General features: G+C 38.4%; 1 protein-coding gene and 1 pseudogene across 1 annotated transcript; one reads left to right on the top strand and one right to left on the bottom strand.

The window, feature by feature from the left end:
- Nucleotides 1–40494: 40494 nt before the first annotated feature.
- Nucleotides 40495–140777, top strand: SYCP1 (synaptonemal complex protein 1). Its single transcript, XM_060201833.1, has 33 exons — nt 40495–41085; nt 43045–43173; nt 45626–45710; nt 45866–45909; nt 46072–46128; nt 51330–51494; nt 52598–52665; nt 56780–56853; nt 65989–66047; nt 66921–66990; nt 67933–68006; nt 77969–78077; nt 79259–79353; nt 79997–80181; nt 82407–82474; nt 83119–83180; nt 87547–87651; nt 89452–89555; nt 93796–93913; nt 95029–95099; nt 99188–99269; nt 102523–102585; nt 103846–103908; nt 104066–104128; nt 111675–111791; nt 113360–113470; nt 115765–115857; nt 116378–116452; nt 118426–118485; nt 123274–123453; nt 126506–126649; nt 138929–139018; nt 139111–140777. The coding sequence occupies exons 2-33, from the start codon at nt 43069–43071 to the stop codon at nt 139243–139245; spliced, it is 2994 nt and encodes a 997-aa protein (XP_060057816.1). The 5' UTR covers nt 40495–41085; nt 43045–43068; the 3' UTR covers nt 139246–140777.
- On the bottom strand, nt 119536–121774 carry LOC103124831 (large ribosomal subunit protein eL30-like; annotated as a pseudogene).
- Nucleotides 140778–144179: the final 3402 nt, after the last annotated feature.

The following is a 144179-nucleotide window of genomic DNA, read 5'->3' as shown; positions in this document are numbered from 1 at the left end:
CGGAGGGGGCTATTTGGCATTGTATAGTCCTCAAGGCAACAGTCTGCAAAGTCTATGAACTACTCTGGGTCAGTCTTTGAAAAACCAGCAGTGTGAAGGGAAGGAAGCTGCTGTAAAATTGTGTAAAGTGTCCAAGAGGTGTACCAACAAGTCCGATAGAATTTCAGTCCAAAGTAGATGACCAGGAGAAATGCCAGGGGATGAAACGCTGCACATCTATCTCCATGGGGAAGGTCAGCCACCGGAATTTTGCTTTACTGTAGAGAGTGGGCTGGAACCACCAAAACGTGACAGACAAAGCAGAAGCAGGAAGAGCAGACAGGCAGTAAGGAAGTTCTGTCCTTGGAGTCTGTGAATCAGGTTCTTCAGATCATGTAGGGTGACATCTTGGGTTTCGGGGTGTGTGCCACTGTAGTCATGCCATCTAGTGGGCGATGTCAGAGTGTGCAGGGGTCCAGATGGTTTTTCCCAGGATTCCTGTGAAAGAAACACAAACAATTTGCTTCCCATGGTTAGCAGGGCATCTGATTTGAATTTTTTATAGAAAAGGATGTTTGGTGCCTTAGCCAACTGATTATTGGGGGATGTATCTTTCTTTTTTTCTTTCTTTATTATTATTATTTTTTTAGTTAATTGGGCCTACGTGTTTGGCGGGCCTTTTCAACAACCATTTGTCTTTGGGTGTAGTAAGGGATGTCTGTGGCATGGGTGATGTGGGCATCAGGTGTTGGGCTGCGCCACGGAGAAGAGAGAGAGGAGATTTGGAGTGAAGAGGGAACACAAATCTTAATTTTCACGGGCACCTCAGAGTTGGGTGAGAGTACAGTGGTTTGGGCCACGTGGAGGTAGCAAAAATGTCACCTCCCAGACCACCCTTTTCTGCGTCAAACCACTGAGGTGAAAACTAGGCAAGAGGGGCGAGGGGCGGAAGAAGAAGGGCTTTATAGGGCAACAACCAGGAGTGACGTGTTGGGACAGGATTGGTTGGGAAGGGCACTTTAAGAATATTGCATTAACTCTCATGGGAACTGGCACTAGCCTGAGGGGACATCTGGCGGAACAGGTGCTCCGAGAATGTCCCAACTCTTGTGGGAATTGGCACTAGCCTGAGGGGACATCTGCACAGCACCCCAGAGAATAGAATGGCACTGAATTTGGCCTTTTGTTGCTCAGATCTGCCCCAGATATTAGCAAGTTACGGAAAACAAAAAGATTTAAAGGAAAGATGACAAGTTAAATGGTAGAAATTGCTCAGAGGGTTTTTAAGAAGTTGGCAAGTATTTTGACATTAGACTCTGAAAAGAAAGAAGAAAGTTTGGGAGTCAGGCAGTAGCACAGCGGGTTAAGTGCACGTGGCATGAAGCACGAGGACTGGCATAAAGATCCCAGTTCAAGCTCCAGGTCTCCACTTGCAGGGGAGTTGCTTCACAAGCGGTGAAGCAGGTCTGCAGGTGTCTATCTTTCTCTCCCCCTCTCTGTCTTCCCCTTCTCTCTCCATTTATCTCTGTCCTATCCAACAACAACAACAACAACAATAACTACAACAATAAAACCACAAGGGCAACAAAAGGGAATAAATAAATAAAATATTAAAAAAGAAAGAAAGCCAGGGCACCAATGTAAAAACACTGTGGTGAAGGGGAGGGTGACCATTGGGCTTCCCGGCACGGTGGAGGGTGGAGGGCTGGGGGTGGGTGGTGGGCATGGGACACAGTCTTTTGGTGGTGGGAGTGGTGTTTATGTACAATTATATTAAAGTGTAAACATTATATAAACCACTATTTAATTAATATGAGAGGCGAAAAACTGATGATATGTCTAGAACTTCTTAAAACACAGACTGAGTCTTTTTAATACATAGGCTGTCTTTGATATGTTCTCTCCCAAAAGCCTAGAACAGGGAGAACAGAAGCAACCGACAAGCTATATACAAGATACTGGGTACTATACCCAAAACCCTATCAAAGGGACTTTCCAAAGTTAACTCTATCACCAAATAATGTGATGATAACAATAACTATCCATTGTCTTCTTGAACCCTAAGACAACAGGAACCTCACATTTCCACTATAGAGCCTATATTTCCCCCAGTCCTGGAACCTTAGGGTGGGGCCCACTTTTCTGCATGCTGCTGTCAATTTAAATCAAATAACATTGCATCCGCGGATCGCAACCTAATCAACACAGCGAGTGCCACCCCAGCATGCTTCACTTCAGACTGTGACCAGAGATTTCAGGTGTGGAATGACAACCCTTCAGCTTCATCACTCGGGTGAGACCTTTCCTTTCATAGTATTCTCTAATTCCATTCCAGGTGTTCCACTCCCCAATAAAGTCCCCAAACCTAGATATAGTCCAGGTCCCCTGAGATAGAGCATAGGTTCACCCGTGCCCATAAACTAGGGGAAAAATATATACCTGAAAGCAGAAGTACACAAGAGCATGCAGGGAATACCCCCAATACTTCATCTGCACTATGACAGTCTTTAGGTCCATGATTGTTCAACAATTTGTTTGGCTTTGTATGTTAACTCTCTTTTCAGCCACCAGGTTCCGGATGCTGACCAGACTTCCCTGGACAGACGACCCCATCAATGTGTACTGGAGCGCCACTTCCTCAGAGCCCCACCCTACAAGGGAAAGAGAGAGACAGACTGGGATTATGGATCGACCAGTCAATGGCCATGTTCAGTGGGGAAGCAATTACAGAAGCCAGACCTTCCACCCTCTGCAACCCACAACGACCCTGGATCCATACTCCCAGAGAGATAGAGAATGGGAAGGCTATCAAGGGTTGGGATGTGGAGATCGGGTTATGGGAATTGTGCGGAATTGTACCCCTCTTATTCTATGGTTTTGTTAATGTCTCCTTTCTTAAATAAATAAAAAAACATATAAAGCCAAATAAATTGTTGACTAATCATGAAAAAAAAAAAAGAAAGAAAGAAGAAAGTTGGGGCAGAGCTCAGAGGGAAGGAAAAGACAGTCAGAAAGATTAGGCCAAGGGTAAGGAAAGATCAGTGGGTATACTGCAAGGAGAAAGGACACTAAAAGAAATATATATATTTTACCAGAGCACTGTTCAGCTCTAGCTTATGGTGGTTCGGGGGATTGAACCTGGGACTTTGGAGCCTCAGGCATGAGAGTCTGTTTGCATAACCATTATGCTATCTACCCTCCCCCCAAGAAAGATTGTTTTATCAACAAGCCATTTAGACTCTTTGTGGATAAATGTGAAGTGTTGACCCAAAATCTTGGGCCATGGCACAGACCCATGGCCTGTCAAAAAGGTGGACCCAGTGGCTTCTGGATGGCCAAAATGTCTAAGGACAATAGTAGCTGTGGCACAGCTGGTAAGGAAAGCAGACAAGCTATCACTGGAGCAAGTGGAATGCCCACCTAACCCACTACCAAGCTCTGTTCCTAGACTGGCCATAAGTGAAGTTCAGTGCCACCACCAGCCTGAACTCTGCCATCCTGATGCTGGAGATGGATCCTGAGACTCCCCCCAACACATGGCATCCAAGAGGTATGCCTTTGCTACATGGCATGTGCATGGAGCATGTGGGGAGAGAGAGGATTCCTGACCTCCACTGGGAAGAAGATCCAGCACAAGGACCAGATATTGAACCTACTGGAGGCTGCATGGACCCTGAAAAAGGGCAGCTAAAATCCATTGTTATGGACATCAGAAAGGAAACCAGAGGGCAAATGAAGCTGCTTGTGCAGCCACACAGCAAGCAGGGCCAGTCTTGGCATTGATTCTACCAGAACCCTTGTTTCCAGAGGACCCTGGATACAGTAAGGAGAAAGATTAAGATGCAAGGGAGATTAGGACTAGGGACTAGGGAAAGAAGAGATCAGGTGAAAGTAGATTTTACAGAAGTGAAAACATGAGACTTTTAGGTATAAATACTTTCTGGTATATATAGACACATTTTCAGGTTGGGTAGAGGTTTATCCAACAAAGTCTGAGGGGGCAAGGATGGTAAGAAAAATTTTAGATAAAATAGTGCCCAGGCGGAGAGTTCCCCTCACCATTGGTTCTGATAATGGGCTGGCATTTGCAGCTACTGTGTCTCAGTTAGTGGCCTGAGCAATGGGGACAAATTGGAAATTTCATTTTGCTTATGGGCCCCATATCTCTGGGCAGGTAGAGAGGTAAATTAGACCTTGAAGGAGACTTTGGCCAAGTTAACCCTTGAAGCTGGTGGGGGATGGGTTTCACTCCTACCTTTTGCACTCCTAAGAGTGCACTGTTCCCCTTATGTAGATAAACTGTCTCCCTTTGAAATTGTTTTGGCAGATCACTGCCTCTGATGTCTGTCATAATCTCTGATGCTCTTGTCACTAATCCCACTACTGTTACCAAGTTCTTATAGAGTCTACAGCCTACATTGCAGGACAATTGGAATACTGTGGAACAAGCCTTGGGGAAGGACCAGTCACCAGCTCAACAGATGCCACTGGTGGTTCCCCTTGGAGAGTAGAAATGATTGTCTTACAAAATAGGTGGGGACTGGACCTGTTATTCCTGAGACAAAGAAGACTTTGCACTGCATTAAGAGAGACTTGCTGTTTTTATGCCAATAGTTCAGGTGTGACCAGAGATATGACTCAACTTAAAAAGGGCTGAGAGAGCAAGAAAAAAGGAAGAAAAATAAAATAAATTGATCTTAATCATTTTTTAGTTGGTCACAGTGGCTAACAAGCCTCATAACTGCCACAATAGGCCCAGTTAATGATAGTATTGCTTACTGTTAGATTCTGTGTTTTAAACAAGTTAGTTAACTTTGTAACCCATGAAGTAGAGACTGCAATGTTAATGGCCATGAAACAAGTTTTCAGTGTTGTGGGTATTATATTATTATTATTATTATTATTATTATTGGATAGGACAGAGACAAATGGAGAGAGGAGGGGAAGACAGAGGGGGGAAATATAGACACCTGCACTTCACCACTTGTGAAGTGACCCCGCTGCAGGTGGGGAGTCGGGGGCTCTAACTGGGATACTTACACAGATCCTTGTGCTTTGCGCCATGTTTGCTTAACCCACTGTGCTACCACCTGACTCCCCCCACAAATCTTTCTTTCTTTCTTTCTTTCTTTCTTTCTTTCTTTCTTTCTTTCTTTCTTTCTTCCTTCCTTCCTTCCTTCCTTTCTTTCCTTCTTTATTTCTTTTTTATTTTAAAGATTTTATTTATTTATTCATGAGAAATGATAGGAGAGAGAGAACCAGACATCACTCTGGTTCACGTGCTGCTGGGGATTGAACTCAGGACCTCAGGCTTGAGAGTCCAAAGTCTTATCCACTGCACCATCTCCCAGACCACATTCCTTCTTTCTTTTTAACCAGAGAACGCTCAGGTCTGGCTTACGGTGGTGCAGGGGATTGAGCCTGGGACTTTGGAACCTCAGGCATGAGAGTCTGTTTGTATAACCATTATGCTATCTACTCTCTGCCCCCCCCCCAAATCTTTCTAATGCTGTGTTCTGTGTTCATGTGAATTTGAATTGATAATGGTGAGAGGATTTACAGCAGGGAAATTATCACATTAGTTTCTATATACTTGAGCTCTTGAACTTAATACTATCTTCACTCTTGCCTACCCTTAGTCATTTTTAAGAATTTAGACCAAATTGAAGATAAATCTCTTTCCAGAAGTTTTCTCTCAGCTCAAGCAAATGTCTTCTCTGCTTTTATACAAACCAGTGTAATAAATAAAGATAATAATAAAAAAAGAAAATGAAATGGGGAGACAGATGGGGAGAGAGAAAGATAAACACCTGCTTCACTACTCCTGAAGCTTTCCCCCTGCCAATAGGGCCTGGGGGGCAGGGGTTGTACCTGAGTCCTTGCACATTGTAACATGTGCACTCTAGCAGGTGTGCCACCCCCCCACTTCTTCGAAGACATAATTTGGATTTTTTAAATATTTCAGAATCAGAAAAAATAAATTTTGTAGCATGATTGTTAGTTTTGTTGACTGATTAAGATTCACTGATACAGGACGTATTATTTTAAGATGAAATAAATGTGACATGACCTCCAAATAAAAAAAAATTAAAAATTTATTTATTTATTTACTTTCCCTTGTTTTTATTGTTGTAGTTATTATTGCTGTTGTTGCTAGATAGGACAGAGAGAAATGGAGAGAGGAGGGGAAGACAGAGAGGGGGAGAGAAAGACACCTGCAGACCTGCTTCACTGCCTGTGAAGTAGCTCCCCTGTAGGTGGGGAGACGGGGGCTCCAACCAGGATCCTTATGCTGGTCCTTGTGCTTCGAGCCATGTGTGCTTAACCTGCTACACTACCGCCCAACTCCCATGACCTCCAAATTTTATCATGTATTCACTCCTATAACAGATGAAGAATTCACTCAATATTAGTAATTATGAGGTCAAAAATTGGGTATGGACTAAGATCAGTTGCCAGGAAAGGTAGAGGTGTATGTATATGGAAGCTATGTTTCAGACTAACAGGAAAGGAAAGTGGAAATGGGCGGGGTTTAAGCCACAGCCTAATCATATCACTTAGGTGAGTCATCAGGCAGAGGAAGTGTGACTAGGAGAATAGAAATTCAGTGGCTGGGAGTCTGGCAGTAGCTTTGTGGGTTAAGCGCAGGTGGCGCAAAGCACAGGACTGGATTAAGAATCCCTGTTCGAGCCTCTGGCTTACGACTTGTAGGGGAGTCGCTTCACAAGAGGTGAAGCAGGTCTGAAGGTGTCTATCTCTCCCCCTCTCTGTCTTCCCCTCCTCTCCATTTCTCTCTGTCCTATCTAACAATAATGACATCAATAACTACAACAATAAAACAAAACTACAACAAGGGCAACAAAAGGGAATAAATAAATAAAAAGAAATTTAGTTATTGCACCAAAGTAAAAGACTCTTTTTACTTTGGTAAAAAAGTAAAAAGAGGTGGGTGGGTAGGGAGAATACAGGTCCATGAAGGATGATAAATGACATAGTGGGGGTTGTATTTTTTTTTTTTTTAAAAAAAAACGGGCGAGAGAGAGAGAGAGAGAGAGAGAGAGAGGAGGGGGTTGTATTGTTAAATGGGAAACTGGGGAATGTTATGCATGTACAAACTATTGTATTTACTGTTGAATGTAAAACATTAATTCCTCAATAAAGAAATAAATTAAAAAAAAAAAAGAAATTTAGTGGCTGTGGTCCAGGAAGTGGCACAATGGGTAAAGCACTGGACTCTCAAACATGAGGTCCTGAGTTTGAACCCCAGCAGCATGTGTTACCCGAGTGATGTCTGGTTCTTTCTCTCTCTCTTCCTATCCCTCTAATTGATAAATAAGTAAAATTAAAAAAGAAATTTAGTGGCAGAACACATTTATAAACTTGCTTCCACAGACATGACTTAGAAGTGAGACTATGAGGTTGGCATTCTCAGACTTTGTAAGCTGTATTAAAAATTATGATAAAATTATTTATATATCTTGTTCAACTGTGTGAATCTTACTGAGTTTCATCTCTGCTACTTGTAGCTATGAGAACTTAAACAAGGAGTAGTTATCTACTTGAGTTGCAGTTTTCTTAGGGAAAGAAAAAAGGGCTATGCCCGATGACTTGTATACATCTAACACTGTATCAATCCATGAGTTATTATTCAGACTTTCAATTGGTTTAGTGAATCCTTTTTTTAGTAGGTAATGTAAAAATACATTTCACTTTAAATTGCCTTAGCTCCAATATTAATGGAGTTTGAATCAATTCATTTTTTTCCCTCCCCATTATGTATTACTCAAGTTTTGCAACCAAAACGAGGTACTGTCAGATTCAGTCAAGAAGACAAAGTATTTATTTATTTATTTGCCTCCAGGGTTATGTCTGGGGCTCAGTGCCTGCAGTACAAATCCGCTGTTCCTGGAGGCCATCTTTTTTCCATTGTTGTTGTTGCTGCTGTTGTTGTTGGATAGGACAGAGAGAAATTGAGAGAGGGAAGCCAGAGAGGGGAGAGAGAAAGATAAATACCTGCAGACCTGCTTCACCACTTGTGAAGTGAGCCCCCTGCAGGTGGGGATCCTTAGCGGGTCCTTTTGCTTCATACTGTGTGTGCTTAACCTGGTGTGCTACCATCTGGTCCTCGACAAAATATTTATTAAGTAAACAGCAAGTAACTCCTGAAGAGTGTAACTTGAAGGTCCCAATGGCCTCTGTCTTTGATGAACTGGTTATTTGATTTATGTCAGCAGTAACTGCCCTTGTTTTGACCCAAGACAGCCAAGTACTGCACTGCAGTGTCTATAGTCTAAGTGTGTGCAGAGTGGTCCCTTTCACTTCTTTTTTAAATTTAAAATGTTTTTTTCTTAACATTTAAAAAATATTTTAATTTATTTTATTTTAATGAGAAAGAGTAGATACAGAGGGAAAGATACTGAGAGAAAGAGACCAGAACACTGCTCAGTTCTGGCTTATGGTGGTGCCAGGGACTGAACCTGAGATCTCAGAGCCTCAGGCTTTTTTTTTTTTTTTTGGCCATAAAATAAATTTTATTCAAAAATAACAAAATAAATAATCTACTGTACATAATATGAAAAAAAAGATGCTCTAACTGCTCAGATAGGTGCTGCGGGCCAGCTCCCAGCTGCAGGAGAGAGTCTAACGCAGGCCTCCAAAGGGGGCTGGTGAAAGGGGGGCCCACAGCTACTCCAGGAGGAAAAGAGCAGGAGGAAAAGAGCTGCTGAGCACTGCGGGGGAAGGAGAAGGAGATAGGAATAGAGCCTCAGGCTTTTAAGGTGTTTGCATAACCATTATGCTATCTTCCCAGCCCATTTAAAATGTTTTTTTTTTTTTAATTTTATTTATAAAAAGGAAACATTGACAAAACCATAGGATAAGAGGGGTACAACTTCGGACAATTCTCACCACCAGACCTCCATATCCCCTCCCCTCCCCTGATAGCTTTCCTATTCTTTAACCCTCTGGAAGTATGGACCCAAGATCATTGTGGGATGCAGAAGGTGGAAAGTGTGGCTTCTGTAATTGCTTCCCCGCTGAACATGGGTGTTGACACGTTGATCCATACTCCCAGTCTGTCTCTCTCTTTCCCTAGTGGGGAAGGGCTCTGAGGAAGCAGAGCTCCAGGACACATTGGTGGGGTTGTCTGTTCAGGGAAGTCTGTTTGGCATCATGCTAGCATCTGGGACCTGGTGGCTGAAAAGAGAGTTAACATACAAAGCCAAACAAATTGTTGAACAATCATGGACCTAAAGACTGGAATAGTGCAGATGAAGTGTTGGGGGGGGGTTTCCTCCATTTTGTAGATAGCTAGTAGGCATATTTTAGTTATATTTCAAAGGGCCTGTAGCTATACTAGTGTTGTTGTTTTTGTTTTTTTTTCCTGAGCCTGAAATCTGATATGCCAGTGGATCCAAGTTATTGTCTGGGTAGATGATGTCATGGCTGGAAAAAAGACCAGAAAGCTGGATCAGGGAAGAGAGTATATCCCCAATATGGAAAAGGTATATAAATATTGTTGACTGTAAGCCCCATCGATTTGATGTGATTTGGGGCCCTAAAATGTTTTTTATTATCTTTATTTATTGGATAGAGACAGCTATAAATCGAGAGGAAGGGAGTGATAGAGAGAAAGAGAGGCCTACAGCCCTGCTTCACCATTCTCAAAGCTTTCCCCCTGCAGCTGGGGACCAGGGGCATGAACCTGGGTCCTTATGTATTATAACATGTGTTCTCGACCAGTTGCACCAGCACTTGGCCCACCCCTTTCATTTTTTGATAAATGGAAAAAGGCCTGTTTTCTCTAGCTATAAATCAAAATCATTGCAATATATACATATATATATATATTTGATACTTATATTAAACATTTTATTCAAGGGCATAGTCAGGAAAGCTAGGAAAGAAAATTAAGAAAGATATCCAATTTAGGAAGGAAGAAGGAAGAATTTCTTTATTTGTAAATGACAAGCTCACTAGAGATAACCCTAAGGAATACTTTCAAAGTATGTTAAAATTAATAAGCAATTTCATATACTATGAGTTTAGCATACAATAAAAATTACATGTCTGGGGCGGAGGCCAGATAGCATAATGGTTATGCAAACAGACTCTCATGCCTGAGGCTCCAAAGTCCCAGGTTCAATCCCCCGCACCACTATAAGCCAGAGCTGAAGAGTGCTTTGGTTGAAAAAAAATTACATGTCTGCAGACTAATAATAGTAAAACAAAATTTATAAAGTAATATTGTCTCATTGTGTAAAAATAAGAAGAATATGTTTATCTTAAAACAAACAAAATTCATGCTTTAACAATTCTAACTATTGTTAAAAATCAAAAGACCTAGAAAATTGAAATGACATCATGCTTGAATAAGAAGTTTTACTATAGGATGGTAATATGCCTTCACATTATCTATAAATTGGATACATCCTAGTAAATATGGTGGCTACTTTTTTTTGATACAGTTGACAAAGTAATCTTAAATATGATTTGGTAAAACAAGGAATCAAGAATGGCAGAAGTTAAAAATAGCCTAGAATTAGCAAAATGTAAGGAGTAAGTGTGGTCTGGGAGGTGGCCCAGTGGATAAAGCATTGGACTCTCAAGCATGAGGTCCTGAGTTTAATTCTCCAGCAGCACATGTACCAGAGTGAATGTCTGTCTCTTTCTCTCCTCCTATCTTCCTCATTAATAATTAATAATTTTTTTAAAAAAGAGGTAAGGAGTGATAGCTTAATGGGTTTTTGTTTTGTTTTGTTCTTGGTGTGATAGCATTGTTATAATTATGTGCTGTCATTCTGTGTAGAAAGGGCAGTCGATAACAATATTATTTTACTGTGAGTTCTTGATCTTCTCTGGAATAGAAAACTATGATTTTATGTTATAACTGATATACATATTTATCTTGTTGGAAATCTCAAATAGCACTAAACTGTAAGATATTAAAAAGAGTTGCATTTTGTGGTTTGTAGTTTCCACTATAACTAGTCAATTTTCATAAAGTGAATTAGGCAATTGTTATTATAGACAAGCCATAAGAAGCATTTTCCTTTTGAAGATCAGAAATTTAATTAACTAAAGTACATTATACAATAATTTTGTTTTCTTTTAAAGAATGACAAGGCAAGTCTGGATTGTAGTTGAACCTTAGTTGACATTTGATATAATAGTGTATTATTTCACAAAAATGTTTATTTTTAAGTTTTTTTAAATGAAGTCTTTTTTTTAAATCAATACTTTATCAGTGGAGTATAGTCTATTTTTTGAAATATATCATATGTACAATCAAAGCAGCTTGAAATTGAAAGATTTCAAGCTCTATTCTAACAGGAAATCATACTTATTTTATTATTTATTTATATTTTTTAAATAATTCCTTTTTAAAAAATTATTTTATTTTTGAGAGAGATGCAGAAAAATAGAGAAAAACAGAGAGAAACACCAGAGCACTGCTTAGCTCTTGTTTATGGTGGTGCAGGGTACAGAACCTGGGACTTTGGAACCTTAGGCATGAGAGTCTGTTTGCATACCATTATGCTATCTCCCCTGCCCCAAGTCACACTTTTATTGAACATGCTGTGGTATTGTTAGAAAATTAGACACACTGGGAGTCAGGCAGTAGTGCAGCTGGTTAAGCACATGTAGTGTGAAGTGTAGGGAATGGCATAAGAATCCCGGTTTGAGCCCCTGGCTCCCCACCTGCAGGGGAGTCACTTCACAGGTGGTGAAGCAGGTCTGCAGATATTTATCTTTCTCTCTCCCTCTCTGTCTTCACCTCCTCTCTCCATTTCTCTCTGTACTATCTAACAATGATGACATTAATAACAACAATAATAACTATAACAACAATAAAAAACAACAAGGGCAACAAAATGGAAAGTAAATAAATAAAAAATATTAAAAAAACCTTTATATATAAAAAAAGAAAATTAGACAGTCATGGGCCTGTTGGAATATAAAGAAAATTGGCCTTCTAACTTCTACAAAACGAAGACCATCAACTCTTCATCTGAACTATTCCAGCCTTTACACTCATGATTAGTTAACAATTTGTTTGGCTTTATATGCTAACTCTTTTTTCAGCCACTAGGTTCCAGATGCTAACATGATGCCAACCGGACTTCTCTGGGAAGACGACCCTATCAATGTGTCCTGGAGCTCTACTTCCTCAGAACCCTGCCCCACTAGGGAAAGGAAGAGGCTGGGAGTAAGGATAGACCCATGTTCACTGGAGAATGCTGGGCTAGCATGAGGGTGTTTCTTCCCAGGCCCATGCTCTCTGGATTGGAGAGAACTCCACCGGAGCCAACCTGGGCTGCTGCTTACTCAGCAACATGGGAGAGAGACCAGGATCTCGTGGCAGGGCTGAACACAATGTGTTTTTATTGATCAGAGACAATGCTTTTCTATATTAGAAGTGGAAGTATCAAGTTGGAAAAGGAAATGGCTAGGAAAGGGGATGGAGAAAAGAAAAGAGCGGGTTAAGGTAGAAACTCCCTTAGGAATTACTGTGAAGGTTTTAACCGGTGGGATTAATTAATACCGTGCAGACAGGGCGGGTCTCGAGTAGAAAGAAGATAGATCAAAGGTGTGGATCTTTCAGGCAAAACAATGATTATGTAAATAGGCCATAGTATCAACAGTGGTGGATGGGGGGCACTGGCTTAAGGCCCAACAGGGGAAGAAATTACAGAAGCCAGACCTTCCACCTTCTGAACCCTATAATGACCCTGGGTCCATATTCCTGTGGGATAAAGAATAGGAAAGCTATCAGGGAAGGGGATACAATACAGAGTTCTGGTGGTGGGAACTGTGTGGAGTTATACCCCTCTTATCCTATGTTTTCTGTTAATGTTTTCTTTTCATAAATAAAAATTAAAAAAAAAGAAAATTAGTCACAAAATATTTTTATATTACTTATCATTACTTATTACTACCATAGTGCTTATCTCTGGTTTATTTTGGTACTGGTTATTGAACCTGGGATCTTTGGTACCATTATGCTACCTCAGCTTCACAGAACATATTTTTACATCTTTGAAGTATATAGAATTTTACTTCTGGAATCAAATTGCCTTGCCACCATCAGCTGGGTTCCCTGGAGTCATCTCTCTCTTGTCACTGAAATGGCCACAGAAGAAACTCCCCAGATGTCTTGCAGAAGTGAGCAAGTTTTTTTTTTTTAATTTTTTTTATTTTTTAAATATTTATTTTATTTATTTATTTATTCCCTTTTGCTGCCCTTGTTGTTTTATTGTTGTAGTTATTATTGTTGTTGTCATTATTGGATAGGACAGAGAGAAATGGAGAGAGGAGAGGAAGACAGAGAGGAGGAGAGAAAGATAGACACCTGTAGACCTGCTTCACCGCCTGTGAAGCTACTCCCCTGCAGGTGGGGAGCCGGGGTTCGAACCGGGATCCTTATGCCGGTCCTTGTGCTTTGCACCACCTGCGCTTAACCCGCTGCGCTACAGCCCGACTCCCGTGAGCAAGTTTTTATCACAATGTCAGAAAGAAACATTAACGGGCCCCTGGCGGCACCCGCAACAACCTGAAGACCTGCTCTGAAGGATCTGTGCTGAGGTTTCATAATATCTGTTACCGAGTCAAAGTGAAGAGTGGCTTTCTATTTTGTGGAAAAACAGTTGAGAAGGAAATACTGGTGGGCATCAAGTATGTTAATGAACTTTCTATTTCATAGAGCTTTGTTGGGTGGTCACTTTACTTTCCAGCTGGTAATAATAATAATAAAAAAGGGGTGAAGTGTTTTAAAAAAGAATTTTATTTCTATAGTCATTGATTTTCTTTTTCTAGTCATGAATTTTCTAATATTTAATCTATTTTATCTTTCTATAGTTGTGAAAATTGACACATTACCTTTAAAATTTAAAACAGTATATGGGTGGCCAGGTGGTGGCAGACCTAGTTGATCACACATAGTACAATGCACAAGGTCTAGGTTCAAGCCCCTGGTCCTCACGTGCAGGAGGAAAGTTTCATGAGTGGTGAAGCAGGGCTGCAGGTCTCTCTTTCTCTCTCTCTCTCTCCCTTCTTTCAATTTCTGGCTATCTCTATTCAATAAATAAATAAAGATAATAATTAAAAAATAAAACAGTATAGGGAATTGTATGATTATATTATATGAAATGTGTAGAATAGCAAGTTCATAGGAAAAGAAAGTTGGCCAGTGGTTGCCAAGGATTGGGGAGAAGACCAAATGAGAACTGACTTCTTTTTAGATATATTTATTTATTAATGAGAAAGATAGGAGGAGAGAAAGAAAGAACCAGCTATCACTCTGGTACATGTGTTACCGGGGATTGAACTCAGGACCCCATTCTTAAAAATCTAATGCTTTATCCACTGTGCCACCTCCTGGACCACAAGAACTGACTTCTTTTAAATTTTTTTTTTAAAAAAATCTCTATTTATTTATTGGATAGAGACAGCCAGAAATCGAAAAGGAAGGGGGTGATAAAGAGGGAGAGACAGGGAGACACCTGAAGCCTTGCTTCACCACTCATAAAGCTTTCCCCATGTAGGTGGGTGACTGGGGGCTCGAACCCAGGTCCTTGTGCATTGCAACATGGGCGCTCAATCAGGTGCGCCACCACCTGGCTCCAAGAATTGACTTTTTAAAAATATTTATTTATTTTCCCTTTTGTTGCCCTTGTTTTTTATTGTTGTAGTAGTTATTATTGTTATTATCGATGTCGTTGTTGTTAGATAGGACAGAGAGAAATGGAGAGAAAAGGGGAAGACAGAGAGGGGGAGAGAAAGATAGACACCTGAAGACCTGCTTCACTGCCTGTGAAATGACTCCCCTGCAGGTGGGGAGCTGGGGCTTGAACCGATATCTTTAGCTAGTCCTTGCATTTTGTGCCATGTGTACTTAATCCGCTGCGCTACTGCCTGACTCCCGAGATCTGACTTCTTATGCTATTTTTTTTTTAAACTTTTTAAAATATTTATTTAGTCCCTTTTGTTGCCCTGGTTGTTTTATTGTTGTAGTTATTACTGTTGTTGTTATTGATGTCATCGTTGTTGGATAGAACAGAGAGAAATGGAGAGAGGAGGGGAAAACGGGGAGAGAAAGATAGACACCTGCTGACCTGCTTCACCACCTGTGAAGCGATTCCCCTGCAGGTGGGGAGCTGGGGGCTCGAACCAGGATCCTTACACTGCTCCTTGCACTTTGTGCCACTTACGCTTAACCCGCTGCGCTACCACCCAACTCCCTTCTTATGCTATTTTAATTTGATGAAAATGCTTTGGACTTAGATGGCAGTGCTAGTAGCACCTTGTGAATATTCTAGAAATCACTGAAATGTACACCTATTTTATAAAAAATATATATGTTTATAAAAACATTTTAAAAGATTAGGTGGCATCAGTTTGCAACACTGTATTTCATGTTGGACATTTTAAGAATGATTTTTACATTATGAAAATTATTATTCTAAAGCTATATAATAAAACTGTTATTATTTTTAAATATTTATTTATTATTGGGTAGAGACAGAGAGGAATTGAGAAGGGTGGGGGAGACAGAGGGAGAGAGAGAGAGAGAGACACTTACTGCCCTGCTCAACTGCTTGTGAAGCTTTCCCCCTGCAGGTGGGGACCAGGGGCTAGAACTTGTAACTTGCACTCTGCAATGCATGCACTTAACCAGATACTCCATAGCCGCAGACCCCTGGTCTTTTCAATTTATAAGATAAATTTTCAAACCACTTTGTCAAGTATATATTAGTTTAAAATATTTTTATTCACTTCACTTAATGATTTTATTTATTTTAAAATATTTTTGATTTATCATTGTTTTACAATATTAGGGCCAGCAAAATAGCTCACTTGGATAGTATGCTGTTTTGTATTGTGCATGACCCAGTTAAAGTTAGGCACCTACTCACACTGGTGGAAACTTCAGTGCTGTGGTCTTTTCCACTTTCCCTTTCTGTCTCTTTCCTTCTTTTTGTCTGTATATCTGAAAATGTAATCCCAGGCCAGTGAAACCCCAGTGAGCAACAACAATAACACAGATAGAAAGTTATAAGATTTTTTGATATTTTCACACCTATATCTGTGTATACAACACTCTGCACTGGCCACCAAAGGTTTAGGACTTAGTTTTAGAACATTCCTGTTTATGATATGAATCCTGACAGTAGGATACTTCTAAGTATATTTGTCAGGATAATTTATTTTAAAGTACTGCATGTGGTTTTTTAAAAATTTTCAAATTAATTCTCACTTAGCAAAATTTCTGTCTGAGCCAAGCAATACCAAATATTTTCACATTTTCAGTCTTGTTCATTTTTATAATATTATATGAAGCTTGTCGTATGCTTTACATTGGTTTGTCCTAGCCCTCCCCCCGTCAAGAGAATTGGATCAGTCCTGTTAATTTCGCGGGCCTGCTTGGCCCCGCCCCAAGGAACCCGAGAGAGGGTTCCTGAGTCCGAGAGTTCCTGAGTTCCTGAGTCCGAGAGTTCCTGAGTTCCTGAGTTCGAGAGTGCCAGAGTTCCTGAGTTCCAGAGTAAAAGAAAGAGTGCTTGTGCCGCCGCAAAGAGACAGCAGAGTTCTGTTTGGTGATTAGTTTGTCTTAGTTTGTGAATCTTTGTTCCTGAATAAAGAAATACAGCTGCCCTGCCCAGCCACTGTCTCCGCGTCTCTGTTACCCGCCCGTGAAGCTAGCCGGCCCAGCCAGAGCCTTCCCGAATTTTAACAACAGAAGCTTATGGTAAATGTAGTGATTTAAAAATCAATAGGAATAGCAACCTCAAGTTTTCATATTCATTTGTAATATTCTGAAGTCTGAATGAGATTAAAAGATGATGTTTGTAGTGCAGTGGGTTAAACGTACGTGGCGCAAAGCGCAAGGAAAGGTGTAAGGATCCCGGTTCGAGTCCCTGGCTCCCCACTTGCAGGGGAGTTGCTTCACAAGCAGCAAAGCAAGTCTGCAGGTGTCTATCTTTCTCTCCCCCTCTCTGTCTTCCCCTCCTCTCTCCATTTCTCTCTGTCCTATCCAACAACAACGACATCAATAACAACAATAAAAATAAATAAATAAAATGTACTTAAAAAATCTTTAAAAAAAGATGATGTTTGATAATAATAAGATTATTGCTAAAAGACATCACACAAATTAAATCAAAAGCACTCAAATTTCTTACATGGAAAACTAATCAACCTCTTGTAACAGAGGAAAAGCAGAAACATATATTTGCTGATCCTATTGATTTTAGTCCTTGTATTCAAGGAAAATATCATGTTGAATCATACTTTTTTGGGGGCTATACTTTTCCTTAATCAGTTTCATACAATACTCATTCTATTTCAGCTACTTATAAGAGTGGGAACTTTTGGGAGTCGGGCAGCAGAGCAGCGGGTTAAGCACACGTGGTGCAAAGCACGAGGACCGGTATAAAGATCCTGGTTCGAGTCCCCGGCTCCCCACCTGGAGGTGAGTCACTTCACAGGCAGTGAAGCAGGTCTGCAAGTGTCTGTCTTTCTCTCCTTCTTTCTGTCTTCCCCTCCTTTCTCCATTTCTCTCTGTCCTATTCAATGACAGTAATAACTACAACAATAAAACAACAAGGGCAACAAAAGGGAATGAATAAATATTTTTAAAAAAAGAGTGGGAAATTTTTTTAAATTTAAATTTCATTATTAATTTGATAGGACAGAGAGAAATTTAGAGGCAAGGGGGATAGAGAGGGAGAGAGACAGAGAGACATCTGTATCCTGCTTCACCACTTGTGAAACTTTCTCCCTGTTGGTGGGGATCAGGGGCTTGAACCCAGGTCCTTTGCACTGCAATGTGTGCTCTTAACCAGGTGTGCCACCACCAGGCCCCAAGGGAATTTTTTTTTTTTTTAGATCAAACTAGATCCTATTACATAATAAACAAAGCAGATTTTGGTAATATCACTATCTGATTAATTTTCACGCATTTGAAATCTTAACTATGAAAAATTACAAGTAAAAAAAATCTGTGCAAAAATCTTTCAATCCTTATTTATTTATTTTTGGCAGAACTGGTCTCTTGTGCATGTGTGATTTCACTAGTCAAAGTATTTTTTCTTTAAGAGAGACAGAGATACAGAGAAAAAGAAAGACACCAAAATCCTGGAACTTCCCTGATACCGTAGCTCCTATGAGGTGGAGCTGGGGTTCTAACCTAGCAAGGTAGGTATTTTACCAGGTGAGCTCTCTCCCTAAAATATTTCACTTTAATCTCAGAAGCTACCAAAGAAATTTGTCATGCATATGTATCTTTTGGCATGATTTAAAACCCATTTTCCTCTATTTTTTGGTGATTTTTTAAAGGAGCAAATAATTTTTGTCTTCTTTTTTCTTTTCTTTCTTTCTTTCTTTCTTTTTTTTTTTTTGTAATGGAGATGGTGTATTGCACCAAAGCAAAAGACTATGGGCTAGGTGGGGTGAGGGGGTGAGTGTTCCTGGTCCTGGAACATGATGGTAGAGGACCTAGTGAGTGTTGTATTATTATGTGGAAAACTGGGAAATGTTATGCATGTACAAATTAGTGTATTTACAGTCAACTCTAAAACATGAATCCCCCAATAAAAAAATAAATTAAAAACCATTGTCTCTCAAATTTTTCAGCACGAAAGGTACAAAATGTAAAATCTGTTTCTGACAGTAAGTCAGTTTTTCTAGTTTCCCTGCAGCGAACCTGGGGCCAGGAACCCTGCTGCCAGAAGTGTCCTGGGACAATGTGTCCTTAGGGGAGGGGCGAGTCCTCCCTCTAAGGTTTAACATCAATTTGTCCTGGGAGCCAGAGGTTTCAGAACTTGTCACAGGCTTCATCTGTCGTCCTGAATCTTCAGGGATGAAGGTCAGGGTTCCAGGATTGGGAAACCAGCGTCAATCAAGACCCAGGTGAATAAGATTCCAGTAGTGATGGAGGAGACCGAGTTCCATAGGGTCAACCACATTGAGTGTGGGCAGGCAGTCAGGAGGTAAGAGCAGGTCTGGGGAGCCCTCCTCCTTGCAGACAGAAGTGGGAATGCCCACAAGCATCCTGCAAAGAAGAGTCCCCTCAGATCTGGCCATGTGCTGAGAAGCTTCCAGTGGGTCTGAACAGAGGGAGGCTGGAGGCCCCTGGGGCAGTCTAGAAGGCGGGATACACAGGGGCAGGGGCCAAAGCTGGGGTTCCAGGGAAGCAGAGACTGAGGGCATCTGGGGTCAGGAGGTCTGCATTTGTTCTGGTGTTTTAGCAAGTAGGGTGACCCACATTTGACAGAGAAAACTCCTTGATTTCAAAACGTTCAAGACCTGTGATGTTCTACAAGTGGGGCAGTCTCTCCCAGGGCAAGCTGAGGTCTGAGGGGTCTGCTGTGTAGGTGGGGGCTTGGACAGCAAGGTCTCCTGAGTTCTTGGGCCCTCCTGGAGCAGAGTTGGGGGTTGTGGCGCTGGGACGGTGTGGCTATGGCTTTTTTGGTCTGGTGGGGCCTGCTGCTGCAGGAGTGAAGGATCAGGGTCTGCAGCTTTGGAACTGGGGACAGGAGCTTTGTCCATTAAAACCTTGGGCTCATCAGAAGTCTGGGTTCTAATGCTACAGAGTTCAGAGTCAGCCTGGCACTTGGAGCCTCCTGTGGTGGGAGACACTGTTGGAGCAATGGAACAGGGGTCCTGGAGCCCCTGAGGGTCCCTTATGAACTTGTCCTTTGCCCAGGGCCCTCTGGTTAGAGAACCACACCTGGAGAGGAAGGACACAAAGAGTGTGTGAGGGGCTTGGGCTAACAGCATGTCAGGTTCCAGAATGTGCTTTGAAAGAACCGGCTTGACCCCCGGCAGGCTGGCTTTGAGGCTCCTCCTGTTAGAGATTTGATCCTCCTTTAGTTGAAGTCTCTGTGCCAAGGCCACAAGCTCCCCATAGTCTGGATACTGGTTCTGCTCAAAGTACGTCTTGAGCTCCTGTAGCTGCCCCTCTGTGAAGACCGTGCACTTCCTCAGGGTCTTGGTGTGACAAGTGTAGGTGGAGGCTGGGGCAGTCATGGTGGCTCCCTGAGCACCTTGGGAAGAAGCAGGAGCTGAGGACTTGGTGTTGGGTTTTTAGGGTGCAGGAACAACTGGTAACTGGTGGACCCCATGTGGAGGGGCCAAGACGGTCTTGATAGGCTGGGATACCTCCGTCTTCTGAGGTATTCTTGAGGGTTTGCTCTTTAATCTAGAGAGTTTGGGCCGCTGATTCTTAAACCAAACCCTCACGATGTCCTTCCGAGGTTCATTTGTTGGGCCAGGACTTCCTGCTCCCAGGCACTTGGGTACAAGTTTTTCTTAAAATACCTCTGAAGTTCCTGCAGCTGCTTATCTGTGAAGAAAGTGAACTCCCGCCTCCTTTTGACTCAGGGTGCTTTGATGTACTGGAGACCCCTGTGCAGACATGGCCTTCATTCTTCTGCTGAACTCCCTAATTTTTGTTTTCTAATGGAGAATATGATGCTATGAAATATAATGGACTCTAAAGTGACCTTTATTTTCCTCTAACCTTTGTTTTCCAGTTGCTTAAAATGATTTCCTGTTTCATTCAAAGCTGCACTATTTTTGGAGTTCCTTCTGAGGAAGTTGCACAAATTAATGGCTTTCCTCACAAGGTTTTAGATATATTTAAAATTTAGTTAATTAATTAATTAATTAATTATTCCTCCAGAGTTACTGCTGGGGTTTGATTCCTGCACTATAAACCCACTGCTCCTGGAGGCTATTTTTTCCCCTTTTGTTGCCCCTGTTGTTTATTGTTGTTGTTATTATTGTTGTTGTTATTGCTGTTGTTGTTGGATAGGATAGAGAGAAATCGAGAGAGGATGAGAAGACAGAGACGGGGAAAGAGAGATGCAGACCTGCTTCACCGCTTGAGAAGCACCTCCTCTACAGATTGGGGATCCGGGGGCTCCAATCAGGATCCTTGCACTTTGCACCATGTGCACTTAACCTACTGTGCTACCTCCCGACCACCAGATTTTTATATTTTTTCCCCCAACACAGTTTATGACTTTTTAAGACTTTCTTATTAAGTCTAAATTTACTTTACTTTTACTTATTTTAATTTTATTTTTACCAGAGCACTGCTCAGCTCTGGCTTGCGGTGGTGCAAGGGATTGAACCTGAAATCTCAGAGCCTCAGGCAAAAAAGGAATTTTGCATAACCATTATGCTGTCTCTCCAGCCCAAGACTAAAAAATTTTGTTCAGCAATCAATAAGATATTTTTATTAATCTAGCAAACCAAAATGGATACCAAATCACACATGGTATGAAAATTTTGTTCGTGGTCCAGGAGGTGGCACAGTGGCAAAGGCACTAGACTCTCAAGCATGAGGTCCTGAGTTCAATCCCTGGCAGCACATGTACCAGAGTGATGTCTGGTTCTTTCTCTTTCTCTCTCCTATTTTTATCATTAATAAATAAATTTAAAAAATTTGTTCAAAGGATTTAGAAGATTTAAAAAGAATTTCTGTGAAAGTTTTTTTTTGGTTGAAATTATAATTTTCATAATGAAGAAAATGTAGTTCTTCCTAAATTAACTAAATATAGTACACTGAGATCCTAGAGGTATTATAATAATGACTGTGTGAAAACACACACACACACACACACACACACACACACACACACACACACACACACACACACACACACATTCCCTGCCAGTAGAACTTCAATGGCACTTTATGCCTCCACAGCTCCACCACTCCTACCAGACTATTTTTTGTCTTTTAAAAAAAAATATCTTATTTATTTTATTTTTGAGAGAAATGTGTAGAGAGAGACAGAGAGACAGAGACAGAGAGAAATACCAGAGCACTGGTCAGCTCTGGCTTATGGTAGTGTGGGGGATTGAATTTGGGACTTTGGAGCCTCAGGCATGAGAGTCTGTTTGTGTAACTATTATGCTATCTACCTCACCTTCTTGTCTTTTTTTTTTTTTTTTTTTTCAGATAGAGGATGAAAGGTATGGAGAGAGAGTGAGGGAGCAAGAGACAAGAGGAGGAGAGACACTACAACACTGCTTTGCAGCTGGTGAAGCTTTCTCTTTGTTTGGTGGTCCTGTGTGGAGGCTAAAACCTGGGTCCTCTCAAATTGCAAGGTGTAAGGACCCATGGTGGTGTGCTCTACTTCTAAGCCAACTCCTTCTAAGTCAATGTAGTTTTTTTTTTTTTTCCTTAAGGAAATTATGTCTTAATTTACCATATCAGAATATGACTAATTTAGAAAATCGGTAATATGGGCTGGGTGGTAGCACGTGGCGCAAAGCACAAGGACTGGCATAAGGATCCTGGTTGATGCCCCTGGCTCCATACTGCAGGGGAGTCACCTCACAGGCGGTGAGGCAGGTCTGCAGGTGTCTATCTTTCTCTCTCCCTCTCTGTCTTCCCCTTTTCTCTCCACTTCTATCTGTCCTATGCAACAACAATAACAATAATAGTAACAACATGACAGATAAACAACAAGGGCATCAGAAGGGAAAAAATGACCTCCAGGAGCAGTGGATTCATAGTGCAGGCACCGAGCCCCAGCAATAACCCTGGAGGCAAAAATAAATAAATAAATAAAGCAAAAAATAAAAAAGAAAATGAGTAATACTAAAATGTTGCAACCAGAAGCAAATGTAAAGAAGGATAAGAACAGTAGTCTAAAATTATAGTCAATTAAGACAGAATTAACTTGCAAATTAGAATTTATTTTTAGGAGTTAGCTGATGTTCCTTTGCATGCAATTTAGTAGATGTACTTATGAGTAGCTATTCAGTTTGAAATTTTAATATTAATATAAGATGTCTATCAAAGGAAAGGAAACAGAGAACAAAATGCAGGAGATAGTAGATGCTTTTTCTAAAAAGACTTAAGGTTATATATAATACACATTTAAATTTAAAAACAGTTTTCTTTTATTGTTTGAACTCTCATTTTCATGCCAATGGAATGTCAGTCAGTATTCTGCAACCTTTTGACACTCATCCAAGAAGTTTCATCTTCTTTTAAAACATTACATTGTAGGGAGCAGTAGATAACATAATGGTTATGCAAAGAGACCCTCAATGCCTGAGGCTCCAAAGTCCCAAGTTCAATTCTCTGCACCACCATTAGCCAGAGCTGAGCAGTACTCTGGTTAAAACAACAACAACAACAAAAAATTACATTGCTTTTGCAGGTAACCTTTCTTTTTATATTAGGTGGCCATTAGTGTTTATTCAGGACTTTGCATAGGATTGGATGCTGTTAGATTGCAAATATATTATGTGAATTAATGAAAGTTTTACTATTTACCAATTTTGACAATAAAATTCTGAGGTTATAAGTAAGTATAATCAACCAATGATTCAGCCCCAGAAAAAGTATAATAGTACTAGTAACAGACAAGTTGTTTTTGGAATCATTTCACCTCTTTGTTCTATATTTAATAATTCTTCTGAAAACAAAAACTAAGATGGTGTTGGTGAGCTTCCAGTGATAATAACGATAGTGTCATTTTATTGTTTATATGTGACCTTAAGCCATATTTTATTTCTTTCTCACAAGTAATTCTATGAATTAGGTGAATTTTATCTTCTGGTAATTGTTAGACATACTAGATAAGGATCTGAAAGGTGGCTAAAGCATTAGATTCTTTTTTTTTTTTGCCTCCAGGGTAATTGCTGGGGCTCAGTGCCTGCACTATGAATCCGCTCTCCTGGAAGCTATTTTTTCCCTTTAGTTGCCCTTGTTGTTTATCCTTGTTGTTGGGTAGGACAGAGAGAAATCAGGAGAGGAAGGGAAGACAGAGAGGGGGAGAGAAAGACAGACACCTGCAGACCTGCTTCATGGCTTGTGAGGAGATCCCTCCCCACCCCTGCAGGTGGGGAGCTGGAGGCTCTAATCAGGATCCTTAGGCCAGTCCTTGTGATTTGTGCCATATGTGCTTAACGTGCTGCACTACTGTTTTTCCCATTTTGTTGCCCAAGTTATCCTTGTGTTGTCATTTTAATTGTTGTCGTTGCTGTTGTTGTTGTTGGATAGGACAGAGATGTTGTTGTGGCTGCACCGCAGAGAAGAGAGAGGAAGTTCAGAGCAAGGGGGTACACAAATCTTTATTATAGGATGGGGGGGGTGGCTCAGGCCACGTGGAGTCAGCCGACAAGGGGTGAGAGAAGGGAGAGAGATCTGCGAGAGGGGGAGCCGAGAGCCCAGAGAGAGTGAGGGGGGGGTGAGGGGGCTTTTTTATTGGGCGACAACCAGGGGTGACGTGTGGGGCCAGGATTGGTTGAAGGGGGGCACTGCTAGGATTTCGTGGGGCATGGTAAAACCTGGGGGCGGAGACTGCATCAGAATAATACCTCAGCAACACAGAGAGAAATTGAGAGGAGGGGAGACTGAGAGGGGGAGAGAAAAATAGACACCTGCTGACCTGCTTCAGGGATTGTGAAGCAACACCTGCCCTGCAGGTGGGGAGCTGGGGCTCAAACCAGGATCCTTATGCCGGTCCTTGTGCTTGGCGCCTTGTGCACTTAACCTGTTGTGCTACCACCCAGTCCCCAGCATTAGACTCTTGAGCCTGAGGTACCGAGTCAGTTCTAACACATGGAGTAATGTTCTTGCTCCCTCTCTCACAAATAAATAAGTATCTTATGAAAGAAACATTGCCAGGGGCCAGCCCCAGCAGGTCTCAGGGGTCTCTGAAAGAGGAGGGGCGTCAGTGGGGATGAGGAAAAATGAGAGACATATCAACTGCTTCAGGAGCAGGAGAGAGACATTTCTGCCATGCTCAGGTAGAACATTATTTTTATAGTTTCATAAGACTTAGATCATTAAAACAAAAATCACCAAGGCTTTGGCCACCAATACATAAATCACCAAGGCTTTGATTATTAATACAAAAATCACCAAGGCTTTGGTCACTAATACATAAATCACAAGGCCTTGGTTATTAATACAAAAACCACCAAGTAAGAACAGCACAGGTAAGGAACACCTCCTGCTTTGTGGAACATTCACATTCCAGGGGCACTTTTCTGCCTAGAGATCATATCACAGTTTCTTTGTCTTTTGTTATTCCTGTATCTGTGTGCTAGGCAGATTTCCTATTGATTAAGATTAATATTCTGCCTATATGTTTATACCATCCTCTTGCTGCTATGCATCAGAAGCTGTGGTTCATAGAAAGTTCAAGCTTGTTATGTTTCTAGGGGCCTTAAACAAATCAAACAGCCCATTTTTCATAAAATCTGTTCCATTGTTTGATCAAGGAGTTTTGTTTTGTTCCTTACTGAGAAGGCACCAAGGTGGTGCTGACCTGGCCAGCCTCTTCATAAAGTTAAGCTTTCTAGCTTGAATCCATCTTCTGTGTATGCTCACTATGTGACCTAGGTTCTCTAGTAGTATTCCTGCATAAGGAAGTGAAAGCATAGTGGTGGGTGGTAAATTAAAAGGCCCATTGCATCTAGGTGGGTACCATAACTTTCCATTTATTAAGGTGGCCCCTCTGTTATTTTAGCTGGGGCTGGTTTCACGGGCGGGTAACAGAGATGACCAGAGACACACGGCTGAGCTGAGAACGCAGTTTAATCTTTATTCATGAGCAGGCAAACATGTGCTCTCTGTCTTTCTCTTTTGGCAGCAGAGAGGGACTCCTAAACTAATCACCACACAGATCTGTCCTGCATCCTTCTCCTCCGGTGGCTGCAGTAGGAACTCAGGAAGTACATAGGGTAGGGGGCGGGGAGAAGGTGAAGCGTGAAACTAGCAAGGTCTAAACCAAATCTCCCGGTGGGGGAGCATGCATAGCAACAATTCCCCCTTTTCTTTTTAACTAAATGACTATAGTATCAGGAGTGTGGGGTGAACAGAAACCTATATCATACAGGCATTAAAAAAAAAGAAACTGGCACAAACATGGAGGAACATGTAAGCGAGCAACAAGAACCAGTGTGCTACCAAGGGAAGGCCTGAGGGGGCCATTTTTTGCCTCTGTGGGCAAAGCTTTATCAGCTAAAGAACCTTTCCTGCCTCTGTGGGCTTTTGCCTCGACGGGCATTTTTTTTTGTCTGTGGGCATTACCTAGCATGGGGGGTGAGGGTATGGCCTAGAGTCCTAAGGCAGCTGGCTGCAGTCACTCTTTGAGAAACCCAGCAGCATAAAGGGAAGCTGCTGTAGAGTTGTGTAAAGTGTCCAAGAGGTGTACCAGTGAGTCTGATAGAAGTGTCAGTCCAAAGCAGATGTCCACTTAAGGTCAGCTGTTGGAATTCTGCTTTTCTGTAGAGAACTTGACAGCTGCAATTTACTTACTTATGAAACAAAACTTGTAGCAGGTTAGAAGTTTACCACAATTGATAACTCTATTACAATTGGAAGTCTTTTTTAGTAAGATTTTAAGGTTGTTTAAAGTTTAAACAATAAAATGTGGAAAGGTAAACAGAAGAACCATGGGGAAAAAAAAACCTAAGGTATGAGAATCATTAGCATAACCATTGTGCAATCTACCATTTCTAATTGAGAAGGATTCGAGAGTTTTACATATCAACAAGTCTATTTAACCTTTTGTTACACCCATTGAAGATGGAGACACACCCTAGGTGTGTACAGGTTTTTTTTTTATATTAACTTAGTTAAAATATATTGATTTTTAACTAATTTTTAACTCAGACTTTAAATGTAAGTTAATTTTCCCTTTATGAGAACTATGTTGAAAACCTTTTTCATTTAACTCTGTCTGGTAAGAATATAGCCTTAAAGTTACATTTTTAACCTTAAAGTTAATGTTTACCAAACTTTAAACACACATGTAAACATGGTCTTCAATACACAAGGAGGAAAACTTTTGTTATGAAGACATGTCATTTTAAACACGAGTGTAGATATATACTGTCTTAGCTGTTCGGGGAGTGCATTGTCCAGTGGTGGCTTCTTGGGCAGCTTCACTTCCAGGAATTGTAGGTAGCGATCTCTGCAGGAATCTCTGTGTATTTTAGCTTTTCTGACTTCAGAGCTGAGTTGGGGATCTCGGCCAGGGGGAGGCCCAGTTTTGGCAGGGAGCCTGTGGTCTCTGGGTGGTCCAGGATCTGTCCAGACTTCATAGCAGGAGGGCAGGTGGGCCAGCCATGCAGAAGGTGTGGGCCGAGGTCTCCGGGGTGGCGGCCAGGATGGGCTGCAGCCCTGCCTGCCATGCCTGCTGCCCTGCTCTTGGTGACCAAGCAGCATGGGGGGAGCCCACACCCAATGCCCTGCGCCATGCGGCTTCCGCCGGCTCATGCGGGCTGGCGTTGGGCGGAAACCACAGAGTGGTCCAGAGATAAATGTTCCAGAAACAGTGAAACAGTCTAGTGAAGAAAGGGCAGAGGCCTTTGGAGATCTCTTCATAAGCAGAAGAGAAGGCCATAGTGCATAGGTAGCCAAATTGTCACTTATCTGGGGGATGGGCAGGTCACATCCCATGTTGTAGGCGCCATATGTTGTTTTAGCCGGGGCTGGCTTCACGGGCGGGTAACAGAGACGACCAGAGACACATGGCTGAGCTGAGAACGCAGTTTAATCTTTATTCATGAGCGGGCAAACATGTGCTCTCTGTCATTCTCCTCTGGCGGTAGAGAGGGACTCCTAAACTAATCACCACACAGATCTGTCCTGCATCCTTCTTCTCTGGCGTCTGCGGCAGGAACTCAGGAAGTACGTAGGGTAGGGGGCGGGGAGAAGGGGAAGCTAGAAACTAGCAAGGTCTAAACCAAATCTCCCTGCGGGGGAGAGTGCATAGCAACACCCCTCCATTGTGGGAACCACCAATCTTTCCCTATATTTTAGTGGGAATACTAAAGGAAGTGGTGTAAAGGGGAAACAATTCTTCCTCTTGGAGTCTCCTGAAAAATTCTGCATTACTGATATTGCTTGCTCCTTTATGATCTGTCTTACAGAGTGCAGTGCAGGTTTTGTCATTATTTTTGTTATTAGTCAGGCTCTGAGCCTGGCCATAGGTAAATATTATTAAGACCACACAGAGCTTGATCCCAAGCCCTATACATGGCGAAAGGCAAGATGGTTTCAGTTTGGCTTGGAGAGTCCAGCCATGCTGACTTCCTGCAAAGCTAGTACCATGTCAAGCAGCTCGCATGGTGGCACCTGTACCAAAACACTAGATAACAAAACAAAGAGAGAAACTAGTAATTTAAATCAGGTATGCAAATGACAAAGGATGGTATCACATCATATTAAATAGAGAGTTTAAATAAATAATAATTAAATAATTTTTCCTTGATATAACAAGATGAATGGTAAAATTCTAATTAATATGATAATTTATTTTAATAAGAGAGAAACAAAGAAACTCCAGAACACCACTCAGCTCTGGCATATGTGGTGCCAGGGCTCAAATCTGCGGTTGCATGCATGTAAGTTCTGTGTTCCACCTCTGAGTTATGTGCCCTAGTTTTTTTTTGTGTGTGTCTAATTTAAAAAAAAGTGTGATTAATAGTAGGTTATAAGATTGTAAGATTACATTGTATAGTTCCACACCACATTCACCACCAAAGTTTTGCATCCCCTTCCATTTCTCAAAGATAACCACCATAGCTCTCATAAGTCTTAAAGACTGTTTGCTTGCTTTTGCTTGTTTTATTTATTTATTTTTTAAGTTCATGTGTATCATGTATCTCTAGATTCCACGTATGAGTGAAACCATCTCTAAGCTAAGTATAATCATCTCCAGTTCTGTCCAGTTTGTCCCGAAGGACACAATATCATCTTTTGATTGCAGAGAAGTATTCTTCTTCTTTTTAAAAAATATTTATTTATTCCCTTTTGTTGCCCTTGTTGTTTTATTGTTGTAGTTATTATTGATGTCATTGTTGTTGGATAGGACAGAGAGAAATGGAGAGAGGAGGGGAAGATAGAGACAGGGAGAGAAAGATACACACCTGCAGACCTGCTTCACCGCTTGTGAAGCGACTCCCCTGCAGGTGGAGAGCCAGGGGCTCGAACTGGGATCTTTCCTCCAGTCCTTGCACTTTGTGCCACCTGTGCTTAACCTGCTACTGCCTGACTCCCTGCAGAATAGTATTCTATGGAATATATACCCCATACATTTTTTAAATTTCTTTTTAAAAAATTTTTTATATTTATTTATTTTCCCTTTTGTTGCCCTTGTGGTTTCTTATTGTTGTAGTAGTTATTATTGTTGTTATTTATGTCATTGTTAGATAGGACAGAGAAATGGAGAGAGGAGGGGAAGACAGAGAGCAGGAGAGAAAGACACCTGCAGACCTGTTTCACGGCCTGTGAAGCGGTTCCCCTGCAGGTGGGGAACTGGGGGCTCAAACTGGGATCCTTGAGCTGGTCCTTGTGCTTTGCGCCACCCGTGCTTAACCTGCTGTGCTACCGCCCGACTCCCCCCCTTTTTTTAAAAATTTCTATCCAGAGTTATTGCTGGGGCTCCGTGCTTGCACTACGAATCCACTGCTCCTGGAGGCTATTTTTTCTCTTTTGTTGCTCATGTTGTATATCTTTGTTGTTATTATTGTTGTCATAGTAGTTGGATAGGACAGAGAGTAATGGAGAGAGGAAGGGAAGACAGAGGGGGAGAGAAAGACAGACACCTGCAGACCTGCTTCACCACCTTTGAGGTGACCCTCCCTTGCAGGTGGGGCACTGGGGGCTGGAACTGGGATCCTTACAATAGTCCATGCGCTTTGTGCCATGTGCACTTAATCTGCAGCTCTATTGCCCGGCCCCCATCCCGTAAGTTCTTTAGCCAGTCATCTGTTGGTGGGTATTTAGACTTCTTCCACTCTTTGGCTATTGTGAATTATGCAGCTATGAACATAGAAGTGCATATGCCCCTTTGAAATAGTGTCCTATGGATAAATGGTGGTATTGTTGGATCATAAGGGAATTCATTTTTTTTTTCCCTCCAGGTTATTGCTGGGGCTCGGTGCCTGCACCATGAATCCACTGCTCCTGGAGGCCAGTTTTTTCTCCTTTTTGTTGCTCTTGTTGTTTTAGCCTTGTTGTGGTTATTATCGTGGTTGTTAATGTTGTTCGTTGTTGAATAGGACAGAGAGAAATGGAGAGAGGAGGGGAAGACAGAGGGGGGAGAGAAAGATAGGCATCAAAATTCTTGAGAAAAAGAAACAGAAATGGAGGTATCACACTCCCAGATCTCAAACTATATTATAAGGCCATCATCACCAAAACAGCCTGGTACTGGAACAAAAAATAGGCACAGACCAGTGGAACAGAATTGAAAGCCCAGAACTAAACCCCACACCTACGGACATCTAATCTTTGATAAGGGGGCCCAAAGTATTAAATGGAGGAAGGAGGCTCTCTTCAATAAATGGTGCTGGGAAAACTGGGTTGAAATATGCAGAAGAATGAAACTGAACCACCTTATCTCACCAGAAACAAAATCAACTCCAAATGGATCAAGGACATGGATTTTATACCAGAAACCATCAAATACTTAGAGGAAAACATTGGTGTAATGCTTTCCCACCTAAACCTCAAGGACATCTTTGATGAAACAAACCCAATTGCAAGGAAGACTAAAGCAGAAACAAACCAATGGGACTACATTAAATTTAAAAGCTTCTGCACAGCCAAAGAAACCATCACACAAACAAAGAGACCCCTTACAGAATGGGAGAAGATCTTCACATGCCATACATCAGACAAGAAACTAATCACCAAAATACACAAACAGCTCAGCAAACTTAGCACCAAAAAAGCAAATGACCCCATCCAAAAATGGGCAGAGGATATGAACAAGACATTCACTACAGAAGAGATCCAAAAGGCTAACAAACACATGAAAAATTGATCCAGGTGGCTGATTGTCAGAGAAATGCAAATAAAGACAACATCGAGATACCACCTCACCCCTGAGAGAATGTCATACATCAAAAAGGTCAGCAGCAACAATGGCTGGAGAGGCTGTGGGGACAGGGGAACCCTTCTGCACTGCTGGTGAGAATGTAAATTGGTCCAATCTCTGTGGAGAGCAGAGAACTCTCAGAAGTCTAGACATGGACCTTCCATACGACCCAGTAATCCATCTCCTAGGGATATACCCCAAGGACTCCATAACACCCAATCAAAAAGAAATGTATACACCTATGTTCATAGCAGCAGAATTTGTAATAGCTAAAACCTGAGACAATCCAGGTGCCCAACAGCAGATGAGTGGCTGAGAAAGTTGTGGTATATATACATGATGGAATACTACACAGCTATTAAGAACAATGAACCTACCTTCTCTGACCCATCTTGGATGGAGCTAGAAGGAATTATGTTAAGTGATCTAAGTCAGAAAGTTAAAGTTAAGTATGGGATGATCCCACTCATAAACAGAAGTTGAGAAAGAATAACAGAAAGGGAAACTCAAAGCAGGATTTGACTGAATTTGGAGTAGGACACAAAAGTAAAAACCCTGGGTTGAGGGTCAGGGTGGGTGTTGAGCTTCATGGAGTGGGCGGGGTGGTTGGGAGATGGGATGGGACACACACAGTCTTTTGGTGGTGGGAATGATGTTTATGTACACTCCTATCTATTTGTAGTAATAAAAATACTAGTAAAAAAAAAAATACTGGAGATCGGACTTCCGGAGGTGGAGCTACGAGCAGCAGATCACTTTCTCTCCTCTCCTCTCCTCTCCTCTCCTCTCCTCTCCTCTCCTCTCCCGGATCAACTAGGAATCCCAAAGGAGACCACCCAGACCGAAACAAGACAGGACTAGAATGACCACAGGAACCCAGTAAATCACCCGTGAGTACAAACACGCGTGGCTGGTGACAGAGAGGAGAGAGGGGCCTAAGGAGAGATTAAGTGATTGCTAACATTCAGCAGTTTATCAGTGGAGACACCACCTCCAGTCTGCTCCACAACAAGGGGACAGCTGAAGGGAGGAAAGGACTCCCCAGAGACTCACCAAGTGCAACTCTGAGTCTCCATTGCTACTACCCTCAGAATCTGGAGCAGCAACAGGGAGGGACACCAGGGGACAGAGATCTAACCAGGAAACTCAGGAGAAGACCTATACCTCCTTGGCATAGCTGAGGGGCTGTGAAAGTCTCTTTGCATAACCACTGGATTATCTCTGCCACACTCTGCTTTATCTCTTGGTCAGGAGTCAGTGATTAAGAGAAGCCTATTGATAGTTTAAAAGCCCTCAGGCACCCATAGCCTACAGGGAAGAAAAAAAAGAGGCTTTTACACCACTGAACTCCAACTCAGGGATTGAAAAAAAACTGTTAACTTCCACCACGGTAAACCCTTTAATTAAATTACTTAGACACAAGTCAATCCAGGCAATAGTGATCAATAATTTGAAAAGTACTGATAAAGGGAACTCATAACATAATACATAAAATGGTTAAAACAACAAGAAAAAATATTGGAGACTCGAACCAAGACAAGAGTCCAGCTAAAAGTCCTCCAGAGGGTGAAGCACAAAACAACGAGTTCAATATCCAAACATTAGCTAAGGAAATAATAACAGGAGTGAGTAAAGAATTTGAAAAAATTGTAATCAGAAATGCAGGAACAACAAATGAGAATATGGAAGAAAATTCTAATAATCTCATGGTTATTAGAGAGCTGAAAGCTGAAATCTCTGAGCTAAGAAGGCAACTAGCTGAACAAGCTAAAACAGTATCAGAGCAGGGCAACAAAATAGATGAACTCCAGAAAGCAGTAGAGGGCAGAGAGAATAGAATCAATGAGGCTGAAGACAGAATTAGCAAGATTGAGGATGAATTAGAGACAACTAAAAAAGAAGTAAGAGATCTCAAAAAGAGATTAAGAGATGCTGAAAACAACAACAGAGTCCTATGGGATGACTTCAAAAGAAACAATATACGCATTATTGGCTTACCAGAGGAAGAAAGAGAAGGAGAGGAAGAAAGCATTCTCCAGGCCATAATAGCTGAAAATTTCTCTAGTCTAGACAACACCAAAGACATAAAGATTCAAGAAGCCCAGAGGGTCCCAAACAGAATTAACCCAGACCTAAAGACACCAAGACATGTCATACTTAGAATGGAAAGGAATAAGGATAAAGAAAGGATCCTCAAGGCTGCAAGAGAAAAAGAAAGAGTCACCTACAAAGGAAAACCCATAAGATTAGCAGCAGACTTCTCCATACAAACACTACAGGCCAGAAGAGAATGGCAAGATATCTATCGAGTGCTCAATGAGAAAGGCTTTCAGCCAAGAATACTATATCCTGCTAGATTGTCATTCAGACTAGATGGAAGCATCAAAACCTTCTCAGACAAGCAACAGTTGAAGGAAGCAACCATCACCAAGCCTGCCCTGAAAGAAGTTCTGAAAGGTCTCCTATAAACAACCAGACCACCACAAATAGGACATATATCAAAACACTCTAAAACTCTTCAAGAATGGCGTTAAAATATCTTCAATCTTTGATATCAATAAATGTGAATGGCCTGAATTCACCTATTAAAAGACACAGAGTAGGAAGATGGATCAGAAAACACAACCCAACAATATGTTGTCTACAGGAAACTCACCTAACACAACAAGACAAACACAGACTTAAAGTGAAAGGATGGAAAACTATCATTCAAGCCAATGGCCCACAAAAAAGGGCAGGAACAGCTATTCTCATATCTGACATGATAGACTTTAAAATAGATAAGATTAAAAAAGATAGGAATGGACACTACTTAATGCTCAGAGGATCAGTCAATCAAGAGGACTTAACAATTATTAATATCTATGCACCCAATGAGAAGCCATCTAAATACATCAAACTTCTACTGAAAGAGCTACAGCAATATATTAACAGTAACACAATCATAGTAGGGGACTTCAACACTCCACTATCTCAACTTGACAAATCATCCAGGAAGAGAATCAGTAAAGATATAAGGGAGCTACATGAAGAGATAGATAAACTAGAACTATTGGACATTTTCAGAGTCATTCATCCCAAGAAACTGGAATACACATTTTACTCAAATCCACATGGATCATTCTCAAGGATAGACCATATGTTAGGCCACAAAGACAGCATTAGCCTATTCAAGAGCACTGAAATCATCCCAAGCATCTTCTCAGACCACAGTGGAATTAAACTAACATTTAACAATCAACAAAAGATTAGTAACAGTCCCAAAATGTGGAAGCTCAACAGTACACTTCTTAACACTTCTGGGCCAAAGAGGAAATCAAGGAAGAAATCAAAATGTTTCGAGAGTTCAATAAAAATGAAGACACAAACTATCAAAATATTTGGGACACAGCTAAAGCAGTCCTAAGAGGGAAGTTCATAGCTATTCAAGCACACATTAGGAAACAAGAAAAGGCAAAAATAAACAGCCTGATTGCGCATCTCAAAGACCTAGAAGAAGAACAACAAAGGAATCCTAAAGCAACCAGAAGGACAGAAATTACTAAAGTTAGGGCAGAAATAAATAACATTGAGAATAGGAAAACCATACAAAAGATCAATGAAAGTAAATGTTGGTTCTTCGAAAGAGTAAACAAAATCAACAAACCTTTAGCCAGACTCACAAAACAAAAAAGGGAGAAGACCCAAATAAATCGGATAGTAAATGAAAGAGGAGAAATCACAACAGACACTGCAGAAATTCAATATATCATGCGAGGCTTCTATGAACAACTATATGCCACCAAGCTAGAGAACCTGGAAGAAATGAATGATTTCCTAGATACCTACCAACTTCCAAAATTAAGTCAAGAGGAAGTGCATAACATGAACAGGCCCATCACAGCTAATGAAATTGAAACAGTTATCAAAAATCTTCCCAAAAATAAAAGTCCTGGACCAGATGGTTTTACAAATGAATTCTACAAAACTTTCAAAGAAGAACTAATACCTCTACTTTTAAAAGTCTTCCAGAAGATTGAAGGCACTGGAATACTCCCTGCCAGCTTCTATGAAGCCAACATCACCCTGATACCAAAAGCAGACAGGGACACAACCAAAAAAGAAAACTACAGACCAATATCTCTGATGAACATAGATGTGAAAATATTGAACAAAATTCTAGCCAACTGGATACAGCAGTATATCAAAAAGATTGTTCATCATGACCAAGTGGGGTTTATCCCAGGCATACAAGGTTGCTTTAATATACGTAAATCAATCAATGTGATCCACCACATCAACAAAAGCAAGACCAAAAACCACATGGTCATATCAATAGATGCAGAGAAAGCCTTTGACAAAATACAACATCCCTTTATGATCAAAACACTACAAAAAATGGGAATAGATGGAAAATTCCTGAAGATAGTGGAGTCTATATATAGCAAACCTACAGCCAACATCATACTCAATGGTGAAAAACTGGAAGCATTTCCCCTCAGATCAGGTACTAGACAGGGCTGCCCACTATCACCATTACTATTCAACATAGTGTTGGAAGTTCTTGCCATAGCAATCAGGCAGGAGCAAGGAATTAAAGGCATACAGATTGGAAGAGAAGTCAAACTCTCCTTATTTGCAGATGACATGATAGTATACATGGAAAAACCTAAGGAATCCTGCAAGAAGCTTTTGGAAATCATCAGGCAATACAGTAATGTGTCAGGCTATAAAATTAGCATTCAAAAATCAGTGGCATTCATGTATGCAAACACTAAGTTAGAAGAAATTGAAATCCAGAAATCAGTTCCTTTTTCTATAGCAACAAAAACAATAAAATATCTAGGAATAAACCTAACCAAAGAAGTGAAAGACTTGTATACTGAAAATTATGAGTCACTACTCAAAGAAATTGAAAAAGACACAAAGAAGTGGAAAGATATTCCATGCTCATGGGTTAGAAGAATTAACATCATCAAAATGAATATATTACCCAGAGCCATCTACAAATTTAATGCTATCCCCATCAAGATCCCAAGCACATTTTTTAGGAGAATAGAACAAATGCTACAAATGTTTATCTGGAACCAGAAAAGACCTAGAATTGCCAAAACAATGTTGAGAAAAAAAGAACAGAACCGGAGGCATCACACTCCCAGATCTCAAACTGTATTATGGAGCCATTGTCATCAAAACTGCTTGGTACTGGAACACGAACAGACACACTGACCAGTGGAATAGAATTGAGAGCCCAGAAATGAGGCCTCACACCTATGGACATCTAATCTTTGACAAAGGGGCCCAGACTATTACATGGGGAAAGCAGAGTCTCTTCAACAAATGGTGTTGGAAACAATGGGTTGAAACATGCAGAAGAATGAAACTGAATCAATGTATTTCACCAAATACAAAAGTAAATTCCAAGTGGATCAAGGACTTGGATGTTAGACCACAAACTATCAGATACTTAGAGGAAAATATTGGCAGAACTTTTTTCCGCATATTTTAAAGACATTTTCAATGAAACGAATCCAATTACAAGGAAGACTAAGGCAAGTATAAACCTATGGGACTACATCAAATTAAAAAGCTTCTTCACAGCAAAAGAAACCACTACCCAAATCAAGAGACCCCCTCACAGAATGGGAGAAGATCTTTACATGCCATATATCAGATAAGAGTTTAATAACCAACATATATAAAGAGCTTGCCAGACTCAACAACAAGACAACAAATAACCCAATCCAAAGATGGGGAGAGGACTTGGACAGAATATTCACCATAGAAGAGATCCAAAAGGCCGAGAAACACATGAAAAAATGCTCCAAGTCTCTGATTGTCAGAGAAATGCAAATCAAGACAACAATGAGATATCACTTCACTCCTGTGAGAATGTCATACATCAGAAAAGGTATCAGCAGCAAATGCTGGAGAGGGTGTGGGGTCAAAGGAACCCTCCTGCACTGTTGGTGGGAATGTCAATTGGTCCAAACTCTGTGGAGAACATTCTGGAGAACTCTCAGAAGGCTAGAAATGGACCTACCCTATGACCCTGCAATTCCCCTCCTGGGGATATATCCTAAGGAACCCAACACATCGATCCAAAAAGATCTGTGTACACATATGTTCTTGGCAGCACAATCTGTAATAGCCAAAACCTGGAAGCAACCCAGGTGTCCAACAACAGATGAGTGGCTGAGCAAGTTGTGGTCTATATACACAATGGAATACTACTCAGCTATTAAAAATGGTGACTTCACCGTTTTCAGCCGATCTTGGATGGACCTTGAAAAAATCATGTTGAGTGAAATAAGTCAGAAACAGAAGGATGAATATGGGATGATCTCAATCTCAGGCCGAAGTTGAAAAACAAGATTAGAAAAGAAAACACAAGACGAACCTGAAATGGATTTGGAGTATTACACCAAAGTAAAAGACTCTGGGTTGGGTGGGTAGGTGGGGAGAATACAGGTCCATGAAAAATGATGAATGAAATAGTGGGGGTTGTATTGTTAAATGGGAATCTGGGGAATGTTATGCATGTAAAAAAAAAAAAAAGAAGTAGAAACGCAAAGCAGAAATTGACTGAGTTTGGAGTATGGCACCAAAGTAAGAAAGCAGAAGTACACTAGAGTTTGCAGTGAGTACCCTCCCTAATACTTCCTCTCCACTATTCCAAGCTTTGGGTCCATGATTGCTCAACAATTTGTTTGGCTTTGTATGTTAACTCTCTTTTCAGTCACCAGGTTCCAGATGCCACCAGGATGCCGGCCAGACTTCCCTGGATTGAAGACCCCACCAATGTGTCCTGGAGCTCAGCTTCCCCAGAGACACACCTTACTGGGGAAAGAGAGAGGCAGACTGGGAGTATGGACCGACCAGTCAACGCCCATGTTCAGCGGGGAAGCAATTACAGAAGCCAGACCTTCTACCTTCTGCAACCCTCAATGACCCTGGGTCCATGCTCCCAGAGGGATAGAGAATGGGAAAGCTACTGGGGAGGGGGTGGGATATGGAGATTGGGCGGTGGGAATTGTGTGGAGTTGTACCCCTCCTACCCTATGGTTTTGTTAATTAATCCTTTCATACATAAAAAAATTAAAAAAAAATAAAAGAATAAATAAAAAATAAAAATACTACCACAGTTCTTTGGAAAAGTACCAATTATTTTGTAGTACATAGAGAAAGAAAACAAGCCAGTATTTCCAAAATGGAACTCATCAGCTTAATTATTTTCTTATAATTTACTCAGGTTATTACAACTCTATCCTTTACTCCATTCTTTGAAACTTAAGCCACTTTCCACACCCCCAAATTTTCTCCTGCATTTGATAATGCCTTTTCCACTTAAAATTCGTCAAGGGTAGGTCACCAAAGTAAAAACCCTGTGGTGAGAGGCAACTTCCTGGGCCAGTGGGGGGTGGGAGTGGGTGGGAGGGATGGGTCAAAGTCTTTTGGTGGTGGGAATGGTGTTTATGTACACTCCTAGCAAAATGTAGACATATAAATCAATAGTTAATTAATATGAGAGGAGGAAAATCAGTTGTACGTCTCAAAGTTTCTCAAAACACTAACTGAATCCTTTTAATATATAGGCTGTGTATTTGATATGCGGACTCTCTCAAAAGCCTAGACCAAGTAGATTAGAAGCATCCAATAGCACAGCTATATACAAGATACTGGATACTGTACAGGAAACCATAACAAAAGGACTTTTCAAAGTTAACCCAATTATCAAATAATGTGGTGATAACATTAACTATCGATTGTCTTTTTGAACCCTAAGACAGCAGGAACCTCACATCTCCACTATAGAGCCCCTACTTCCCCCAGTCCTGGAACCCTTGGATAGGGCCCACTTTCCCGTATGCGTCTCCCAATCCATACCAAATAATATTGCATCCACCGATCACAACCTAACCAACGCAATGATTGCCACCTCAACATGCTTCACCTCAGACTGTGTCCAGAGACTTCACGTGTGGAATGACAACCCTTCAGCTTCATTACTTGGGTGAGACCTTTCCTTTTATAGTACACTCTAATTTCATCTCAGGTGGTTCACCTTCTAACAAAGTCCCATAACCTAGATATACACCAGTTTCTGTGAGAGAGAGCTTATGTTCACACGTATCCATAAACTACTGCAAAATATATACCTGAAAGCAGAAGTACACTAGAGTTTGCAGTGAGTACCTCCCTAACACTTCCTCTCCACTATTCCAAGCTTGGGATCCATGATTGCTCAACAATTTGTTTGGCTTCGTATGTTAACTCTCTTTTCAGTCACCAGGTTCCAGATGCCACCAGGATGCTGGCCAGGCTTCCCTGGATTGAAGACCCCACCAATGTGTCCTGGAGCTCAGCTTCCCCAGAGACACACCTTACTGGGGAAAGAGAGAGGCAGACTGGGAGTATGGACCGACCAGTCAACGCCCATGTTCAGCGGGGAAGCAATTACAGAAGCCAGACCTTCTACCTTCTGCAACCCTCAATGACCCTGGGTCCATGCTCCCAGAGGGCTAGAGAATGGGAAAGCTATCATGGGATGGGGTGGGTTAAGGAGATTGGGTGGCGGGAATTGTGTGGAGTTGTACCCCATCTACCTTATGGTTTTGTTTGTTAATCCTTTCTTAAATAAAAAATTAAAAAAAAATTAGTCAAGGGTCCCACACATAAAGGTTTAAATTTAGCTAAAAGCCTATGCAAGACCTTCACATGCTTTATCAGTCTGCAGTGTCACTTCTTGCCATTTTCCCACTTTGTCTACCTACACCTGAAGTCACTCTCTGGTACCAGTCTCTGAGAATTTCAAAAGCTTTGTCTGCCTTTTCTCACTCAGGTCTCTTTCCCCACTAATTGTTCTAGGCAACTCTATCCCATCTTGATTCTCTACTGAAAGCCATAGCAGGCATCCGTGAATCCTTGACTCCTCCTTATGTTAACCCTTCTTCAACACCCTAAGCACTCATTGAGCATTGCCAGCTTTTAATTTTTTTAAAGAAAGTATTTATTTATTTATTCCCTTTTGTTGCCCTTGTTGTAGTTATTGTTGTCGTCATTGTCGGATAGGACAGAGAGAAATGGAGAGCGGAGGAGAAGACAGAGATGGGGAGAGAAAGAGAGACACCTGCAGACCTGCTTCACCGCCTTTGAAGTGACTCCCCTGCAGGTGGGGAGCCAGGGGCTCGAACTGGGATCTCTATGCTGGTTCTTTTGCTTTGTGTCAAGTCCTCTTAGCCCGCTGGGCTACCGCCGGACTCCCCCCTCCCCTTTTTAAAGTACTTTTAACATGTTATCTTTAGTTTAGTTATCAATAACAACAACAACAACAAAAAAAAACAAGGGCAAAAAAAGGGAAAATAAATAAAAAAAATGTTATCTTTATTTATTTATTTATTTGGTAGAGACAGCCAGAAATCGAGTGGGAAGCGGGTGATAGGGAAAGAGGCAGAGAGACACCTACAGTCCTGCTTCCCTGCTGGCAAAACTGCACCTGCAGGTGGTGACCGCAGGTTCGAACCGGGTCCTTGCGAACTACCACATGTGAGCTCAGCCAGGTGTGCCACCACCTTGCCCCTGCACACTGACATTTTTTTCTTTTTTCTTATTATTTCACTGAAGGAATAATGATATACAAGGCAGTTATCACATAATTACAATCTCTTTTTTCCTTTTTCACTTTGAACATTGGCATTAAAAAAATAAAAAGAAATGGCTCTTGTCTGGGAGCTCTTGCAGAACAGAAATAGCTTCTTCACTGTTAGCTCTGACCCAGGACAGCACCTGACAGTTTCCTTTGCCTGGTGAACAAAGGACAGAAGCCAAGAGAACGCCAGCCTTGAGAGGAATAAGAATTCGGGGAAGAAGCGAGTGCCACGTGAGGGGTGATCTCGCGAGATCGTGTGTGGGCAGCCCCGCAAGTCACGAGGATGACAGTTATTTAGCGGTTAAACCACCACAGGTGACGCGCTTCGTCTTCTGTCACCTCAGGGGAGCGAGGGGAGTGGTTTCCCGCCTTTTCCAAAGTTCGGAGGCAGAAGCCGCGGAAGCTCTGGCTGGTTCTTTCTGCTGCTGTAATAGGCGCAGGGGAGCAGTTCGCGTGGGCACCGGGTCCATAGTTTTTAAGTTTTTATTTTATTAGAAGTAAAGGCAGTTGCGTACGTGAGGACGCCGCCCAGAGAGCTGGGCCATACTCAGATATCTCCCTTAGTCAGCCACCCGGAGCCTTCTAATGGTGGTTGGTAGCGGGCTAAGAACCTAGGTGATTAGTTTTCCGTGCTGGTGGCCGCAACGGGCTCTTTTCAAGCCGCCACAACCATGGTGCCTTGTTGGAGTTTCTCCCCAGCGCAGCCCTCGGCCGCCAGGGGGGAGAGGAGAAGCGGAGGGAGAGGAGAGGGGGACCAGGCAGAAGAAAAGGGGAGAGGGAGAGGGAGGGAGGAGGAGCGGCAGGGAAAGGGCAGGGGGAAGAAAGGAAGGAGGAGGGGCGGGGGGAGGGGGAGGGACAGAGAGGAGGACTGCGAGGAGAGGGAGGGGGAGGGGTGGGGAGGAGAGGGAGGGGGAGGGGCGGGGGAGGGGCGGGGGAGGGACGGAGAGGAAGACTGGGAGGAGAGGGAGGGGGAGGGGTGTGGAGGAGAGGGAGGGGGAGGGGCGGGGAGGAGAGGGAGGGGGAGGGGCAGGGAAGGGAAGGAAGGAGGTCTTTATAGTCCCCTACTTGAGTTTCTGCATTGCGCTAGTTTTATAAACAGCCACTTTTAAAGTATGAAACAGGGCCTGAGGTCCCCAAAGGCCCCTGGCTCAATCTCAGGAGGGCGCTCTCTCATTAAATCTTAAAAAATGAAGACGCTGTTAAGCGCTGGACAAGGACCTGAGTTCTGAGCCCCCGTTATCCACAAACGGGGGGGGGGGGGGGGGAGCTTCCCAGTGAAGCTAGGACTGCAGGTGTCTCTCAGTCTCTCTCCTTATCTCCATCTCCTCTCAAAATTCTGTCTTGTCAAATAAAAGATAAAAAAAAAAGGCTGCCAGGAGCCGCTCCAGCCGTAATAATCCTTGTTGCAAAACAAAACAAACAAAATGGTGAATGTTTCTAGACTTATTTTATTGACTGCTGTCTTTAACAGGCCCAAAATCAAATGACTTATAGCAGCAATACATTTTGTATTCCTATTAAAAAAATAATAGAGGATAGCCTAAAAAGTGGCATAGTGGATAAAAGTATTGGATTTCCAAGCATGAGTTCAGAATTCAGTTCTTCCAGCCACAGGCACCAAATTGATGCTCTGGTTCTCTCACTCTGTCTCATTAACCGATTTTATTTTATTTTAGCCTCCAGGGTTATCGCTAGGGCCTGGTGCCTGCACCAGGAGTCCACTGCTCCTGGAGACCATTTTCCTCTCCCATTTTTGTTGCCCTTGTTGTTATTATTATTATTGTTGCTATTGTTATTGGATAGGACAGAGAGAAATGGAGAGAGAAGGGGAAGACAGAGATGGGGAGAGAAAGATAGACACCTGCAGACCTGCTGGGGGCTCTGACCGGGATCCTTACGCCTGTCTTTGCGCGTCGCGTCATATCCGCTTGACGCTGCACTGCTGCCCAACATGTTTTGTATTTTTTTGTTAAACTTTCTTTTTTGTTTATTAAAAAAAAATTTATTGTTGGGTAGAGACAGAGAGAAATTGAGGGGGGAGTGGGAGTTAGGGAGGAAAAGAGACAGACACCTGCCGCCCTGCTTTACCACTTGTGAAGCTTTCCCACTGCAGGTGGGGAACGGGCTTGAACCTGCGCCTTTGTGCACTGTAATATGTGCGCTTAACCCCGTGTGCCACCACCTGTCCCCTTAATTTTTTAAATTATTTTTATTTATTTGATAGAGGCAGCCAGAAATCGAGAGGGAAGGGGAGATACAAAGGGAAAGAGAGAGTGAGATGAAGAGAGAGAGAAAGACCTCCATCCCTGTTTCACCATTTGCAAATCTTTCCCCCTGCAGGTGGGGACTCGGGGGCTAGAAACCCGGTCCTTGTGCATTGTAATGTGTGCTCAACCAGGTGGCCACCATGTGGCCCCTGTCTCATTAATATATATATATATATATATATATATATATATGTATATATATATATACACACACACACATATATATATAAGTAAAATGACGAATAAATATGCCTTGACTAAATGAAGTGAACCACTTTCTTTCTTCCTCCCACTTTTGGGACAATAGGTAATTACAAGTGGAAGGGAGAAAATGGACAAGCAAAAGTCCTTTGCTTTATTTGTACCACCGAGATATAGCAGCAGTCAGGTGTCTGCAGTGAAACCGACTTTGGGAGGAGATTCTAATGTCTTCAAGGTAAATTTGCATAAGAGTCCTGATTTGACTATTTGTAACAGGTGTGTGAAGCAAAAATATACGTTCCTACTGTTGATAGCTTAGAATTAAAAGGAAATTAGCAAATGTGGTCTCATTTATCAAATCAAGTACATTTACTTTGAATGAATGAGTTTACTTAAATGCATATAAGGTATCATTGAGGATTTTTTTTTTTTTTTTGCGTGGGGGTATAGCATAATGGTTATTCAAAGAGACTTTCATGCCTGAGGCTCTTAAGTCCTAAATTCAATCCTGCACACCGTCATAAACCAGAGTTTAGCAGTGCTCTGGTAAAAAAAAAAATAGTGTGCTGGGGAGATAGTATAATTGTTCTGCAAAAATATTATCATGCCTGATGCACCAAGGGTCCAAGGTTCAGTCCCCAGCACCACCATAAGCCAGAGCTGAGCAGTGCTCTGGTTGGACTATTTACCTATCTGTATCTTTCACTGTATACTTCTCTCATTAAAATAAATAAAATAAAAAAAAACTTTTGCTGCTATAGAACTTTGCATGTATAGAGGGACCTGCTTATTTTAATCCATTTTTCCTTAAATTTTTTTTAAAATTATTTTTATTTATTTATTTTTACCAGAACACTGTTCAGTTTTGGCTTATGGAGGTGCACTGAACTTGGGACTTTGGAGTCTCAGGCATGAATCTGTTTGCATAACCATTATGCTATCTATCCTCCGCCCTAACATATTTGATAATTTTTAAGACATATGAAGTGAAATAATAAAATAGAAATAAGGTGTGGTCCAGGAGGTGGCACAGTGGATAAAGTACTGGACTCTTAAGCATGAGGTCCCGAGTTCAGTCCTCGGCAGCACATGTACCAGAGTGATATCTGGTTCTTTCCCTCTCTCTTCCTATCTTTCTCATTAACGGATAAATAAAATCTTTAAAAAATAAACAAAATAGAAATAAGGAGACTATCAGGATCTAAGAAAATTTAGACAGCTATGTTAGTGTAATGGTAAAAATTAGTGCTTTAATTTTTTCTTTTCTAAAAGGATTTAAAAATATTTTACTTATTCATTTACTAGGCAGAGACAGACAGAAACTGAGATGGAGGAGTTGGGCTGTAGCGCAGCAGGTTAAGCGCAGGTGGCGCAAAGCTCAAGGACTGGGTAAGGACCCCGGTTCGAGCCCCCAGCTCTCCGCCTGCAGGGGAGTCGCTTCAGAAGCGGTGGAGCAGGTCTGCAGGCGTTTATCTTTCTCTCCCTCTCTCTGTCTTCCCCTCTCCTCTCCATTTCTCTCTGTCCTATCCAACAACGACATCAGTAATGACTACAAGAATAAAACAGCAAGGGCAACAAAAAGGAATAAATAAATATATAAAAAAAAAAGAAACTGAGATGGAAGGCGGAGGTAGAGAGGAGAGAGACAGAGACACCTGCAGCAGTGCTTCACGGCTCCTGAAGCTTCTCCCTCTGGCTGGAGCTGCAACCTGGCTCCTTGTGCATGCTCACATGTGCACTCTACCTGGCATTACTTGTTTCTGATTATCCTGCTTGACAGGATAAAAATTGAAACTATCGAATATAGTGGAATTTTTATCAGAGTAGAATTATGGCAAGTTTCATCTTACTTTACTTACTAGATTATTAAAAAAATTCTCATGTGGAAATTTATATTTGAGATTATGGAAATTATTGGAATGTTTTTCAGTGAAGAGAGTTTTCCATTTGTCAAAAGGAAGATCTTTGTGAAATGGAAGTAAACTAATATAACACTAAGATTATCAATATTATTTTTGAACATTTACAAAATACATATTGCATAATTAGAAGTTTAGCTTTTATTTTTTAAATTTTATTTATTGGATAGGACAGAGAGAAATTGAGAGGGGATGGGGAGCGAGAGAAGGGGAGAGAAAAAGAGACACCTGCAGACCTGCTTCACCACTTTGTGAAGCTTTCCCCCTTCAAGTAGGGACTGGGACTTGAACCCAGATCCTCATGGACTGTAATGTGTGCACTTAACCAGGTGCACCACCACCTGGCCCCCAGTTTAGCTTTTCTTATAAGTTAAAATCTTAGACCTTTTGATTTTTTACACTGCAAATGCATGTATTGTATGTATTAAACATACAATACAAATACAAATGTATGTATTAAACAACTTTTTAATTTTTTAAAAGATACTTATTTTATTTTAATGAGAGAGAGATATAGAGAGATGAGTATGGCTCAGCTTTGATTTATGGTAGTGCTGGGGACTGAACCTGGGATGCTGGAACTTCAGGCATTTAAAAGTCTTTTTTACATAACTATTATGCTGTCTCCCCAACCCACAAATTTAGTAATATAAAGCAGATTTACAAATTTAGTAATTTCTTTAAATACATATTGTGTAACTATGTATTTATTGCTAATTATCAGAATGGTATGGGGCAGTATGTTTAAGAATGTCTTTGTGTTTCTAGAGTTTCAGCAAATGTGTTGAAGATGATTTTAGTTTTCCATTTGCAATGCCCAGTCTCTCCAAAAATGTGGAAAACATTAACTCAGGTAGGAAACTGGGGAAGCAAGATATCACCTTGTATAGATGCATTTTCTAATTACACATTACAAAAGTACAATGTTGATGGGATTGACATTAAAGCAAGACATATGAGAAGTAAGGTGCTTGGCATACTCAATGCCAGTTGTCTTTTATCTTACAGATCCTGGTATACAAAAAGTTAGCTTTTTGCCCATGCTGGAACAGGTCAGTTTACTATAATATATATAATCTACTTAGGCTTTGTATTGCTTGCTTAAAAAAGAATAAAGCACTCTTCAGTTTTCGGATTACTAACTTTCAATATTGTGAATTTTTGGAAATTCTTTAGAAGTGTTTTCTTACAGGAAACCTTTATTCATTTTCTAGGTTGATAATTCTGACAGTTGTCACCACCAGGAAGCAGTAAAAGACACTAATTTTGAGGTGAGGATATTTTTCGTCTATAACACATTTCTTGTAATTGCAGTATCATTTATTTGTATACATTTCTTTTTTGATGCTTCAAAAACTACTACTTGGTTAAAATATATCCCTTTAGCAATCTCTTTTCTGGGGTTAGGCAGTGGCACACCAGATTCAATGCCCAGGTTACCATGTGCAAAGACTTGGGTTTAAGTTCCCACTCCCCACCTAAAGGGAGGGGGAAGGCTACTTCATGAGCAGTGTCTCTGCAGGTACCTCTATTTCTCATCAAATAAATAAATAAATAAATATTAAAACACCAAAAATTAAAAAGGGTTGGTAAGTATGCTATGAGAAATTTTAAACCTTAGAAATGAAGAATAGAAATAGGGAGGGGCCTAATATATAGAAGGGTTGAGAAGCTAGTGTTTTAAAAGCAATTTTTTCCCATTTAAATATTTTTACTATCTTTATTTATTTGTTGAATAGAGATAGTCAGAAATTGAGAGGGGCAGGGGAGGTAGGGAGAGAGACAGAGAGACACCTGAAGCCCTGCTTCACACTTGGAAAGCTTTCCCCCTGCAGGTGGGGACTAGGGGCTTGTACATAGCTCAACCAGGTGCGCCACCTCCTTTTTTTAAAAAAATAATTTATTTCTTTATTGGGGAATTAATGCTTTACATTCAACAGTAAATACAATAGTTTGTACATGCATAACATTCCCCAGATTTCCATTTAACAATACAACCCCCACTATGTCATTCATCATCTTTCATGGACCTGTATTCTCCCCACCCACCCACCCACCCCAGAGTCTTTTACTTTGGTGTAATACTCCAATTCCATTTCAGGTTCGACTTGTGTTTTCTTTTCTTTTTATTTTATTTTATTTTTTTATTTAAGAAAGGATTAATTAACAAAACCATAGGGTAGGAGGGGTACAACTCCACACAATTCCCACCACCCAATCTCCATATCCCACCCCCTCCCCCGATAGCTTTCCCATTCTCTATCCCTCTGGGAGCATGGACCCAGGGTCATTGTGGGTTGCAGAAGGTAGAAGGTCTGGCTTCTGTAATTGCTTCCCCGCTGAACATGGGCATTGACTGGTCAGTCCATACTCCCAGTCTGCCTCTCTCTTTCCCTAGTAGGGTGGGTCTCTGGGAAAGCTGAGCTCCAGGACATATTGGTGGGGTCTTCAATCCAGGGAAGTCTGGCCGGCATCCTGATGACACCTGGAACCTGGTGACTAAAAAGAGAGTTAACATACAAAGCCAAACAAATTGTTGAGCAATCATGGACCCAAAGCTTGGAAAAGTGGAGAGGAAGTATTAGGGAGGGTACTCACTGCAAACTCTAGTGTACTTCTGCTTTCTTACTTTGGTGCCATACTCCAAACTCAGTCAATTTTTGCTTTGCGTTTCTACTTCTTTTTTTTTTTTTTACATGCATAACATTCCCCAGATTCCCATTTAACAATACAACCCCCACTATTTCATTCATCATTTTTCATGGACCTGTATTCTCCCCACCCACCCACCCACCCACCCCAGAGTCTTTTACTTTAGTGTAATACTCCAATTCCATTTCAGGTTCGACTTGTGTTTTCTTTTCTAATCTTGTTTTTCAACTTCGGCCTGAGAGTGAGATCATCCCGTATTCATCCTTCTGTTTCTGACTTATTTCACTCAACATGATTTTTTCAAGGTCCATCCAAGATCGGCTGAAAACGGTGAAGTCACCATTTTTTACAGCTGAGTAGTATTCCATTGTGTATATATACCACAACTTGCTCAGCCACTCATCTGTTGTTGGACACCTGGGTTGCTTCCAGGTTTTGGCTATTACAGATTGTGCTGCCAAGAAAATATGTGTACACAGATCTTTTTGGATGGATGTGTTGGGTTCCTTAGGATATATCCCCAGGAGGGGAATTGCAGGGTCATAGGGTAGGTCCATTTCTAGCCTTCTGAGAGTTCTCCAGACTGTTCTCCACAGAGTTTGGACCAATTTACATTCCCACCAGCAGTACAGGAGGGTTCCTTTGACCCCACACCCTCTCCAGCATTTGCTGCTGTTACCTTTTCTGATGTATGACATTCTCACAGGAGTGAAGTGATATCTCATTGTTGTCTTGATTTGCATTTCTCTGACAATCAGAGACTTGGAGCATTTTTTCATGTGTTTCTCGGCCTTTTGGATCTCTTCTGTGGTGAATATTCTGTCCAAGTCCTCCCCCCATTTTTGGATGGGGTTATTTGTTGTCTTGTTGTTGAGTCTGGCAAGCTCTTTATATATGTTGGTTATTAAGCTCTTATCTGATGTATGGCATGTAAAGATCTTCTCCCATTCTGTGAGGGGTCTCTTGGTTTGGGCAGTGGTTTCTTTTGCTGTGAAGAAGCTTTTTAATTTGATGTAGTCCCATAGGTTTATACTTGCCTTAGTCTTCCTTGTAATTGGATTCGTTTCATTGAAAATGTCTTTAAAATTTATGTGGAAAAAAGTTCTGCCAATATTTTCCTCTAAGTATCTGATAGTTTCTGGTCTAACATCCAAGTCCTTGATCCACTTGGAATTTACTTTTGTATTTGGTGAAATACAGTAGTTCAGTTTCATTCTTCTGCATGTTTCAACCCATTGTTTCCAAAGGTGCGCCACCTCCTGGCCCACTAAAAACAATTTTCTTTTTTTTTTTGACAGTCTTCTTTTTTTTTTTTTTAATTTAACTAATTTATTTATTTATTTATTTGCCTCCAGGGTTAGTGCTAGGGCTCAGTGCCTGCACTACGAATCCACTGCTCCTGGAAGCTATTTTTTCCGTTTTGTTGCCCTTATTGTTGTGCTTGTTGTAGTTGTTATTGTTGTCATAGCTGTTGTTGTTGTTGTTCCACCTGACTCCCAAGAAATTTTCTTTTCTTTTTTAAAATTTCTTTATTGGGAAACTAATGTTTTACATTCAACAGTAAATATAATAGTTTGTACATGCATAACATTTCCCGGTTTTCCATATAACAATATAACCCCAATAGGTCCTCTGTCATCCTTTTTTGGACCTGTATTTTCCCCTCACCCACCCCAGAGTCTTTTATGTTGGTTCTTCTTCTTCTAGCGTTTGCCTTTTACTTTGGTGAAATACACCAATTCCAGTTCAGGTTCTACTTGTGTTTTCTCTTCTGATCTTGTTTTTCAACTTCTGCCTGAGAGTGAGATCATCCCATATGCATCCTTCTGTTTCTGACTTATTTCACTTAACATGATTTTTTTCAAGGTCCATCCAAGATCGGCTGAAAACAGTGAAGTCACCATTTTTTATAGCTGAGTAGTATTCCATTGTGTATATAAACCACAACTTGCTCAGCCACTCATCTGTTGTTGGACACTTGGGTTGCTTCTAGGTTTTGGCTAGTACTAATTGTGCTGCCAAGAACATATGTGTACACAGATCTTTTTGGATGGGTGTTTTGGGTTCCTTAGGATATATCCCTGGGAGAGGAATTGGAGGATCTCTATAGAGTAGGTGCATTTCTAGCCTTCTGAGAGTTCTCCACAGAGGTTGGATCAATTTACATTCCTACCAGCAGTGCAGGAGGCTTCCTTTAACCCCACGCAATTTTCTAATAGATAAAATAGATTGTTTTGATGGCTTGATGTCTAAGGAGTTTATAGGACATACCATATTTTTATCTTAGTTATAAAAAAGACTTATTGATGACACAAAGTTCTGTAAGTGAAGAGAAGTTTTATGGTTTGACATAGTATTGTATGTTTGTTTCCATGATTATAATAACTTACTTTTCCATTAAGTGGAACTCATATATTTTGATAATATAAATCTCTCAGCAAATAGAAATCATTAAGTTAAAAACAATGAATTCTGGCATTTATCTTACAATGTGGAAATGGATGATACAGGAAATTTAAATGAAACCTCAGACTTAATGAAAGAGCTTGAGTTCACTATTACTTTCCTTGTCATTAAAATTTTAAACTTTAGAATCTTCAAACTGTATAAAATTTATCGAGTCCATTTTAAACATTTTTTAAAAATAAAAAAATTATATTTTTGCCACTAGGGTTATTGCTGAAGCTTTCCTGCATGATGAATCCACTACTCCTGGTGGCCATTTAAAAACGTTTTTTTTTTATTTGATAAGACAGAGAAGTTAAGAGGAGAGGGAGGGAGGGAGAGAGGGAGAAGGAAGAGAAGGAGAGAGAAAGAGAAAGAGAGATACTTGTAGCACTGTTTCACTGCTTATGAAACTTTCCCCCTGCAAGGGTTTGAACCTGGGTCCTTGCATGTGCTAATGTGTGTACACAATTGGATGTGTCACTGCCTGGTCCTACCATTGTAAAATCTGTAGATTTCCCATAGGGTGATTAATTTCAGCTTTTATTTTCAATTTTATTTTCTGCTTTTATTTTCAATTATTTTCAGATTTTATTTTCAATTTTGAGTTTTCTCTTTGAATTTTTATTTCATTGAGTTAATGTTTTATAAGACTATTGTCATAGGGATGTAGTCCGATATTGCATCAAATAGGTACCAATACATTTTGTCTGTCATCAAATTGCCATCTCCCTCCACCAGAGAGCATTGGTTCCTAAGCCCCCTCTTGCCTCCTGCTTTTGAATACTTATTTCTTCTGAAATAGACTATAGTTCTTTAATGTTTCACCCTGTATTTTTCTTTGCTTATTTTCTTAAATTTCACTTTTAGTTTTAATCAAGTATTTTCTCCTTGAATAAAATATTTCTAATTTCTGGTTTACTTTGTCAGTTTTCTTTAATTCTTTAATATATATATATTCATTTATTATTGGATAGAAACAGAGAGAAATTGAGAGGGGTAGAGAGGGAGAGAGACAGAGAGACACCTGCAGCTCTGCTTTACCATTTGTGAAGCTTTCCCCCCTGCAGGTGGGGACCAGGGGCTTGAACCTGGATCCTAGTGCACTGTAATATGTGCACTTAACCAGGTGCATTACTGCCTGGCCCCTCTAATTTCTGGTTTAAATATATTTCTAATAGTTAAGATTCTTAAGAATTAATATAACATTCATTGTACTAGTAGGGCATAAATTGAGGAAAGATTTAATCGTAACTATTAAGATAGAGGGTTGAACAGTGCTCTAGTAGAAAACAAATACTATTAAGATAATATTACTGATGAATATTTTCAACAGATAGCTGTATTAACAATCTTTGAAAACTTATTTTAATAGAATTCAGAGCCAATGAGCAAGCTGTACTCAAAGCTATATAAGGAAGCTGAAAAGATCAAGAAGTGGAAAGTAAATGTAGAATTAGAACTGAAGCAGAAAGAAAATAAATTGCAAGAAAATAGAAAGATAATTGAAGCCCAACGAAAAGCCATTCAAGAACTACAGGTATAACAAGATTTGGAATTCTTCTTCTAGCGTTTGCCCTTCTTCCGTAAAAACACATCATAGTAAATCTTACCATTATGTTGTTTAAATTAGAGTATTTCAGGGTATGCTGGATTTCTTAATGAGATGTGAATTATAAAAATACTTTTCTTTAAAGTTTCATTGATTTTAAGTTTAGGATGAACATTGTGGACAAGCTGTAAAAAAATTAATGCAGGGAGCTGGGCTATAACGAAGCGGGTTAAGCGCACATGCTGCAAAGCACAAAGTCTAACGATCCTGGTTCGAGCCTCTGGCTCTCCACCTGCAGGGGGGGTTGCTTTGCAAGTGGTGAAGCAGGTCTGCAGGTGTCTATCTTTCTATCTTCCTCTCTGTCTTTTCCTCCTCTTTCGATTTCTATCTGTCCTATCCAACAACAGCTATGACAACAATTACAATAATAACAACTACAACAAGCGCAACAACAAGGACAACAAAAAATGAGAAAAATGGCCTCCAGGAGCAGTGGATTCATAGTGCAGGCACCAACCCCAGCAATAAGCCTGGAGGCAAAAAAAAATAATGCAAATAACCAAGAGAGATAACAGGTCTTTAGATACTAGAAAAATAATTACATCTGATAGGGATTTGACTTAATGATTCTAATTTACTATAATTTTATTTATTTATTTTACCAATTATTATTACCAGTTAAGTCTTGCTTGGTATTAAGTATCTTTTACTATATTAAAATATAATTTAATAGGTAGAACTTTAAATTATCTTCAGTTTTATGAATAGTGAGGGGAAATATATAGAAAATGCAACATTGGGTTAGTGGATAAGACATCTACTTCTGAACATTAAGGGAAGGTAAAATTACATTGAAATATATTGCTGTATACTTTTGGAATATGATTAGGAAAACTTGATTTTATATTGATGAAACTGAGACCTAAATTCTTATGTAAAATCTATAAACGATGAAAAGATAAGTTATTTTTTTGTGTGTAAAGAATTCTTATAGGCTAGTGGCATGTTAGCAGAGAAATGATGCTTGCTTTGTATTCATACTTCTTTTGCTAACCAAAATATGATGACCCCATTCCTGTTTTATAAATTAGTTTGAAAATGAAAAAGTAAGTTTGAAATTAGAAGAAGGAATTCAAGAAAACAAAGACTTAATAAAAGAGTAAGTAATTTAGTAAATTTGTTCCTTCCAAATTTATTTTTATTTTAAGTTTATTATCAAAATAATTTCTAAAGATTTATTAAGCATAATTTATGTGTCAAATGTTATTAATTTATATGTAGAATTCTTAAGTGGTGTTGAAAGAGAAAGTCTTACATTATATACTTTAAAAATTAACACTAATTTAAATTAATGTGACATTGATTTGCCATATTATAAAACATTGTAGGTAGTTGAGAGATATTTTACCTGATAGGGCATCTGTTTTGTGAGGGTCAAATTTAAGCTGCAGCTTTGGCTTTGGTACTCTGGGCTGTGGAGGCTTTCTCTTCCTCTGTGAAATAAAAAGAATGAATAGCATATAGTAGATTCTTTAGGGATAGCTCTCTCTTTAAAACATTTTTTATTATCTTTATGTATTTATTGGATAGTGACAGCCAGAAGTCTAGAGGAATGGAGATTCGCACATACACACACACACACACACACACACACACCCCTGTAGCCCTGCTTCACCACTCAGGAAACTTTCCCCCTGCAGGTGGGGACCTGCGGTTGGTCCTTGTGCACTGTAACAGGTGTGCTCAACCAGGTTCATCACCACCTGTCCCCCACCCCCATTTTTAAGGTTGTCTCAGCAACTCCATCCCCAATTTTTTTTTCCCTAACAGTACTGCTCATCTCAGGTTTATGGTAATGCTGGGGATTGAACCTGGGACTTTGGAACCTCAGACACAAAAGTCTATTTTATTTATTTTTATTTTTTATTATCTTTATTATTATTTTTAAAAATTTAAAAAATATTTTATTTATTTTTCTCTTTTGTTGTCCTTTTTGTTTTCATTGTTGTTATAGTTATTATTGTTATTGATGTTGTTAGGACAGAGAGAAATGGAGAGAGGAGGGGAAGACAGAGAGGGGGGGAGAAAGATAGACACCTGCAGACCTGCTTCACTGTCTGTGAAGCGACTCCCCTGCAGGTGGGGAGCCTGGGGCTCGAACCAGGATCCTTGCTGGTCCTTGTGCTTTGTGCCACCTGTGCTTAACCTGCTGCGCTACTGTCCAACTTACTTTTATTATCTTTATTTATTTATTGGATAGAGACAGTCAGAAATTGAGAGAGTTGGGGAGATAAAGATAGAGTGAGAGAAAGATGCACCTGCATCCCTGCTTCACCACTTGCAAAGCTTTCCCCCTGTAGTTGGGGTCCTTGCGCATTGTAACATGTGTACTCAACCAGCTGCACTGCCCACCACCCCCAGACATGAAAGTCTTTTTAAAAAAATTTCTTTAATGAAGCATTAATGGTTTACAGTCAACAGTGAAATACAATAGTTTGTACATGTGTAATATTTCTCAGTTTTCCACATAACAATTCAACCTTCTCTAGGTCCTCCTCTGATGTCATGTTCCAGGACCTGAACCCTCCTACCCACCCCACCCCAGAATCTTTTACTTTGGTGCAGTACACCAACTCCAGTCCAAGTTCTGTTTTGTGTTTTCCCTTCTGTTTTTGTATTTCAACTTCTGTCTGTGAGTGAGATCATCCCATAATCATCCTATATGAAAATCTTTTTTTTTTTAATGAAAATCCTTTTTAAAAAAGTTTTTAAAATCTATTTATTTATTTTCCCTTTTGTTGCCCTTGTTGTTGTTTTCATTGTTGTTGTAGTTATTGCTGTCATTAATGTCACCATTGTTGGCTAGGACAGAGAGAAATGGAGAGAGGAGAGGAAGACAGAGAGGGGGAGAGAAAGATAGACACCTGCAGACCTGCTTCACCACCTGTGAGGTGATCCCCTGCAGATGGGGAGCTGGGGTCTCCACCGGAATCCTTATGCTGGTCCTTGCGCTTTGCACCACATGCACTTAACGCACTGTACTACCGCCCCACCCCCCCCATATGAAAATCTTTTTACGTAACCTTTATGCTATTTCCCCAGTACTTTAGGATTCTCTCTAAAATGTTGTCATTTACAAATAATGTCATTTTTAATGCCTTTTTTCTAATTTGCATATCTTTATTTTTCTTACTTGATATTTCTGTGGTTGAGTAGAAATAATAAGAGTGGGAATGCTTGCATTATTCTGATCTTAAAGAAAAAGCTTTCAGATTTTTTACCCTTAAGCATGGATGTTGTTAATGAACCTATCATATGGCACTTAATTGTTGAGGTATGTTCCTTTCCATACCAACTTTGTTGAGAACTTATTTTTTCGATCATAAATGGGTATTAGTTTTCCCCATACTTTTTCTCTGCCTTCTGAGACAAAAAGAATTCTTATTCATATATTGAGTATGCAGTAAGAAAATGAGCTGTTTCATGTTTTGAAGGTAAGACAGATTATTTATGCATATATTAGCTGAATGAAGAAGGTCTACCCAGGGCTGGGTTGTTGGTGCACCTTGTTGAGTGCAAATGTTACAGTGAGCAAGGACCTAGGTTCAAGCCCCCAGTCCCCAGCTGCAGGGGGAAATATTCACAAATGGTAAAGCAGTGTTGCAAGTGTCTTTCTGTCTCTTTCCCTCTCTATATCCCCTTCCTCTTGATTTCTGGATGTCTCTATCAAATAAATAAACATAATTAAAAAAAGAAATTCTACCTTCTCCTTATTCCCCCCCAAACCCATTTTTCTTTATGTAGTAATTTAATTTGTGATGTACAAAGTATATAATGTTTTAAATTTTTCTTAAAAATTATACAATATTGTGGCCTGGAAGCTGATGTAGTGGAAAACTGCAAGTTTTCACAAAAGCTTGAGGTTCTGAGTCTAATCCAGCATTACATATGACAGAGTAATACCTTGGTTCATCCTTTCTTCTTTCCTATCTTTAAATAACGATGAAATATTTTAAAAAGATAAGATAAAAATTGTAACAGTCTAATTTTCTCTCCCCCTCTCTGTCTTCCCCTCCTCTTTCCATTTCTGTCTGTCCTATCCAACAATGACAACATCAGTAACAACAATAATAACTACAACAACAATAAAAAACAAAAAGGGCAACAAAAGGGAAAAAATAAATAAATAAATAAATACATGAAAAAAATTGTACCTAAGGAACCCAACACATCCATCCAATAAGATCTGTGTACACATATGTTCTTGGCAGCACAATTTGTAATAGCCAAAACCTGGAAGCAACCCAGGTGTCCAACAACAGATGAGTGGCTGAGCAAGTTGTGGTATATATACGCAATGGAATACTACTCAGCTGTAAAAAATGGTGACTTCACCGTTTTCAGCCAAACTTGGATGGACCTTGAGAAATTCATGTTAAGTGAAATAAGTCAGAAGCAGAAGGATGAATATGGGATGATCTCACTCTCAGGCAGAAGTTGAAAAACAAGATCAGAAAAAAAAAAAACAAAACAAAACCACTAGTAGAACCTGAACTGGAATTGGTGTATTTCACCAAAGTAAAAGACTCTGGGGTGGGTGGGTGGGGAGAATACAGGTCCATGAAGGATGACAGAAGACCTAGTGGGGGTTGTATTGTTATATGGGAAACTGGGGAATGTTATGCATGTACAAACTATTGTATTTACTGTTGAATGTAAAACATTAATTCCCTAATAAAAATTGTAACAGGGCTGGAAATGTAATTCAGTGAGTAGGACATGTGCTTTGCCCTGTACCTGACCCAGCTTCGAGTCCTGGCATTAATGGGAGGTGCTATGGCACTGAGAAAACTGTGTTGTCTTTCCTCCTTTCTGTATCTAAATGAAAAATTATCCTGGAGTGGTGAAATCATGCATGTATGTGGCTCAGTTAAAAAAAAAGTATAACAATGTTTTTGTAACTTTATGATTTTTGTAAATACATGATTTTGTAAATTCTCTTGTTTGAAATAGAATTGCAATGATTGTACTAACTGAAATAAGGGAGAAAAGAACAATTACCATACTGAATTTTAGACTCTGAAAACTGATAGTTTTGGGAGGGAACATAGAGGAGGAAATGATGAGTCTAGGTAGAGGAATCTCTGATATAAGGGCACTGCGTGTGGTGTGTCATATACATATGCATATATAGTTGTGAAACTTTCAGAATTTTATAGTATTATAAACCAATGTTAAATCAGTATTAAAAATGAAACTTCTTCTTGTTTCAGAAATAATTCTACAAGGCATTTATGTAATGTACTCAAAGAAACCTGTGCCAGATCTGCAGAAAAGACAAAGAAATGTAAGTATTTTTCTTTTTACATGATTTTATCAATTTTAATTATTGTGGTTTCAATGATGGGAGTGGGGAAGAAATTATTTTTTTCATTTTTGAAAAAAAAATTTGTTTTTGACAAATAATGTTTGCCTTTTATTCCACTATATAAGCATTATCATGATTCTCAAGTAAGCACTAAAAAATCATATCTTTTTGAACTATATTTCAAAGTTGGTGATTGTACTTATATCCCATTTCAATTACAGTGTCATCTCAAGACATATTTTATCTGAAACAACCTGAAAATTAAATCAAGAATATGATATATAGCTATTGTTCTTAATAGAAAAAGTCTGTGAGGGCTTAGGGCATAAGAATAGTGAGAGGTTTCTTTTGCTGTACAGAAGCTTTTCAATTTGATATAGTCCCAATTTATTTTTAGTTTTCTTTGCAGTTAGATTTGTATCATTGAAGTTGCATATAAGATTTAGATGAAAAGAGTTCTGCCAATATTTTCCTTAAGTATTTGATAATTTCTGGTCTAACATCCAAGTCCTTGACTTACACAGAGTTTACTTTTGTGGGAGGTAAAATGTAGTGTTTCAGTTTCATTCTTCATACCTATGTTCATAGCAGCACAATTTGTAACATGTGCACTCAACCAGGTGCTCCACTATCCCGCTTCCCTGCAGCACAATTTGTGATAGCCAAAACCTGGAAGCAACCCAGATGTCCAACAACAGATGAGTGGCTAAGAAAGTTGTGATATATGTACAATGGAATAGTACTCAACTATTAAAAGTGATGAATTCACCTTCTTTACCTTATTTTGAATGGAGCTTGAAGGAATCATGTGAAGTGAGATAAGCCAGAAAAAAGAAGGATGAATATGGGATGATTTCACTTCTTCTTCTAGCGTTTGCCGATGATTTCACTTATAGACAGAAGCTGAGAAATAAGAAAAGAAAAGGAAACACAAAGCAGAGCTTGGACTGGGATTGGTTCATTGCACCAAAGTAAAGGACTCTGGCAGGGGGCAGGGGAGATTTCAGGTCCTGGTGCAAGATGATGGTGTGGGCTGGTGAAATAGCTCACTTGGACAGTGTGCTGCTTTGCCTTGTGTGCAACTGAGTCCAGAACCTGGTCCCTACTCTACTGAAGGAAGCTTTAGTAGTGCATAGTTCAGTATATATTCCAAATCTACATAGAAATCTCAATTTTTTCCCAAGGAAATGTTTTATTTTTTGGTACTAGGATTATGCATTTTTAGTTTTTGTTTTATACTTGTTTGTGATACATTTTCCATTGTAAAAACGCATTTTTATTTAAAATATTTTTATTAGTGATTTAATTGTATTTTACAAAATATGAGATTTCAGGTATATATTCACACCCATATAAGATGCAGGTAAGTCACCACATCTGCCACCAAAGTTCTGTGCCCCTCTTCCCCCCACCTCCCAATCCATAATCACTTGAGTTCTCTCAAAGTCCAAAAGAATTTGGTTGTTGTTTCTTTCAAATTTATTGACTCTAGTCATCTATATTTCACATATGATTGCAATAATATGGTAATTGTTATTCACATCTCTACTTCTTTCACTTAGCACCATCACCTCCAGTTCTACCTATTTTGTACTTGATACAATCTCATCCTTTTTTTAAAAAAAAACTATCATATTTATTTTTTATTTATTGGTTAGAGATAGCCAGAAATTGGGAGGAAGTGGGGAAATAGAAAGGGAGAGAAACAGAGAGACACCAGCAGCACTGCTTCACCAATTGTAAAGATTTCCCTGCAGGTAGGGACTGGGGGCTTGAACCTGACTCCTTGAGCATGGTAACATGTGCACTCAACCAGGTGTGCCACCACCTGGCCCCAATCTCATTCTTTTTGATTATTGAGTAATGAATATATATTTCATAACTTTAAAAAATTATTTATTCCCCTTGTTTTTTATTGTTATAGTTATTTTTGTTGTTGTATAGGACAGAGAAATAGAGAGAGGAGGAAAAGACAGAGAGGAAGAGAAAGATATCTGCAGACTTGCTTTACCACCTGTGGTGTGACTCCCCTGCAGGTAAGGATCCGGGGGCTCAAACCAGTATCCTTAAGGCAGTCAGGTGCTTTGTGCCACATGCACTTAACCCGCTGTGCTACCACAGAACTCCCAACTTCATGACTTCTTTTTCTCTTGTTAGACATTTAAGTTGTTCTAAGGAAACTTAGAGAAGATTCTAATTAAATTGTATGAGATATAAATGGTCTTTAAAATTCGGGAATTGGACAGTAGTGCAGCGAGTTAAGCGCATGTGGTGCGAAGCGCAAGGACCAGCACAAGGATCCCGGTTGGAGCCCTCGGCTCCTCACCTGCAGGGGAGTCGCTTCACAAACAGGTGTCTCTCTTTCTCTCCCCCCCTGTCTTCCCCTCCTCTCTCCATTTCTCTCTGTCCTATCCAACAACGACATCATCAATAACAACAACAATAACTACAACAATAATAAAAAACAACAAGGGCAACAAAAAGGAAAATAAATAAATAAATATAAAAAAAAACCAAGGACAACAAAAGGGAATAAGTAAATAAATAAACATTTAAAATTCTTATTCATTTGACAAATGTGAAGGTAATGCTTTAATAATTATGACAGACATCAAAGCAATACTTTATATTTGCCATTTGTAAGTATTAAAATTCATTATTTTTTACTTTATGATAAATTACAATTATTTGATTTAAAGCACTAACATATTATTTATGGTCACGATCATGATTTTATTTCCAGAAAGTAAAAATCTTAAAATATATTTGGTGGAAGAGATAGCATAATGGTTATGCAGAAGACCTGCATACTCCAAGTTCCCAACTTCACTCCTCTATACATACAGCTTCCAAACAAACTGTCAAATAACAATAAGGACATGTTGTTGTACATTTGTTATTCATTCATTTTGATACTTTCTTCTTTTTTTTTAAATAGAGACAGAGAGAAACTGAGAGGGAAGGGTGGATATATAGAGGGAGAGATAGGAGGGCTGGGGAGACTGCATAATGGTATGCAAAAAATTACTTGCCTGAGTGAAGCTCTGAGGTCCCAGGTTTAATTCCCAGGACCATCGTATGCCAGAGCTGAGTGCTGTTCTGGTCTCTCTCTGTGTGTCTTTCTCTCTGTATATATCTCATTAAAATAAAATAAAAATATTAAAAAAGAGGATAGAGACACCTACAGCATTGCTTCACCACTTATGAAGCTCCTCCTGCTGTGGGTGGGGATCAGGGATTTTTTATATTTATTTATTTATTTTCCTTTTTGTTGCCCTTGTTGTTTTTTACTCTCGATCGCACTCTGTCATTTCACAAACATCTCATAAAAACTGCAGCAAAGGTGGGCGCAAGGAATAACATCATTGCAAGACTGGTCAGCTCCTCATGGGGCGTGAGCGCTTCCACACTACGATCATCATCTCTGGCATTATGCTATTCCACTGCAGAATATTGTGCCCCAGTATGGTTCCGTAGCCCCCATGTCCACTTGGTCGATTCCAAATTATATTCCTCCATGAGGATCATTTCTGGAACCATCTGTTCCACCCGGTTCCATGGCTGCCAGTTCTTAGCAACATCGCCCCGCCAGATATTCGTCTTATGAACTTAGATGCGGCATCATCTAAGTTCATTTCCCATGTCTACGCTCGACCGGACCTGCCAATGTACGCGGATATCTTTGCCCACCCTGTCCAACGCTTGACGTCTCGTCACCCAATCTGGTCCCCTATGCCTACACTGAACTTCTCTGTTCCAGTCTCTTGGAAACAGAGTTGGCGGTCAGCTGAGGTAAAGAACAAACCCCTCATCACAGACCCCTGCAAGCGTCAACCCGGCTTTGACCTAGCACGTTATGATTGGGCTCTCCTCAATCGCTATCGAACAGGCCATGGCCGGTGCACCGCTATGTTCCATCACTAGGGAGCCAGAGACAACCCGAACTGCCCCTGCGGCTACAGACAGACTATGACCCACATAGTCAATGACTGCCACCTCTCCAGATTCAAAGGAGGTCTCGAAACTTTACATCAGGCTCAACCTGATGCTGTTGACTGGCTACAGAAGAAGGGCAAACGCTAGAAGAAGAAGGGACTTGAACCAGGTCCTTGCATATAGTAATGCGTGTACTCAACCAAATGCTCCATTGCTTGCCCTCCTTGAAAGTATTGTGGAGAAAAGAGAATGTACATTCACTTGATAAGGCCCAAAGAAAATACAGTAAAGGAGGGGGAAAAAAAAAAGGCTTTTACACCACTGAACTCCAACTCAGGGATTGAAAAAACTGTTAACTTATTTAAAATGGTTAAAACAACAAGAAAAAATATTGGAGACTCGAACCAGGACAAGAGTCCAGCTAAAAGTCCTCCAGAGGGTGAAGCACAAAACAACGAGTTCAACATCCAAACACTAGCTAAGGAAATAATAACAGGAGTGAGTAAAGAATTTGAAAAAATTGTAATCAGAAATGCAGGAACAACAAATGAGAATATGGAAGAAAATTCTAATTATCTCATGGTTATTAGAGAGCTGAAAGCTGAAATCTCTGAGCTAAGAAGGCAACTAGCTGAACAAGCTAAAACAGTATCACAGCAGGGCAACAAAATAGATGAACTCCAGAAAGCAGTAGAGGGCAGAGAGAATAGAATCAATGAGGCTGAAGACAGAATTAGCAAAATTGAGGATGAATTAAAGACAACAAAAAAAGAAGTAAGAGATCTCAAAAAGAGATTAAGAGATGCTGAAAACAACAACAGAGTCCTATGGGATGACTTCAAAAGAAACAATATATGCATTATTGGCTTACCAGAGGAAGAAAGAGAAGGGGAGGAAGAAAGTGTTCTCCAGGCCATAATAGCTGAAAATTTCTCTAGTCTAGACAACACCAAAGACATAAAGATTCAAGAAGCCCAGAGGGTCCCAAACAGAATTAACCCAGACCTAAAGACACCAAGACATGTCATACTTAGATTGGAAAGGAATAAGGATAAAGAAAGGATCCTCAAGGCTGCAAGAGAAAAACAAAGAGTCACCTACAAAGGAAAACCCATAAGATTAGCAGCAGACTTCTCCATACAAACACTACAGGCCAGAAGAGAATGGCAAGATATCTATCGAGTGCTCAATGAGAAAGGCTTTCAGCCAAGAATACTATATCCTGCTAGATTGTCATTCAGACTAGATGGAAGCATCAAAACCTTCTCAGACAAGCAACAGTTGAAGGAAGCAACCATCACCAAGCCTGCCCTGAAAGAAGTTCTGAAAGGTCTCCTATAAACAGTCAGACCACCACAAATAGGACATATATCAAAACACTCTAAAACTCTACAACTCTTTTTCCTTTGATCTCCAAGGTCAAGAAATGCTTCAAGTGGTAGTGTGGCCAATTGATCTAAGAAATGCTTCAAGGTGGTGTGCCTATGTCACTACAGATAATCACATTTCTGGCTGCCCCCTGGCTTTCTTCAAAGGAGGAACATAATTCTTCCAGGATATCCACAAGGTTTTATAGATCCTTGGAAAGTGGGCACATTTCGGGCCATCTTGATAATTCTCAGTGAACCTTCTAGCTGAGCCTTGACCAACTGCATACCTGGGTACATTATACAGCCTCTGGTGACTGTGACTGAACTTGGGAAGAACTGCAGACGAAAGCTGAGCAGAGTCCCTGCCCAGATAATCTGGAAGTGAGGATGAAAGGAGAGAAAAAGAGTCTTTCCAGGAGTCGTGCGGTAGCACAGTGAGTTAAGCGCAGGTGGCGCAAAGCACAAGGACAGGCATCAGGGTTCCGGTTCTAGCCCCCCACTCCCCACCTACAGGGGAGTCGCTTCACAAGCAGTGAAGCAGGTCTGCAGGTATCTTTCTCCTCCCCTTCTCTGTCTTCCCCTCCTCTCTCTATTTCCCTCTGTCCTATCCAACAACAACAACATCAGTAACAAAAACAACAACAAAAAAGTCCTTCTATGTCTATAGAAGTAAATTTGGAGGGGGCCGAGCGGTAGCACAGCAGGTTAAGCGCACATGATACAAAGCGCAAGGACCAGCATAAGGATCCCGGTTCGAGCCCCGCCCCCCATCTCCTCACTTGAAGGGGGGTTGCCTCACAAGTGATGAAGCAGGTCCTCAGGTGTCTTTCCCCCGTCTTCCCCTTCTGTCTCAATTTCTCTCTGTCCTATCCAATAACAACAACAATAAACAACAAGAGTAACAAAAGGGGGAAAAATGGCCTTCAGAAGCAGTGGATTTGCAGGCACAGAGCCCCAGCAATAACCCTGGAGGCAATAAAATAAACAAACAAACAAATAAATAAATAAATTTGGAGAGTGTGGTTGCCATCTGTCATACATCTTGAAAGCCGGATGCAGTGGAAAACAATGACCTTCCAGCTCCAATTCCAGCCCTTATAACATCTGGCTACTTGCATTCCTGACTTTGGCTAAGTGAGACACTCTACTTATAATTTTAGCTTTCCCTACTTAAAGTTTTTCAGATTAATTTCTACTATTTGTAAGCATAAACCTTAAAAAAAAAAAAAAAAAAAAAGAAAATACAGTAAAGATTTTGAAAACTGAACTCCAATATAGACCATTATCCACATCCCAGCACTAATCCTGAGTGGAACATAAATGAAACAAACCCAGAGCAGATACGGCAAGTTGAGGCAAAACGGTTCAGTTGGATAGTGTGCCTGCTTTGCCATGTGTACAACTCAGATTCAAACCTGGCCCCCAGTGTACTGGAGGAAGTTGTGGTGTCTGTCTGGAGCACTGAAGCCCCAGTGACAACAATAAACAAAAGAGAATTGGTGGGTCCAGGAGATGGACTCCTTGTAGAGTACACTTTCTTTGTGTTATGGTCCTCAACCTAGTCTTGGCCTGATGTATTGTTATTATTGTTATTATTATTTAGATATTTGATTATTTTAATAGTTAAGGAAGATTTTTCTCAAAAAAGATTTTTCTCCAAATTTTTAATTTTCTTTAGCAGGATATCTAATATCTCTAATATTTTTAAGGAGTTTATAGAGTACTTATGTCCATCTAAAACCAGCTTATATGTCCTTTAAGCTATTTAACTGTTCATTGACATTTGAGACTACCATAGCTATTTCCTTTTTTTTTCTAATTTTTTTAAATGGAGAATATGAAACTTCATATTCTCCTTTAATTTAATGTGACTTCTGTAATGCCGACCTCACTTGGAGGAATGATGAAGGGACATCCACATTAATTAATACCAGAGCACTGTTTGGTTTTGGAATATGGCAATATAGGAATTGAACCTGTGACCATAGAGCCTCAGGGATGGAAATCATTACATGATCACTATGCTGTCTCCTCAGTCCACTACATTTCTTTTATTTTCTGCCTTCTACCTTAATTTCCTATAGCACTATCTACCAGCACTAAGTTTTACTGATTTTATTACAGCCTTATTAAGCTAGAAGGGATCATTGCTCAGGTAAAAAATGTAAGAGCTGGATGATAAGGTCAAAAGGAAAAAATATAGAGGACTAAATAGGGAGATTTTCTCTGGGGTATACCTATTTTATTTTATTTTATTTTATTATTTTTACCAGGGCACTAATCAGCTCTCACTTGTGGTGGTGGTGGGAGTTGAAGGTAGAATTTCAGAGCCTCAGGAATGAGAGTCTCTTTGTATAACTATTATGCTATCTACCTCCACCTGAGTATATCTATTTCCATATATATATATTTGCCTCCAGGGTTATCACTGGGGGTGCCTGCACTATGAACCCACTGCTCTTGGAGGCCATTTTCCCCATTTTGTTGCTGTTGTTTTTCTTATTGTTGTCATTGTTGTTGTTGCACAGGACAGAAAGAAATGGAGAGAGGAAGGGAAGACAGAGGGGGAGAGAAAGACACCTGCAGACCTATTCTTAACCTTGGTTTTCTGTATCAATGTTTATGTTTCTGCCTCCTCAGAGACAGCAACAATGGCAAGCTTTGCCTTTCTTGTGCAACTCATGAATATAAAGTGTCCACAGAAACATTCTTTATAGTTCTTAAATTTTTACTCACTGTAAAGCTTAAATATATTTTACAAAGTTTAAATAAATTAATGGGTTGTCACTTCATAAAAAAATTAGAGACAAACAGTACCAAGCTTGATATCATAAAGCATAATTATGCCTTACTACATATTTTTATTTATTTATTTATTTATTTATTTATTTATTTATTTATTTATTTATACTAGAATACTGTTCAGCTCTGGTTTATAGTGGTGCTGGGGATAAACCTGGGAACTTTGATGCTTCAGGCATGTCTTTTTGCAGAATCATTATGTTATATATCCAGCCTCACAACTTTTTTTTAAATAGATCACTTTATTGGGGGCATGCTAATTTACATAGATGCATTGTCTCATATCTTGCCATGATAGATGTCATGTCAAAACCACCCCCCCCCCCATAAACTTTGATATCTTCCTCCATCATTGGACACTGGGTTTCCATTAAGGCTAATGGGAACAGCTCCCTTACTCCTTCCTAGTTTAGAGTTCTTACATCTGCTTTAACAGATTATATAGTTAATTAATGTTTTTCCTGTATCAACTACAAAACTTTTGCCACTGTTTTGAAAGACGCAGACTTCACTAATGTGGGATTTATAATATTTTAGTGTTTTTTTTTCTTTTCTTTTCTGCTAAATTCTGACTTAGGATGGTACTAGGATTGAACCTGGCATGAAAGCCTTTTTGCATTACCACTATGCACGGGGCCAGGTGGTAGCACACTGGTTTAAGCGCACATAGTGCAAAGCACAAGGACCACTATGATATCTTCCCAGCCCTGACTTTTTAATATTACCCTGAAACATTTTGAATATTATTATGCTGGTATAATAATTGTTTTTAAAATTTAAGTTTGATGGATTGGAGAGATAGCTTACCAAGTAGGAGATCCACTTTGTCATGATTGTTGCCCAATTTTGAGCTTTGGTACCAAATGGGAGATGCTGTGGTATCTCTCCATTTATCTCTGTTTCTCTGTATGAATGAAAAAGCAATCTAGAACACTGAAATCATGCATACATGGAACTCTGCCTCCATAAAAGTTAATACCTTTGAAATGTTTTATGTTGATGATAGATGAATATGAACGGGAAGAAACTAGACAAGTTTATGTGGATTTAAATAATAACATTGAGGTAAGTATGAATTAAAATTTATTATTTTAAATAGTCATTTTGTAGCTAATGATAACTATAAAGATATGAACAATTATACTTGCTAAAGGGATTATTGTTTGTCTATATATGATTACCTCAGCATTAAAATTCCTATGAATGTTAATTTTTTGTTATTTAGTAGCTTTTGAATTACATGTTGTGACATCTTTAGCTTGTAAATTACTTATTTACTTTCACTTAGTGATGTAACTGTTACTTTGAAAAACTGAATTGTTATTACTCTGGTTTGTTTTTCTGATAGTTATTATTTTCTAAATTTTTTCCTCAGACTTGACAGACTCTTTTTGATCTTGGTTCTTTGAATTTGTTTCTCTGTCTACAACCTTTATATTCAAATATCTAATATTAAAACAAAAACTTCATCATGCCCTTTTATTATTTTTCTTGTTATTTTATATAAGATGTTTTGGTTCAGTTACTCTTTCTCCTTATCTTATTTAATACTACATGACATTTACTTTTTATACATATTCATATGTGGGTATGTATATGTGCAGGGGGATATATTTATAGTCTTTCTTATACTGGAATATAAATTATTTTCAGTAGGAATGTTCATAAACTCTAAGTGCCTAAAGAATACCTAGAATTCATAGACACTCAGTAACTAGTTGATATATGTCTCCAGTGTTCTTAAGCATATTTGCAACTACTATAAAAGGCACTGCTGATACATTTTGGGAAATTATTATTAACAGTTACAGGTTTTCATCATATGAATGTTTGATTTTAAATCTGATGATAATTATGCAAATTTAATATTTTCATAGTTTTAAGAAATCTAATAAAAATTTTATGTATGATTCTTAAAAGTTAAACTTTACATTTCAGAAAATGATAATAGCTTTTGAGGAGCTACGTGTCCAAGCTGAAAATTCCAGACTGGAAATGCATTTTAAGTGTAGGGGATCTATTTAATTTTTAATATTGTCTTTCTTATGCCTATATTTTTATTAGATTATATTAATGATCCATTATCTTGTCTACTTAAAATTCTGAATTGTATATGGCTTTGTAAACTCATATCCTCAAAATCTTTGTGAATTGTATCAAGCAATTAATTTATGTTAAAAATATTTTTTGTCTTCATAGCCTTACTTTCCTTGAAATCAAACTTATGGTTTTAATTTTTAAAAAATTTTATTTATTTACTTTCCCTTTTATTGCCCTTGTTTTTATTGTTGTAGTTATTATTGTTGTCTTTGTTAGGTAGGACAGAGAGAAATGGAGAGAGGAGGGGAAGAGAGTAGGGGAAGAGGGGGAGAGAAAGACTCCTGCAGACTTGCTTCACCGCCTGTGAAGGGACTCCTCAGCAGGTGGGGAGCCTGGGCCTGAACCGGGATTGTTGTGCTGGTCCTTGTGCTTTCTGCCACAAGCGCTTAACCCGCTGCGCTACTGCCCAACTCCCGGTTTTAATTTTTTAAAGGTGTGATTTGCCCTTATATTTTTTTGTAAAGTTGTGTGTTAAAGTAAATATGTAATAAAAAACCTTGTTATTTCAGGTTAATGTGTTTAAAAAATAAACTTTCCCTTATGTACTATTATTAAAATTATATAAACCTATGTTATTATAATTTTAATATTTAAATTCACTGTCTTGAAAATTTTTATTTTTATTTTTACCAGAGCACTGCTCAGCTCTGACTTATGGTGGTGTGAGGGACTGAACCTGGGACTTTGCAGCCTCAGGCATCAGAATCTCTTTGCATAACCATGATGGTATCTTCCCTGCCCCTAAATTCACCTTCTTAGTAAGCAGAAAGTTAGCAGTAAGGAAATAACAGTTTTGGGTTATTATACAACTATGTTAAAATATTAAACTACATTTTCTTAACTTTTAAAGTAAAGGAAGATTGTGAAAAAATCCAACATCTTGAAGAAGAATATAAGAAAGGAGTAGATGATAAAGAAAAACAGGTATTTTTCTTTTCTATTATTTTTCCCTATTTTCTTTTATTGTGAGGTTAATGATTTACAGTGTAATTGTTGGCACATAGGTACAATTTTTCGTCTCGCCAAGATAGGTGTCTGCAAAACACTCTCACTCCCAAATTAGGGCCATCATTATGTATCAGGACCTAAAAGTCCCACCTAACCCAATACTACTCTTTTACCCTTCCTCAGAGTTATTTGCTTTGGTGCAATACACCCCCAGTCCAAGTTTTACTTTGTGCTTACCCTTACAGTTCTTGTTTCTTAAATTCTGCCTATGAGTGAGATCATTCCATGTTCATTTTAATTTTTCTGGTCTCTCACCCTCTTTTGCCACCTTTATGGGTTAAATTTTTCAGATGGAGATGAGAAAGAGGGGAAGACACCATTAACACTAAGGTATCTTCTAGTATGATGGGCAGTTAGGCTATAAATTGGGTCAGGCTTATGACAAAAGCAAGTACACTATTCAGGTGAGATTTTTTATTGGCAGAACTTAAAAAAAATTAACTCTATTCTTTGTATTTGCTGATTCATAAAACTTTCAGAAAATTTCATATTTGCTCATACAATTATTATGTCAGAAAAATCTAATTTTTTTGCTTGAAATTGTCTGCTAAATGTTTTTCTTAAAATTGATTTCTATTTATTTAAATATTTACACACTGAATGTTATCCTTTTAAAAATATGAATATCCTGATGTTAGTAGGTAATAGAGCATTGGTGCAAGTGTCTTATTAATTTCTTGGCCACCAGGGTTATTGCTATATTATAGCTACCATTTCAGGTGACTCTATTCCTCCTTTTCTTTCTTTTCTTTTTTTCTCTTTGCTTAAGAATTTTTTTTATTGGGGAATTAATGTTTTACATTCAACAGTAAGTACAATAGTTTGTATATGCATAACATTCCCCAGTTTCTCATGTAACAATACATCCCCCACTAGGTCCTCTGAATCCTTCTTGGACCTGTATTCTTCCCACCCACCCACCCCAGAGTCTTTTCTTTGGTGTGATTTTTGTCCTTAAAATTTGCAGTTGAATGGTGAAAACGAAAGGTTATAAAGCAGTTAGATATTAAGTTTGAAGAAGAGAAAAATAGGGCATCTTTTATTAGATCAAATATTAGTTGCAGTGTTATTTTTAATTTTTAAAAACATTTTATTTATGTATTCATGATAAATGATGGGAAACAGAGAAGGAACCAGACATCACTCTGGTACACATGCTCCTAGGGATTGAACTTGGGACCTCATGCTTGAGTGTCCAAAGCCTTATCCACTGTGCTACCTCCCGGACCACAGATTCTGCTTTTCATTTCCCTTTTTGTTCTTCTTTCTCAACTTCTGTTTATGTGTAGGATCATCCCATAATCATCCTTCTCTTTCTAGCTTATCTGACTTACCGTAGTTCCTTCTAGCTTCATCTAAGATGAGTTGGAGAAGGTGGGTTCATTATTCTTAATAGCTGAGTAATATATATATATCACAACTTACTCAGCCATTCATATGTTGTTGGGCACCTGGGTTGCTTCCAAGTTTTGGCTATTATGAATTGTGCTGCTATGAACATAGGTGTGCACATATCTATTTGAATGGGTGTGTTTGACTCCTTAGGATCTATCACTAGGAGAGATATTACTGGGTCATAAGGAAGGTCTATTTCAAGCCTTGTGAGGGCTCTCCAGATTGCTCTCCATAGGGGCTGAACCAATTCACATTCCCACCAGCAGTGCAGGAGGGTTTCTTTGTCCCTACACCCTCTCCAGCATTTGTTGCTACTGTCATTTTTGATGCATGAATGTCCTCATTTCTTATAGCTGTGTAGTATTCCATTGTGTATATATGCAGCATCTTCTTTAACCATTCATCTATTGAACACTTAAATAGTTTCCAAATGCTGATTACTTTATTGCAAATAGTATTGCTATGAATATAAGGTGTGTGTAGATCTTTTCTGATAGTTGTTTTTGTGTTCTTTGGATAGATGTCTAGTCAACAACTGCTAGGTGGTATGTTAATTGTTAATGTTTTCTCAAATCTCCAAACTATTTTCCACATGAGCGGTACTATTTTGCATTTCCACCAACAATATAGAAGATTTTCCTTCTCTACATTCTCTCTAGCACTTTTGACTTTCCCTTTTATTTTATTTTATTTTATTTTATTTTATTTATAAAAAGGAAACATTGACAAAACCATAGGATAAGAGGGGTACAACTCCACACAGTTCCCACCACCAAAACCCCATATCCCATCCCATCCCCTGATAGCTTTCCCTCTGGGAGTATGGACCCAAGGTCATTGTGGGATGCAGATGGTGGAAGGTCTGGCTTCTGTAATTGCTTCCCCACTAAACATGGGCGTTGACACGTCGATCCATACTCCCAGCCTGTCTCTCTCTTTCCCTAGTTGGGAAGGGTTCTGGGGAATTGGAGCTCCAGGAGACATTGGTGGGGTTGTCTGTCCAGGGAAATCTGGTTGGCATCATGTTAGCAATCTGGAACCTGGTGACTGAAAAGAGAGTTAACATATAAAGCCAAACAAGTTGTTGACTAATCATGAACCTAAAGGCTGAAATAGTGCCGATGAAGAGTTGGGGGTGTGTGTCTCCATTTTGTAGATAGCTAATAGGCCTATTTTAGTTCTATTCCAAAGGGCCTGTAGCTATACTAGTTTTTTTTTTTTTTTTCCCTTTCCCTTGAGCCTGAAATCTGATATGCAGGTGGATCCAAGTTTTTGTCTGTGGAGATCATGTCATGGCTGGAAAAAGGTCTAGAAAGCTGGATCAGGGAAGAAAGTAGCAGCAATGGAGAAGCATCTTCCCTGTTTACTTAGGGCTGGGGTAAACCTTCGGTGGGTGGTGGGTAATTTGATATGACTTCCCATGGCTTCTTTTTCTACTTCTGTTTGCTGTGCCTGCCTTTTTCAGACTGTCCTGTGGTCCCTGACAACCCTATTGTTTGTTCTTCCCTGCACTACTGCTCAGTGTTCAGTATCTACAAATCAAGATGGTTCTCCCAGCTGTGGCTATAGCTTGGGAACTGAGCTGCCTCTGCTCCACAGAGTTCTGCACTTTTTATGCATCTGTTGGTACATACCTGGTCCTCAGATTTAGTGGGCTGTGCTGTGAGATTCTACGTGTTCTTTATTTTTAACTGTTTTTGTCTTTTTCCCTGAGCATGATTTTTGGTTGTTGTTACTCTTTGGCCATGCTCCTGTGGTATTACTATTATTAATTTTTGGTACTGAATTTAAAAAATATTTATTTTTTAATAAGAGATATAAAAATAAAAATACAGAGATAGGGACAGTGAGCAAGCAATAGGGACTAGAGCACTGATCATCTCTGGCTTATAGTGGTGCTGAAGACTGAACCTGAGATTTTGGAGCCTCAAGCAGGAAAATCTTTTAGATAGCCATTATGTTGTGATACTGAAATTTTTTTTTAAATGATAGAGATAGAGAAATAGAGTGAGGGAAAGAGAAACAGAGAGACCTACAACACTGTTCCACTACTTGTGAGGCTTCTCCCTATGGGTGGGGACCAGGGACTTTAACCCAGATCATCATGCATGATAATATATGCGCACTACTGGTGGCACTATCTCCCAGCCCCCACTCCAAAAATATATACATGGAAAATTTAAATGCATTTATTTTCTGATAGAGACCAGAACATTACTTGGGCATGTGTGGTATGGGGAAGTGAACGTAGTAACTCCTGCATGCAAGGCATATACGCCATTCCCTGAGCTATCTGCTGACTGCTTTTGGGAACTTGTTCAGATAAAAACCTACTAAAATGTAAAGATGATGAACGTGACCATTTCATTCATATTTTTTTATTTATAAAAAGGAAACTGACAAAACCATAGGATAAGAGGGGTACAACTCCACACAATTCTCACCATCAGAACTCTGCATCTCATCCCCTCTCCTGATAGCTTTCCTATTCTTTATCCCTCTAGGAGTATGGACCCAGGGTCTTTATGGGACGCAGAAGGTGGAAGGTCTGGCTTCTGTAATTGCTTCCCCGCTGAACATGGGCATTGATAGGTCAATCCATACTCCCAGCCTGTCTCTCTCTTTTCCTAGTGGGGAAGGGTTCTGGGGAATTGGAGCTCCAGGTGACTTTGGTGTTGATTAATCATGAACCTAAAGGCTGAAATAGTGCCGATGAAGAGTTGAGGGGTGTGTGTCTCCATTTTGTAGATAGCTAGTAGGCCTATTTTAGTTCTATTCCAAAGGGCCTGTAGCTATACTAGCTTTTTTTTTTTTAATTTTCCCTTGAGCCTGAAATCTGATATGCAGGTAGATCCAAGTTATTGTCTGGGGAGATGGTGTCATGGCTGGGAAAAGGACCAGAAAACACAGCTATATACAAATAATGTCAAAGGACATAAATTATGGTGATATTGTGTATGATACAGTAAATCCTAACAAAGGGATTTTTCAAAGTGGACCCAATTGTCAAATAATATGATTATAGCAATAATTATTTCCTTCTTAAACCCTAAGATAGCAGGAACCTTGGGGGTCAGGTGGTGGCGCAGTGGGTTAAGTGCACGTGGCGCAAAGCACAAGGACCAGCGTAGGGATCCCGGTTCAAGGCCCTGGCTTCCCACCTGCACGGGAGTCGCTTCACAGGCGGTGAAGCGGGTCTGCGGGTGTCTATCTTTCTCTCCCCGTCTCTGTCTTCCCCTCTTCTCTCCATTTTTCTCTGTCCTGTCCAGCAACTAGCAACATCAACAATGGTAATGATAATAACCACAACGAGGCTACAACAAGGACAACAAAAGGGGGAAAAGATGGCCTCCAGGAGCGGTGGATTCATGGTGTAGGCACCGAGCCCAGCAATAACCCTGGAGGAAAAAAAAAAAAAAGATAGCAGGAACCTCTTGCTTCCTATATAGAGCCTACATTCCCCCCAGTCCTGGAACCTCTAGGGTAGGTCTCACTTTCCTGCATGCCTCTCTCAATTCAAACCAAATGATATTGCATCGCTGATCCCAACCTAATCAACGCAATGAGTACCACTTCAGCATGCTTTACTTTAGACTGTGTCCAGAGACATCAGGCATGGAATGTCAGTCCTTCAGCCTCATTACTCAGGTGAGACCCTTCCTTTCATAGGATTCTCTAATTCCATTTCAGGTGGTTTACCTCCTAGCAAAGTACCGAAACCTAGATATAGACCATGTCTCATGAGATAGAGCATATGCTCACATGTATCCATAAATTAGGGCAAAATATATACCTTAAAGCAAAAGTACACAATAGCCTGCAGTGAGTCAGTATAAAGTTCATAATGAAATAGTGTCTACTTAGACTTAGATACCCTCCTCACCTATTTCCTATTACATTTCCCTCACTCACTCCAAAGGTAACCTTATCAAAGCAAAAGCTGAATAAAGCAAGAGACTGGCATATTTTAACGATGACTCTTTAGTCACTATCAGGCCACCCCATAAGCTAGGACCCTATTTGGGGAGTCCTGAGATTCCCATACAGACATGATGTGCCTAGACCTCAAATAAATCCCTCTCCATCTCTATCAGGAACAACAGAATAGACCCCTTTGTGGACCTCCATAGGACCTTGTCCTCAACTTGGATCAACAACAGTAGAGAATGTTCCATCCTCTGAAGGGAGGCTGGACAACATACTCTATGCTCCACCTGAGGAAGATGGGTTCTGAAATTGGGGCAGCTTGGAATGTTCCTACTCATGACCACAGAATGTGAGCTCAGATCTACAGGGATGCAAAGGTTACATAGGCTCTTAAGCTGAATATGGGCCCCAGATCAGATCAAATCAGTGGGGTTTACAGTCAACAATATTTATATACCTTTCCCATATTTGGGAGCTACTCTGTTCCCTGATCCAACTTTCATTCATATTTTTAAATCTGTTTTGAAATATGCTGTCTGTGACATTAGTGAAAGGGAACTAAAACTTTTTTTTTTTGCTTTCTAGTAATGTTATCATTCAAGATTTGAAATTATTGATTTGTATTATTTAACACACCAAAAAACTTGATTTCAAACTATTATTCCAACTTTGTCAGTCTCAAGCCTTGTGTTCACAATTGAAAGTAAGCTAAAATTTGTATTTTTTAGTTTTTCTTTTCTGACTTGACCACAAGATAGCTTTAAATAATAAGTAGCAAGAATATCTACTTAGTTAGAAATATACAGAGGTGATACATAGAGTTCCTCTTAAGTTTAATAGAATACTAATTAAAATGTAATATCTTGATTTTTTAAAAATAATTAACATTTTTTGTGTTTTTTTCTTTATTGGGGGATTAATGGTTTACAGTTAACAGTAAAATATAGTAGTTTGTATATGTGTAATCCTTCTCATTTTCCACATAGCAATTTAACCCCCACTAGCTCCTCCTTTACCATCATGTTCTAGGACCTGATCCTGCCCACTGTCCCTCCTGCCCCCAACAGTCTTTTACTTTGGTGCAATATACCAGTTCCAATCCAAATTCTACTTCTTTATTTTCCCTTCTGTTCTTATTTTTCAACTTCTTTTTGTTTTCCTTTTCTTTTTTATTTAACAATTAACAAAACCATAGGGTAGGAGGGGTACAATTCCACACAATTCCCACCACCCAATCTCCATATCCCACCCCCTCCCCTGATAGCTTTCCCATTCTCTATCCCTCTGGGAGCATGGACCCAGGGTCATTGTGGGTTGCAGAAGGTGGAAGGTCTGGCTTCTGTAATTGCTTCCTCGCTGAACATGGGCGTTGACTGGTCCGTCCATACTCCCAGTCTGCCTCTCTCTTTCCCTAGTAGGGTGGATCTCTGGGGAAGCGGAGCTCCAGGACACATTGGTGGGGTCTTCAGTCCAGGGAAGCCTGGCCGGCATCCTGATGACATCTGGAACCTGGTGACTGAAAAGAGAGTTAACATACGAAGCCAAACAAATTGTTGAGCAATCATGGACCCAAAGCTTGGAATAGTGGAGAGGAAGTGTTAGGGGGGTACTCACTGAAAACTCTAGTGTACTTCTGCTTTCAGGTATATATTTTGCAGTAGTTTACGGATACATGTGAACATATGCTCTCTCTCACAGAAACTGGTGTATATCTAGGTTTTGTGACTTTGTTAGAAAGTGAACCACCTGAGATAGAATTAGACAAAGAGACCCTTCACAGAATGGGAGAAGATCTTCACATGCCATACATCAGACAAGAAACTAATCACCAAAATATATAAAGAGCTCAGCAAACTTAGCACCAAAAAAGCAAATGACCCATCCAAAAATGGGCAGATGATATGAACAAAACATTCACTACAGAGGAGATCCAAAAGGCTAACAAACATATGAAAAACTGCTCTAGGTCACTGATTGTCAGAGAAATGCAAATTAAGACAACACTAAGATACCACCTCACTCCTGTAAGAATGGCATACATCAAAAAGGACAGCAGCAACAAATGCTGGAGAGGTTGTGGGGACAGAGGAGCCCTTTTACATTGCTGGTGGGAATGTAAATTGGTACAGCCTCTGTGGAGAGCAGTCTGGAAAACTCTCAGAAGGCTAAACATGGAACTTCCATATGATCCAGTAATTCCTCTCCTGGGGTTATACCCCAAGGACTCCATAACACCCAACCAAAAAGAGGTGTGTACTCCTATGTTCACAGCAGCACAATTCACAATTTTTCAACTTCTATGAGTGAGATCATCCCATATTCATCCTTCTCTTTCTGGATGATGTTGCTTAACATGATTCCTTCAAATGCTATCCAAGATGAGATGAAGAAAGTGAAATAACCATTTTTGATAACTGAGTAATATTCCATTGTGTATATATACCACAACTTTTTCAGTCATTCATCTTTTTTGGACACCTGAGTTGCTTCCAGGTTTTGGCTATTACAAATTGTGCTGCTGTGAATATAGGTATACACAAATCTTTTTGGATGGTTGTGTTTGGTTCCTTAAGATATATACCCAGGAGGGAATTGTAGGGTAATGCTGTAGGCCATTTCTAGCCTTCTGAGAGTTCTCCAGACTGCTCTCCCCAGGGCTGGGGCTCATTTACATTCCCACCAGCAGTGCAGGAGGGTTTCTTTGTCCCCACAACCTCTTCAGCATTTGTTGCTGCTACCTTTTCTGATGTGTGACATTCTCACAGGAGTGAAGTGATATCTCATTGTCTTTATTTGCATTCCTCTGACAGTCAGTGACTTGGATCATTTTTTCATATGTTTGTTGGCCTTTTGAATCTCTTCTGTGATCAATATTCTGTTCATATCCTCTCCCCATTTTTGGATAGGGTCATTTGTTTTCTTGTTGCTGAGTTTGGTGAGCTCTTCATATATTTTGGTTATTAGCCTTTTGTCTGATGTATGGCACATAAAGATATCACATTCTGTAAGAACTCTCTTTGGGTGGTGGTTTCTTTTGCTTTGCAGGAGCTTTTTATTTGGTGTATATGTTTTTCTTAACGGAAATTTTTGGTCCTTTTTAAAAGTTAAGAGTGAAACTTGATGATCTTACATAGGTGGAGCTTAAGAAACAACAGAAAGGGAAAACACAAAATGAAACTTGGACTGGGTATGGTATATTGCACCCAAACAAAGAACTCTGGGGAAGGAGGAGGAAGGAGAGGGTGATAATAGTGGATGATAGTGGAAAAGGACCTAAGTTGGGGTGACAGTGTTCTGCAGGCACCTTTCATGGGGAGATGAGAAATTGTACCCGTGTATCAACAAACATGCTGTAAACCATTAATCCCATCAAGGAAATGATAAAAAATATAAATAAAAATTAAAAGTGTCTTTACTGTAGAGAACATGAAAATAGAATGAGCTACTAAAACTCTTTTTGGCATTCTGGTTGTATGGGTAGAATCTCTGATGATTTTCTGTAAGATAATGTGTGAAATTCTAGTGTTATCATTTATCATGTGTAAGACCTCCTCCCCTTCCTTACAGTTCTCAAAAGGTCCTGCTTAGGGATGTAAATTTGATTATGGCATTTTTGGATCCAGGTTGGCATGGCAGAATGGGAACAACCAAGACAGAGTTTTACTATTCCCTTTTTAATTTTGTTTTATTAATGATATTTCAGTACTCTGGACAGTGTGAATCTAGAATATTCATTTTATTTTTAAAAAATTTTTTATTAGTTACTTAAATATTATTAACAAGATTGTAGGATAAGAGGGGTACAGTTCCATATAATTCCTACCATCAGAGTTCTGTATCCATCCTCTCCATTGGAAGGTTAAAGTTCATTTTCTTGTGTTTGCCTGATTAATTTTTGCTTGTCTATCAAGATTCAATGTAGTTATCTAAAAATGAATAATATTTGATTACACACTCAGCTGGTTTATAGATATTCCCCCCTTTTAATTTTCTTTTTGCAAGAGCACTGCTCAGTTCTGGCTGATTGTGGTCTGGGAGGATTGAACCTGGGACTTTGGAGCCCTAGGCACGAGTGTGTCTTTACATAACCATTAAATTATCTACCCCTGCCCAAGTATTCCTTTCTTGATTCGTGTAATGATTTTGCTCTAATACTAATAATACTAAGCTATAGTTGTTTATTTAAGCTAGTCTAGCCTATGAGCTTGTTGATGGCGAGTTCCGTGAACTCTTTATACTATGTGGTTTCTGGAATGAACTAGTTCTTAAATGACACTTAATATTCATAACATAAATAACACTTATGATAGTATAATTTTAGGTTACTACTGAGTCTATATAGGTTGTATTATACAATCTCAGTAGTAACCTAAAATTATACTATCACATTGGGTATATTGTATTAGCTTATTAATTCATTTGATGTGTTATGCAGGTTTGTGCTAAATACTAGATACTGCCAGTTGAAAAAATACTAGTAAATAATCATAGTTGATAAATACTAATGTGTAATATTTAATTTTTAGTATATAATACAGTTACATATTTTATTTTAGATATCGCTGCTACTGACTCAAAGTACCGAGAGAGAAAATAAAATGAAAGATTTAACAATTCTTCTAGAGGAATCCAGAGATAAAGTTAATCAATTAGAGGAAAAAACAAGTAAGAATTTATATAAGAAATATAGTAGTATGTATTTATTATATATTTTGCATCTCTTTAAAAATTTTACCTTCATTATAATTCTGTTGTAATGCTTTCTAGCATTATAATTTTCAATCTAGATTGAACCAGTTAGAGGAGAACAGAACTGGATCACTTTAGGAAGTGTTTTCAAAGTACATGTGCTCCTCTTTCTTTACCTTTTCCAAATTAACTTTCTTTAAAGTTTCAACTAAGTGATATGTGGAAATAGAATTTTGTCTTTAAATTTCTTTGTTCACTAGTACATTCTAATGACTAGAAAAGCACCTGGAATACATTAGGCACTCAATAAATACTTTTTTATTAGTGATTTAATAATGATTAGCAAGATTATAAGATAACAAGGGTACAGTTCCTTACAATTCCCACCACCAGAGTTCTGTGTCCCATTCCCTCCACTGGAAGTTTCCTATTCTTTATCCCTCTGAGAGTATGGATCAAAATTACTTATGGGGTGCAGAAGGTGGAAGGTCTGGCACTCAGTAAATACTTTATGTATGAATGAGTGAGTATCGTGGGGGCTCGGTGCCTGCACTATGAATCCCCACTGCTCCTATAGCCATTTTTTTCTTTGATTTTTTGGATATAACAGAAATTGAGAGGGGTGGAGGAGACTAGAAAGGAGGAAAGACACCTCAGACATGCTTCACTGTTTGTGAAGTGATCCCCTACCCTCATCCCCGCATGGGGGAGCCGGGGCTTGAACTAGGATCCTCTTCTTCTTCTAGCGTTTGCCCTTCTTCCGTAGCCAGTCAACAGCGTCAGGTTGAGCCTGATGTCTGCTTGTTGCTGGCTTTGAAAGTGACTGGGATCCATGTGGATTCAGTCGGCTAGAAAGGATCGTCAGTTTCCCCAATAAATGGGTACTTACGGGATGCACCATGAGAAGGTCGATCCAATGCATCCCACTAGGATCCTTATGATGGTGAATGGTAGGGAGGGACAGAAATAGGAGACAGATCACTGTACTGCTTCCTTTTTTATGAAGCTTCCCTTAGCGTGATGCTTCCATAAGATTATTGGAGGCTCAAACCCAGGTCCTTGTGCATAGTAAAGTATATATTCCCTTTGGTTAACCATTTCCCAGACTTTAATGTGTTTTCTCTTAACTATTACCTATCAATAACTTTATCTTTTAGAACTACAGAATGAAAACTTAAAAGAATCAAATGAGAAGCAAGATCATTTGACATCAGAGCTGGAAGATAGTAAACTGTCTTTGCAAAGAAGTATGGTATGATTGGGGGCAGGGGTAGATAGCATAATGGTTATGCAAAGAGACTCTCATGCCTGAGGCTCCAAGGTTCCAGGTGCAATCCCCACACCATCTTAAGCCAGAGCTGATCAATGCTCTGATAAAAAAAAAGTATGGTATGATTATAAATTGATTAGTATGTGATAAGTCTCACATTGTTACTTAGTCAGCAGATAGTTATCAGATGTTAGTACTATTTACAAAAACCCAAGAAGGAGCTTCAGATAGAATTAAAGCAACTCCTATTGTCAAATTGCTTATAGTTTGTATTTTGACACCAGATAAAAACACATAAGAACTATAAATAAAATTATTTTAATAGACTATGCTAGTTACCAAAAGAGTGTTTTAGTAAAAAATTGCTACACTAATTTTAAGAACAGAAAGAATGTTTTGGGTTGGACTAACTAGGAAGATTCCATGGAAAATCAGGAAGATAGGTAGACTTTGGAGGAAAGATAAATTGAAATTGAGTAGTGGTGGGCAGAGTAGTAAGAGAGGAGTAGAGGTAAGAGGATAAAGAGAAAGAGAGGGGCTTCAAATGACAGAAGCAGATGAGTTCATTTTTTTTCTCTTAAGGCCGTTGGATCATAGCTTTTGTTTTATACTTTATTGCATTTAGAATACTCAAAAGGCTTTAGAGGAAGATTTACAGGTAGCAACAAAAAAAATATATCAGCTTACTGGAGAAAAAGAAGCTCAGCTGGAAGAATTTAATAAAACTAAAACCAATTATTCATCTTTGGTTACTGAACTTAAAACAACTATATGCAACTTGAAAGAATTATTGACAACAGAACAGCAAAGGTAAAAATATTTTTTACATATCGTGTAAAAACAATTTATTTTAATAATAAGTTCCATTTTCTGTTCATTGTAATTCCTATAACCAATATTTTAAGTGGGAATGCATTTTAAAATTTTGTGTTGGGTAGGCAGGCATCTTAGGAAAAGATATATATTCTCTAGGGTAATTTTCATTTGTGCTTTAGAATAAAATCAATAGCACCATTAGTGCTGATGCAGAGATGGGATATTAAACTATGGATTATTAATAGCTTCATGGAAATAACTTTCTAGCCTATAGAATATGTTTTACTGGGGTCTACAATATTTTTTCTTATTTATAAAATTAACTTGCCTGATATAAGTGTACTTGTAGTTGATTAATGAATATGGTGAACTATATATAAAAACTTTCATATTTGCATTTTATCTAAGGAGTTTGCCTAACACTTGAGTAAAAATCTTGCTCATTTCACTACTTTTCATTAAGGAAATAGTATTATAAAACCTGTGTATCGAGGCTTAGGTAATTATTTTGTCCCACTAGCAGTAAAGTTAATTAAATCCAGCAGGGTGGAAAAGCAACTTCTGCTTTTAGTTTGATTTAGCCTAGTAAATTCTTTATTGCTTGTCCACAGTGAAAGAAGAAAGCCAAGTTTTTCTATTGCAACCAATCTCATATACATTATCTTTTAAAATTTTTTATTGGGGGATTCATGGTTTACAGTAACAGTAAATACAGTTGTTGGTACATGTGTAAAATTTCTCAGTTTTCTGTAAAACACTTTCACCCCCAGTCTAGGTCCTTCTCCACCATATTGCACCAGGACTTGAAATTCCCCCTTCTCTCCGGAGTCCTTTACTTTGGTGCAATACACCAATTCCACTCCAAGTTCTGCTTTGTATTTCCCTTTCTGTTCTTACTTCTCAACATCTGTCTATGAATGTGATCATCCCATACTCATCCTTCTCTTCCTGGTTTATCTCATAGCATGATTCCATCAAGCTCCATCCAAGATGAGGTAAAGGAGGGGGATTCATTGTTTTTAATAGCTGAGTAGTGTTCCATTGTGTATATAGACCACAACTTTCTCAGCTACTTACCTGTTGTTAGGCACCTAGGTTGCTTCTAGGTTTTGGCTATTACAAATTACGTTACTGTGGTCTGGGAGGTGGCGCAGTGGTAAAGCTTTGGACTCTCCAGCATGAGGCCCTGAGTTCGATACCCGGCAGCACATGTGCCAGAGTGATGACTGGTTCTCTCTCTCTCCTCCCATCTTTCTCATAAATAAATCTTTAAAAAAAATTGCATTGCTATGAACATAGGTGTACACATTTTTTTTTTTTTTGGATGAGTGTGTTTGGTTTCTTAGGATCTATCTCCAGGAGAGGAATTGCAGGGTCATACTGTAGTCCCATCTCTAGCCTTCTGAGAGTTCTCCAGACTGCTTTCCACAGGGGTTGAACCAACTGACATTTCCACCAGATGCATATACATTATCTTATTTTAAAAATACAATGCTAAGAAATAAACCCATTCCATATGTGTATGGTATTACCAGTAAGTGGTCTTACAATTCATTTTCATTCTATATTTTGAGAGAGAGAGAGTGCAAAAATGGAGCATACTGCTCCATAGTATTGTTTCATAAACTATGGAGTTTCTGGGGTACCATCCATGGTGCTCCCATGAGGTACTGGGACTGAAACCCAGGGCCCTACACACAGTAGGGCATGTGCTGTACCAGGTGAGCTATCTCCTGGTCCCTAAATTCTTGATCAACCTGTTAAGATGATTTTTAAATTTTTAAAATTGCAACTAACTTTAATGTTGTTTCAGATACTTCAGTTTTGTAAACAAGGTAATGGAAAGGAGGGATTAAGTACATTGCACATCTGTGCAATATTTATATTGCAAATATATATTTATATTGCATATTTATATTGTTCATAATATAGAAATCAGTATAATAGTTTTATACTAAGTTTATTTAAACCATATCCACTATGGTTACACACAAACACACACACACACACACACACACACACACATACACACACACACAGTCAATTTACAACTAGTAATATCTTATTTTGAAGAGTTAAGCTATCAGGCACAGAGTTTTACTAATTGAGTGAATGAATTTTTACTAAAATGTATTGGTGCTAAATCACTCCGATTTGTGTTATTTATTGAATTCTGACTAAAAGTATATTTTACATTGTAAACTAACTTATTTTAAAAGATTGGAAAAAAGTGAGGATCAATTGAATGTACTTACCATGGAACTTCAGAAGAAATCAAGTGAACTCGGTAAGATTTAGAGAATTACATGTCTAACCCTAGTCTAGAACTATAGAGAATTAAAGAGTATAGGGGCCAGGCGGTGGTGCACCAGGTTAAGTGCACATCATACAAAAGGGCCTGCTCAAAGACTGGGGTTTGAGCCCCCAGTCCTCACCTGCAGGGGAGTTGCTTCACAAGCTGTAAAGCAGGTCTGCAGGTGTTTATCTTTTTCTCCCCCTTCTCTGTCTTTCCCCTCTCCTCTCAATTTCTCTCTGTCCTGTCCAATAAAATGGAAAAAAATGGCTACCAGGAGTAGTGGATTCGTAGTGCCTGCATTGAGCTCTAGTGATAACCCTGAAGGCAAAAAAAAAAAAAAAAGATAAGTATATATAGTGCTATTGAAAAATCCAATATATATACATATATATGTCTATATAATTTGTATAAGTTAAAGTGGACTAATAGGTGTTTTCCTAGAATAGTTTTATAATTTTCTCCATGGTTTATTATTTGCTTTAAATAATTCTATAATTATTAACCCATATAACTTGGCTTTCTCCTTCAAAATACATTATTCTTATTTCTTTTTTTCCTTTCTTATTATTTAAATTTAGCTTTTAAAACATTTACATTTTTTGTTTATTTTATTTATTATTTTTTGTTTATTTTAGAAGAGATGACTAAGCTTAAAAATAATAAAGATATAGAACTTGAAGACCTGAAAAAGATATTGGTAAGTGTATAATATCTTTCAGTAATATTTGCAAAAAGTAATTTAGACTCACTGATTCAGACTTTCACACTTTAGAGGTTTTATGCTAGTTTTTTGTAGCTAAAATAAAAAAAAATATTTGTCTCCTCCTGTCCTACCCCTCCCCTCCCCTCCCCTCCCCTCCCCTCCCCTCCCTTCTCCTCCCCTGTCTCTTCCTTCTTTCCTGCCTGCCTGCCTGCCTTCCTTTCCTCCTTTGCAGAGAGGGAGAGAGTGAAAGAAGCAACAGCACCAAAAAATCCTTTAGTGTGGTTGGGACTGGGCTCAAACTTTGGTTTACACACATAGCAAAGAATCATACTATTCATGCGAGCTATCTTGCTGGTTCTCTATACCTAGTTTTATATATCTTGATCATTATCTTAGTGCAATTTTATATTATTTGTACGTATTGAAAATACATTTAGGTAAGATCAATTGTGAACATTTTGTAGTTGATAAAGCACAAATTTGGTGTTCTTTGAGCCACAAAGCTTCAAATTTGAGAAGTTTGTGTGGTATACATATTGAATCACAAGTTATCTATTGCCAATACTTCGTGTTTGAGGGAGAATTAAATTTAATGAATTTGTTAGGACTTCATTATTATTTATATATTTTAATTCATTACATGGTGTAATACATGAGTTGGCAGTTTTTGTATGGGACTACTCAATACTTTAGATTTTATGGGCCCTAGACAGAATGCTAGTTCTCTCCTCCTCCTTGCTTCTTTCAATTTTAAACAACCTTGTAAAATGTGACAAGAGACCTGAAGTAGACTGTCAACTGATTTTATTTTATTATTTTTAAGTTTTTTATTATATTTATTTATTGGATAGAGACAGCCAGAAATCAAGAGGGAAAGTGGGAGATAGGGAGGGATACAGAGAGATACCTGCAGCACTGCTTCACCACTTGCAAGGCTTACCCCCCTGCAGGTGGGGACTGGGGGCTTGAACCTGGGTCCTTACACATTGTAACATGTGCTCAACCAGGTGTGCCATCACCTGGTCCCTTGATTTGATTTTCTAGACTATATTTTGCCAACTCTGGTATAGAAGACTATAGCTAAATTTGATCTGTAGGCTATATAGTTTTGATTATCCTTGGTTATGTAGAACATTGAATTTTTGGCAATTTATTTAAAATGGTGTATTTGATAAAATGGGCACATTCTTTACTTTTTATTTCTTATTACTGATTGATTGATTGGTTGATTTCCAGAGCACTGTTTAGTGCTGGCTTATAGTAGTGCTGGGGATTGAACCTCGGAGTTTGGAACCTCATGCATAAAACACACTTTCTTTTTACAACTCCATTATGCAATATCCTCAGCCTAAAGTGAGCATGTTCTGATGAAATTAATTGATTTAAAAATCACTTGTTTGGATGAATAATACTAGAAATTTGATAACGTTAAAGAAATAGGAGTTGAGGGGCCAGCCAGTGACACACCTGGTTAAGCACTCACATTACACTGCTCAAGCCCCTGGTCCCCACCTGTAGGGGGAAAACTTCATGAGCGGTGAAGCAGAGCTGCAGGTGTCTCTCTGTCTTCCTCCGTATCTTCTCCTCTCCTCTCAGTTTCTCTGTCTCTATCCAATAAATAAATAAATAAATAAATATTAAAGGAATAGGAGTTGTTGATAACTATTCAAATGTCAGTTCATGCATATGAAGAATTAAACTTCTATGTTATTAAATAAGGCAGAGTAACAACCATTGCATCAATATTAAAACATATTTTAGGGAGTCGGGCAGTAGCGCAGTGAGTTAAGCGCACGTGGCGCAAAGTGCAAGGACCTGCATAAGGAACCCGGTTTGAGCCCCTGGCTCCCCACCTGTAGGGGAGTTGCTTCACAGGTGGTGAAGCAGGTCTGCAGGTGTCCATCTTTCTCTCCCCCCTCTGTCTTTCCCTCCTCTCTCCATTTCTCTGTCCTAACAACGATGACATCAATAACAACAACAATAATAACTACAACAACAATAAAAAAACAAGGGCAACAAAAGGGAATATTTTTTTAAAAAAACATATTTTAGTGAAATATAAGGACAAGCAGAATTGGTAAAATAATGAGTGACTAATAATGCTAGTAAATTGGAGTGACTTATACACAAGATAAACTTTTAATTCAAAGACTTTTGTGCTTTATTTTACTATTACATTTTATAGGGGGATTAATGGTTTATAGTATATACAGTTGTTGGTACATGTACAGAATTTCTCAATTTTATGTAATACATCTCACCCCCAGCCTGGGTCCTCTTCCACTATAGTGCACCAGGACCTGAATCCCCTTCCCCCAGAGTCCTTTACTTTGGTGTCAGGTACCAAACCTAGTCCTAGTTCTGCTTTGTGTTTCACTTTATATTCTTATTTCTCAACTTCTATGAGTGAGATCATTATTATTATTTCATTTGGTAGGACAAATAGAAATTGAGAGGGGAGAGGGAGTTAGGCATGGAAAGAGAAAGAAAGTCACCTGCAGACCTGCTTTATCATTTGTGAAGCCTCCCCTCTGCAGGTGGGGAGTGGGGCCTCAAACCTGAATCCTCATATATGGTAATGCATGCACTTAACTGGGTACACCACCTCCTGGCCTCCTTAAATGAACTTTTAAAATAAAAATATTCCAGGATATTATTTTTTAAAGTTTTATTTATAAAACGGAAACAATGACAAGACCATAGGATAAGAGGTGTACAATTCCCACCACCAGAATTCTGTATCCCATCCCCTCCCCTGATAGCCTTCCTATTCTTTATCCTTCTGGGAGTATGGACCCAGGGTCATTATGGGGTGCAGAAGGTGGAAGGTCTGGCTTCTGTAATTGCTTCCCCGCTGAGCATAGGCATTGACAGGTCCATAAATATTCCCAGCCTATCTCTCTCTTTCCCTAGTGGGGCAGAGCTCTGGGGAAGCGGGGCTCCAGGACACATTGGTGGGGTTGTCTGTCCAGGGAAGTCAGGTTGGCATCATGTTATCATCTGGAACCTGGTGGCTGAAAAGAGAGTTAACATACAAAGCCAAACAAATTGTTGACTAATCATGAACCTAAAGACTGGAAGAGTCCAGATGAATATTTGGGGGTCTCTGTTTTGGAAATAGCTAGTAGGTCTATATTAGGTATATTCCAAAGGGCGCCATGAATTTATTAGTTTTTTCCTGAGTCTGACATCTGATATGCAGGTGGACCCAAGTTATTGTCTCAGGAGATGATGTCATGGCTGGAAAAAGGGCTAGGAAGCTGGATCAGGGAAGAGAGTAGCTCCCAAATATGGGAAAGGTGTATAAATATTGTTGATTGTAAACCCCATCAATTTGATCTAGGTCCCATATTCAGCATAGGAGCGTATGTAACCTCTGAATCCCTGTAGGTCCAAACTCACATTCTGTGGTCATGAGTAGGAACATTCCAAGTTGCACTAATTTCAGGACCCATCTTCCTCAGGTGGTAGGTAGAGTATGTTATCCAGCCTCCCTTCAGAGGATGGAATATTCTCTACCATTGTTGATCCACATTGAGGGCAAGGTCCTATGGGGGCCCACAAAGGGGTCCATTGTGTTGTTCCTGTTGGAGATGACCAGTGACAAATGGAGAGAGAAATCTATTAGAGGTGTAGGATCATCATGTCTGTGTAGGAATCCCAGTACTCTCCAACTAGGGCCCCAGCTGATGGGGTGGCCTGATAGTGACCTAAGAGTCATTATTAAAGTATGCCAATCTCTTGCCCTTATTCAACTTTTGTAGTCCTTACTTTGATAAAGTTAGCTTTGGAGTAACCGAAGGAAGTGTAATAGGAAGTAGGTGAGGAGGGTATCTAGGTCTAAGTAGAAACTATGTTATTAGGTACTTTATCGTGTCTTTTTAGGTCTTTCTACTTGCTTCCTTCATTTATTGGTTCACTGCAAACTATTGTGCACTTTTGATTTATAGTATATATTTTTAAATCTTCTGTCATCAAACTTAGTTTTGAAATTATGCTAATAATGACTTACTTCTCTATAAATAAATACTTTTTTGTTGGGGGATTAATGGTTTATAGTCAGCAGTAAATACAGAAATACAGTTGTTGGTACATGTGTAAAATCTCTCAGTTTTTCTGCAAAACATTCTAACCCCAGGTTAGGTCCTACTTCACCATCATGCACCAAGACCTGAAACCCGCTCCCATTCTCCTCCCCAATGCTCTAGTCTTTTACTTCGGTGCATACAGCAGTTACTTTTCTTTTAAAAAAACTTTTTGCCAAAGACAAACTCACCCTTTTATCTACAACTCATTTAGTCTGTTTGATTATTTTAAATATGTATGTATTTTGACATGATTTATTGGTTTTCTTAACTAGGCAGAAAAACAAAAGCATTTAGATGAAAACAAACAGTTTGAAAAGATTGCTGAAGACTTAAAAGGAACAGAGCAAGAACTGATTGGTCTACTCCAAACCAGAGAGGTTTGTTTAAACAGGAAAGCCTTTTTTTTCCTCAAGTATCTTTCGACCATAGTACAGACTTAAACCATATACTATGGTGTAACTGTTAAATTTGTGAAGATTGTCTTTGTAATATTCCTGTATATATTTCTCCTATATTTAGTATGATAACAATGTTAAAATCTATGGAACTTTCATATTATAAATTTGGGAAAGAAATGCCATCATTTAATATATCAATATATGCATAATGCTACATCTTATATGCTTTGAATATTTCATTTTTCTTCTTTATTTTCTTTGAATAGAGACAGAAAGGTAAAGAGGCAGAGAGAGAGAGAAAGGGAAAGTGACCACAGTACTGAAGGTTCCTTCAGTGCAGTGGTGGCTGGGCTTGAACCAGGGTTGTACACATGGCAAAGCAGCACACTATTCAAGTGAGCTATTTCACTAGCCCAGCCTGAGTTTTTAATACATTTAAAATTAAACTTTATTAAAGTCTTAGTTTATAATGGTTTTTTATAATATCTTTTCATAAAGAATGCTTTTACTGTATCAGTTTTCCAAAAGATAGAAACAAAGAGGCAGAGGCAGAGACAGAGTGTGAAAGAGACCATAGCACCAAAAACGTTTTTCAAAAACTTTCAAAAAAAGTCAAAGTTTTTCTTGACTGTGATTGGGGCCTGACTCAAACCTGGGTCTTGCACATGGCAAAGCAGCACACTGAATGAGCTATTTTGATGACTTAACACTTTGTTTTCTTTTCAAAAAATCATTTTATTGGAGGAAATAATGGTTTGCAGGACAGTTGTTGACACATGGGTACTTTTATCTCCACATGACAGGTGTCTGCACACCACTCCCATCATCATCCTACCCCTTCCCTTCTGAATCTCTCTTTTACTTTGCTGCAACATGCCTCACCCAGTACAAGCTTCACCCCTTGATTTTTTTTCAATTTTTACTTATTTTTTAATTTGATAGGACAGAGGGAAATTGAGAGGAGGAGGGGATATACGGAGGTAGAAAGAAACAGAGACATTTGTAGCAGTGAACTTTCCCCTTTGCAGGCGGGATGGGGTGACAGGAGAGAGGCTTGAACCTAGGGTCTTGTGCATGGTAATGTGTGTACTCAATCCAGTGTACCACCTTCTGGCCCCTCTTATCTTGCTTCTTAAGTGTCACATTTTTATAATAGTAAGAATAGCTTAGCTTTAAAGATACTCTCTGATTCCATTAATTAGCATCCTCTTAATATAAAACTATCATAGAAATTAATTACTTGGGTGAGTAATATTGACAATATTTTATAACTTTTACATGTAATGTTATGATTTGTGGGATTTACAGATACTGCTTTTGTTAGTCATTGTTTTAAAATTATAGCATTTGCAATTTTAAAACAAATTATTTAATTTTTTAAAAAGATTTTAATTTATTTACTAATGAGAAAGAGGAGAAGAGAGATAAAGAACCAGACATCACTCTGGTACATGTGTTGCTGGAGAGTGAACTCAGGACCTCATGCTTGAGAGTCAAACACTTTATCCACTGCGCCACCTCCTGGGCCAACAAATTGTTTAATTTTTATGAGTTATGTAAAAGTTATGATTATTAGATATAATAGTTATCTTTGTGCTTTTGCCTTTCTGATATGGTTATTTACTTATGTAAAGTAAATGTTAAATACACTTAACATTTTGAAAATTGACATATTTTTCAATCAAATTCTTGCCAAATACATAACTTAGTCACCAAATTTTGTAAATGAGAAAATTGTAAAAAAAAGAATTTGTTGTGGATCTATAATTTATTTTCCAGAAAACAATAGATGATTTGGAAAAACAGTTAACTGCTGTTGCAGCAAGTGAACAACATTTTTCCAGACAACTTAAAGAGCTGAAAACTGAACTTGAAAATGAGAAGTATGTTTTCTATCAATTTATGAATAGCTTATATATTCATTTCTTAAGATTTCTAATAGTTAATTAATTTGTAAATTGTGTTCAGCATTTACTTGAATAGACTTAAAATTTTAACTTAGTTTTAAATTAGGGACAAAATAACATCAGTTTTATTGGTAAGGGAAATAAATACTATAATAAAAATAGTACATCTCAAAGTTGAGAACTGCTTTAGGTGAATATATATATATATATATATATATATATATATATATATACTATTTACTTGAAACTAGTTCCTAAAAATAATTAATTTCAGTTCTATATAGTTGTCTTGCTGAAAATTAAAAAAAATAATTTATAAAAAGGAAACACTGATAAAAACCATAGGATAAGAGGGGTACAACTCCACTCAATTCCCACCATCAGAACTCCGTATCCCATCCCCTCCCCTGATAACTTTCCTATTCTTTATCCTTCTGGGAGTATGGACCCAGAGTCATTATGGGGTGCAGAAGGTGGAAGGTCCGGCTTCTGTAATTGCTTCCTCACTGAACTCCCAGTCTGTCTCTTTCCCTAGTGGGGCAGAGCTCTGGGGAAGCGGGACTCCAGGACACACTGGTGGGATTGTCTGTTCAGGGAAGTCAGGTTGGCATCATGTTAGCATCTGGAACCTGGTGGCTGAAAAGAGAGTTAACATATAAAACAAATTGTTGGTTAATCATGAACCTAAAGGCTGGAATAGTGCAGATGAAGAATGGGGGGGTATCTCTGTTTTGTAGATAGCTAGTAGGTCTATTTTAGTTCTATTCCAAAGGACCCCATGACTATACTAGTGTTTTTTTTTTTTTTTTTTTTTTCTGAGCCTGACATCTGATATACAAGTGGATCCAATTTATTGTCTGGAGAGATGATGTCATGACTGGAAAAAGGGCTAGGCAGCTGGATCAGGGAAGAGAGTAGCTCTCAAATATGGGAAAGGTGTATAAATATTGTTGACTGACTGCCAAAAATGTTATGTTGATATTGATGAAAAGTCAGAATAAAAATTAACTTATTTCATTGTCCAAATTGAGTATTTTATTGAATGACTTACCTACTCAGTAAATACGAATTTGAGAGAACATGGAGGAAATAATTATGATACTATTCACAGAAAACCACTCAGTAGCCAATCTAGTGATATACATGATTTCCTCCCTATGGTTGCTGTTTTTAGTGCTTTATAAAAATGATAAATAAGCAATTTAAAAAATTATTTGTCATAAGAGTGGGTTACAAGATTGTAGGATTATAGTGTATAGTTCCACACCACACCAAGTACTGTAAATTTAAAGTAGTTTCCTGTTGAGTTTGTTCTCAGCTTCTACCCCCTACACCCTGCTTTTAGTACCTTTCTTCAGTACTTTTGGGGAAGATACTGGGAGTAAAAGTCATTTACTAAGCAAAACTCATTTTAATAGTGCTACTAATTTATTATTGGTTTCCAATACTATAAAATTTCAAGGGTGCAACTTCATTCTTATAACACTGAATATAGTTTGCTACGCCCAACACCAAAATATTTGTGCTGTTATAATTTCAAAATCACCTACTCTTTCCTCTCAACCCACTTCCTCTGTCCTCCTAATAATCACCATGTTTTAAAGAATTTTGTTGTGCTTTGCCAAGTGATTTTCCTTGTTTTTTATATTCCACATATGAGTAAAACTATTTGGTAATTGTCTTTTACTTCCCGACTTACCAAAATCCTTTTAAATAAATGAATTGATTTATTTTTATTCTTTAGTATAAATTTGTTTTCTTTGATATGTTTTCTTTCAGCCTTTTATTTTTTAAAAAACATTTACTTATTATTATTGTTGGATAGGACAGAGAGAAATGGAGAGAGGAGGGAAAGACAGAGAGGGGGAGAGAAAGAAACCTGCAGACCTGTTTCACTGTCTGTGAAGTGACTCCCCTGCAGGTAGGGAGCCGGGGGCTTGAACCTTATGCTAGTCCTTGCACTTCACGCCACTTGCATTTAACTCACTGCACTACCGCATGACTCCCAACCTTTGATTTAAAAAAATTAAAAAAAAAATTTTTATTTTCCCTTTTGTTTCCCTTGTTTTTTTTATGTTGTAGTAGTTATTATTGTTGTTATTGATGTCATTGTTATATAGGGCAGAGAGAAATGGAGAGAGGAAGGGAAGATAGAGAGGGGGAGAGAAAGATATCTGATACGCCAGTGGATCCAAGTTATTGTCTGGGGAGATTATGTCATGGCTGGAAAAAGGACCAGAAAGCTGGATCATGGAAGAGAGTAGCTCCCAAATATGGGAAAGGTGTATAAATTTTGTTGACTGTAAACCCCATCAATTTAATTTGGTCTGGGGCCCATATTCAGCTTAGGAGCCTATGTGACCTCTGCATCCCTGTAGATCTGAGCTCACATTCTGTGGTCATTAGTAGGAACATTCCAAGCTGCCCCAATTTTAGGACCCATCTTCCTCAGGTGTAGCATAAGAGTATGTTGTCCATCCTCCTTTTGGAGGATGGAACATTCTCTACCCTTGTTGATCCAAGTTGAGGGCAAGGTCCTATGGGGGGCCCACAAAGGGGTCTATTTTGTTGTTCCTGCTAGAGATGACCAGTAACAATGGAGAGAGGGATTTATTCGAGGTCTAGGCCCATCATGTCTGTTTGGGAATCTCAGGACTCCCCAAATAGGGCCCCAGCTGATGGGATGGCCTGATAGGGACTGAAGAGTCATCATTAAAGTATGCCAGTCTCTTGCCCTTATTCATCTGGCTCATTTTTTATAATATGTTTGTTTGTTCATTTATTTATTTATTTTACCAGAGCACTGCTCAACTTTGGCTTATGGTGGTGTGAAGGAATTGGAACTTCAGAGCCTCAGGCATTAAGTCTGTTTGCATAACCAAATATGCTATCTCCCCAACCTACAACGTTTCATTTTTAATGAGGAGCTTTAACTGTTCTTTGATGAATTTCCAATATCGGAAAGTAGGAGATAATAATAGGTGTTTTGAAGTTATTCCGTAGAGTCATACACTCCACTTCCTTCATATGAGGTTGATTCTGGTAAACAATAACAGCAGTAATCTGCCTATCAATGTACAGCATTTGATATCTTGCAAAAACAGATTGTATTATACATAAATGCTAAGTGTAGTTTTATTTACCTTATATTAATTAAACAAATTCATTCTTCATCTGCTACTTTAATCAGATTATCAGAATTTGAGACAGTTTTCTAGAGACAGTTTACTATAAGGAAAAAATTACATGAACAAAATACTATATGTTTTAAATTTTTGAAATGGCATGAGGGAATTAGTTGTGATAAATATGCAGTGCAATAAAATATATGTCCTTTTTAAAAAAAAATTTAAGCTTTTTTTTTTTTTTACTATTTATTTACTCCCTTTTGTGGCCCTTGTTATATTGTTGTAGTTATTGTTGTCGTCATTGTTGGATAGGACAGAGAGAAATGGAGAGAGGAGGGGAAGACTGAGGGGGGAGAGAAAGTCACCTGCACACCTGCTTCACCGCCTGTGAAGCAACTCCCCTGCAGATGGGGAACTGGGGGCTCAGACCAGGATCCTTATGCTGGTCCTTGTGCTTTGTGCCACCTGTGCTCAATCCGCTGTGATACTACCCGACTCCCAATATATGTCATTTTAAAAAATTTATTTATGAGAAAGATAGGAGGAGAGAAAAAGAACCAGACATCACTCTGTCACATGGGCTGCCGGGGCTCAAACTCGGGACCTCATGCGTGAGAGTCCAAAGCTTTATCACTGTGCCACCTCCCAGACCACAAATATATGTCATTTTTTAAAACCAAAGCACATCTTTTTTTTTTAATAATTTATTTCTTTATTGGGGGAATTAATGCTTTACATTCAACAGTAAATACAATAGTTTGTACATGCATAACATTCCCTAGTCAAAGCACATCTTTGGTTATTAGTAGTGTAGGTGGTCGAACCTAGAACTTCTTGAATACAAGTTCTGTATGCTACCATTGTGTTAATTCCTGAGTCTCATGACATTTTGAAAAATTTATAGAAATATTTTAAGCATAAACAGTAGTATAAGGAACCCACATGTACCTATCACATGGCTTCATATTTTATTGTCATTTAAAAAATTTATATCATACCCTTTTAATTGCCTCAAGACTATTTTGAATTAAAGTATGGATTATATAATTTCATATGTAAATATTTTTGTGTTAAATATTTAAAAATAGGCATAAGAATATTAACCTAACTGCAAGCTGTGACAGATTTTCACTGGAGAACAAAGAACTAATGCAAGAAACAAGTAACATGACACTAGAACTCAAGAAACTTCAAGAAAATATTAATGTAAGTTGAAAGAGTGCACATAATAGTGACTTAGTTTTTTTTACCTGTACAGTTAAGAGACTAGAACAGAGGAACTTTATCTAAGGATTATTTCAGCTTTTAAACTATGGTTCTTTGGCATCTGGTGGTAGTACACCAGGTTAAGCAAACAGAGAAGTGCAAGGACTTGCACAAGGTTCCCAGTTTGAGCCTGCGGCTCCCTACCTGCAAGGGTGGCTTCACAAGCCGTGAAGCAGGGTTGCAGGTGTCTTTCTATTCCTCTCTCTACTTCTTCCCCCTCCCCCAATTTCTCTCTGTCCTATCCTATAACAAAATGGAAAAAAAATGGCCTCCAGGAGCTGTGGATTCGTAGTACTGGCACCGAACCCCAGCAATAACTGGAAGAAGAAGAATAGGAAGAGAAAGGAGGAGGAAGAAGAAATACATATATATATTTCTTATTAGAGTTCATATTTAGTTTTAGGAGACAAGTATACATATGATTTTAGATTGTGATAATGGGAAACAGAATCTAGTGGCTTCCCATTCATAAAACTAATATGTTAAACATAAAGATTTTATAGAAAGTATTTATTCAACAAATAATTATTAGGTAAACCATAAAAGATACTATGATGATGGTACAATCATAAAAGATGCAATGATGGATGTAATATCATCCTTCCACTTAAGAGTTATGGACTAGTAGAATAAATAAATGCTCAAATAACTTAAAATATTATGCCATGCTATGCATTGTTTTTGGGCCAAAGTGTTTTAAGAATTCACAGAATCACTTCTATCTGATGAAAAATTAAGAGAGATTATAGCACTGTTTTTTGATGAACTACTAATTGATTGAGTTGTAAAGCATTCCTTGACATCACAGTAATATGAACAAAAGATATAAGGTTCAAAATACTATTGGAAGACAACATGTAAGGCTTGTTTTGTTAAGTATTTCATAGAGGTCGACTGGAGATAAAGTAAAATGTAGTGTGGAAGTGCAACATAAGTAGCCCATTCTCTTGCTTTGCCTATAACTAAATGAAATTTATGCTGATGGATAAAGATCTTAGATATTGGTTTCAAGATTTTGAAACAAATAATTGATATAAATGACATTATTTCCTTAGCATAGCAAAAAGCAAGAAGGAAAGATGTTGAAACAAATAGGAAATCTGGAAGAAACGGAAACACAATTAAGGCAAGACTACTGAGTTGATTATTTTTGTCTGGCAAAATATTTTAGTATTTAATTTTCATTAATTTATTATAGTTAATTTAGATTAAGCAACACTGAATGTAGTAGAAATAAGAATGAATCTTAAAGTACTGCTTTGAAATACTGCTTAAAAGTAAAATTATAACAATGTATATGGAAATTAATTTTAAAACAAAATTATTAATATTTAATTAAGAGTACATTAACATGCTAGGCTATTTACAAGAGAACTAAAAGTTAATATTATTTTATTTTTGATATTTATTTTACCTTTTGTTGCCCTTGTTTTTTTATTGTTGTTGTAGTTATCATTGTAGTTGTTATTGATGTTGTCATTGTTAGATAGGAAAGAGAGAAATGGAGAGAGGAGGGGAAGACAGAGACGGAGAGAGAAAGATAGACACCTGCAAACCTCCTTCACCACCTGTGAAGCAACTCCCCTGCAGGTGGGGAGCCCAAACCTGGATTCTTATGCTGGTCCTTGTGCTTAGCGCCATGTGTGCTTAACCTGCTGCGCTACTGCCTGACTCCCAAGTTAATATTATTTTAAGCATAATCCACATTTAAAATATTGAATTAATTATTAATGAAAGAGAGAGAAAAAGAACCTGTGTATCACTCTTACATTTATGATACTGATGGTCAGATTCTAGACCTCATGCTTGACAGTCCAGTGTTTTAGCCATTGTGGTTCCTCTTGGGCTACAAACAGTATCTATTGTTCACCTATCTACTTACCTACTTCTATCTATCCATCTGTCTGTCTGTCTGTCTGTCTATTTATCATCTATGTCTATCATCTATCTATCTATCTGGCTGTCTATCTATCTATCTTTATTGCCTTTAGGATTATCATTGGGGCTTGATACTGGTGGCTATTTTTTCCTTTTATTTAATAGGATAGGAAAAAATTGAGAGGAAATGGAGAGGTAGAGAGAGAGAGAAAAAGAGATCTGCAGACCTGCTTTACCGCTTGTGAAGCTTCCCCCGTGTGATGGGGACTGGGGGGCTCATACTTGGATCCTTACTCATGGTAACGTGTTCAACTGGGTGCATCACCTTTCAGCTCCAACATACCATATTTTTAGATAGTTTTTATAGCCACCTGTTTTTCATTCTTTTCTCTTTCTCTTCCTCCTCTTCCTTTGTCTTCTTTTTCTTTCTTTCTTTATTCCTTTCTTTCTCTCTCTTCCTCTCTCTCTTTTTTTAAAATCAAAGTGGTGCTCTGACTTGTGGTGATGCTGGGGATTGAACCTGAGATTTCAGAGCCTCAGGTACAAAAGTTTTTTTGCATGCCCATTATGCTATCTACCCAGCTCTATAAAAATCTATTTTGATGTCTATATACAGTCAATTAAGTGGGATAGTATGCTTTATTCTTAACCTATTTATTTTTCAATATTTATATTTTCTAGTTTTTTACTACAATAAGTAATATTGTTATAAAACTTTGGCAACTACTAGTTTTCTTTATTTTGAATTTTCTTCTTTTAAAGGCATTATTTTAAAAATATTTTATTTATTTTATGTAGAGACAGAGAAATTGAGAGGGAAGGGGTTGATAGAGAGGGAGAGAGACAGAGAGACACTTGTGGCAATGCTTCCATACTTGTGAAACTTTTCCCTGGAAGGTGGGGACCAGCATCTTGAACCTAGGTCCTTGTGCACTATAATGTGAGTGCTTAAATGGGTGTGCCACCACCTAGCCCCTTATTTTGAATTTTCTAGGCTGAATTTCAAGTAGTAGGATCTTTGGAATCATAGGAATAATTATTTCAAATTATTAAAAGTATTTGGACAATACCTTTTTGCACATCTACCTACTATACAGACTTAGAGAACTCTAAATATGTTTAGATAAATAAGGATATGCTAATTAATTTTTTAATATGTATTTTTAAAGTTCTTTTTAAAGTATTTATTTATTCCCTTTTGTTGCCCTTGTTATTGATGTCGTCATTGTTGGATAGGACAGAGAGAAATGGAGAGAAGAGGGGAAGATGGGGAGAGAAAGATAGACACCTGCAGACCTGCTTCACTGCTTGTGAAGTGACGCCCCTGCAGGTGGGGAGCCAGGGGCTGGAACCCGGATGATTACGGGTCTTTGCGCTTTGCTCCATGTGCACTTAACTTGCTTCCCTACTGCCTGACTCCCGCTAATTAATTTTTTTTAAACAAATTGTTCTTTTTAAAAAATTGTTATCTTTACTTACTTATTGGATAGAGACAGTTTGAAATTGAGAGGAAGGGGGAGATAGAGAGGGAGAGAAACAGAGAGACACCTGCAGAACTGCTTCACCACTTGTGAAGCTTTCCCCCTGTAGGTGGCTACTGGGGGCTTGAACCCAGGTACTTGCACACCGTAACATGTGCACTCAGCCAGGTGTGCTACCATTAATGGCCCCCCAATTAAATTTTAATACTGCAAGAGTAAATATCTTAGATATTGTTATTCCACATAATTGAGAACTATGGCAAATGCTAGAAGAAGAATTGAGAACTGTTTAATGCATCCATATTACGTAGTAATATACTAGTGGTAATAAGAGAGATCTCACTTTGGAATAACTTTAGGTGCAAGGGAAATGGCTCAAGATTGTATGGGAGCAGCAAGGAGAACTCCACAGATGGTGAAGCAGTGCATTGCTCTCTTTGTTTTCCAGCTCTGGCTTATGGTGGCTCGGGGATTGAACCTGGGCCTTTGGAGCCTCAAGCATGAGAGTTTCTCCAAAATCATTATGCTTCTACCCTTATTACCACAGATTTTTAGTTTAAAAAAACTTCAAAAGACTAATGTATATGCTCACTGTTTCTCTCTTTTTATTAAAAATGTAGAAAAAAATTGGACTGGGGTGACTATGGTAATACACATGCATGGGGGCCCTGGGTACAATGTTCTAGAGTGCCTTAAATAAAAAAATCATTAATTAACAAAGTAGCATTGTTCCTATGTAAAAGATAAAAAAATTCTTTTTATGTTGTTCTGGGGCATAAACCCTAGGATCCCACATGTACATGATACTACTAAGTTGGTTCCCTAGTCCAATTTCTTTTTATTTTTCAGTCATCACTAGGACTTTACTATTTCACACCAGCTTTTTCAGACAGAAAGGGTAGGGAAGACACCACAGCACAGAACCTTCCTCCAATCTGGTCGGTGCTGTGCTTGAACCTGGGTTGTATTCATGATAAAGCAGGTGCACTATCTTTTGTTGGCCCTGCAAAATTTCTTCTTACTCTATATTTTTTGAAGATAAAGGAGAGATACGAAAACTGTATTTCACCATGCATGGAGTTCCCTTGGATGTGTCCATGGTGCTTTCATGTGATATCAGAAATTGAACCTGTAGTTGTAGGCATGATAAGATATGTGCTTTATTTGCTGAGCCATCTCCTTATCATAGATTTTTTTTTTAAACAGAGCACACCTGGGGCTATGGAGTCTCAAGTGTGAGAGTCTGCATAAACATTATGCTATCTACCCCCCTTACTACAGATTTTTAGTTTAAAGTTGAAAGGCTAATGCATATGGTGCAAAATTTGAAGGGACAAACGAGCACACAGGGACTTAAAACTCCTTAACTTTATCTTTACTATCTTTCTGCTGCTCTTTGTCATATGCTATTCATTTTCTTTACCCAGAGGTTTCTTGTGTATGTTTCCAGAGAGATACTTTACAAATATAAAGACATTTTCATGAAGATATCTCTGTCATATACTTTTTTAAAATCACTTGTATTAACAAACTTAGTTGATTTATAAATTTATGACTTTGTCTTAGAATGATGACTAAGGAAGCAGTAAAATGAAATCTTGACTTAAATTAGAAAGATGTGTTTCTAGTTTTTTAAAGTGGAAAAAGTCCCTATAGGAATTCATATAATTTCAAAATAAAATAATAAATAATTTAAATCTAGGTGTAGACATGTGACTATTAGTATTAATGCAAGAAAAGTGACTAAGAAAAATAAAAAATAACATAAATGATAATGAACCATTTTAGAAATACCAGAAAGAATGAAATAAAAATATACATTTTATTACAATGCAGTTATTTTACTTTCATTAAGGAATGAACTGGAGTCCGTGAGAGAAGAACTAAAGCAGAAAGGAGATGAAGTGAAATTTAAATTGGATAAGAGTGAAGAAAATGTATGTTTCTAAAAAATTTTTATTTATAAAATGGAAATCTTGACAAGACCATAGCATAAGTGGGGCACAATTCCACACAGTTCCCACCACTAGAACTCCATATCCAATCCACTCCCTCGATAGCTTTCCTATTCTTTATCCCTCTGGGAGTATGGACCCAGGATCATTATGGGGTGCCGAAGGTGGAAGGTCTGGCTTCTGTGAAAATGTATGTCTACTAATGAATTTTTTTACATTTCAAATCATAAAACAACAACTTCTATCTAAAAAAATAAATTATATTACCTATAACTACCTATAACTAGGGTTACTGTAAACCTTAGAAATATTGTTGACCTTAGAAATATAGGCAACTTCGGGTTATGCTGTATGGTTCATATGTATTATTCTTACTTTTTTGTTGTTATCTAGGACTTTGTGCATGTGTGATTCTACTATGATTGGGACATTTTCCCCACTTCTTTTACTTTAGAGACAGAGAGATACCATAGTGCTACTGATGAGTCATCTGTGGAGATTTCTCTGGGTGCCATGGTGCCATGTAGTGCCAGGGCTTGAACTCAGGACCTTGCACATAGTAAAGAAAAGTACCAAGGGATGGCTGGTGGTGCACCTGGTTGAGTGCATATGTTACAATGTGCAAGGATCCAGGTTCGAGCCCCCAGCCCTCACCTGCAGGTGGTAGGCTTTGCTAGTGGTAAAGCAGTGCTGCAAGTTTCTCTTTCTTATTCATTCATTCTCTCTGTCTCCCCTATCTCTCAATTTCTGGCTCTCTATTCAATAAATAAAGATAATAATTAAAAAAGAGCATCATACTGGGTGAGCAAACTTCTGGTCCTATGGTTTATTATTATTTGAATAATTTATTTTTATTAGTGATTTAATACTGATTTACAAGATTATAAGGGGAGTATAATTGTAATAGGGGTATAATTCTATATAGTTTCCACCACCAGAGTTCTGTGTCCCATCTCCTCTACTGGAAACTTCCCTATTGTTTATCCCTTTGGGATTATGGACCAACATTCTTTTTTAAGTGCAGAAGGTGGGAGTTCTGACTTATGTAATTGCTTCTCTGCTGCATTTGGGCATTGATAGGTTGAACCATACCCCTAGCCTGTTTCTATCTTTCCCTAGTGGGGTAGGGTTTGGAGAGGTGAGATTCTAGGAAGCACAGATGAGGTCATTTGCCCAAGGAAGTTAGGATGGAATCATAGTAGCATCCGGAACTTAGTGGCTGAAATGTAGTAAGATCAAAAGCAGAACAAAATATTTAATAAACAGGAACCAAAAAGTAGGAATAGAGCAGATGAAAGAAGGGACTTTAGGATAGATGGAAGCTAGGAAGTCTATTTTAAGAATGTTCCTAGGTGGAACGTTCTTAAAATATCTTAATAATCTTTGCTTGAGCTTGATAGCTAACATGGGGGTGGGCTAGAAATATATTCTGGGGAGATGGTGTCAGAGTTGAAAGTAGAACTAGAAAGCAGGATTAAGACAGAGAGTCACTAAAAAACTTGAAGATATTTGAATTCAATTAACTGTTTACTACAGTGATCTAATCCAGGGCATATATTTAGCACAGGAGCCTGTACAACCTCTGAGTCCCTGTCAGACTGAACTCACAGTCCATAGTCACAGCTAGGAACACTCTAGGCTGCACTCACTTCAGAACCAGAACCAGTGACAGAGTAGAATGACCCAGCCTCCCTTCTGAGAGTGAGGCAGCCCCTACCACTGCTAGCTCATAGTGAGGGTATGGTCCTGAAGAGAGCTTATTCTGATGTTTCTGATGGAGGCGACCAGTGATGGTAGAGAGAGGGACCTATCAGAAGTCTAGGCTCATATTATCTATGGGGGAATCCAGGGATTCCCTGTCTAGGACCCTGAGTGATGGGGTGGCCTGATAGTGGCCAAAAAGACCATGTTTAAATGAACCAGTCTCTTACTCTTATCCAGCTTTTATAGTCACTTCTTCTCTGAGGAGCTTAGTCTTTGTCCCAGCTGTTAAAACATTGAGTGTTATTTGTTGTATCCAAATGGGAATTAGGTTTATGGGATCTGGCCTCAAGTTAGAGAGGAAATAGTCTTAGTGGGGTCTTAGCTTCAAGATTTTTTTTTTCTTTTTAAAGATTTTATTTACTTATGAGAAATATAGGAGGAGAGAGAAAGAACCAGACATCACTCTGGCACATGTGCTGCCTGGGATTGAACTCAGAACCTCATGCTTGAGAGTCCAAAGCTTTACCACTGCGCCACCTCCAGGACCACGTAGCCTCAAGTTTTTATTTCTCTCTTTCTCTCTCTCTGTCTCTTCCTTCCCTCCTGCTTTCCTTCCTCCCTTCCTTCACTCCTTCCCTCCCTCCTTCCTTCCTTCCTTCCTTCCTTCCTTCCTTCCTTCCTTCCTTCCTTCCTCCCTCCCTCCCTCCCTCCCTCCCTTCCTTCCTTCTTTATTTACCAGAGCACTGCTTACCTCTGATTTATGGTGGTGGAGGAATTGATCCTGGGACTTCAGAGCCTCAGGCATGACTCTCTTTGCGTAACTATTATGCTTTCTGCCCCAAGCCTCAAGTTTTTCTGTATTTACTTATTTGATGATTCTAACAAAGGCTAAAAATAATTGTCCATTACTTAATATACAGTCTTTGCCAGTATAACTCTTGGCCAGTTATATAGTGTTTCTTCTGAAGCTTATCAAATGGTAACACTAAAGATGATGCTTTGTCAGAAGAGATTATGCAAGACTATATCTTAACTACTTTATTTTGTATAGTTGAGTGGGCAGAGTGATTGAAGAAAGTGAAATAAGTGGTAGGAGAGAAGGTGTTTAGGACTAAGTAATAATTATATGATTAGAGACTTTATGCTACCTTCTTTAGGCTATTCTACTAGAATGCCAGGCTTATTAGGTCTAAATTTAATCTCAGAGGGCTATTAAGCACTTCTACTTTGAGGTTTATAATTGTTCCTTTGTTTGTGGATACATGTATCCATGTACTTAGTACCCTATGCCCTAGTCTATATCTGTAACTGTGTTAGGAAATGGCCCATTTGAAATTGAACTAGGTAGTTCCTATTAACACAAAAATATTTTATCAATAAAAGGATAATAAGAGTATACTGAAACAAGTTGGGAGAACTGTAACTATTTGTCTCCATGGTCTAAGATTTATAATTATATTCTTATAAAATACACATAAAAATAAGATTTCTGATAGCACTGTTTAATATGATATCAAATAATATTTTTTAGGCTCGAAGCATTGAATGTGAAGTTTTAAAAAAAGAAAAACAAATGAAGATATTAGAAAACAAGGTAGTATTAAACTGCAGAAGTTTGTGAATAGACACTTAGTAACAATATATGTGTTACTAGTTTCTTTAATGCCAGCCTGTACAAAGGAACCTGAAATCATATCTGCCAGCTTTGAGGGATTTTGCAGAATTTTTACTGTAGGTTTCTTGCAGCAGTTCCTAAATTCAGAAGTTTTGTACAATGCACCACATATCAAAGCTGTATTAAATTTCTCTCTAGTCAGATATTTGGTTTTCCATAATTACACACTCTCAGTAGTTAGATTTATTGTGAATATACTTAGTGTGGTTTGATGCTTTTTTATATTTATTTATTTACTTATTCCCTTTTGTTGCCCTTGTTTTATTGTTGTAGTTATTATTGTTGTTATTGATGTCGTTGTTGTTGGATAGGACAGAGAGAAATGGAGGAGGGGAAGACAGAGAGGGGGAGAGAAAGACAGATACCTGCAGATCTGCTTCACCGCTTGTGAAGCCACTCCCCTGCAGGTGGGGAGCCAGGGGCTTGAACCGGGATCCTTAAGCTGGTTGTTGATCTCTAGTATTAATGGAATCATTTAACAACTTAAAAAAAAAAACTTTTTAGGGAGTTGCGCGGTAGTGCAGTGGGATTAAGTGCAGGTGGCACAGAGTGCAAGGACCTGCGTAAGGAGCCTGGTTTGAGCCCCCAGCTCCCCACCTGCAGGGGGTCGCTTCACAAATGGTGAAGCAAGTTTGTAGGTGTCCCCCATCTCTGTCTACCCCTCCTCTCTCCATTTCTCTCTGTCCTATCCAATAACGACAACATCAATAACTACAACAATAAATCAAGGGCAACAAAAGGGAATAGATAAATAAATATTACAAAAAGAAGTTTGTTAATGTTTTTTTTAAAAAAACCTTTTAATTTTCCCCCTTTTGTTGCCCTTGTTTATTGACGTTGTTATTATTGTTATTGCTGTTGTTGTTGTTGGATAGGACATAGAGAAATCGAGAGAGGAGGGGAAGACAGGGAGGGGGAGTGAAAGATAAACACCTGCAGACCTGCTTCACTGCCTGTGAAGTGACTTCCCTGCAGGTGGGGAGCTGGGTCTGGAACTGGGATCCTTAAGCCTAGGTCTTTGTGCTTGGTGCCACCTGTGCTTAACCCTCTGCGCCACTGCCTGGCTCCCTTAACAACATTTTTGAAGTGACTTCTAGTTACTTTCTACAGTATTTTTGTTAGTTTGAAAATGTTTTCTTTGACAGGAATACTGAATACCATTTCTTATTATTTTTTTAGTGTAACAACTTAAAGAAACAAGTTGAAAATAAAAGCAAGTGCATTGAAGAACTCCAGCAGGAGGTATGTTCTGATTTGCAAAATGAAAATTGAAAGAAAATTCCCTTTTTCCTACAGCTTAAGAGAATAATGCTTTCCTTCCCTCTAGTAATTTTAGCCTGTCAGTGACAGTGCAAGTTGGAATCACTTTGGTACTAAAAATAATTTTTAACTTTGACAGAATAAGGCCTTAAAAAAGAAGGGTACAGCAGAAAGCAAGCAACTGAATGCATATGAGACAAAGGTATTTGGAATCTTTATTTTAAAAATGCTATTACATGGATGAGAATTTAGAAATTTGTGCTTTATATAATATAGATTTTTAAAAAAATTAACTTGAGGTTGTGGGAATCAATTCTTTCTGCTGTAATGGAATGCTTATAGCAGATTTAAGTGTGTTAAAATAATCTAAATAGCTTGAATATATGTACATGTATAAGTATGTAAGGATATATGTACTAATCAGACTCCTTATCTATACATTGAAACTCGAAATTTAGTAGGTTTGGCTTGGAGCTTTGACATCTACATTTAAAAGAAGCTCCATATATAGTTTTCCTGCAGCAGAAAGAATTTGAGAACTGAATTTTTAGAAAGTACATTGTATTAGAGTGTATCTTTATGAGTGAGGGCCATATTTTATTTATAATCTTATTATTTTATTTAGCAATGACTGAGAGAATGTATTCATTAGTAACTTTTGGGTATTTAAAATTTTATTTTATTATTTTTGTTTTATTAATGATTTAATAATTATTGACAAGATTGTGGGATAAGGGGTACAATTCTACACAATTCCCACCACCAGGGTTCTGTATCCCCTCCCCTCCATTGGAAGCTTACTATTATTTATTTATTTATTTATTCCCTTTTGTTGCTCTTGTTTTATTGTTGTAGTTATTGATGTTGTTGTTGGGTAGGACAGAGAGAAATGGAGAGAGGAAGGGAAGGCAGACGGGGGAGAGAAAGATAGACACCTGCTGACCTGCTTCACGGCTTGTGAATTAACTGCAGGTGGGGAGCTGGGGGCTCGAACTGGGATCTTTGTGCTGGTCCTTGCACTTTGCACCACCTGCGCTTAACCTGCTGCATTACTCCCTGACTCCCTGGAAGCTTACTATTGTTTATCTATCTGGTAGTATGGACCAAAGATCTTTATGGGGTACAGAAGGTGGGAGGTGTCTGGCTTCTATAATTGCTTCTCCCCTGAACATGGGCATTGATTGATAAACAGGTCGATGCATATTCCTAGCCTGTTTCTGTCTTTCCCTAGTGGGGTAGGGCTCTGGAGAAGTGGGGTTCCAGGACACATTGGTGAGGTCATCTGCCTAGGGAAGTCAGGTTGGCATCATGGTAGCATCTGCAACTCGGTGGCTGGAAAGCATTAAGATAAAAAGCAGAACAAATTGTTTAATAATTAGGGACCTAAAGGTAAAAATAGAGCAGATGAGATTTGGTGTCTTCATGTTGGAAGAAGCTAGGAAGTCTATTTTAGTTATATTCCTAGGGGCCCATGATCTTACTAATTTTACCTAAGCCCAACAGATAACATGCAAGTGGTCTAAAATTATTGTCTGGATGCTACAGTTCCTCTCTTGGGGATATATCCTAAGGAACCAAGCATACCCATTCAAAAAGACTTGTGTATGCCTATGTACATAGCAGCACAATTTGTAATAGCCAAAATCTGGAAGCAACCCAGGTGTCCAACAACAGATGAGTGGTGAAGTAAATTGTGGTGCATATACTTTATGGAATACTACTCAGCTATTAAAAATGATGATTTTACCTTCTTCACTCCATCTTGGATGGAGCTTGAAGGAATCATGTTAAGTGAGATAAGTAAGAAACAGAAGGATGAATATGGGATGATCTCACTCACAGGCAGAAGTTGAAAAGTCTAGAAGTAAAAACACTAAGCATAACTTGGACTTGGGTTGGTGTATTGCACTAAAGTAAAAGACTCTGGGGTGGGAGGGGGGGAGAATTCAGGTCCTGGAATGAGATGGCAGAGGAGGACCTAGTGGGGGTTGTATTGTTATATGGAAAACTGAGAAATGTTATTCATGTACAAACTATTGTATTTTACCATGAACTGTAAACCATTTATTCCCCAATAAAGAAATTAAAAAAATTGTCTGGAAAGATATTGTCAAGGCTGGGAATAGGACTAGAAAGAGAAGGCTGGATCAGGGCAGAGAGTAGCTCCCAAATATGGGAAAAGTATATAAATACCATTAACTGTAAATCCCTTCAATCTGATGTAGGGTCCATGTCTATTCATATTTAGCACAGGAGCCTGTGTAACCTCTGCATCCCTGTCAGTCTGAGGTCACTTTCCATAGTCATAGCTAGGAACATTCTAGGCTGCACTAATTTCAGGATCAGTCTTCCTCAAGTGGTAGAATATGATGACCAAGTCTCTCTTCAGAGACAGTTTCCACAGTTGTTCTACATTGAGGACAAGGTCTTGCAAAGGACAATAGAGGGTTTATGATGTTCCTGATGAAGATGATCAGTGTTGGTGGAGAGAGGGACTGTTAGAGGTCTAGTCCCATAATATTTATATGGGAATCCAAGGATTCCCTGACTAGGGCCTTGTATGATGCTACCAAAAGGGCCCCCATCATTAAAGTGTTCCAGTTTCTTGCCCTTATCCAGCTTTTGTATTCCTTATTTTATCTGTCAGGGCTAGAGTTTGAGTGGTTGAGGGAAGTGAAATAGGAAGTAGGTGAGGAGGATAGCTAGGTCTAATTAGAAAATATCTGATTTAGTACTTTATGCTGTTTTCTTTAGATCTTTTTACTTGCTTGTTGCATTTTTTTGAGTCACTGTAGACCACTGCACACCTTTACTTTAAGGTATATGTTTTTCTCTAACTTATGGATACATATGCACATGTACCCTATCTCTTGGGTCCTGGCCTATATCTAGGATCTGTAATTTTGTTAGGAAGTGTTCTACCCCAAATGGAATTAAGGATTCCTATGAGCTAGAAAAAGTCTCTCCCGAGTATTGGAGCTGGAAGGTTGACATCCCACACCTGGTATCTCTGGACGCTGTCCAAAGTGAAACATGTCGAGGTGGCACTGGTTGCCTTGATTTGGTTGAGATCAGCAGATGAGTATCAAATGATATGGATCAAGAGAAGCATGAAAGAAAATGAGCCAAGCCCCAGATGTTCCAGGACTGGGAGAAGTATGGGTTTTATAGAGAATGATGAAGGTTCCTTGCTGTCTTAGAATTGAAGAAAGCAGGGAGTCAGGCGGTAGCGCAGCGGGTTAAGTGCAGGTGGCACCAAGCACAAGGACCAGCTTAAGGATCCCGGTTTGAGCCCCTGGCTCCCCACCTGCAGGGAAGTCGATTCACAAGCAGTGAAGCAAGTCTACAGGTGTCTCTCTTTCTCTCTCCCTCTCTGTTTTCCCCTCCTCTCTCCATTTCTCTCTGTTCTATTCAACAACGATGATGACATCAACAACAACAACAATAAAAAATAAGGGCAACAAAAGGGAATAAATAAGTATTTAAAAAAGATAAAAAAAGAATTTAAGAAAGCAATAGATAATTATTCTTGTAACCAAGTAATTTGGGAAATTACTTTGAGAATCCCATGGTTAGGATTTACTGTAACATTTAAGACTTTGCCATGATTTATAAATCATTTTGCTAATTTGAAACCTTAAGTGCTTAGATTGAAGGAATATATACTCAGCACTGAAGTCTATATATTAAAAAGCTCAAGACATTCAATCTACTTTTCCCCTCTCATATTGATTAAACAATGATTTATGACTATAAGTTAATAGGAGTCTATATTCCTGCCACCAAAGGTCTATGTCTTTACCATCAACCTATAGTGGAATTGAAAATGTACCCTTCTCTTCACCCCCAGAGTTTTTTATTTTGGTGGATTACACCAAACTCAGTCAAATTCTGCTTTGTGTTTTCATTTCTGTTTGTTCTCAAATTATGTTAATTAGTGGGATCATCTGATACTCATCTTTCTCTTTCTGGTTTATCTCACTCAACATAATTCCTTCTAGCTCCATCCAATATGGGTTGGAGAAGGTGAGTTCATTATTATTAATAGCTGAGTAGTATTCCATTGTATATATATACCACAACTTTTTCAGCAACTTATCTGTTGTTGGAAACCTGGATTGTTTCCAAGTTTTGGCTATTATTTGGCCATCATAGTGTTGCTATGAACATAGGTGTATACATATCTTTTTGGATTGGTGTTTTTGACTTCTTAGGATATATCCCTAGGTATGGAATTACTGGGTCATAAGGAAGGTCCATTTCTATCCTTGTGAGGGTTCTCTAAGACTGCTTTCCACAGGGGTTATACCAATTTACATTCCTACGAGCAGCAGGAATGTTTCCCACAACCTCTCCAGCATTTGTTGTTACTTCTGTTTCTGATATATACACAATGGAATACTACTCAGCTATTAATAATAATGAACCCACCTTCTCCAACCCATCTTGTATGGAGCTAGAAGGAATTATGTTGAGTGAGATAAACCAGACATTCTCACAGAGGTGAGGTGCTAACTCATTGTTGTCTTTATTTGTAGTTCTCTGACAACCAGTGACTTGGAGCAATTTTTCATATGTCTGTTGGCCTTTTGGATCTCTTCTGTAGTGAATATTCTGTTCATATCTTTGAATATTCTCTTCATCACCTTTGAATTGGGCCATTTGCTCTTTTGTTTCTAAGTTTGGTGAGCTCCTTATATATTTTGATTAGTAACCTCTTTGATGTATGGAATGTAAAGATCTTTTCCCATTTTGTGAAGAGTATCTTTGTTTGGGTGATGGTTTCTTTTGCTGTGCATAAGGTTTTCAATTTGATATAGTCTTATTGCTTTATTTTTGTTTTAGACTTCCTTACAATTGGGTCTGAACATCAGAGGTGCCCTTGGAATTTATATGGGAAAGTGTTTCACCGATATTTTCTTCTTAGTATTTGATAGTTTCTGGTCTAACATCCAGGCTCTTGATCCATTTGGAGTTGACATTTATTTCTGGTGAGATAAAGTGGTTTAGTTTCATTCTTCTTTCCCTTTCTGCTGGGAAAACCCAATTTTCCCAGCGCCATTTGTTGAAGAGAACTTTATTCCTCCATTTAATAGTTTGGGCCGCCTTATCAAAAATTAGATGTCCATATGTGTGGGGGGTTATTTATGAGCTTTCAATTCTGTTTCACTGGTCTGTGTATCTATTTTTATTTCACTACCATCCAGTTTTGATTTTGATGGCCTTATAATATAGTTTGAGATCTGGGAGTGTGATGCCCCCATTTATGCTTCTTTTTCTCAAGATTGTTTTAGTGATCCTAGGTGTTTTTTAGTTCCAGATAAATCATTGTAATTTTTGTTCTATTCTCTTAAAGAAAATTGGTGTGATCTTGATGAGTATCAAATTAAATTTGTATATGGCTCTGGGTAGAATATTCATTTTTATGATATTAATTTTTCCAATCCATGGGCATGAAATATCTTTCCATTTCTTTGTATCATTTTCTATTTCCTTGAATAATAAGTCATAGTTTTCAGTATACAAATCTTTCACTTTTTTGGTTAGTTTATTCCTAGATATTTTATTGATTTTTCTGTGATAGTGAATTGGAGTGATTTCTGGATATCCTCCTTCTCCGACTTAGTGTATACTTAAAGGAATGCCACTCTTTTTTCTGTACATTAATTTTATAGCCTGACACCATGCTACATTGCCTAATAATCTCCAGAAGCTTTCTACTGAATTCTTCAGGTTTTTCTATGTATACTATCATGTAATCTGCAAAGAGTGAGAGTCTGACTTCTTCCCTTCCAATCTGTATTCCTTTGATTCCTTTCTCTTGACTGATTGCTATGGTGAGAACTTCCAATTCTATGTTAAAGAGTAATGGTGATAGTGGGAAGCCCTGTGTAGTGCATGATCTGAGGGGAAACACTTTCAGCTTCTGCCCATTGAGTATGATGTTGGATGTATGTTTACTGTATATGGATTCTACTGTCTTGAGGAATTTTCCATCTATTCTCAATTTTTGTAGTGTTTTAATTATGAAGGGATGTTGGATTTTGTCAAAGGCTTTCTCTGCATCTATTGAGATAATCACTTTTTTAAAATTTTGCTCAGCTCTGGATTATGGTGATGTGGGGGACTGAACATGGGACTTTCAAGCCTTAGGCATGAGGGTTTCTTTGTATAGCCATTATGCTATATACCCCTGCCCTATCATGTGGTTTTTGGTTTAGCTTTCATTGATATGGTGAATCACATTGATTGACTAACATATATTGAGCCATTCCTGGTATAAATCCTACTTGATCATGATGATGAACAGTATTTTTAGTATTCTGCTGCATCTGGCTGACTAAGATTTTGTTTAGAATTTTTTAATATATTAAATTTATGTTGTGTTTCTTTTTTTAAAATTTATTTTTTATTTAAGAAAGGATAAATTAACAAAACCATAGGATAGGAGGGGTACAACTCCACACAATTCTCAATATCCATATCCCATTCCCTCCCCTGATAGCTTTCCCATTCTCTATCCCTCTGGAAACATGGACCCAGGGTCATTGTGGGTTTTGTTTAAAATTTTAACATCTATGTTCATCAGAGATATTGGTTTGAATTTTTCCTTTTTTGTTGTGTCCCATCTGCTTTTGGTATCAGGGTGATGTTGGCTTCAAAGAAGGTTGAAGGGAGTATTCCTGTGTATCTGATCTTTTCGGAAGAGCTTTAAAAGTAGAGGTATTAACTGTTTCCTGAAAGTTTTGTAGGATTCACTTGTAAAGCCATGCGCTTCTGGACTTTTGTTGTTGGGAAGATTCTTAATAACTGTTTCAATTTCTTTGTCTATGATTGGCCCATTTAGGTTTTGTAGGTCTTCCTTGTTTAGTTTTGGAAGGGCATTTGTTTCTAGGGATTCTTTCATTTTTTCCAGGTTCTCTAGCTTGGTGGCATATAGTTGTTCAAAGAAACTTTACATGATATTTTGGATTTCTATGGTAACACTTGTGACATCTCCCCTAGCATTTATAATTCTATTAATTTGAGTCTCACTCTCTCTCTAGTGAGTCTGGCTAAGGGTTTGACAATCTTGTTTATTTTTTTCAAAGAACCAACATTTAGCTTCATTGATACAATGGTTCTCTCATTTTTGATGTTATTTATTTCTGCCCTTATTTTAGTTATTTCAGTCCTTTTTTTCTTTGGAGTTCCTTTGTTCCTCTTCTTCGAAGTCTTTAAGGCATACAGTCAGGCTGTTTTCTTGAGCTTTTTCTTGTTTCCTAATGTTTGCTTTTATGGCTAAGAGTTTCCCTTCTAAGTACTGCTTTAGCCGTGTCCCAAATATTTTGGTAGCTTGTTTCTTCATTTTCATTTAATTTTAGGAACATTTGAATTTCTTCTTTGAGTTCCTCTTTGACTTAGTGATTGTTAAACATTGTGTTGTTGAGTTTCCATATTTTGGGACTTTTATTAATATTTTATTTGTTGTTAAGTGATAATCTTTTTTATTTTTAAGATTTTATTTATTTATTAATGAGAAATATAGGAGAGAGAGAAAGAATCTGACATCACTCTGGTACATGTGTTGCTGGGGATTGAACTCAGGACTTCATCCTTGAGAGTCCAAGGCTTTATCCACTGTGCCACCAAATGATCTTTTAAGATTAATAAAAACCATAATATGAGTGCAGAAGCTTTTCACTAACTCAAAGAATTTACTGATGGCAATGTGATTATTATTATTATTATTATTTTTTACTTTCAAGATTAGTAAATTAGAATTTGAACTAGATGGTACCAAACAAAAATATAAAGAAATGACTGACAACTATCAAAGAGAAATTGAGAACAAGAAGATGTCAGAAGAAAATCTGTTGGGAGAGGTAAGAAAAACTCAATGTTTTAAAATTTTTTATATTAAAACTATTAATTTCTTAGTATATTAAGAGAAATGTAAGAAATTAAAATATTATCTTTACTTATTTATTGGATAGAGACAGTCAGAAATCAAGAGAGAAAGGGAAGACAGAGAGCTAGAGAGACAGAGATATACCTGCAGTACCACTTCACTTGCACAGCAGGTGGGGACTGGGTGCTCAACCCTGGGTCCTTGTGCATTGTAAGATGTGCACTCAACCAGGTGTCAAACCACCCAATCCTGAAAATTTAAAGTCTAAATCATGCTTTTGAAAAATGTGTTAATAAATTTATATTAGGAACAATTAAGTATATTCTATTATGGGATCTAAGATTATCCTTGATTCTCAATATTTATGTGTTGAGTAGTAAAATAATTGTTTTGAAAAGATCAAGTGGTCATTACAATGTTAAACTGTCATCTTGATAGATACTGTTGTTGATGAATCACCTTAAAATTGACCAAAATGGGGTTGGGCGGTAGTGTAGCGGGTTAAGTGCACTGGTGCAGCGGGTTAAGTGCACATAGCGCAAAGCATAGAGTAAGTAAGGATCCCTGTTCGAGCCCCTGACTCCCCACCTGCAGGGGAGTCTCTTCACAAGCAGTGAAGTGGGCCTACAGGTATCTATCTTTCCTCCTCTCTGTCTTCCCCTCCTCTCCCGTTTTCTCTCTGGCCCATCCCACAACAACATCAATGGCAACAATAACAATAACAACAACAGCAAGGGAAACAAGGGCAACAAAAATGGGAAAAAATGGCCTCCAGGAGCAGTTGATTCGAAGTGCAGGCACCGAGCCCCAGCAATAACCCTGGAAGCAAAAAAAAAAAAAAAAAAAAAAAGAGACCAAAACAATAATGTATTTTTCTTTTTCTTTCTTTTTTTTTTCCTCCTCCAGGGTTATTGCTGGGCTCGGTACCTGCACCATGAATCCACCGCTCCTGGAGGCCATTTTTCCCCCCTTTTGTTGCCCTTGTTGTAGCTTCGTTGTGGTTATTATTATTGCCCTTGTTGACGCAATTCGTTGTTGGATAGGACAGAGAGAAATGGAGAGAGGAGGGGAAGACAGAGAAGGGGAGAGAGAGATAGACACCTGCAGACCTGCTTCACCACCTGTGAAGCGACTCCCCTGCAGGTGGGGAGCCGGGGGCTCGAACAGGGATCCTTACGCCAGTCCCTGCGCTTTGCGCCACATGCGCTTAACCCACTGCACCACCGCCCGACCCCCAATAATATATTTTTCTAACTGGCCTTCCTAATTTTTTTGATGTTGTTTTATTTTATAGTAAGTAGAACAGGGTGTGGGCAGGGAGAGTTCAGGTCCTGGAACATTATGGCAGAGGAGGACTTAGTGGGGGTTGTATTGTTATGTGGGAAACTGGGAAATGTTATGCATGTACAAACTCTGTATTTTACTATTGACTGTAAGCCATTAATCCCCCAATAAAGAAATTTAAAAGTAAGTTCAATATAAAATATTTACATTTAGTTACATTTTTTTGTGTTAATTTTAAGAAATACTTTTGTTTGATAGGTTGAAAAAGCTAAAGTCAGAGCTGATGAAGCTGTCAAATTACAGAAAGAAACTGATATACGATGTCAACATAAAATATCTGAGATGGTTGCACTTATGGAAAAACATAAGGTATTTTTTATTATATAATGAAAAATGTTAATTTGAGCCATATTTGTGCATAAAATGGTGAAGTTAACATAGCATTGGATTGCCTGAAAATTCTCTCTCTCTCTGTCTCTCTCAGCATTTTATGAATATGAGAAAGAGAAAGAAGGTAGTAGGATACTGCTCAGTTCTGCCATATGGCCAGTAGTAGAGTATGAACCTAGGCCTCTGAGTATGCAAGTTTGTGCTCTAATGCGGCAATATCTCCCCAGTGCTTTCAGAAAATTCTTATGTCTATGCAACAATACTAATAGTAGCTATAATACTGTTGATTTTCCATTTATGTTGAATTTTAAACACATAAAGCTAAATGTAGGTGTAACTTCCTTTAGGCAATCTTTGCTTATGTTGGACTGACATAATCATTCTATTTCTGACTTTTCCAATAATATCCTACAGTGTTTTCACCTTATATTTACTTGAGGCAGGGGAGATAACATAATGATTATACAAACAGATTCTCATTCCTGAGACTCCCAGGTTGCAGGTTTAATTCTTCTGCCTACCATAAGCCAGAGCTGAGCAGTGCTCCGAATAAAAAAAAAACAAAACTTTAAATACATACCCAGAATTCATATCTCATTATATATTCCACATGTGTGAAATATATAGTAGACCAAAAACCAAAATTTTAACAGTGGAATAAATAGATAAAATAAAATCTGTGTGTTAGCAAATGTGCTATTTTTTCCCATTATTTTGAGAGGAGATAGGTTATTAAGCCAATCCTCATTAAAAATTGTTGCTGGGGAGTAGTGGTGGTGGAATACCTGATTGAATGCACATGTTACAATGCACAAGTATCTGAATCAAGCCCTAAGTTGCCACTTGAAGGGGAAAGCTTTACAAGTGGTGAAAGTGCTGTGGATGTCTTTCTTCTTCCCGGTTTCCCCTTACTTTCTTAATTTCTCTGTCTCTATCCAATAAAGAAATAAATAAAATATTAAAAAATCTTTCTGTGACATAACTTTATGAGGTAAACAATGTTAATTTAAAAAGATGGGACCGGGCTGTGCCGCATCTGGTAGAGGACATACATTACAATGTGCAAAGACTTGGCCAGGTTCAAGCTCTCAACCTCTACCTGCAGGGGGAAACTTCATGAGTGGTGAAACAGTGCTGCAGGTATTTCACTTTCTCCCTCTTTATCCCCCCTCTAAAATTTTTTTGCCTATATCCAAAAGTAAATAAAATTAAAAAAGACATTTTAATCATGAACTTTCAGATTTAGATATATTTGATTTGTCTCAATCCAGTACACCTAAAAACAAATGCTGGGGAGGTTGTTGGGGTCAGGGAACTATCCTCAACTGTTTCCGGGAATGTGAATTGATCCAACCCTTGTTGGATCCAAAATGAGAACTCTCAGAAGGCTAGAAATGGACATGCAGACCCACCTGCGGGGGTCGCTTCACGGGCGGTGAAGCAGGTCTGCAGGTATCTGTCTTTCTCTCCCCCTCTGTTTCTCCTCCTCTCTCAATTTCTCTCTGTTGTATCCAACAACAACAACAGCAATGACAACAACAATAATAATGACAATAAGGGTAACAACAAGGGCAACAAAATGGGAAAAATGGCCTCCAGGAGCAGTGGATTCATAGTGCAGGTACTAAGCCCCAGTAATAACCCTGGAGGCTATATATATATATATATATATATATATATATATATATATATATATAATTTGATAAAGACAGAAAAATTGAGAGGGGAGGAGAAGACAGAGAGGAATAGAGACAGAGAGACACCTGCAACCGTGCTTCACCACTCATTAAGCTTTCCCCCTGCAGGTGGAGACCAGGGGCTTGAACCCAGGTCCTTGTGCACTGTAACGTGTGCTTAACTAGGTGCGCCACCACCTGCCCCACCTCTAGTCTATTCTAAATCATTTATTTTCAATTAAAAAAGAATTATATAATGATTTTGTGTTATTTCCATACTAATTATTTCATTGATTATGTTGTTTGAATAAAATCACAATGGACTGTGGAGGAGGGATATGAGTGAGTTGGTAGTATAATGTTATAACACCTTCTTGAAGAGAGGTAAAGTTGTACCCCTAATCATATGGTCATGTGAACCACATTGTCTTAATAGAAATAAAGGGAAAAGTATAATTGGAAAAATTAAATATGCTCATATATATTATTGAATTCATAAATACCATTTTAAACAATATTAAGTGCATATTAATATTAATCCTATTCAAATTTTATTTGAGTGTTTGCATATTTCAAATGCTTTCTCTTAAAATATAGCACCAGTATGACAAGATTGTTGAAGAAAGAGACACAGAATTAGGACTTTATAAGAACAAAGAACAAGAACAGTCATCACTGAAAGCATCTTTGGTGAGATATAGAACAGAAGCAGTAAAAGTCTTTTTTGTCAGCATGAGTGGTGATAAAGAATAATATTACACCACAGTTTTGAACTATATAATCAACTAACCTTAGATATGAGAGGTATATTGTTAAGGGGTACTCCAAGTTAATTTTTGAAATGGTGTAGTGAACTTTTTTTAATGAAAAATTACACTCTTAATAAATATACTTGAGCTCTTATTAAGATTGGGAGAGTAGGAATGGGTATATTGGGAGAGGAGAAGGAGGAGAAATATATATAGTGTTAAATATTTATTTAGAAAAAAGAAGCAAATAAAATGTTTCTAAGACTTTGTGAGAACAATGGTCATTATCTATTCTGAGTAAATGAAAAACTCATTTAAACAAAGCCCTTAACTGTGTTTAACTAGGGCTCTCCCTATGAGTGTATTTCATATAAAACAATTTTATTTGAAACACTAGTTTATATATTCAGTGTTTTGAGAAACATAATTATGTACTAATAAACTTTATGTTTCTTTTTTAGGAGATTGAATTGTCAGATCTCAAAAATGAACTTACATCTACTAAGAAAGAACTTGAATTAGAAAGAGAAGAAAATGTAGGTGTTGTGGTGTTACAGTGTAATAAGATTTAGGTGAAAAGTGCATTTTCATAAACATGTGAAGCTAGTAAATAAGTAGAGTTTTAAAAATGATGTTTCCCCTTACTAAGCTCACCTCTTCCTTGCTTTCCCCTCTCATGTATTTTCTGTTGGGCCATGAAGATAGCATGGTGGTTATGCAAAAACTATTTTTATGGGGCCAGTCAGTGCACATGCTATGATATGCAGGGAAGGGGAGAATTTCATGAACATCATATAAACTTATCTTTATCCTACTGTTTCCATAGAAGAGGAATTTTTTTTGTTTTAGTTTTAGAATACTTTTTTTTTTTTTCCCCCTAGGGTTATCGATGCTTCTTGGTGCCTGTGCTAGGAACTCTCTGCTCCTGGAGTTCGTTTTTTTCCATTTTGTTGCCCTTTTGTTATTATTGCTGTTATGGTTGTTGGATAGGACAGAGAGAAATCAAGAGAGGAGGGGAAGGCAGAGGGGGAAAGATAGATACCTGAAGACCTGCTTCATTGCTTGTGAAGTGACCCCTCCTACAGGAAGAAGCCCGGGGCTTGAACTGGGATTCTTATGCCAGTCCTTGCACTTTGTGCCATGGGCGCTTAACCCACTGCGCTACTGCCCTGTCCCATTTTAGGATACTATTAATGTTCAATGATTTATTGAAATATAATTTACATATAACACTACATAAGGTTAAAGTGTACAGCATAATGATTTAATTTGTCATGCATATATTGTGAAATGATAACTGCAGTAAGTTTAGTTTGATTTCATCATCTCATAAGATAAAAAAAAAGAATCTTCTAAAAGTTAAAAAAAATGAAGACTTCTAAGGATTTAATCAAGAAAATGACATCACTTTCCTTAATGTAGAATACAGTAGCCTAAAACATAGGTCATTCATGATTTCACTCCCCCTTTTTACACCTAATAACTTCTCATGGACAAAGCAACACTAAGAAATTAGGGACCAACCCTGAGGGCCTTAGACTAAGTGAAAGAAGTCAACACCCATGTTCAGAGGGGAAGCAACTACAGAAGCCAGACCTTCAACCTTCTGCATCCCACAATGACCTTGTGTCCATACTCCCAGAGGGTTAAAGAATAAGAAAGCTATTAGGGGAGGGGATGGGATATGGAGTTCTTGGGAGTCAGATGGCAGTGCAGCGAGTTAAGCGCATGTGGCACAAAGCACAAAGACTGGTGTAAGGGATACAGAGTTCCGGTGGTGGGAATTATACCCCTCTTATCCTATGGTTTAGTCAATGTTTCCTTTTTATAAATAAAAAATTACAAAAAAAAAAAGTCAAAGAAGTTTAAATAGTGTAGGGGCCGGGTGGTGGTACACCTAATTAAGCTCAGTTTTTATGAATACATAAATGCTGTTTCAGAAGTAGGAAGGTTGGTTAAAATAACCTCAAGATGTAGAAATAAAGATTTCTACTATTTATAGAAGGGTCTTAAAACTTTTAATTGTTTTTTAGTTACTTTACTATGTGTTGTTTTAATTATCAAACTTAGAAAGAATAGTCTATAATACTTTTTATGTTTTCAACTGTTTATCTGTTGACTCACCACTTTCTCCTCTCTCTCTCTCTCTCTCTCTCTCTCTCTCTCGTTTTGAGAGTCTCTTTACAAGACCATTATGCAAAGTATCCCCACCCAACTTACCACTTTCTTGACTTGGGTCATAGTTGAACTCCTCATTGAGAAATCTAATTGCTTCTTTTCTGTTTGCCTATCAAGAATAATATAGTCATTGTTTACATAGTATGATATTCTTTCTGGTTATTTATCTGTAAATACTTACACATGTAAACATATGCATGAACACATATGTATATTTATTTAGAAGTCAGTATTTTTAATTAATATCTCTTAATGGATTTTTATAATTACAGTGTTTACCTATGCTAATAGTAATGAATAAATTGTATGTCCTTGAAATTCATTTTTATAGGAAAAACTGAAAAGAGAGGCAGAAGAAAACATAGTAGCTCCCAAAGAACAAAGAGACAAGGTGAGACTTTTATATAATCCTCATAGTTTTTCTTTATTTCATTTTCTAACATGTACTGACTAAAAGTTTTTTTTTTCACAAATAGGGAAAGAACACTGAAACTATATTGTATCTTTCAATTTCCTGCATCATTTGTCATTATTTATAAATTATTTTTTATTTTATTTAATTAATTTTTTATTTATAAATTTATTTTTTTATTTCCACTGGTGCTCATTGTGATGCTATGAATCCATAGCTCTTGCAGGATCGAAGAGGCTAATTAAATAACATCCTGTTTTCTTTTCTTAAATCTGTAACCAATTACTCAATTTCTTAATTGAGTAACCAAAAATTGCCAACTATTTTTGGAGAATTTGGTTTATGTGAAAGAGACTTTCTTATCTCCAAATATGAATTAGACAAATTTATCTGTCTTAGATAGAACTGAACTGAACAAGTTGAAAAGGTCCACCTACTTGGTGACCTCTTCTTATAAAATATATGGAATAAGCAGAGCAGAATGTGTGTTTCCTTTTGGATATAAGAATAAGGAAGCACCTGGAATATATGTACCCAGTTTCTCTTTCTAAGTTTACAATCTCATTAAGTTATGGCTTCACCCCATGGAAGGAGAGACAGGTAGAGAATGCTGCTTTAGTGATATTCCCTATATATCGAAACTCTTCATCCTTTCCATTTGGAATTATAGGATTGTTACAGAAGAATTTTAATTTTTTATTCACTGATTTTGCTTTATCTTTTCTCTATTTTTCTTTTAATTTAAAAAAAATAATTAAATAATTTTATTTAATCTTTTTTGTTTGTGCTTTTGTGGTTCTACACTCCTGTACATGTATAATTTCACTGTTCCTGGGCTGGATTTTCATTCAGAGAGAGAGAGAGAGAGGGAGAAAGATAAACTATAGTGCCAGAACTTCCCACAATTCTGTGGCTCAAATTTAGGCCACTTGCTTTGTACCTTACCTGGTAAGCTATTTCTCCACCCTGTACACATTCTTCTTTTTGTAAAATCTCTTCACACTTTATTACAGAAAAGGCTTGCATAATTTAATTATCACCAGTCTGTTATGGCATGCTTCTCATATCAGAGTCACCTGGATCAATGATGGCCAGGGTGCAGACTTTGTAGTATTTTACATATATTATGCCCGATTTAATATTATTGCCTCTGTAGTGATGGACACCACTTTTGGCCAACATGGCATAGTACTCAATTTCTGATATCCTCAAGACTGGGAAGTTGTTGGCAAGCATGACAGGTTTTGCTTTGCCTTGTCTGTTTATTTTCAGAGTCTCTTGTATTTCAGCATGTACTTCCCACTTTTCATAACAAGTTGGAGACTAGAGTTGACCAACTTCAGCAACTTTTTCATTTTTTGGGGGGGGCACCATCTTCCTGCTTTAGGTACTATTTGGCCCCCAACCAAGAGTAGCAGCCAAGATAGCCAGGGAGAGAAAGAAAGGAAGGAACTCCCACAATACAAAGCTCTCCATGGTTGGTTGAGACCCCTTTACATATTCTGTATACACAGTGCTGGAGTCTCAGTAGAGGTTGTTTTGACTACAAATGGAAAGCAATAGAGTAATTGCAATATTCAGTTGTTGAATATTGACAGTGTAACAATTTTATTACTTTTAGGTTCAATGAAAGAACCCAAGAAGAAAAAGAATATTTTTGTGCGTGAATAGTGAAATTAAAAAAAATTTTTTTTATTATATTTATTTTCCCTTTTGTTGCCCTTGTTTTTATTGTTTTTGTTTTTATTATTGTTGTTGATAGGACATAGAGAAATGGAGAGAGGAGGGGATGACAGAGAGGGGGAGAGAAAAATAGACACCCGCAGACCTGCTTCATCGCCTGTGAAGGGACTCCCCTGCAGATGGGGAGCCAGGGTCTCAAACCCGGATCCTTACTCCCATTCTTGTGCTTTGCACCACATGCGCTTAACCTGCTGCGCTACCGCCTGACTCCCAATGCAGAGTGAAATTTAAGTTCTTAAGAATTTGTAAATTTTGTAAGAATTGGAAACATTATATTAAAGTTATTGTACAGAGTTGTAGGCTTAGGGAAATGTCTGATAGACAAATTAGTTAAGTTCTGATATTTACTCATAAATATGACATCCAGAACATGAACATATTTGGAATGTGTTCATATTATGGAAGTATGTATCACATACTATAGAATTTTTTTGATTCCTTAATAATGTCAGTAATCTATGCCAATTATTAACATTGTACCCAGTAGACTAATACGTTCTACATTTTATCTGGAGGTCTGGAGATATATATTGAAAATAAGTGAGAAAAAGTGGTGTAAGAAATGAAAATTTTAAATATATATTTTTGTTATATTTTGTTCTAGTAATATTGAAATATCATAAGCCTTATATAGTTATTGGATTTAGCATATATTTCTGAGTGGGAACAAGTTACCTCTTTATGCCTGTTTTCTCATCTATAAGGGTGTAAAAGTTATATTTATTTTCTAAAGTTGTTATGGGAATTATATGATTAAAATAACTTTTTTTTGGATAAGAAGGGTACAATTCCACACAATTCCCACTATGAGAACTCCATATTTCCTCCCTTTCAAGTTTTCCTATTTAAAAAAATTTTTTTTATATTTATTTATTTTCCCTTTTGTAGCCCTTGTTGTTTTTTATTGTTGTTATAATTGATGTTGTTGTTGTTGGATAGGACAGAGAGAAATGAAGAGAGGAGGGGAGGACAGTAGGAGAGAGAAAGATAGACACCTGCAGACTTGCTTCACCACCTGTGAAGCGACTCCCCTGCAGGTGGGGAGCCAGGGGCTCATATCGGGATCCTTGTGCTGGTCCTTGTGCTTGCGCTACCTGCGCTTAACCTGCTGAGCTACCACCTGACTCCCGCAAGTTTTCCTATTCTTTATTTATCTAGCAACATGGACCTAGGATCATTATGGGAGATAATTTTTGTAAAGCATTCAGGATAGTACTTGGTATAAAGGAAATGCTATCATTTAAAAAATGCAACAGAAAAAAATTGTGAATGTTCTATGTATGTGCTTCAATAAAAATGTAATACTTCATAAACAATGTACTTTGTTGGAAAGTATATACTTTATAATGTATTATGAAGAGGGTTATCTGGAATGGAATTTTCTGGTCATTAGACTGACTACCAGGAAAAATGTTAATTCTAAGACATGGCCACAAGGTGGTACAGTTTTACCATCCTTAGTTTTGAGAGAGAGAAATATTTCTCTGAAAGTAGTTACATTTTGAAGGGTAACTAGTATAGCCATAGGCCCTTTGGAATATAACTAAAATATGCCTACTAGCTATCTACAAAATGGAGGACCCCACAACTCTTCATCTGCATTATTCCAGCCTTTAGGTTCATGAGTGGTCAACAATTTATTTGGCTTTGTATGTTAACTGTCTTTTCAGCTGCCAGGTTCCAGATGCTAGCATGATGCCAACCAGACTTCCCTGGACAGACAATACTACCAATGTGTCCTGGAGCTTAGCTTCCCCAGAGCCCCACCCCACTAGGGAAAGAGAGAGGCAGGCTGGGAGTATGGATTGACCTGTCAATGCCCAGGTTCAGCGGGGAAGCAATTACAAAAACCAGACCTTCAACCTTCTGCATCCCATAATGACCTTGGGTCCATACTCCCAGAAGATTAAAGAATAGGAAAGCTATCGGGGGAAGGGATGGGATATGTAGTTCTGGTGGTGGGAATTGTGTGGAGTTATACCCCTCTTATCCTTTGGTTTTGTCTATGTTTCCTGTATATATATAAATATTTTGAAGGGTGTGAGAATCAGCTCTTACAAATCAAGTAAACAGAAAAAAAAACTCATCAAATTTGTGTTATCAACTATGATATACAAATATATAGAAAAGTAATGTTATAGAACTACAACTGTGGAAAAAATGCTACCAAAAGCCATACTGTTGGAAAAAGGATTGTGAAGGGAGGGAGATCACTGGGACAGGGCAAGAAACCTCCAAATTACTGAATTTAGCTCCATGATTATATAGATGGATAAGTTGTAAGCCTGGAGGTACTTGAGAACTTACTCTAATTCACCCTGCAATATAGTAAAAAAAAAATCCAGATGATAAAAGCACATTACTTGACCCACTTGATCCCTCACTATATCCAGATTGCTGTTGGCAGAAAAAAGGTTCCCTACACTTAAAACTAGACCAATAGTTATTACTAGCTGGCTCAGGTGCTGAAAGAGAATGGAGAAAATTGAGTTGAAATAATGTCTAACTATTGATACTTAGCATAAAATTATAATTTGATTTTGGTTATCAGAATTTAAGCAATTAGCTATTTCCTCATTTTGTCCCCTGAAAATGTCTTAATCTTTATTTTCATGTTTTTTCCATGAAGGGAATGAGACTGGTGGGTAGGAAAGAACTGGAATTTTACAGAGAGGAGAGAAAATATCTCAGCATAGTGAAGAGTGACTAAAAGTGAAAATAACTTGCTCTCTGACTGTTAGGCTATTGGAATAAACCACAGATTAAGGATTTTTGTCACCAGAAATAGAAATTTCTCTCTAGAGAATCTTCACCTTATCTTAGATAGTTGAGACATTTTATCCACTTTCTAAGTGACTTTGAATTTCCATTTTAAATGAGAAAATAAAAGCGACAAAGAAGGTGAATATAACTTTATATAAAATGAATCAGTAATGAAATTTGGGGTAAATTCAAGTTTATTCAAGTGTTACTTTTACTAGTTGTTGCACTGGCATTTAATAATAATTTTATTCATTTATATAGAAAACACAGACATATTTATTGGAAACACCTGAAACTAATTATTGGAAATCTGATTCTAAAGCTGTTTCTTCACAAAATATACATCGAAGTTTCACATCAGCTAATCTTGGTAAAGTCAAAGATAAAAAAGAATATCAGCGGACGTCTGCCAAAAGCACTATGTCAACACCATTACCAAAGGTTGGTTATTAACAATTCTAATAAAATACCATAAACCACATATCTAACAGAAACAGAACAATTTTCATTCCCACCAGGGTTATCACTGGGGCTGGCACTATGAATTGACTGTTCCAGGTGTCCATTTTTTCTTTAAAAAAAATTTTTTTTTTATTGGGGATTAATGGTTTACAGCTGACAGTAAAATTACAGTAGTTTGTACTCTGGGGAAGTGAAGCTCCAGGACACATTGGTGGGGTCCTCTGTCCAGGGAAGTCTGGTCGGCATCTGTTGTTAAAATTCGGATGCTCTAGGTGGCCGGGCTAGCTTCACGGGCGGGTAACAGAGACGACCAGAGACATACGGCTGGGCAGGGAAGCTGTATTTCTTTATTCAGGAACAACAATTCATAAACTAAACCAAACTAATCACTAAACAGAACTCTGCTGCCTCTTTGCCCCGCAGCGGCACCAAGCACTCTCTAACTCTGCAACTTTCCAACTCTCTAACTCTGGAACTCTGGAACCCTCTCGGGGTTCCTTGGGGCGGAGCCAAGCGGGCCCGCAAAATTAGCAGGACTGATCCAATTTTCTTGGCGGGGGAGAGCTAGAACAACCCAATGTAAAGCATACAACAGGCATCATGCTGGCATCTGGAACCTGGTGGCTGAAAAGAGAGTTAATATACAAAACCAAACAAATTGTTGAACAATTATGGACCTAAAGGCTGGAATAGTGCAGATGAAGTTTTTTTGGGGTACTCACTGCAGACTATTGTGTACTTTTGCTTTCAGATATATATTTTGCCCTAGTTTATGGATACGTGTGAACATATACTCTATCTCAGGGGACCTGTTGTATATCTAGGTTTTGGGACTTTGTTAGGAAGTGAACCACTTGGGATGGAATTAGAGAATACTATGAAAAGAAAGGTCTCACCTGAGTAATGAAGCTGAAGGGTTGTCATTCCACACCTGAAGTCTCTGGACACAGTCTGAAGTAAAGCATGCTGAGGTGGCACTCGTTGCGTTGATTAGGTTGTGGTCGGTTGATGCAATATTATTTGATATGGATTGAGAGAAACATGCAGGAAAGTGCACTCCACCCTAAGGTTCCAGGACTGGGAGAAATATAGGCTCTATAGTGGAAATGTGTGGTTCCTGCTGTATTAGGGTTCAAGAAGACAGTGGATAGTTATTGTTATCATCACATTATTTGGTACTTGGGTTAACTTTGAAAAGTCCGTTTGTTAGGATTTGCTCTATAATATCCAACATCTTGTATATAGTTGAGCCACCGGTTGCTTCTGTTCTCCCTGGTCTAGGCTTTTGAGAGAGTCAACATATCAAAGACTCAGCCTATGTATTAAAAAGATTCAGTCTGTGCTTTAAAAAGTTTGAGACAATTTTTCTCCTCTCATATTAATTAAATAGTGATTTCTATGACTAAAAATTAATAGGAGTGTACATAAACACCATTACCACCACCATAAGACTGTGTCCCATCCCAACCCCCACTTTTACCCCCTCCACCACCATGGGAAGCCGAATGTCCACCCTTACCCTCAGCCTCAGTTTTTACTTTGGTGCTACTCCAGATTTAGTCAAATCCTGCTTTTAGTTTCCCTTTCTGTTCTTGTTTCTCAACTTCTGTTGATGAGTGGGATCATCCCATACTCATCTTTATCTTTCTGACTTAGCTCACTTAACATAATTCCTTCTAGCTCCATCCAAGATGGGTCAGAGAAGGTGGGTTTATTGTTCTTAATAGCTGCGTAGACTCCTAAAATCTTATAGTTTTATAAAACAATGTTAAATCACTAATCAGAACACATACACACACACACACACACACTGGCTTTAACTGTTTTTGAGAATTTCTATATGCAAAGAAAAAGACTATTGTTTTAAGTCAATTTTGAGTTTTTCAAATATTGATTGCAGATGAGGTCTTAGAGAACCACGAGATAGGCAAAATAAAACTTCTGAAATAATGGTTTGAAAGAACTCTTAGTTTTGTTATGCTCTGTTAATGGAGCTGGATAGTGGGGCATGTGATGAGGAAAAGCTAAGACACTATAAAGTTTGCTATTGATACAGAGCTGTTTTTGTTTTTGGTTTTTTTTTAAACTAGTTACTCTCCAAGTTGCTGCAAGCTTTTGGTTTTGCAAGCACCTAGTCTCTACCTATGTGGGGAAGCTTCAGATGTCTTTCTCTTTCCCTTTCTATCCTTCCATTCTCTCATCTCTAGTCAGTAAATAAATAAATATTAAATACAGAGTTTTGTAAAAGCTGGTTATAACCATGTTTTTAAAAATCAGTATTTGTATTGCTTTATGGAAGAGTAACTTTTGGGACTTTATTTCTTTGTCATGTTTACTGATATCATTGATTGTCAAAAGACACTCTTGGGCGGGCGACATAGCTCACTTGGATAGTGCATTGCTTTGCCATATGTGCTACTCAGGTTTGAGCCTGGCCCCTACTACTCTGAAGGATGCTTTAGAACTAAAAACTCATTAACAATGAGTAAAATGAGTCATTGTGGGGTGAAGAAAGTGGAAGGTCTGGCTTCTGTAATTGCTTCTCCACTGAGCATGAGTGTTGGCAGGTTGATCCATACTCCCAGCCTACTGGGCAAGCATGATAGTATACTTAAGAAGATGCTTGCATTGTCATAAGTCTAATCTAGGTTTGAACCAAACCCACAAAGCACTGGGGAAGTGTTGTGCCTTTCCTTCTTTCCATATGTCTGTCTCTGCTCTAGTCTGTCTAAAAAAGTCAGCTACAGCACTGAATCCCCAGAAACAACAACTAAAAAGAGACTTCACTGAATCTGTTGTGTCTCTCTCCTCATTATTTCCTTTAGTAATCAAAAGGAAAAAAGTCTACTACTATAAAAATTTTAAAAGAAATTTATAATTTTTAATTTAAATATCTGAATTAAACTTTTACCAAAATTTATATTTAACATATGTATTAATGACAATGGAAAGATAATAATGATTAAAAACTCACATTTATCGATTGTATTTTGAATTGATTGGGTAATATATCATTTTTCTTTTTGAATAGACATATACTGTGAAGACACCTACAAAACTGAAAATTCAGCAAAGAGAAAACAAGCCTGTACCTACTGAAGAATGCAATAGAAAGAGAAAAATGGTCTTTGAATTTGACGTTAACTCAGATAGTTCAGAAACTACTGATCTTTTGGTAAAAATATTATAAATAATCCATTTATTATTTGCCTACATTATTTTTATTTATTTTTTAAAAAATATTTATTTATTTATTCCCTTTTGTTGCCCTTGTTGTTTTATTGTTGTAGTTATTGTTGTTGTCGTCGTTGTTGGATAGGACAGAGAGAAATGGAGAGAGGAGGGGAAGACAGAGAGGAGGAGAGAAAGATAGACACCTGCAGACCTGCTTCACCACCTGTGAAGCGACTCCCCTGCAGGTGGGGAGCCGGGGTTCGAACCGGGATCCTTATGCCGGTCCTTGTGCTTTGCGCCACCTGTGCTTAACCCGCTGCGCTACAGCCCGACTCCCGCCTACATTATTTTTTAACATGTATTTATATAATGCCTTCAGTTATGATACTAAAATATAGTAGAACTATATTTTAACATAGAACCCTGGGCTTTTACAACATTTTAGAAAAACTAAGGTTCAAATAATGTCTAAATTCAGAATGCATGGAATTTTAAATTGCTTGACATATAAAATGATTGAGCATCTTATTTTCTGACATAATGTTGTGAATATTTATTTTCTTATTTGAATTAAATTTATTATTTTCAACTTCAGTTCTACTTTACTCAGGAAGTGTTGATTTACAGGATTGTTGTAGTGACAAATATACCTTAACCAAACCATTATCTTGTTCTACTATAAACACTTATGTCCCTATGTTCTACTTAGTGCTTCTCCTAATGGATATGAAAAAAAACATTAAAAGCCTACATTAAAAAAAGATACTTTATTTTTTAGTGAGAGAGATATATAGAACTAGAGCATCCCTTTGGCACATGTGATGCTGGGGATTGAACTCAAAACCTTATGCTTGGAAGAACAGTACAGTACTCTAGTCACTACATCATCTCTCAGACCACTACCATATCTTACTTTCTCCCTCTCACTCTTCCTTTTTTTTCTCCCTCTTTTTTTCTTCCCTCCCTTCTCTCCCTGCCTCCTTCCCTCCCTCCCTCCCTTCCTCCCTTCCTCCCTCTATACCTTCTTTCTTTCCTTCCTTCCTACCTTCCTTCTTTCCTTCCTTCCTCCTCCTTTCCTACCAGAAAGAAAGGGGTGTGGTGACTTATGCTTAAATGTAATGGTGTGAAATTATACCTTTGAAATTTTATTATTTCATGAAACTTTGATAAATAACTAATAAAAGGGAAAATTAGAATTGTATACACTGACTTAAGAGGGGAAAAAAGAGAAAATAGGTATTGGGAGATTGTTCACCTTATAGGGCTTGTTTGCACCTTACCAAGCAGGAAGCTCCATGTTGAAGCCCTAGCACCATATGTTAACACCACAACACCAGGATGGGAGAAATTCCATGGAAGCTACAGCCAGTCTCTGTCTCTTCCCACCATTTCCCTAGCTACCTTAATTTATTATTATTTTTCATTGAACTGGGAGCAGTGGGATAATTATATACAAGGCTCCAATGCCACAAAAATAGATAAATGAAAGGTTAGAGAAATATTTTTAGTCTTGTTGCAGTCAAATTCAGTACTTCTTTGCATTTTGCATAATATATGTTTCTTCTGTATCATTCATTGAGTGTAGTTTATATTAAAATAGTGATTGACAACTTTAACATTTTTATCATTCTTCAATAACTACTATACTAAAGATGGCATGTTTAAGATTAATGCTACAAATAGGAATAGATAAGGTTTTACTATTTAAATTATGTATTTTTTGTGGTGCTAGGACAGCTTACATCACTCCTAGATAGACTTGGACATTCGTTTTTTTTTGCCTCCAGGGTTATTGCTGGGGCTTGATGCCTGTACTATGAACTCACTGCTCCTGGAGGCCACTTGTACCATTTTTTTTTTTTTTTACAGGAAAGGACACAGAGAAATTGAGGGGGGAGGGAAAGATAGAGAGGGAGAGAGAAAGACATCTGCAGATTTGTTTCACCACTTGTGAAGAGACTTCCATTCAGGTGGGGAGCCAGGGCTCAAAACGGGGTCCTTGCGCTGGTCCTTGTGCTTGTACTTTGTGTGCTTAACCTGGTGTGTCACCGCTCGTCATTCTTTTTATTTAAAATTATAAATGGAGGAGAGAGAGAGAGAGAGAGATGCCACAGTACTGCTCCAATATCCATGGAGCTTCCCTCAATACCATGGTGCTCCCAAGTGCTTCTTGGGTTTGAATCCAGGGTCTTGTATATCGTAAGGTGTGTGCTTGTGGTATATTTCATGTCTCTCCTCAGCTCTGGCTTATGGCAGTGTGGGGGAGTGAACCTGGGACTTTGGAACCTTAGGTATGAGAGTCTCTTTGCATGATTATTATGCTATCTACCCCCACCCAATTTAATGATATTTTACATGATTTTTAAATATTTTTAAGTTGGCTAGTTTGTGAATACTGATTCTTTTTTTTTAAATTTATTTTTTATTTAAGAAAAGATAAATTAACAAATCCATAGGGTAGGAGGGGTACAATTCCACACAATTCCCACCACCCAATCTCCATATCCCATCCCCTCTCCTGAGAGATTTCCCATTCTCTATCCCTCTGGAGCATGGACCCAGGGTCATTGTGGGTTGCAGAAGGTGGAAGGTCTGGCTTCTGTAATTGCTTCCCTGTTGAACATGGATGTTGACAGGTCAATCCATACTCCCAGTCTGCCTCTCTCTTTCCCTAGTAGGGTGGGTCTCTGGGGAAGTAGAGCTTCAGGGCACATTGGTGGGGTCTTCAGTCCAGGGAAGCCTGGCCGGCATCCTGATGGCATCTGGAACCTGGTGACTGAAAAGAGAGTTAACATACAAAGTCAAACAAATTGTTGAGCAATCATGGACCCAAAGCTTGGAATAGTGGAGAGGAAGTGTTAGGGGGGTACTTGCTGCAAACTCTAATGTACTTCTGCTTTCAGGTATATATTTTGCAGTAGTTTATGGATACGTGTAAACATATGCTCTCTCTCACAGAAACTGGTGTATATCTAGGTTTTGGTTCTTTGTTAGAAAGTGAACCACCTGGGATCTAATTAGAGAATACTATGTAAGGAAAGGTCTCACCCGAGTAATGAAGCTGAAGGGTTGTCATTCCACACATGAAGTCTCTGGACACAGTCTGAAGTGAAGCATGTTGAGGTGGCAATCGTTGTGTTGATTAGGTTGCGATCGGCAGATTCAATATTATTTGATATGGATTGGGAGAGGCATGCAGGAAAGTGGGCCTTATCCAAAGGTTCAAGGACTGGGAGAAGTAGAGGCTCTGTAATGGAGATGTGAGATTCCTGCTGTCTTAGGGTTCAAAAAGACAATGGATAGGTAATGTTACCATCACATTATTTGGTAATTGAATTAACTTAGAAAAGTCCTTTTGTTAGGGTTTGCTGTACAGTACCCAGTATCTTGTATATAGCTGTGCTATTGGTTGCTTCTGATCTACTTGGTCTAGGCTTTTGAGAGAGTCTGCATATCAAATACACATCCTATATATTAAAAAGCCTCAGTCTGTGTTTTAAAAATTTCGAGACATACAATTAATTTCCCCCTCTCATATTAATTAACTAGTGATTTATATGACTACACTTTACTAGGAGTGTACATAAACACCATTCCTACCACCAAAAGACAATTACCCATCCCTCCCACCCACTCCCACCCCCCACTGGCCCAGGAAGCTGCATGTCTACTCCTCACCACAGGGTTTTTACTTTGGTGCCCTACTTACAATTTGGTCAGGTCCTGATTTTAGTTTCCCTTTCAGATCTTCTTAGTCAGCTTCTGTTGATGAGTGGTTTCATCTCATACTCATCTTTATCTTTCTGACTTAGTTCACTTAACATAATTCCTTCTAGCTCTGTCCAAGATGGGTCAGAGAAGGTGGGTTCATTGTTTTTGATAGCTGCATAGAATTCCATTGTTTATATATACCACAGCTTTCTCAGCCACTCATCTGTTGTTGGGCACCTGGGTTGCTTCCAGGTTTTAGCTATTATGAATTGTGCTGCTATGAACATAGGAGTACACACCTCTTTTTGGTTGGGGGTTATGGAGTCCTTGGGGTATAAGCCCAGGAGAGGCATTACTGGATCATATGGAAGGTCCATGTCTAGCCTTCTGAGAGTTTCCCAGACTGCTCTCCACAGAGGCTGGACCAATTTACATTTCCACCAGCAATGTAAAAGGGTCCCTCTGTCCCCACATCCTCTCCAGCATTTGTTGCTGCTGTCCTTTTTGATGTATGCCATTCTTACAGGAGTGAGGTGGTATCTTAGTGTTGTCTTAATTTGCATTTCTCTGACAATCAGTGACCTAGAGCAGTTTTTCATATGTTTGTTAGCCTTTTGGATCTCCTCTGAGGTGAATGTTTTGTTCATATCATCTGCCCGTTTTTGGATGGGGTCATTTGCTTTTTTTGGTACTAAGTTTGCTGAGCTCTTTATATATTTTGGTGATTAGTTTCTTGTCTGATGTATGGCATGTGAAGATCTTCTCCCATTCTGTGAGGGGTCTCTCTGTTTGTTTAATAGTTTCTTTGGATGTGCAGAAGCTTTTCAATTTGATGTAGTCCCATTGGTTTGTTTCTGCTTTAGTCTTCCTTGCAATTGGGTTTGATTCATCAAAGATGTCCTTGAGGTGTATGTGGGAAAGTGTTTTACCAATGTTTTCCTCTAAGGATTTGATTGTTTCTGTTCTGACATCTAGGTCTTTGATCCATTTGGAGTTGATTTTTGTTTCTGGTGAGATAAAGTGGTTCAATTTTATTCTTCTGCATGTTACAACCCAGTTTTCCCCGCACCATTTATTGAAGAGAACCTCCTTTTTCCATTTAATCCTTTGGGCCCCCTTATCAAAGATTAGATGTCCATGGGTGTGGGGGTTTATTTCTGGGTTTTCAATTCTGTTCCACTGGTCTGTGTGCCTATTTTTATTCCAATACCATGCTGTTTTGATGATGATGGCTTTATAATATAGTGTAAGGTCTGGGAGTGTAATGCCTCCATTTCTGTTTCTTTTCCTTAAGATGGTTTTGGAAATTCTAGGTGTTTTCAGGTTCCAGATAAATGATTGTAGTGTTTTTTCTATTCTCTTGAAGAAGCTTGGTGGAACTTGATGGGTATTGCATTAAATTTGTATATGGCTCTGGGGAGAATATTCATTTTGATGATATTTATTCTTCCAATCCATGAGCATGGGATATCTTTCCATTTCTTGGTATCAGTTTCTATTTCCTTGAGTAGCGACTCATAGTTTTCAGCATACAAGTCTTTCACTTCTTTGGTCAACTTTATTGCTAGGTATTTGATTGATTTTGCTGAAACAGTAAATGAGAGTGATTTCTGGATGTCTTCTTCTTCAGATTTAGTGTTTGCATAAAGAAATGCCACTGATTTTTGTACATTGATTTTGTAGCCTGATACCTTGCTATATTGCCTAATAACTTCCAGTAGTTTTCTGCTGGATTCTTTAGGTTTTTCTAAGTATACTATCATATCGTCTGCAAATAGTGAGAGCTTGACTTCTTCCCTTCCAATCTGTATTCCTTTGATTTCTTCCTCTTGCCTGATTGCTATGGCAAGAACTTCCAATACTATGTTGAAGAGTAATGGTGACAGTGGACAGCCCTGTCTAGTCCCTGATCTGAGGGGGAATGCTTTCAGCTTCTGTCCATTGAGTATGATGTAGGCTGTAGGTTTGCTATATATAGATTCCACTATCTTGAGGAATTTCCCATCTATTCCCATTTTTTTGTAGAGTTTTGAGCATGAATGGGTGTTGGATTTTGTCAAAGGCTTTCTCTGCATCTATTGAGATAATCATGTGGTTATTTGCTTTGCTTTTATTGATGCAGTGAATGACATTGATTGACTTATGGATGTTGAACCAGCCTTGCATTCCTGGGATGAATCCCACTTGGTCGTGATGAACAATTTTTTTGATGTGCTGCTGTATCTGGTTGGCCAAGATCTTGTTTAATATTTTGGCATCTATGTTCATCAGAGATATTGGTCTGTTGTTTTCCTTTTTTGTTGTGTCCCTATCAGCTTTTGGTATCAGGGTGATGTTGGCTTCATAGAAGGTGGAAGGGAGTATTCCTGTTTCTTGAATCTTATGGAAAAGCTTAAGATGTATGGGTACTAACTGTTTCCTGAAAGTTTTGTAGAATTTGTGAAGCCATCTGGTCCAGGACTTTTGTTGTTGGGGAGATTCTTAATAATGGCTTCAATTTCTTTGTTTGTGATTGGTGCATTTAGATTTTTTAGTTCTTCTTGGTTCAGTTTTGGAAGGGCATATGTTTCTAGGAATTGTGCCATTTCTTCCAGATTCTCTAGCTGGGTGGCGTATAGTTCTTCATAGAAGTTTTGCATCATTCTCTGGATTTCTGTGGTGTCAGTTGTGATATCTCCTCCATCATTTAGAATTCTATTAATTTGAGTCTTCTCTCTTTATTGTTTGGTGAGTCTGGCTAGGGGTTTGTCAATTTTGTTTAATCTTTCAAAGAACCAACATTTGGCTTCATTGATCTTTTGTATGGTTCTCTTATTTTCGATGTTGTTTATTTCTGCTCTAATTTTAGTGATTTCTGTCTTTCTGGTTGTTTAAGGGTTTCTTTGTTCCTCTTCCTCTAAGTCCTTGAGGTGTGCAGTATGGTCATTCATTTGAGCTTTTTCTTGTTGTTTAATATGTGATTGTATGGCTATAAGTTTCCCTCTCAGTACTGCTTTAGCTGTGTCCCAAATATTTTGATAGGTTGTGTCTTCATTTTCATTTGTTTCCAGGAACATTTGAATTTCCTGCTTGAGTGACTCTCTGACCCAGTGGTTCCTAAGGAGTATGTTGTTTAGTTTCCAAGTTCTGTGACTTTTAATAATTTTCTGTTTGTTGTTAAATGTTATTTTTACTCCACTGTCGTCTGAGAAGATACTTGGGATAATTTCAATACTCTTGAATTTATTGATGCTGTCTTTGTGGCCTAACATATGGTCTATCCTTGAGTATGTGTGATGTGGATTTGAAAAGAATGTGTATTCCAGTTAATTGGGGTGAAGGACTCTGAAAATGTCTAAGAGGTCTAGTCTGTCAATCTCTTCATTTAATTCTCTTGTATCTTTGTTGATTCTCTGCTTTGTTGATCTAAGTGTGAAAGTGGGGTATTGAAGTCTCCCACTATTATTGTATTACTATTGATGTTTTTTTGAAATTCTTTCAGTAGGTGCTTGATGTATTTAGATGGTCCCTCATTAGGTGCATATATGTTAATAATTGTTAAGTCTTCTTGGCTGATTGATCCTCTAATAATTATGTAATGTCCTTGCCTATCTTTTATTACTTTATTTAATTTAAAATCTATTGTGTCTGAGATGAGAATGGCTGTTCCTGCCTTTTTTTGTGGTCCATTAGCCTGTATGATAGTTTTTAATCCTTTCACTTTAAGTCTGTGTTTATTTTGTTGTGTCAGATGGGATTCTAGCAAGCAGCATATGGTTGGGTTATGTTTTCTGATCCATCCTCCCACTCTGTGCCTTTTGATGGGTGAGTTGAAGCCATTGACATTTATTGATATTATGGATTTAATGTATTGTAGTGCCATTGTTCAAAATAATTTTTTTTGTTTGCTCTGATATATTGCAAGTATTATAGTGATGTTCTTGTTTATAAGAGGTCTTTTAGAACCTCTTTCAGGGCCGGTTTGGTGATGGTTTCCTCCTTTAACTTTTGTTTGTCTAAGAAGGTTTTGATCCCTCCATCTAGCTTGAATGAAAGTCTAGCAGGATATATTATCCTTGGTTGAAACCCTTTTTCATTCAGGGATCGATAGATATCTTGCCATTCTCTTCTGGCTTTTAGAGTTTGAGTGGAGAAGTCTGCTGATAGTCTTATGGGTTTTCCCCTGTATGTGACTTTTTGTTTCTCTCTTGCAGCCTTTAGGATCCTTTCTTTATCCTTACTTCTTCTCATTGTGATTATGATGTGTCTTGGTGTCTTCAGATCTGGGTTGATTCTGTTTGTAACTCTCTGATGTCCTTTCTGTTATTCAGGTCAGGGAAGTTTTCTTCTATTATTTCCTCTAGAATGTTTCCTTCCCCTTCCTCTCTTTCTTCCTCTGGCAGGCCAATTATATGAATGTTACTTCTTTTGAGATCATCCCATATGTCTCTGTTGTTGTTTTCAGTGTCTCTCAATCTCTTTTTGAGCTCTTTCACCTCTTTCTTAGTTTTCTCTAACTCATCCTCTGTCTGACTAATTCTGTTTTCTGCTTCTGTTAGTCTGCTTTCCCTTCCCTCAGCTTCTTTTTTAAGTTCAGCTATTTCAGCTTTCAGTTCTCTAATTGCCTCAAGATAATCAGTATTTTCCTTGGGGGTCTCAACTGTTGTTTCCCTAGTACTGCCATTCCTTTCCTCCAATGTTGTTTTCATTTCTGTGATTAATAAGTTTATTATTGCTTGCATACTTTTCTTATCTATGGTTACTTCTGGTTGATTTGTAGTTTCTTCTGGGTTCTTGTCTTCATTCATTGTAGTAGCAGTTTTATTTGTTCTTGATCTACCCATTTTTTTGATTTATGTGTTTCTTATTTTTATGTTCTGTTGTTCCTCAGTTGTTGTGTCTTGAGTACAAGCAACACTGTACTAAATACCTTTATGACAAATGCAATCACCAACCTCAGGAATTACAGTACCAACTGAAGCAAGTATTGAAGCAGTTTAATCACTACCAGTTAGCCAAACAATGTCTCCTGTCCATGAAAAAATAGCAACCAATTCCAAGTGAAGAAGAAAGAGAAAGGAAAGAAGGGATAGCAAGAATAGAAAATTATGCAAATCTACTATCCACTGTATATTCTAGGGGTAGCAAGAGGGGGAAGGGAAGTAGAGCAGAGATACACACATAGAGAAAGCACTCTGAGTCAGATTCTTCCCCTAAATAATTCACAAATTCTGAAAGAGAAAGAAGGAAGAAATGTATGACAAGATTAAAGAAAAAGAGAAACAAGAGAGAGAAAAGAGAAAAGATAAGAAAATGTGCTGTAATTAAAGAGTAGTGAAAGGTAAGGTTTTTAGTTGATTATTTTTTATTTTATTTATTTATTTATTTTTTAATTAGCTAGGAGGAGGAAGAAGGGGAGAGTCTATAAAGGAGGTAGGAGTAACGAGACAAGTTCCTCTGCCAATAGATAAGATGCCCCCTACCCTAGCAATGAAAGATACCCTAAGAGTTAATTCTGGTCAACCTAAAGGAGGGGGGAAGAGATATGCCTTTATATAATATTAATAATAAGATACAGCAGGGAAAAAAACCCTGTCCCAGATTTCCTCAAGTCTCCTGAGCATAGGCAGCTGATTGTTAAGAAAGAAAAAACAAACAAACAAACAAAAAACCTCAGGACTAGACATGAATAGCAGGAATAGTCAGCTATGCAAATCTACTATCCACTGTAAATTCTAGGGGTATCTAAAGGAGAAAGGGAAGTTGAGCAGAGATACACGCAGAGAGAGTCCACTCTGAGTCAGATTTCTTCCGCACAATAATTCCCAAATGTGTATCTGTGAATTCAGAAAGCTGAAGGAGGAAGGAAGAAAGGATGGCAAGAATGAGAAAAAGAAGAAAAAAGAGAGAGAAAAAAAAAAGATAAGAAAAAGAACATTAATAAAAGAGCGGTGAAAGGAAAAAGTTATTTATTTATTTATTTTTTATTATTTAATTAGCTGTGTGGCAGGGGGAGGGAGAGAATGGGTAGGGGCGGTAGGAAAAGTGAGACAAATTATTTAGCAGTGAATAAGACATCCGGTCCCCTAGCAATGTAAAATACACTAAGAGTTAATTCTGGACAACCTGAAGGAGAGGGGGGGAAAGGGGTACGCATTTATCTTGTATTGATAATAAAATAGAACAGAGTGAAAAACCTGTCCTGAAGCTTGGATGACTTCAGATTGCCTCAGGCCCTCTGAGCAGAGGCAGCTGGTTGGCTACTTAGAAAGAAAAATGCCAAAGGTTTCAGAAGGGAATAGACTTAGAATGAATGAAACCCCTGGTGGGACAGTGTTGTTTTAACCAGGCTGGCTTCACGGGTGGGTAACAGAGATGACCAGAGACACACAGCTGAGCTGAGAATGCAGTTTAATCTTTATTCATGAGCGGGCAAACGTGCTCTTCCGTCTTTCTCTTCCCGCGGCAGAGAGGGACCCCTAAACTAATCACCACACAGATCTGTCCTGCATCCTTCTCCTCTGGCAGCTGTGGCAGGAACTCAGGAAGTACGTAGGGTAGGGGGCGGGGAGAAGGGAGTAGCGGGTAAACTAGCAAGGGCCAAACCAAATTTCCCGTCGGGGGGGAGAGCAAGACCAAACCAATGTGAAGCATAGCAACAGGACAGGAATCTTGGTAAAGAAAGAAGCTTAGCAGGGGAGCCTGCTTTGAGCAGATCTCTGGTCCCCAGGGACTGGTTATGGGGGGGAATGGGGGAGGGGGTGCACTTCGGGAATAATAATTTAAAAGAAAAATTTTTTCCCTTTCTTTTTACTCTATTTTTTAACCCAAATTAAGTTATAGTCACCTCCTTGGTGTTACCGCTAGGACCCTTTATTGACTGGCCTACTAAAGGCAGAAAATCCTACCGTTTTCAGTTGATGTGGTTGGAGCTTAAGCCACTAGCAGCTTCTCAGTCCGTCATCTTCCGGAAACTGTCCTGGTGAATACTGATTCTAAGTATATCTGAAAAGCTATCTCCTGGTGACTTGTTGAATTCTACTAAAATTTGAATTTAAAATTTGAGAATCATCCATGAAGTCTCTGAAGATTTTATTAGATGTAACTTTAATGAACACGACAACATAATATGAACTGATTGTTTTCCTGACTAAACTTGTGTAGCATACTCATTAAGATATTAGATTCTAGTGCTTGTCTACCTAGATTTTGAATCTTGGCTCCAGTTCTTATAGTGTATAATCTTGGACAAGCTTCTAAATATTTTTGTGTCCTAATTCTTCTTAAGATGGGAAAATAGCTTACCTGAGTGCCTACTTTTTAAAAAAATGTTTTTTTTTATGTTGTATAGAGATAGAAAAAAATTTATGAGAGAAATGGGAGATAGGGAGGGAATAAGAGAGGCCTGAAGCATTGCTTTACCACTTGGTGGGGAGTGGGGGTTGGAACCCCAGTCCTTGCACATGGGAATTGTATGCTCAACCAGGTGCGCCACCACCTGCCTTCTAGAGTGCCTACTTTACCATACATATAACTCAGATTCTACTCCTGTTTTCCATAGCACTGGAGGTAGTTTCACTGCTGTAGTGTCTTTACCTTTCTCCCTCTGTGTCTCTTGTCTTCCAGAAAAAAGTCAACAGAGAGTGGTGAAACCTCAGTAATGACAAAGTAATGAAATAAAAGAAAATAACTTTCCAATTTTATATAATTTTGAGGATTAACTCACTAAAATATATAGAGTGCTTAAATTGTACCCTACAAGTGTTACTGCTAGAAATAATTAGATTTTTTTTTACCAATTATACCTCTTATAGAATTACAAATGCTAATTATAAGGTCTAATTATGAGTTTTAATAAGTAGGCTTGTGAGTGCATTGTGGAACTACATATTATTTATAATCTTAAATCTTGTAATCTACTGACAATCACAAATAAAAGGTGGAAAAAAAGTAAACTAAGGGCAAGGTGATCTGGGTGAAGTGGTAATATTAAGACTCTGAAACTAAAATAGAAATAAGCACAAAAATATTACTCATGGGAGTTGGGTGCACATATAACTCATGCGGGTTAAGCGCACATGGTGTGAAGCACAAGGACCAGAGTATGGATTCCAGTTTGAGCCCCCAGCTTCCCACCTGCAGGGGAGTCACTTCACAAGCGGTGAAGCAGGTCTGCAGGTGTCTTTCTTTCCCCTTTTGTCTTCCCCTCCTCTTTCCATTTCTCTCTGTCCTATCCAACAACAATGACATCAATAACAATAGTAATAACTACAACAGCAACAAAAGGGACTAAATAAATAAACATAAAAATGTTACTCATATGTATCTTAGAGTTCACATAACTTTTTAGGAATATAGATAATAGAGTAAAAATCTAGATTCTTTTGGGGCAGGGTTTAGTCACCATCTTCTTTCCTCAGTTTTCTCCCTCTCCTTTTTTTCCCCTCCTTCTCTCCTCTTTACAGTCTTCTGTCTTCTTTGTCCCTCCCTCTACTCTTACTTCTCCTCCTCATATGTGCTATCTATAATCTAATGATGTAATTATTAATGATGGTAACCCTTAAGTTATATATATATTTTGCATTTTAAGAGCATGGTTTCTGAGGAAGAGACAATGAAGAAGCTGTACAAGAACAATAATCCACCAACTTCTCATCTGTATGTCAGAACACCAAAAAAGGTAGTTTTTACATTTTGATTCAGAGAACAGGCTTCAAAAACTGGACTTAATTCTTTAAAATTAAATATACTGTTACTTTATTTTATTTTCAGAGTCCTTCATCTCTAACAACCCCTGGATCTACACTGAAGTTTGGAGCAATGAGAAAGCAAGAGGACCGTTGGGCTGTAATTGCTAAGCTGGATAGGAAAAAAAAACTAAAGGAGGCAGAAAAACTATTTATTTAATTTCAGAAAATTAGTGTGATTAAGGATCATAATGTCCAATTTATAGTTAATTTTTATTTCTTGAAGAACACAATTTTAATTGTGATGTTTTATATATGATAAACAGTTAATGTTTCTTTATATTTTGATCTAAATCTGAGAAAACCTATTTACTACCTGAAAATTTGTAATTGTTTCATACAGTTAGATGATTGTAGTTCCACTTTTTTGTTTTTTTATATTATTTTATTGGGAGGATTAACCATTAAGTTTACAGTAGTACAGTTTTTTAATTTCTTTATTGGGTGATTAATGGTTTACAGTCAACAGTAAAATACAATAGTTTTTACATGTGTATTTCTACTTTTTTGTATTCATGAAAGCTATTTTTGCTGTTTTCATGTTTGTCAAAGTAACTACTTAATGCTGGTAATAACATTGAGAACTGCTCTTTTTTATTATTAAAACATTTTGGGAATAAGCTTCTTGATGGTTCTATGAAGTCATCTGAATAGTTGATTTTATAATGTTGAAATTTATTTTTACATATTGAGGTTATTTTAACCAACCTTCAACTTCTGAAACAGCTTTTTTGTGTTCACAAAAATGGACAAAAGGCTTTTAGTTGCAGGAAGAAAAACCAATATCGGTATGACTTTCTAATATACTTAATTTATTGAATATTCATTATGCAAATATTTATTATCTAACTGAAGTCAAGAACAGTTCTAGATACTGGAGATGTAAATGTGAAACACACACAGAAACAAACCTATTTTCTAGAGCTTAAGATAAGTGAAAAATATATTAATGATAATCAGTCAGGGAAAAGTATTAGGAATTATGAAATTGGTCAGAAATTTATGTTAGGTGACCTTCACTGAAAAAGAAAGAGAAATATTTATATGAAGGTCTGATGAGGTCTGATGAATACCAAGTAAACGTGTTAACATAGGGGTGAGGTTAGAGGGATGGACATTCTTGAAAGAAGGAACAGGAAATACAAAGATCCAGAATTGGGTGTATATCCATTATATTCTGTAGTACTGTCACTGAGTGCAATGTCATTGAAGAACTGAGTGAATAAAAAGTAGAAAAGACCCGATAATTAACAGGAAGGGGAGTTTGGGTGGACAGACCACTTTTAACATCTTTATAAGAACTTTGGCTACTTTGAATAAGATGTGAATTAGTAAATACCTTTGAGCAAAAACAGATCATGATCTGATTCAGATTTTAACATAAAGACTTTTCTGGTTGCTATATTGTGAATAGTTTGAAAAGAAAGTAAAGGAATAAAACAGAAAACAGATGGTATTTTAATAATGCATATGAGAGATGATATTAAGCATTTAAAGTTAGATATGGAATGTGATAACAATGTCAATTTTTTTGACCTGGGGTCTTGAGCAGTGGTTCACCCAGTTTCACACCATGTACAAAATTCCCTCCTACAGGGGTTGGGGCTTGGGTGTCTTTATTCCTATCTCTCATTCCCCTCTCAATTTCTGTCTTAATCAAATATGAAAAATAAATATTAAAAGTATTTAAAATCATTTTTGGCCTGAGGAATGTAATTCTGGATGTGTTAGGTTTGAAATGCCTATTAGAGATCCAAAATAGAAGTAATAAATAGGCTTAGAGAAAGGTTTACGGTTGTGACAAATTTGGGAGCCAATAATAAAACAAACTGGCTGAGAATACCTACAATGATGGGAATGACTGTACCTGACTTCCCTGGGAAGACAGCCTCACCAATATGTTCTGGAACCCCATCTCCCCCAAGCCTACCCCTATAGGGAAAGATAGAAACAAACTGGGGGCATGAATTGACTTGTCAATACCCATGGTCCAGCAGAGAAGCAATTACAGAAGTCAAACTTCCTACCTTCTGCACCCCGTAGAGATCTTTGATCCATACTCCCAGAGGGATAAAGAATAGGGAAACTTCCAATGGAGGGTATGGGATATGGCACTCTGGTGGTGAGAACTGTATGAATTGTACCCCTCTTTTCCCCCAATCTTATTTAAAAAAAGAGAAAAACAAAAATCAAAGAATTATCCAAAATGATAATGAGATCAAGCTAGAAAGGATTAATAAATTGGACTAAATTCTGCTCAATAGGAAGGTACAGTTGAGGTCTTTCATGATCTTAACAATTACTATTTCAGTCAGCCACCTTCTGTACCCCAAAAAGAATTTTGGCCCATAATCCCAGAGGGATAAATAATAGGGAAGTTTCCAGTAGAGGAGATGGGACAAAGAACTCTGGTGATAGGAACTGTATAGAATTATACCTCTATCCCCAATTAAAAAAAAAAAAGAAAAAGAAAGACTTAAGTCAAATTTATAGCAACTTTTCACTCACTTGTAACAACTTGTACTGTATCCATCAATGTTTTCAAACACATCTTCTCTTTATCTATATAATAAGATGTAAATGACATACAATGAATTTATAAAAATATTTTAAGTAAAAATAATCTGGAAGCCAAATAAATTCATTGTTCCACAACAACAACAACAACAAAAAGAATTATACCTCTATTACAGTTACACCACTTACAATCTTGTAAATCAGTAATAAACAATGAAACATTAAAAATAGTAATAAACTGAAGAATGTCTGCCTGGGAAGCCAAGGCAAGGACAAGGAGCTGTTGGAGAAAGACTCTGAGAAGGAGGACATCAAGTTCCAGATGCTATCATGACCCATCTTTCTTGGCCTCCCTGAACAGAGGTGAAATATCCAGAAACCTCATCTCTTAAGAGCCTACCCTACTAAAAAGGATTAAGGAAAGAACAGGTCTGTCTGGGAGTATGGATTGACCTGTCTACCATCCATCTCAGCAGGAAGTAGTCACAGAAATTTAAAACCTCGTCCTTCAGCACCCCAAAAGAATTCTGATTCATATTCCTAGATAGAGAAATGTTGAGTTCAGGGAATGAATAAGCTGGACCTGGGGAACACAGACAGTACTGTGACATGCCAAAGTGAATTTTCTCAGACATAGGAGCTTTCCATACTAGCAGAAAAATTTTACACAAAAGAGAGGTAATGTGTACATGTGGTTTAGAAAAAATGAAGACAAGACTTAGAAGTTGTTTACCCTGCTGACAGCCATCTCGGGCCTCTTAATCCTTATCCTACTAGCCCTCTCAGTGGGACCCTGTATTCTCAATTGCTTAGTTAAATATGTCAAACAGATAGTTAATTCGGTCAAACTCATGGTATTATGGGGACAATATAATCATCTACCCATATATAAGTCTATGATTTGACTCATTTTCCTTAAAAGTGGTGGGGAATGTGACAGGGTTCCCATTTCCTTAGCATAACTAACTCCATCTTGACCTGAACCTGAACCTGTACAATCAATTACTTTACTTGCCAAACAAGGAGTAGATCTTAGTGTTCTGTAATTGTTGATTGTTTCCATAATGGGTTGTTCTGACCACAGTAACAGACTGCCCTAACCACCACATGTTTGGCTTCTGTAACCTAGCTTGTTTCTTGCATTTACCCCTTTATGAGTGTGCAACACTGAGCTCAGCACTGCACTCTGAGCAGCACTTTTAGCTGTGAGTGTAGTCACCAGCTAGCTGGCTTAATAAAGACTGAAAATTCAGCTTAACTGGTGTCGAGTGGTCTCTGCTACTTACCCCGCAACAGACTAAAGGTGAGGTGACACCCTCAAGCAAGGCTCTGCATCTTTCTTTCCCCTGCTTGCTTAGACCAGAGGTTGTTGGCCTGGTCAGGAGATTGAGACTACAGCCTAGTCTGTCTCCCTTGGGAAAGGAGAGTTGTAGACCTCCAGGCCTCCATGGAATGAGAAAAAGTCGGAGCTGAGGGAGGAAAAAATTCCCTGTATTGTGTCACAGCTCCTGCCAATACCTCCATTTTTATGGGCATGGGAGCTCCAGCCCATAAAAGTGAAGGCGGTCCTAGGACTGGGGTGAACTTCAGAGTCTATGTGGACATTCATGACCAGAATCCAATGCCAACTCCCAGATGCAGTGACCTTCAGTTCCAGAAGCGGCAGGAGTTCCTACAGGGCCCAACTTCAGTTGTTTTGTCCCTGCTTCGGGGTGCCTAATGCAGCCCACCTGGACAGAAATGCAGCCTCATCTCCCAGGCCCCAGATCCTACCTTAACACATGGAAGAACCAAGAGAGGGGAAGAGTCCCAGAGCATTCCCGACAGCACACCCTTTTGACCAATGCCTTTAAGGAGCCAGAGATGTCCTGGTATGAGCTTCATTCTGTCTGCAGGGGCCTGCCTGTACTAGCACCTTACCTGCCCAGGACAGGCCTGCTCTCTGGAGGAGGACGTTCCTTCATTTGTTCTGCTCACAGTTGTCACAGTTCTTGTCTTCTACTGCTTATACATGATGAATAAATTCTCTTCTTATTAAAAAATAATAATAAACCATGAGTCAGAAGTTAGCTCACACATTATGGTGCTTTTCTCTACTATGAGCAAGGTCTTGGTTTTACCTCTCCACTATCCTGGGAGTTCCCCTGGTGTCATTACTGGTACTCCCAAGTGGTGTTGGGACTTAAACTCAGAGCCTTGTATACAGTAAGGCACATACTCAATCTAGTGAAATATCTCCTTACTCTTTTAATTCCCTGTGGTGTGTAACTGTGTTTTTGAAAAGGATAGTCAAGAAAAAAATGAAAATCCCGAGGACCTAGTGGGAGTTGTATGTTATGTGGAAAATTGAGGAATGTTATGCATGTATAAACTATTGTATTTACTGTTGACTATAATACATTAATCCCCCAATAAAGAAATTTAAAAAAGGAAAAAATGAAAAAACTATAGTACTACAGATATTGCATACTTCAATTTGTAGGTCTATGACTCTGTTCTGATAATTGGATATGGTCTTGAAGGTTTTTTTTTTCCTAAGAGCACCGCTCAGCCCTAGCTTATGGACTAAATTTGGAT

The sequence above is a fragment of the Erinaceus europaeus genome, chromosome 11 (genome assembly GCF_950295315.1).
Source record: "Erinaceus europaeus chromosome 11, mEriEur2.1, whole genome shotgun sequence".
NCBI lineage: Eukaryota > Metazoa > Chordata > Mammalia > Eulipotyphla > Erinaceidae > Erinaceus > Erinaceus europaeus.
This window is presented reverse-complemented; position numbering and strand designations above follow the sequence as displayed.

What these genes read in the sequence shown, in the direction of transcription:
- SYCP1 (XM_060201833.1), top strand. Translation starts at nt 43,069, where the DNA reads ATGGACAAGCAAAAGTCCTTTGCTTTATTTGTACCACCGAGATATAGC. An exon ending in GAAGAAATCAAGTGAACTCG is followed by an intron (nt 82,475 to 83,118) that starts GTAAGATTTAGA and finishes TGTTTATTTTAG; the next exon opens with AAGAGATGACTAAGCTTAAA. An exon ending in AACTTCAAGAAAATATTAAT is followed by an intron (nt 93,914 to 95,028) that starts GTAAGTTGAAAG and finishes TTATTTCCTTAG; the next exon opens with CATAGCAAAAAGCAAGAAGG.